The 144,179-nt window shown below is 41.7% G+C and overlaps 4 protein-coding genes and 1 long non-coding RNA gene across 10 annotated transcripts; 3 read left to right on the forward strand and 2 right to left on the reverse strand.

Annotated features, from left to right (window-relative positions):
* Positions 1 to 3,893: 3,893 nt before the first annotated feature.
* On the forward strand, positions 3,894 to 66,548 carry samd11 (sterile alpha motif domain containing 11). 2 transcript variants are annotated; one of them, XM_077545732.1, is made up of 13 exons: positions 3,894 to 4,673; positions 5,890 to 5,981; positions 20,119 to 20,294; positions 28,930 to 29,039; positions 39,316 to 39,408; positions 44,149 to 44,313; positions 50,416 to 50,569; positions 57,789 to 57,904; positions 59,261 to 59,339; positions 59,496 to 60,223; positions 62,213 to 62,346; positions 64,125 to 64,235; positions 64,443 to 66,548. In XM_077545732.1, the coding sequence occupies exons 1-13, from the start codon at positions 4,220 to 4,222 to the stop codon at positions 64,689 to 64,691; spliced, it is 2,661 nt and encodes an 886-aa protein (XP_077401858.1). In that variant the 5' UTR covers positions 3,894 to 4,219; the 3' UTR covers positions 64,692 to 66,548. The 2 variants fall into 2 exon arrangements, with proteins under 2 accessions (XP_077401858.1, XP_077401865.1); XM_077545739.1 differs by lacking the exon at positions 64,125 to 64,235 and having other exon boundaries at positions 3,895 to 4,673.
* Positions 66,549 to 67,829: 1,281 nt separating this feature from the next.
* Positions 67,830 to 88,447, reverse strand: noc2l (NOC2-like nucleolar associated transcriptional repressor). Its single transcript, XM_077545781.1, has 18 exons — positions 88,362 to 88,447; positions 87,898 to 88,035; positions 87,633 to 87,816; positions 87,321 to 87,558; positions 85,490 to 85,580; positions 85,305 to 85,383; positions 85,053 to 85,163; positions 84,769 to 84,882; positions 84,505 to 84,693; positions 81,271 to 81,410; positions 81,019 to 81,130; positions 76,921 to 77,034; positions 75,892 to 75,993; positions 75,464 to 75,607; positions 72,856 to 72,969; positions 72,581 to 72,719; positions 69,938 to 70,012; positions 67,830 to 68,101 (listed from the first exon to the last, which is right to left on the reverse strand). The coding sequence occupies exons 1-18, from the start codon at positions 88,445 to 88,447 to the stop codon at positions 67,965 to 67,967; spliced, it is 2,307 nt and encodes a 768-aa protein (XP_077401907.1). The 3' UTR covers positions 67,830 to 67,964.
* klhl17 (kelch-like family member 17) lies at positions 86,751 to 104,261 on the forward strand. 5 transcript variants are annotated; one of them, XM_077545825.1, is made up of 12 exons: positions 86,751 to 86,830; positions 90,667 to 90,931; positions 92,665 to 92,786; positions 92,867 to 93,088; positions 96,532 to 96,651; positions 96,738 to 96,951; positions 97,034 to 97,178; positions 98,359 to 98,526; positions 98,627 to 98,715; positions 98,820 to 98,893; positions 98,995 to 99,176; positions 101,731 to 104,261. In XM_077545825.1, exons 2-12 carry the CDS (start codon positions 90,718 to 90,720, stop codon positions 101,957 to 101,959), a joined length of 1,779 nt encoding a protein of 592 aa, XP_077401951.1. In that variant the 5' UTR covers positions 86,751 to 86,830; positions 90,667 to 90,717; the 3' UTR covers positions 101,960 to 104,261. The 5 variants fall into 5 exon arrangements, with proteins under 5 accessions (XP_077401951.1, XP_077401933.1, XP_077401922.1 ...); XM_077545807.1 differs by lacking the exon at positions 86,751 to 86,830 and adding an exon at positions 88,688 to 88,845; XM_077545796.1 differs by lacking the exon at positions 86,751 to 86,830 and adding an exon at positions 89,338 to 89,521.
* A 5,133-nt stretch (positions 104,262 to 109,394) lies between these two features.
* plekhn1 (pleckstrin homology domain containing, family N member 1) lies at positions 109,395 to 125,810 on the forward strand. Its single transcript, XM_077554767.1, has 16 exons — positions 109,395 to 109,565; positions 111,892 to 111,982; positions 112,060 to 112,221; positions 113,211 to 113,291; positions 113,942 to 114,032; positions 115,752 to 115,885; positions 116,245 to 116,394; positions 118,244 to 118,324; positions 118,436 to 118,511; positions 119,614 to 119,759; positions 120,291 to 120,437; positions 121,346 to 121,570; positions 122,459 to 122,614; positions 122,971 to 123,213; positions 123,410 to 123,467; positions 125,160 to 125,810. The coding sequence occupies exons 1-16, from the start codon at positions 109,492 to 109,494 to the stop codon at positions 125,342 to 125,344; spliced, it is 2,100 nt and encodes a 699-aa protein (XP_077410893.1). The 5' UTR covers positions 109,395 to 109,491; the 3' UTR covers positions 125,345 to 125,810.
* A 1,668-nt stretch (positions 125,811 to 127,478) lies between these two features.
* LOC144052530 (uncharacterized) lies at positions 127,479 to 128,863 on the reverse strand. Its single transcript, XR_013294233.1, has 3 exons — positions 128,751 to 128,863; positions 128,260 to 128,405; positions 127,479 to 127,584 (listed from the first exon to the last, which is right to left on the reverse strand). It is a non-coding gene; the product is annotated as an uncharacterized LOC144052530 (long non-coding RNA).
* Positions 128,864 to 144,179: the final 15,316 nt, after the last annotated feature.

Raw genomic sequence — 144,179 nt, forward strand, 5'->3', positions numbered from 1 at the left:
CAGAACGACTACGACACGGCTATCCGCCATTGTTGTTGACAGGCTGACATTATGTGAGAATTGGCGCATACGTGACAATGCGTCGTCATCGAGCTGCGACAATTACGTATTCACTGGAGCAGTAACTTGCATATGGTCTACGGCTCGTATTGAAATCTTTCCACTCTGGAGCCCGGTTTCAAAAGTGGTCAGTTTCAAGCTCCGAAACCGCGCCATCGTCTGGATAAACGGCCTAAATGGTAAGAAACTTGTGAGGATGCATTGAAACTGGCGTTTCCGCCTACCAACACACCCAATACTAAAGATCAGGATCGTTATCAGGCATGCTGATGAGCTGATTATATGAATCAGGTGTGCTAGTGGGCGGAAACATCTAAAACCTGCAGGACTCTGGACCTCGAGGACTGGAATTGGTAAACTCTGGGTCACTAGAGATTACTTGGGCTGGGCAAAGTCTGCTGAACGCAGCTGGAGTCTTGTCTATTCCTTCCACGCAGATATATTCTTTTTTTCATGTTCTTTCTTCTCGCGGAGGTAAAGGTTAAGCAAAGTTTCCCCCCTCATGTCAAACAGCAGAAAGAGTGATGGAAAATTGTGCAATGAGTTGAAGCGATGTCTGAAGATGTGAAAGTTGAAGCGTTTCAGGGAACCCCTCCGGGATGAGTCACAACTTGGGACGTGAAATGGGTGTTTGCACGTGGGCACGGGGGCTTCCTTTTTCCGACCGCTTTCAGCACGGCTCTCCTGAAGGGGCGCCCGCCTCGACCAAAGTTTCCGTGTCGACACGTTGACATTTTGCGTAAAGGTTGGTTTGATAGCGGGAGAACCTCAAAGCTTCTCATCTGTAAGTCTTCCTCTTCCTAGAAATGGCTGCTTCAAAACACACACACACACACACCATAAATGTCAGCGAGTGGCGATTTATGTCAGTGCTACTGTTCAGTGCACTCATAAACGGGGGAAGTGACATTATTGTTTATTTCCAAATATATCTGCTTTCATTCTTCAAGCCACATGCGCTCTGATTTGTGTCTCTTTCTGATCTCTTCCCACCTTCGGCTCAACGCGTCACGGCCTGCGAGGTCCAAAAGGAGACTTGTGTGTCTTCATCTTTGCTGTGGTAGCAGCCATGTGTTTTTGTTAATGTCTGCAGCGGTTTTGCCTGCCCGGTTCTGGCGGTCGGCCTTCTACCAGATCTGGCCACGGTGCGGTCTCTGGCCCGCCCGAGCAACCCGTCCGCCTGCGGTGCGGCGTGCCTCCTTCCTGTGTGTGCGTCAGAGGCCGTTTGGCCTGATTTATGGGCCCCGGACACACAGCGCTTTGGACCCCACCTCTGCTGCTCCGATGGCTATTCCATGTGTCGGAGGGGAATCCACCTGGGTGGTTCTCCACTGATGGGGGTCAGATGTGGACCTGCTTACGAGCTCCAGGAGCTCAGGGCAACGTGCCTGCACAAAGTGCGGAGAGAAGGCGCTTTGGGCAAATGTGCTTCCCAGGTTCAGGCAACAAGCTTCCAGCAGCACGAGTACACATCTGAGCGTCCTTTTCTTCTGAACTGTTCTCCAGTTCCACCTGCTTGTGGCCCAGGACCAGCGACTGGCTGAGGAACACAGATCAAATGGAATGTTTTTAGGACGGGATGTTTTAGCCTGATCATGAAATTATTGAGTTGATGATTCAAAAAACATGAAGCCCTCATCGTCTGAACTTAATAACACTGTTGCACTCGTTACAATGAGAGCTATACTAGTAGAAGTAACAGTACACCATTAATCATGGTTACGTACCTAATGTTTAATGTCACAACAGTTCTGTACACTTTCAGCACAATAAGGGAATAAAAGGCAATTTAAAAAATAAGGTTTTTCTTTGGTTAATTTAAGAGAATCGGATTTAATGCTTTAAAATTAGCCACAATGTGCAATAGCAAGAGGCTTTGCAGCACTGTTTGTTTGCATACTCTTGTAGCTATGATGCAATGCAAACATATTCTCTATAAGAATCTTAATAATCCATAACCGCTAAGCCTAATAGTATAATTTAAGTAATTTTTGTATGTTTTGGGAAACAAGAAAACATTATTTATGGATTTATTTAAAAGCCATTTCATCATTTTTATAATGGATACTAGTTTTGATGTCAAGGAAAAATTGTGGCAATATGTCATTTCACAGGCCTTGTAAGGATCTTGAATTCGACACGTGATCTAACGTACTTAGCTGTCTACAGAATGCACAGAGGTGATGTTTATAGGCTCCAATCTCAGTAGTACACAAAACCACGTATAATATTCACCATTCAGCATTTACAATTTATTCCAACAACACATATATTTTTGGAAGTCTATCCTTCACTCTCTGTTGAAAAACTCATTCTTCACTGTTGTCTTAGGCCAAAACAATACAAGCCATTTTGTGGCATCTTTGTCTCAAGGAACTATGTCGGCGTAAAGGAGCCTCATTTAGAAAAAAAACGGTGCTTTGCTGCCATCTTGTGGCTGCTCAGTGCCAAGGAACTATGTTGAAGTGAAGAGAGGATTTTCTAATGAACAAAATTATTGTTATAGGCAATTCTGTTTTTTTTTTATGAATGCCGTTAACTCATTTGCTCCCAAAAATGTAAAAATACGTTCTATTTTAAATAATACCGTTCTCCCAAAGACATATTTATACATTTTTGTTTTTCTTTATGCTTGACCATACAGAAGGCTTTGATGCAACCTCTGAACTGAAGAGAACGCTTGAAGAAATAGTAGTTATTCCAAAAATGGCCAAAAGGTGGCAGCAGAGTATAAGAGATCAACAAGGGCCATGTTGCAAAAAGCTCTTTTCCCCACTGTTTTAAACAGATTTGTGAATAATGATGAAATTTAGCTATATTCTAATGCTAATTGCTGCAAAACGGAAACAGATAGAAATATACTTTTTTTTCCTGATGAAAGAAGAGACACTAATCTTTAGTTTGGTATGTTCCATATTTTTTATTATTATATAGAAATAGAACACAATATTCTTTGGGCCTTGCAAAATCAGTCAAAATCCAGTAAAACAGCCTGGAGCAAAGGGGGTTGAAAATGGCTGGGAGTGAATTAGTTAATCACTGTGAGTTTTTGCTATTCCTGGCTGGGCTTGGTCCCTAAAAATTGTAGTTGGATGTTGTCAATGCTATCCTCATTATTTTAATGGGAATTGTTTTTTTGTGTGTGCCTGTATTAAGACATAGTGTCTGACATGAGCAAATCTCACTAATCCTCATTGGTTTAAAGCAAATGCATTTAAACCAAAGGAACTAAAATATTTCATTTTTTGAAGGAAATGCTGAGAGAAAAAAAAAACAGAAAAAAAACAAGTAACAGTGTCTGAAGTTTTCAGTGTCTGAAGGCATCGCACTATGACCATGATTTGCAACTATTTGCAAGTGTAAATCAAACTTGTCCCATGCTCACTCCGAAAACTTGTCCTTTATTTGAGTCTACATGGCGTCGTCTGTCGCGGTCCCCCCTCCACTGTTGGCTGCCGCCGAGCCTCCGCGGTTTAAATGGGCCAAGTTGAGACGCGGCGGTGAGTGCAAAAATTGTTTGGTCTGCGTCTGTGAACTTCAGCCTGACTCCACTCAAACACACGCACACACAGACACACACAAACTGGCGTAAAAAAATGGGGGTACAAACCCGCAAAACTTTAAGCTATGGTTAAAAAATGCAACCCAAATGTACCGAGAACGTTAATGTACCGATATACGCGTGGTGTGTAGAAGCGAAACACGAGTGTCACCGCAAAAACAAAATGCCAGTCCAAGCCAAAGCAATAAATCATTTTAAAAAAAAAGAAAAAAAGACGGGGGTGGGGTGGGGGGCGAGGAGGTGCGCGCGTTAATGATCCCCGTATGCAGCATCATGTCCGCGCCCGGCGCGCGCAGCATGTCAGGTATTAGCAGAGAGTGTGTGTGGGTGCATGTGGGAGGTAGGAAGCTGTAGGAAGCTGTGGGGCTGGCGGAGAGCGCTGCCGCCAGTGCGAGCGTCACACTGCTGAATGGGAATCTACCCGGCAACTCCAGCAGACCGCCGTCTCATCCGCGCGCCCTGCGTAAAACCAAGCGGCGCGTCTCCAAGTGTGGCTCGGGCCGACCCGCAGGCGGCGAGCACGCTCAGCAGCAGCAGCTCGGCTCGGACGTCCACTTTTCCCGCACTTGTTCCCGACTTGCGGCTCACAGCAGCGGCATGCCTGCCATCAAGAAGGAGCGCCTGGACGGCGACGACATGGCTTTGGCCGCCTTCAACCAGTCCGAATACTTGGCCCCTTTAAATGCCGCCGCGATCCCCGTGGTGACCCCGCACCCGCCGCCTTACGAGCACATTTTGGCCCACCACCGCGCGTACTTGGGGCTCCACGACTCGACGCTGCATCACCAGCACCTCCAGCACGCCACGGACGACTTGATGCTGGAGCGGTTTTCCTCCATCCCGGACTTCCAGCCCTTCTTTGACAACGGCGAGCCGTGCATCGAGGTGGAGTGCGGGGAAAACAAAGCTTTGCTTTACATTAACAAACTATGTCAAGGCAGCAAAGGACCCTCCATTAAATACAGGGGCGAGTGGCTCACTCCCAACGAGTTCCAGTTTGTCAGTGGCCGGGAGACAGCCAAAGACTGGAAGCGGAGTATTCGACACAAAGGTAAGCTGCGGCATCACTTGTGAGCAGATATATTTGAGCTCACTTTTGTTTAGCTGAGTGGAGTTATTGGATGAGCCAAGGCAAAGTTCCGACACTTCACAAGAGGAAGAGTCAAGAGGGCTGAAGAGGAAAATGGGACGACTAAATTACTTTTATTCCTCTTGGTTGGTGTCCTAAGCCATGTTGTAAAGTAGGTGATAGTTTCATTAAAACTGTTTTGTTGCGGTCCACTTTCTATTGCTATGTTCAGTTAGAGCTGCTTCATTAATGCATGCTTATGGCAGGGATTCCCAAACTGTGGTACGCTCACCCACTGGGGTGCTGGTGTGCTACATACATTGCTACCCCTCAACCCCCAAATCTTTCCACCACAAAATAAGACTGCCAATGTAATGTAATGGTCACATTTGCATATTTGTATGTGAAGCAAACTTTAATGGCTATAAAAAAGGCTTTGTTTTGATTTTTTTTTTCAGAGGGGGCACACCAACTTTGCCTTTTAAAGTTTGGAACTAGAACACTATCAAACAAGCATTTGAAAAGTTACTATTTCTACCAGCGCAATTTATCTAAAAAATGCTTATTTTAGCCACCAAATTGTAAGTTTTTATTTTCAAATCATACAAATATGCGTTTTTTAAATGGTTGGATGCTGTCAATGTCATCCAAGATGGATTTGTTGTTCCTCTGGCCACCATTGGTAGCCCTGGGCAGTCTACAAGTTTACCTTTTGAATCTCTATCTTATGGCAGTGATACCCAAACTGGGGTGTGCTCACCCGTAGGGGTGACGGTGTGACATCAAAAGTGTTCATATGAACATTGCCGCCATGAAATGGACATAATAAAACGTCAACTTGAATGGCTATGGCTTGTTTGGATTTTTGGGACTGGGTACGTAAACTTTGCTAGGAAGTTGAAGTGAAAAAGTTTAGGATAGACAGTTTTTGACCACGTGAGATGTCACAATGTACTATTTCTGCCACCGGACACATTTAAACCAGGGTGAGGTGACATGCTTAGATGTGTTGGGGGGTTAGGGGTCACCTCCAGGCAAGAAGTGATCAACCAAATGGTAATGACAAAATTGGGATCTAAAAGCAGAAAATAAAAAGCAATGTTGATATTCTATCATGTGTTGTAGCTGTGATGCGTTCAGGTAGCATGTTCAGGTTCTTTTAAAATCACTCGAATCGTCTTGTTTGTTTGTTTTGCAGGGAAAAGTCTCAAGACGCTCATGTCCAAAGGAATCTTACAGGTGCATCCTCCAATCTGTGATTGTCCAGGTTGCCGAATATCATCGCCCGTGGTAAGGATATTTCATCTCCTCTCCATTTTTTTAAAATGTATTTTCGTGCGTTTCTGACCTATATGAGCTACATTGGGTTTATTCATATTTGGCTTGAACAGGTTTACGCTCAATATGGATAATTTTGCCCATTTTTGTTATGGCTCAGTTAAGATATAAGGACAAATGTAAGAACTTTGTCAAGTTTTAAAGTCATGTTTCGACAAAGCTATACTGTATACTGATGTTTCCACCGTGTGTGCGGAGGTGAGAGAGAGTTTTGTCGGAAACCTAACAGTGTAAATATCTGTAAAGCAGAAATGTGTTTCAGAAGTATACCTTGTGTTCCTCTCATTGTATTCCTGTTACTACCCATGAGTCAACCTATCACTGGGCAGCCATGTGTCTTGCCCCGCCCACTGTTGTTAGTAAACGAAGGGGTGGCAAAAAGTATGATGGCACAACTTGGGAAGGCCAAATAAATGGTAGCAAATTGCAGTGTTGCTGATGAATAGGTTTGAAGAGCACCCGATGGAGTTTGTGTGAGAAAGCAGCAACAGATATTTCATTGCCGTGTTTGTGTTGTCGCCCAGTTGCATGATGGGTAAGCGTGTTCGCCTTTGTTTATAACCTTTCCGCTGAAGACCCTACAGGCACACTGTGACAGATTTGACAGTAATTTTCTCTCAGCGTGAATACCGAATGCACTTCCAGCCTTTCAAAGACGCCGAGCATCAAACGGCCATTTATCCCGAGACAACGAGCTGTCTGGCTTTTTTGCGTGCGGGCGTGTTTTGCGTTGACTGTCGGTCACTGTTCAGGCAGCGTCCTCACCTGGCTGACAAGCTCCTGTTTGCCCGCTCCGTCCCCCAGGGCCTGACTGGGGGCCCACGCCAAACCTGGAGGCCCCCGCAGATGTGTCACGATTACGGCATCGGCTTTCTGTGCGTGTGTCAGCTTTACGCAAGATCTCACACACACACACACACACGGCAGATCTGTTCACACAGGTGCGCCGAGTTGTGGGTCTGCATGTGTGTGTTTTCATCAGCGTGGCGCGCATCTGTTGTCGCTCCCGAGCCCTAATCTTGAGGGAAGGGTGTAAGAGGCTTAGCGAGCTACTGAGTGTGGCTACCGCTGATTATTGTGTGTGAGACACGCAAGGCGAAGGCGCGTTAGATAAGATGGAGGTGTTTGAGTGATACAGGTAAACTGGCGACATTTTTACAAGAGCTTTTCCCAAAAACAGAGCTCGGCCTAAGATGAGGTAAGGGCTTGGAAAAGGGAAAAGGACTGTCACTATTGAATATAATAGTAGGAATGGGCGAGGACCAATACCAGGTATCGATATTGTGCTAGTACCCAGCCTTATTTCAAGGTATCAGTACTCGTGATGGCGGACGATACCAAGAGCTAGAACTTTATGATCCGGAACTAGAAATTAGAACTTAGAAGAGTAGAAAATTGCCATAAATTTAATGCTATTTTAAATAAAATGCTATATTGCAATTTAGAGTAGTATAGTATAGGGAATTTTAGTTATCAAAAGTACTGGTTGTATCAATGCGATATCCTACTCAAGGTTTGAGTACTCGTACTGGTATCAGCCTGGAAAAAAAAAGTGGCATCAAACATGGCAAATTTTTAGAATTGTTTGTCCCATAGATTATTCACTCTAAAAACAGTTGGGTCAAAAGTAACCCAATTATGGATCAAAAATGGACCGATACACTTTATGGGTCAATTTGACCCAACTTTCTGGGTCGCTTTATACAAAATGACCCAATATTTTTACATAAGTGAAGGATTTGACCAATATTTATGAGTTGTTTTACGCTAAAATACCAATTTCTTGACTCAAATATGGGTCAAATAGACCCAAGTAGAGGATCGGTCCATTTTTTACCCATAGTTGAGTGTTCCATCATCAATAATCCAATAATTGGATACAATTTTATTTATATATGTATAATTATACATAACATAACTTTTTTCTTCTTTTTTTAAACCAAGTATTGTTTACTGTTACTGTTTATTTTTGTTGATTTAGTATAGTTTATTGTTTAAACCCCCCCACAACAACTAAACAACAAGCAACATCTCACCATTGATTTCGTAGTTACTAACTAACCTTTTTGAAAAGTGATTCACTTGCTGTTTTGGTCTTTGTTTCCCAAAGTAAAACCCGATGCAAATGTCAGATAAACCTAACCGCTAATGTCTTACTTTGATGAAACACAAAATATAGTCTGCTTTCATAAAGGACGAAATAAATCAGAGAGTAATTGATGTTGGGTTGCTGTAACCAGAGGATTTGACTTCTTGATTTCTAAGTTAAAAAAACAACAAAAACAAAACAAAAAACACTATTACCGGGCCACCTATAAAAAAAAAATCTAGAAGTGTAATGTTCAAATAAAAAAATCTCACAAATTTACGAGACATTAACTTGCAGATTTGTGACATTATAAAGTGGCAAATTTGTGAGAATTTTTTTTTAAATTTACGAGAAACAAATTCGCAGAAAAAAACCCAACTAATTAATTTACAACAAATGTATTCACAGATTTGCGAAACCTGCGAGTTTAGTTCTTGTAGATTTGTGATTTTCTCTCTCGCTTATTTGCCACTTTGTAATGTCGCAAATATACGAGTTTTTTGGGCGTAAATTTGTTAATTTTTTTAGCTGAATATTGCCCCCCCCTAAAAAAGTATATATATTTGTATGGAGCCCTAATACGCCATAGTAGGTCATCGATTAGTTGTTGATTAATGGATTAATTTTGACACCTCTAAAACAGATGCAGTCTGATTTATTTTTTCCACCGAGGATTTGATCATCTCAGCATGTTTGCACGCAAATGCGGGTTTATCGTTGATTGACTTTTGGCTTGTCCCGGCACGTCCTCTTCAACCTCAATTTGCAGACGTGATGGAGTGAAACGTCGCTATTGACGTAAGCGGGGATACGAAGGCCCGAAGATTGTTGTTGTTATGGTCCTCGTTTCCTCGTCTGGCGGTGAAGCCTGAAGTTTAACCCGGCGAGTGAATACCACCATGACGCCTCAGGACACCCACGTGCACAGTGTGCATGCACGCACACAGACACACACGCGCTCCCACTCGCACGCACACGCCGGCTAAGAATGTCAGCAGTTTCACGCGAGGGCGGCGAGGGTGAGACGGCGGAGGGAAGGCAGCGGGGCTTGAATGGCCTCTATGGCGTCGCCCCCCCCTCCCCTCTGACTCCCCTCAGGGCATGGCAGCCAGCACTCCACGCCCCCCCCCCTTCTCCCTCCATCCCTACATCCCTCCCTCGCGCACACTATACGCCTGCCTACTGACACAAATTACCTCATGCAGACATTTATTTTGAAAGTTTGACAGCTGAACTTTAAGTGATCTCGCGTCGCTATAGGCAGGAGGCGAGCTTTCGTAAAGAAAAGAAAAAAGTGCAGCTGGTGGGAAGACGTTCCACCTGCCTGCTCAGGCCTCGTGCAAGATAATTGCAGCGTCAGCGCCGACTGGAGCTCTTTGTCATGTTGGCACACAAACGCTTGACAGTTAGTGATTAAATTATGTGTAACGTCATGTGCTCACACTTGAGTGATTGATAGGATGTTGATGTTGATAGCCTCGTGTGATCATCAGGTGGTGAAGTTGCTTAATGGACGTATTAAACCGGGATAACTGGGTCCTTAAAAGACAGAAAGTTTACCGCGGAAGGTTAATCCTATGGCCGTCGCTCTAAATGTGCTGTTTGTTCACTTTTATGTGTGCGCGTCTGTGCGTGTGCGTGTGCGGTGAGCCCAGGGTGGCCGGCTGATTAGCAAGCTGTGTGTGCATGCGTGTGTTTGCGTCTCCTCCCGGGAGAGCTCGGCTTCCTCTACTCTGTTATTTCAGCGGAACTGGCGGAGGATGGGAGGAAATTACAGTCGCCTCCTCTGGCTCATAAAGGCCCCCCCTCCAATCATGCACCCCCCACCCCCTCCCTCCTGCCGTTGCACAACGGAATTAAACCCACACGTTCGCAAACATCTGTGGAAATAGCCACAAACATGTGCTTCAAAATAAAAGCTCTTTCGTGAGGTGCAGTCTTCATCGGGTCGCAGGGCTTGTGTTTGCGTGCATGTTGCTGAAGCTATGTTGCTATGGTAACGCCGGAATTGGCCATTGGTTGAGAAGTGTGTAGAATTGTGGTCACGTGGAATGTGTTTGTGCACTTTCAGACCAAGTGAGACTCCAAGGATGCGCTCCTTTAAGCACGCAAATGGAAACCAGACATGTTGCAAACATCCTCTTGTTGTTGTTTTTCCTCATAAATTCATTCGAGTTGACTTGGGTCATGATTTGGCTTTAATTGGTGTCCAATTTCTTAAACACGCTTCATGGACTCAAAGGCAATTCCATGTTTATGTTTACTTGGATAAACTGTGAACTTCCCATTGTGTTGTTCAGTATTTGAGTGCGAGACAAGTTGTCCAACTCAAGGCCTGGGGGCCAAATCTGGCCTACTCCATCACTTAATGTGGCCTGTGAAAGAAAATCAAGTGTGTCAACTTTCCTAAAATCTGTACCAAAATTCCTTATTTTGATTTGTAATAAATAACAGTAAGATATTGCAAACATTTCCCTGTTACCACACCGCTTTTTACAGTAACTTGAATGATAGTTATACAACCTATTATCCTTGACTTCTGATTTCAAAAGTAGTTATCCAACATTTTTTCATGGTTTCACAAACTACGTTTACATGTAGTCAATATTTGGGTTAAGGTCAAAATCTTGGTTTCTGAAATATTTGGGATAATCAAAGTTACGCTTTATACATATCTCGATCTAAACCGTCACGCACGGACGTCATTATGCAAATAGAGATCATTTCCACTTTTAACTTTCTACAGTCAATTAAAGACATTATATTCATGCCAATCACCACACTAATAAAGTAGTCGGTTTCCTCCTCGCTCCAAAAGTGAGCTTCTGTCGCCATATTTCGCCATTTTTTTCCTTTGCTTGTGTATTTCCAGTGGGTTGCGCACCAGATGCACAAACTTATACCGTACACGCATGTGTGTATATACAAACTGGCATTTACGCCTTAGAGACAGCAAATAAAGTGAAAACGTAACATTGAAATCAATGTATTCGAGTTAGGCTCATTTAATGAGTGGCAACGTAAGATGGCCGACGTGCATACGTGTAGTTCAGACCAAGATTTCTTGCGAACAGAGCATGTGCAAAACACAAACCAAAGTTCTGTTCAAAGGAGGTGTACGGATATTATTACGGATTTTTTTTTCAAAGCTTTATTTATTGCATGTAAACGTAGTCAACGTGGCCTGCGACAAAAATGAGTTTGACACCCCTGAGCTCGATGCTTTTTTCCCCTTCGCAATAAAAGCCACCAGCGATTGTTGTGAAAACTCTTCTTCCCAGCATCTGTGGGCAACATGTGACATGCACTAGTTGTCGTCACATTGCGACCTCGCACACACTCCTGTACCATCTCTTGCCATTCGTTATCCAACAAGAAGACTTGAAGGACTGAAGGAAGTGAAATTGGCTGTTAGTCAGCAAAATCACACATGATCATGATCATGCCAAAAACGTATTGGATGAACAACTTTTGGATTATTATTGATGAGAAAAGATGACAGAAAGTCAGATAAAGAAAGTATGAATTAAATTGTCGGAAGATAAATGAGGGCAATCTGAGTTTATCTTGGCCGCCTTTGCATGATGTAACTGATGATTCCAAATGATTGCATTCCATCGAGGTGTTGTGAGCGTGTGCGTGACTAAACCTCATCAAAGTGCTTGTTTAAAGCTCGAGGAGGTGTCGTTTTAGTGGTGTTTTTAATTAATTGTGCCATTGCATGTCATGAAAGTCAACTTAGGTGTGTTTGTGAGACAACCTTGTCTTCGCCTACACTTCCGCCGTCACAAAGATCCAGTAGCAACCTGTCTGGAAAGCTCCCCCGCGGTGGTCTCGGCGGTCCAATCCAAACACGCAGGCGGCGGGAGAATGAGGGAGGAGGAGGGAAGCGAAGGGCGGGGGTGTGGGGAGGTGTGTGTGTGTGTGGGAGGGGAGGGGAGGGGGGTGAGACAAGAGGGACAGGGGAGCGTGAGAGGCGCGTTGGCACGCTTGACTGCACCACCACTGACCTCCCAGCGCCGCTCCAGCATTGCCCCCCTCCCCTTCCCCCCGCCTCGCCGCCCTCTCGCCCTCTGTGCACCGCCGCCCCCTCCCGTCACAGCGAACCCCCCCTGCAGCAACCCACCCCACTCTCCCCTCCCCTCCCCCTTCCCCCTTTTGCCCTGTGCCGCTCCATTGGGCTGAAACTGCCGCTCGGCTCAGCGCGTGGGGGCCAAGGGTGCAGATGAATGCGTGTGTGCGTGTTTGTGTGTCTTTGTTTTGTGTGTGCGTGTGGGAAGGTGGGGGACTTGGTCGCATGCCTGCCCGCCTCACAAAGCGTTCTCACTTTTCTTCACTCCTTTCTCAAAAAGCCTAAAACCAACAACAAAGTTTTGTCCATTACAGTAGAGAATCAAACTTACAGGGCCCAATGCATTCTATTTAACGATGGGTGGTTCCTAATATTTTGGTATACCTCGACTCCCGTGTTCAGTTTGTTCCGTGACCAAGGTCATAACACGGTTTACTCATTTATATTTGCCATACGGAAATGTTTCAGACTCCCATGTCGCACGGTGTTGTACAAAAGCAAAATAAAACATAATAACAGCAATTATAGAGAGTTTTATCATGTGTTCATGTACGCTCTGTAGTATTTATGCATTGTTTGTAGTGTTGGTGTTCCTTTAAGAGGCGTGGCCTTGTGAGTAATGTCAGTAGTTGGAGTCCTTGTGAGTGTTCTCATTTTGTGTTTGTGTGTTTTACTGTCTGTCCCATTCAATAAATAGCTGAAAGTGCTTCAGTGACTGGAGCTGTCCTTGCCCTCGTGCAAAGGCATTACATACCTTAATTGCTCCATTTTCTCATCACATCATTTCACTTCGCATACCTCAAACTTTGCCTGGCAATACAAAGCACGGAATCAACCAAGCGATGGCTTGATTCCAGAAATACTTGTAAATTGGGAGACTTGAAAGTCAAAAATACTTGGGAAAGGTTCATCTTCATCTACATAGTTATGAAACCCAGGCAGCTATGACCATTTGTATGTGTTTGTGCCACAACCTACAACAACACGCAAACACACAAAAACACAAACCACCACAGCGTTGTGTTCCGCCATGACTGTTTTGGCTGTGACGTGCTTGAGCGTGCTCAGACTGAACACCTAACAAGTGTTTTAGAGCATCCTAGGCTAGTTTGTCCCAGTAACTGGCTTAAAGAGGAGAAGAAATTCAGTCGGTCTGACAGTGATCTCATACAGTTGAAGAAATCGGTGGGGCGATTTTTCCATCACTGCACTTGTGAAAAGTGGGTGAACAGCTGGCTAACCTCATGTTTCGAAGGGACTTTAGATATGCCTGTGGTTATTTTGTTTCGTTTAAAAAAAAAAGGTTTTGGCACAGATGACGATACATAGCATTCAGAGAAACATTTCTTTCTTGTTAACATTGTGTTTAGCATTGGCAAGTCCACAGATGGTGGAAATGTCTTCTTCTTGATTTCTTTTGACAGTTGACAATATAGCTTGAAAGTGTGCTACTGACACCTACAGGATTGACGTGGAACAGCAGTTACTGCTGTGTAAAATGTTCATGTTTGTAAGCAAGTCGTCAACCAAAATGCATTTGAATTGAAGACCAGATTTTTTTTTACACTACACCCTTCCCATCCCATTTGTTGTGTCTAAACTATACTGTAAGTTGTGTTGCTTGTATTGTATTTAATACAGTTGTTCTGACATTTTAGTTTTTGGTCACGGGTCTCAATGTATTTGTCTCTCCAGCGTCTCAAAAGCCGCGTTTGGCACCGCAGGAACTTCGGGGTAAATTTATGGGGCCAGCCCCGTATGTGCGCGTCTCCACTGCAGGAGCCTTCCCAACCGGGCCACATTTACAGGAACTTAGGGGACGAGCGGAGGTCCTACTCGAGGGTAGGTACTCCGCCGGCCCGATAAACTCCAGATCGGGCTTTCGTGCTGATTGGCTAAAAATGATTTAGTATAAAAAATGATCTTACCTTCATGCGCGACGATGATGCATTCTCAGCTTAAGTCTCTTCCACCAAAACAATTCTCTTAATAATCATTTGCCTATTTTCGTTCCACCCTACTGTTAGCATTTTCAAATTCTTCATCAAATTCTGTCTCCTCTCACACAAACCATCCATCCACGTCAAGTATATAAAAAAAAAGCAGAAAAAAACGGCAACGGCCACAAGTTTTTCTCTTTCCTCGTGATTTTCATCGCGCGGTGCTTGGGTGACGTCACGGCAGAAACCGTCGCACGGTGTTTACGTGTCGATCAGAACTCATGACGCAAAATGGGTCGTACTCCGCAGTGAGAGGACGGTTCCTGTGAAAGTCCCCCCCCCTTCCCCCTACCCATACCCGAACGTCCTGTGGTGGAAACGCGGCTAAAGATCACAAGTTGCATGTGACGCTAATGTGTGTTTTTGTAAACAGGCAGCTGCTTTGGCTTTACAGCAACAGCATTGTCAATAGCGTTTGTCCTCACTGCGATGGGACGACATGCTGTCTCGCCATCTTTCCATATTCTTGTCACGTCCAGTACTTGTGTCACTAATAACCTATTTCATACAGACATTATCTAGAGTATCAAGCAAATCATACCCAGCCTATTAGAGGGTTAGCTGGGGGTAAATGTGGTTACCGCCAACCTTGTAAACACCTTAATCAAACTACTACTTTAATCCGGTTATTGGCAGTAATCAGTTTACGTTGGTCATGTTTGCATACTGAGTGATCTCAATTTAACCGGCAAGCGGCTAATCACCATCCAGGCACGAATCTGTGAAAATGTCACCTCGGTTTCCGCGCGCCAGGGCCAGACACGAGGTGGCGAGACTAAACAAAATAAGAATTTGTACGAGGTGATGAAGTGGACCTCGAGCTCGTACACAGAGGACATGCTGTTTGTTTTGGCCTTTTTTCAGAGCTTTTATTTGAGCGTGGTAATGACCGCTTCACCCCACCCTCATGCCTTCTGCACACTGCCCCCCACCCCACCCCTCCCTTCTCCTTCCCTGTCATCTCTTCACCCGGCCCCCCTTCCCCAAAGCGCTCACGCCAAGTCGGCCCGCCATCCCGCCCACACACACACACACACACACACACACGCACACACACGGCGAGGTAACGGCAGACAGGCGCGTGACTCATTAGGCATTCGTCCCCTAGGGAGTTTGCTGGGGGGGCGCGTGCGAGGGGGAGCTAGCGCCGCAGCTGCAGGAATGTCACGGGCGGCTACCATAGTGTGCGTGTGTGTGTGTGTGTGTGTGTGTGTGTGTGTGTGTGTGTTTGTGTGTGTGTGGGAGGGTGTGAGCTTGCTAATGCTGCTTGGAGCCAGCGGCAGGCCACCTTTCAGGAAATAACGCAAGGGAAGTGAGGGGAAGAAAAAAAACGAAGAAAAAAAAACAACCTTATTATTCATTCTTTCCACCAAGAAGAGTGCAGTTAAAAGTCAGAAATAAATTTAGAGAGATTGATTGTTTTATAATCACTATTTGAATTTCAGCGCTTTTGCTTGCCAAAGTTGTGTATCTTTTTGTCGATTACAAACAAGACGCTTTTGTTGCTTTGTTTGCAGTCAAGCCTTGGCTAAGAATTCATCAATTTATCATGACAGCAAAAATATAAAAATCTATGTTCTTTTATGTAGCTTAATCACCAGTTCAAACAGTTCAAGGTTGTAAAATATTGCAAAGACGTTGGTCAAAGGTTCACAAAAAGTTGTTCTTGTTGCAAAGAAATTTCGAACATGCTCAAAATTTGATGGTGATAAGAAAAACTGTGAGCATTTGTTTAAAAAAGACATCATGTGCTAATTTCAATTTTTTGGACACCTTTAATTGAACTTTACATTTAAACAACACAATACAAAGACAGTTACATGTAAAATATTTAAACAAACACATATCTTCAGCTTGCAACAGTCCGCTAGTTTAATGCTAACAAATACTGTGAAGCACTATAGAGAGGTCTTGTGGTATAAACAATTACATTATAAATATTTGAACACAAACAGTGCAGCGACATACAGAAAGTTGAGCAATACTCACAGGTGAAGGTCTATACCGCCATATTCTTCAGTGTTATCTGTATACGTGCACCACACTGCCACCTTGGTGGTCAAGGCGAGCCCAACAGAAGCAGCAAACATAAAATAAATCCCAGGCAAGTGGAATAGGGTTACTTTGTGTGTATAATAAGTAACTAGTGATATATTTAAGTGAAACCTATGCCATTTTGAATGGAAGTTTATGTTTTGAATAATAGTTACAAATTACAAGATGCAATAGCATTATCAAGTTTTGGCAGTTTATGTTGAGTATTTAAAGTAATTATGTATATGCTCGGTCTGAAAAAAGTAGTATTAGTACATCCCAATTGACAACAAATGATAACACAAGGATTTTATTCCCTATTCTACTTGAAATTAACATGTCTGCCCTCAGCAAAAATGAGCTCATGTGATGTTATGTTTTTTTAGTTTAGTGCTGTGTATTGATTTGCTTGGCTTCCTTGGTCCATGTTGATATTGTTCATCTCGAACATTGTGTTTTAAAAGTTAGTTAAACTTTAAAATGATAGGGGCAGCACAATTATTCCGTACTGTCACTTTAATAAAATTCATTGGCCTACCGGACACTTTCAAGGTAGCTGGCAAAAAATATCTACGAAACATGACACTGTTACTTGTTCAATAATCATGTACGCTGTTTATTTGTTGCTATTTTTACACATGCTTCCTTGAATGTATTAAGCACATGCATTGTTTATGAATTAACTTAAGTAAAATTTAACATTTGACAGCTGCTGACATGTGTGAGCATGCGCTGTCCGGCGTGACCTGTGTGTTAAAATGATCAAACTCAAACAATTTAAGTTGTTATTAGGTTGTGTTCTGTCAGCGTTGTTCTGTGATTGCAGCGTATTTTATGGATGGCTAACAGCATACGCATGCATGTGAGTTTTTTAATGTCTGAATGCGAAGCCCAGATATTTTCGTTGGCTGCTCGACTGTCAGCGAGAACGCGTGGGAGGCGATATTCATAGTGGTGCTTTTAGTGGGACTTTTATGAGAGACTTTTTTCCGCGTCTGAAAGGAGGCTGACCACACACAGCAAGGTTGCTTCAGCGCGCGCAAACACACACACACACACACACACACACACGCACACACACACACACACACACACGCACACACACACACGCACACAATTATGTGCGTGTGTGTGCATCCTTCCTTTTACGGCTCCTACGTGGGCTGCCAGGGGTGTGTTTTGCTCGGTGTTTTTGCTTTGGCGAGCCCTCCCCTGTGTTGCGGAAGTGTTGCCGGAAGCCGTGGGAGCTCAACCCAAGTTCTGCGTCAGTGCCACTAAAGAAAGGATTGGGGCTTTCCGGGAGAGGCAAGGGTGTGTGTGTGTGTGTGTGTGTGTGTGTGTGTGTGCGTTGGTGTGGGGAGGTGGGGTACGGTGGACTGTCAGCCTGGCTATGTCACAGTCAATGTGGGTGGTTGTCTACACACTCGCATTCGCAGTCTTAGTCACAAGTGTGCTCAGACAAGCTATTCTTGTGTACGCTATATTGCTGGCATGCTCCGAGTAAAATCCCCCACTTTGGAGGGGAAACGCAATGTGTGAAGACCAGGAACAGGTGTGGGTTTGTGTGTGTAGGAGAGGAGCACAGGGTACACGTGTGTTTCCTTTTTAACAAGTGCAATAAAGGGACTTTGACTGTGAGAATTTGCATTGAACAGATGCGAGTGTTTTGGTCTGCTGTGCTTGACGTGATGTGGATTGGTTCATATTTACAAAGCCTCCCACCCTTCCCGGCACAAACCACCAACTCAAATTACAAAGTGCTCCGCACGCTGTCCTCCAGCATCAGAGCAATGCTTGCGCAAAGCAGCGACAGGAAAGAAAAAGGAGGGCAAAGTGCTTTTTCTGTTGTGGCCAATGACGGAATTGTAAAGGCAGAAATATGGCAGAAGTTTGTGGCCTGCTCATCCTGGGGGATGTTTTCAGCCGCCGCTCGCTCCCTCCCCTTCCCGACTCTGTTTAATGTCTGCCATTTGAGAGACTCCGGAGGGGCTGCACCTGTTTGCCTCTTGGCTAGGAGCCCCCAACTACCTCCTCCTCCTCCCGCCGCCTGCCTGGCTGCCACTCACGCTGCAGTGCCTCCTGGGAGGGAAGAAGCGAGGCGAGGAGGGGGAGAGGAGAGGAAGGGAAGGGGGTGAGGGAGACGAGCGGGATTGCGTGTGGTGGAAGGGATAGCTGCAGGGCTGGAAGGCGTACAGAGAAAGCCAGAGACGAGGGAGGAATTTAACTTCCATGTCCACTCTCTCACACCCACCTTCTTTTGTGGAGACCTCGCTCACAAGTTTTACTCACCATGATTTCTTTTCTGCTTCTTCTTCTTTTCTTTTTTCTCTTTGACCTGTAGCCTCTTGCACAAACACCAATACATGCTCCATTCCTTCCCCAAATGTCTATGTTCTCTTGCTGTCGTCCAATTTTCTCCTTTTCATTCCTCTACTCTCGCTCTCCTCCCTTCCATCTGCCTGATTGAACCAAGATGATTATTGAAGGTCCCCCAGCTTCACTTCCAGATGTCCTAAATCGGTACTGAACCCCAACAGTTTCCTATGTGCATTTCAATGAACCCTGATTTTTTTTTCAAATTCAAGACGGGTATAGGGTTTACTGGTGGACAAAACGAGCAGTGAGAGTAGCCTGTTAATCAAATCTGGCCTGTGGGCAGATGCAATAAAAACAACAGAGGGCCCAGAATTGTACCCTGTGGAACACCAACATGCAAATTAATATTGCACATATTCGTTTGACCACTTTCTTTTTGTTCCCGACATAGTATGGAGCAATTACAATAATAAAGACATCACACGACGTACCATCACAACAGCCGCAAGTCGACTACTGAGCACAATAAATTCCTTGCAGCAAGCATAGGCCAAGCAATGTAGCATGATCACCTGCAGCAAAGCGTATCATCATGAATCATTTGAGTCGGGTGTGTGTCTTGACCTTCGATGAACCTCTGAGACTGATACACCAAACCACATTGGGTCCGATCGAAACCAGGTGTTTTTTTCATTCGAGGGCCACATACAGAAAAGGGGCCACTTTGAAATACTTTGACTTTCATGTACTAAAAACACTGAAATCGATAATTCAAGCAATTATTTATTATTATTTATATTTACTAGTTGAACCCTGGACTGTAGTTTGGACATCCCTGGTCTAGTGAGAATATTTCAGATGTCCACAACATGTGGCGCACCTTCACAAAATCAAGTGATGATGCTTTATTGATAGTTGATTAGGCCAAGTTGCACCATCTGACATAGTTAAGGAGGTCTTATGTCAACAAATTTATTATTTATTTAGTTTATTTTAGATTGCAGTGGTGTAAAAGTGATTTCTACAGAGCTGCATATAATGTGAACATAAAATGGTTATTCCAAATCAAATACTTATTGGTGACCCTGAATCAGTTGTGGCTTGCTTCTGGACAGGAGGGCAAGGAAACCAAGAGCACCATCTCTAAAATATTACATGTAGTTGCTGGAGGTAAAGCTACACAGTGGACTAAGGGAGGGGGGGACTATCCATGAATTTTATTTTATGCTGCGGATAGGCTACAAGGACTTCATCATTTCAAACCATTGTGGACTGCTGACAAGAACAGAATAAGACACAAGGATGTTGTGTTTTGCAGTTATTAGCCAAGGTGCACTTGTTTGTTTAGCCAGACCTACAAGTTGTTTATGGGAATGATATCAAACCCAGAAATGAGCATGTTATGCATTTTTGGATCTAATTACAATGACTAGGTGCATCTAATGTTGTTGTTGTTGTTGATCCACTGCATTGACGTCCGCAAATGAAATGATCCCACAGTCAGCTGAAGTTGTGCACTTTTGTTTCATGCTAAATGCGTGAAGTACTCACTTCCCTCTTGTGTGCCTCGTTGTACAGAATCGCGGCCGCCTGGCTGAGAAGCGCACCATACCGCTGCCCCCCAACCGTGTGCCCAAAAAGGAGCTGGCCTCCATCTTCAGCAGTGACGACAGTGAAGGGAGCGAGCGGGCCAGTGGCGATCACGGCCACATCAAGCAGGAGGACGAGCTTCATTACAGTATCGTGCGCAAGAGGTACGTCATGTTTGATATTTGACTCATTCACCAATGTGTCTTTCAATGGCTTATTTGTGGATTTTGCTCTAAAGGCTTTTTGTTCCTTTTTCAATATAGGCATTGTGACATGATGTTGAGTCATTGATTCGTTTTCCCCACACATAATACATTAGTCGCTATGACCTCAAATCATGTTATTGCACTTTTGCAACTCGAGTGCCAAATAGTGAAATGACCACCGAAGCTTATGCTCATCCTGATGGACAAACTTTCTTGCAGGCCATTTAACAAGATTGGGGGATCTGAGCACATGACGTGATTAATTAATACAAACAGAATAAATGAGACTAGGATTAATGGTATGAAGAAGTTGTGCTGCCTCAAAGCAACCCTGCTCAAATTAAAAACTGCACTGTTTGGGATCAGCAAACATAATTGGCCCACAGTCACGCAATTCTATTCATCACATTGGGAGGAAGTCAGAATGCTTTAAACTTATAAGCAACTCTCTAGGAGTGCACATCACTATGAAACCTGGAAGAGGTATGCCGTATCTTGGTGAAAAAGGGGTTCGCTGTACTGCCTCACAGCAAAAAGATTCCTGAGTTTGAGTCCAGCATGGGCCTCTCTGTACATTTACGACTTTAGGGCCTTATTGTGTGAGTTTGTACTTGGGCCTGTGGGCCTTCCCTATAGTTGACTCTAGTTTCACCCGGCTAAAAATATGTAAGGTTGATTTTTAGTTGCTGACACAAGATCTGGATTCTTGGCACCATGGCATCCAACTGCTCCACATGGATGTGTTCACTGCAGAGAGAATATTTTGCTGTGCGTTATGTACATGTGAAAAACATACAAAATAGACCTGTTATTGCTATATTTTCCAATCATGACAACCCAATAGCACGATTCAGCAAACTTTCATTTACACATCTGATAATAATCACCAGGGTTTCCCCCAGTGCTTTATAGGCATGGCGGGCTGCCCTGCTTTTCTTGCCCCGCCAGCTAAATGCCAACTACACTTCACACCCATGTCACTCAGTAATACATCATACACAGGCCCGGCGAGGGTCAGGTTGAGGTCGTCTCACTGCGATGAGCCAAACGTGTTGTTGCGCTTTGATGGATGAGAATTAGATGCAATTGTGCACACTTTGCAACGAGTCCTTCATGTGACTTTTAAAAGCGGCGCCACATGAATTTGTGATCATTTGATGCTTGACCAAACAGATTTGTGCAATTCTAAAATTTGACAGTGTGGATAAATTTAATGCAGCAGTCGTTCATTGATTAGCCTCCGAAAGTCCCCGGCTGCATTATTAGCAGCGTGTGCAAGCTCATTAGCGGCGGGGATGTTTTTCATGTCTTGAGACTTGCGTGTGACACAGTGGACAGCACACCAAGTGTGACGCTTTAAATGGATCCACTAACCTCATTTAAGAGGGCTTCCCCTCCCCCTGACACTTGCGCCGCTGGCGCGTTAAGATGATAATGAATTTAAAGAACACTTATGACTAATATGTCAGGCTTTTACCCTTTCAAAAGGCGACGGACTCGCTGGAGCCGCAGCTCCGGTCTGTCCTGGGCATCCGTCTCGGCCCCGCTTTATCCGCCCATGCAGGTCTGGACGAAAGGGATAATGGGATGTCCAATCACAGAAATGTGATTTCCATTGACCGCAGCTTCGTAAGTGAGTCGCAGAAGGGTCTTAACAAATTGGATTTGGCCAATGGATGTGAAAAATACAGGGCGCCTGAATGTGTGTGTGTGTATGTGTGAGAGAAAGTGGCATCTCATAATGCGACAACCTTCATCTAAATTTAGGCCGCATGTGTCTGTCCAAAATATGTCATCTTAACATAACCTTGTACAACTTAATAGACTGAATAAGAAGCACACTTTTGACTTTATCTCTCAGTTCTTCACTTTATATTCACTTTGAGCCACAGGTGACTCAAACTAAAAATTGCAGTTCTGTAGAAAGACTAGCTTTCATTTACTCAATTGAAGAAAAAAAAACCCTGACTTACTGTTTTATTTTTCAGTTCATTTAAACATTGATTAAAAAGTGCTGACAACGGGTTTGTGTAATTACCCATCAACCATCTCTGGAGCATGCTGATGTCTTCTGTTTAACCTCCTTAGGGGGGAAAAAAAGTATATATACATACCCAGAACACATCATTTACCACTTAATCACCGTCATTTAGGAGAAATGTCGATAATATTACTGAATAAGGAAATCAAAAACTGTGAGAAAGGGCACTCTAAGACCTACAGTACTTCATACCACACGAACTAATAGTCATACTAAATGTGCCAAACCAGATATTAAAGACGCCAGGGACCTCACTTTAAATGAGCCAATTGACTTCATGGTGCAAGTTCCAGCCCATTTACTTTACATTATGTATCATTTCCAATGCATCCGTAGGTAGGCACGAACATTTATGCAAATGATTTAATTGTGTGTGTGCGTGTGTGCTTTATTTTCAAACAAACAAACTAAACATATGTATATTCGGAGCCTGTGTTTAAATGGTGGGTTTAACTTTCTAATTCAAGGGGGACAACTGGTTTAATCAGCCACAGTTATTCAGTGTTGTACAACCGTTTGAAGGCTTCAACTTCAATTAATATAATTGTGTTTTCTGAAAAAGCTGGCCTTTTCCCATAGGGTTGGTTCATATTTGTATGTGGTTACGTTGTTGTCAATCTGAGTAATAACCAATACCGCGGAAACAGTTTGTTTGTACCGCACTCAACATTTTGTCTTGTGGCCGTATTGAACAACTGTGCCATTACCTTGTTCCAAGAAGGGGTCACGGACCGCGTGAATTTACTGGAAATGTCTCTCTTCTAAGTGTTAATTATTGAGCTTCAGGGGATGGCTTTATGGCTTTTTTTGTTTGAAGCCATTCTGGTATTGTCGAAGCTTGTTTTCCAAGGCAAAAAAGTTGCAAAAGTACTATAAGTAACTCTCTCAAGTAAGTAAGTAAGTAAGTAAGTCTCTCAGGAATCTCAAATTTTAAATCAGCTTGTGATGTGATGTTTTTGATCTCTGATTACTCATTACAGAATTTTTCTCTGAGTTTTCTAACAACAAAATATAAACACAGTACAATGTAAAAAAAAAAGTGGTCAAAGTTAGCGACAATGTTCCAGTTGTAGTGACCTGTTGTGTGTTGTGCGGAGGAACAGCAATAAGGTGAAGAAGAGTGACTGTTGCATATTCTTTTTTTCTATTTTTATTTTTTCCTCCACCTCTGCTAGCTTGCCTCTCGCTTGTGTGCTGTCTTGCATAGCTGCAAGCAGCACAACAGTTACTGTCCAAAAGGGAAAAAAAACTTTCATGAGCAGAATGTAAATGTATGTAGTGCACAGTTGGTCAGTAGTCTTTTTTTTTTGTGCTGCAGAAGACTTTTTCTGCCATGTCCATGGCTATATCTTTATAGGAGCGGTATTCAATACTGTTCTAAAGATGTGTTTGTGTTGAAGTTTAAACACCCCAAAGGTTGTATTTAGAATTTTTGGTGAAGCCCCTCCGGTGGCTGAGCCAGACTTTTATAAATGGGGGGACGATACTTAGTATGCGAAATACTTTTTTTTTTTTATTATAAACAATTAATTTCAAACGGAGTCTCTAAATGTTGAAATTCATTTAAGTACATATAATAGCACATGTAAGCGGTTCAAGAAATGCTTGGCTGGATTCTAGCACACAGGAGATTTTTGCTCATAATGTGCTGGACAAAATATTCGAACAATTAACATTTAATTAAATTAGAAATTTGTTTCAACAAGTCATATTTTCTTGTTTCATTTTACACACACCCTATGAAAAAAAATAAGAAATTTGTTACTCCTAGCACTTTACTTACAACCACATAATGTTACTAATGTTATTATTTAATAATAATGTTTTAAAATCCTGCCATTAAAGCCCCCACTTCTAGACTAAAAACGTTAGGGCATATATATTAAGTGAGTAAGTGTTTTGTGTGTGTTGTTTAAATCTCTTATTTTGAATCTATGCTTTTAATTTGGTGCTGTACTACTACTTCTGTTTCCTGTTTCACGTCTTTGTTCGAAGACTTCTGATCTGAAGTGTCTTGAAGGGAGAATCTTCTTCTGCAGACTCCTATTGAGGCGGATTCCAACATATTGTGGTACATAGCGCCACCTACTGTGCAGGAGGGGCATACCAATTAGTAGGCGTCTAATTGAAAAAACTGTGAGGCTGCATTGGCAAGATGTGCGCCGCAGTGGCGCCGGTGCCGTGATATGTCAATCATTTGGCGCCTTCGGGGTCCAATCTCATTTGAGCAGGGGCACGTGCTACCCCGGCCTCCCCTTTGCCAGTGAGCTTCTCATATGTGATGTCACATCATGCTAGCCGCCGGCGCACATCACGCGTAAACCATGTTAGCGCTGCTAACCGTTTTGATTTGGTAGATTCCCCCTTCCTGTTTTTGTCTTGATGGCTGGAGGCATCCAGCAACTTTATATGAATGAAGGACTTTGATTTGGATCTACTGTGACTGCCGGTGTGTGTAGATGGTTTTATGTGTGTGTTATTGTTTTACATTTTATTAGTGCTTGATTTCATTGTAGATTGCTGTTGCACTAATGGAAAATAAAATGCGCGAGCTGCATCAGTACTTCTCCTTTGATTTTTTTTTTTGTCTATCAGATCAAATCAAAGTTGGAGCAGCATTACAGAACTGATTGTGGTTGAACTTTGTATTAGAATTTGAATGCTGTAGTGGGTTATGTCTTCCGGCTGCTTTGTTGGGTACATCTCGAGGAGATCTCAACGCTCCATTCTGCTTTTGACCTCTTTCTCTCTTGTCTCAGTGGCTTTTTCTCCTCCACCTTCACATCCCCGCAGTCCGTCTGTCAGCACTTTGCCAGTGGCGGTGCGAGACGTGGCGTCAGGGTGCCTCCGCCGCCAGCTCTTGCCAGCTCATACTGTGACCTCCAGCATCGCCACCTCAAACTTGGCATGCCAAGGCCTCAGCGGGGTTCTGCTTGGTGTGCATGCTGAGTGCTTTCCTGTTTGTCTGGACTGCTCTCAGTTGTAGTTTCCTGATGTATGGGTGAAGGCACACACATAATTGTGCTGGGAAGGATTGAGTCCAACCAGACTATTTTGTTCACTGTCTGGGTCAGTGAGTCTCTCCTGCGTTTCAGGATGAGAGGGTGGAGTTGACCATTTCGGTGATCAGCTTAGGATAAAATGGCGGATCATGTCCTTATTAGCGGCCAGACCCAACATTAATATAATACCTCGCACTCTATCCTCTCCAGGCTCCCATCCTTAGAGCTCCTGCGGGAGTGCTGACTCAGGTGACTGGGTCTTAAACTCCATCCCCTTCGCCATCCTCCCGGCAGGGGTGTGTGACCTTGCCGCCAACCACTGAAAGGAAAGGGGGCGGGGCTGAGGGCAGCCAGACGTGCGGGAGATCGGCTTCAGTCCCTCATTAGGCCAGGCGGGACAGCTCAGGAAAAGTGAGCTAATTACTCCACTAACAATGCCCTTGCCGTTCATGGCTTAGAGCGGCCGACCCGCCACAGGATGATAAACCTCTAACCTCCCTGAGAAGTTCATGATAGTATTATCATGATTACTTTGAGTGATGGGACGAGGGAGGTTTGCAAAGTTTGGCTGCAGTGTTCCGCGTTGTTTGTTAGCATTTGTGGGTGCTAGTATGACAAACATCACTTCTGCATCGCCTTGTCATTGTAATAAAAATTGTTGGTCTCCCAGACACGGACGGCGTCTAAGTTTAAACTTAACATCCTAAAAGACGTCTGTCATTATTGCAAAACGTTTGCAGTTGACAGGCCAATCAAGGCTCTCCTTGCTTAGGTGACTGTCTGACTGTTTTCTGAGTCATTGCTTCTGTGTGTGACTGAAAAATGACCAGCGAGGCCAGCATTAGGCCCTGGACGCTCCCCTTCATCTTTTCTGTTAGCGTGTGGAAAACAGCCTGGCGGCCCGCAGCCTGACATTACGGCGGCAGCCTGTAATCATGAGGCTGTAAAAAACCCAAATCCAGCAGCCGCAAACAGTGTGGCATCGTCATAGTGGTGGCAGCTAAGAACCATTCACCACTTCTGTCCCATAAACGCCGCTTTGCCGAGTCATAGCGGACCCCCTTCGGAGACTGTCCTGCTTTTAATCAACTTGCGAGCTGACATGACATACTTTGTGACATGTGGAGAAGCGTACAAAATCGAACAGAAGTGGGGGGGAAATGCCTTTTTTAGGTTTATTTGGGTGACAAAATGAGAGAATAATGAATATACAGACTTTGCTTTTGGGAATGGAGCTAAAAGAAATCAAGCCTGTGCTTCCACAAGCTGTTTGCCATTAAGTGTGACGACACTTCCACTACACGGCTGCTACACTCCCCCTGAATGCTAAGCGGCTATTTCCCATCATTATGGCATTTAATGCGATCAGGATGGTAATCAGATTGCAAATGAAATACCCCCCTGACACACTTGTGTGGGTCTGCTGGCGAGGAAAGAGGTAATTGACGGGGAATTGGGCAGCACCAGCCAACTTAGGGAGGTAAACTCAATTTTTGCTCTTTTTAAGGCGAAGGAAAAATTGACTTTTTGCGCATTAGGGCTCCCCCTTACACTGAAGGGGATTGAACCATGCTAATGAACATACAAATTAAACACTAACAGCATCTTGCAGTTACATCATCAAGTAATAAGCATGATCTGTTTATTGTAGTGTGTTGCAAAGTAATAGAAAGCAATGACCACAACTGGTGGCGGCCGCGGCTCAGGGTGTAGAGACGGTTGTTCAGTAACCAGAAGGTCGGCTGTTCGATCCCCGCTCTCCCCAAGTCATGTGTCGTTGTGTCCTTGGGCAAGGCACGTCATACACATTGCCTCCAGTGCTACTCACTGTATAGAAGATGTGAATGTTTGGTGGTGATCGGAGGGGCTGTACGTGCACACTGGCAGCCACGCTTCCATTTGCCTCCCCGAGGGCAACTGTGGCTACTAAAGTAGCTTACCGCCACCACAGTGTGAATGTGTGAGCGCACAAATAATGCAACCACTGTGAAGCATTTTTGAGTATCTGATTAGATAGAAAAGCGCTATATAAATCCAATGCATTTTTATTATTATTACAACTTTAGACAGTAATGTTGGCACTGATGCTTATGCTAACACACTTTTTCTTGGCCAGGGGTCCTCAACTGTGGTTACCCCTTACTCAGAATGGAAATAAAAGAGAACATTAAATTTACATTTGCTCAAGTTAGCATTGTTAACATTGAGGCTAATTTCTATTAGCAAATCTGTTGTGTTCGCATCATACAGTATGTTAGCATTAAGCTAGCAGACTTTCGGTGGATGAAATACAGTAAATGATTTGGTTGAACATTTTGGTTTTCTTCTCTTTTGTTTACTGTCAGTCGTCCAACTATAAATACTTAAACTGTGATAAAATAAACAGTTTGAATCTTTACTTTGCTTGCGTTGCCTCGTTGAAGAACTCTGTGAGCAAGAGTGTGATAAGATAAGCACTAAGGAATACTTGAATTTAGGTGTGTTTTAATATGTAAGTTTGAATGTGTTTAATGAGTGTGGGAGGTGAATAATGATCAACAAAATTACATTCTGTTCAATTATTTTCTCTGCATTACTTTGGAAATCATAACACCAACATTTTATTTTCAATTGCTAAAGCTATTTTAATGTTTCTGGGCTGCCGAGTCAAAAAATTACTTCCCTTTCTTTGAATTGGCGCAAGCTTTTAAGATAACAATATTTTTGACAATTAAGTGTCAAAAATAATTAATAGTAATGGTAATAATTAATGTGCTTTTAAGAGTATGCAAAACGTACTTCAATCATTCCTAAAAGTAGTGTTTGTGTTCAGACGTCACCTAATTTTGCATTTGTTTACTGCTAATACTGCCTAATTTTCAGAATTTTTGCTTGATTTTCACATGAAACATGACGTGCATATAGAAGGCGATAACGATTGCCGTCTTTCAAAATTTTACATAAAAAATCAAAGAATACCGTATGGACATGCTTGAAAAGACCGATACAGGCTTATCAAATTTGTAGCATAATATGAAAACGATTTCATAAATAGTTTACAATTCACAATTACATTATTGAATTCAGCGATATCAGAACACCCTAAAACCGTTGAAACATTGTTGGCACCAAAATGTGTTCTGAGTTGTACTTGAAGTCATTAGAATATTTGTGCAATCTTCAATATTCTGCTCAAACAGCTGGTATAGCTGAAACTGTCTCAGAAGCAGCATAATCATGTTTTAAGCTGTTAAACTACTTAGAGGTTGTGAATATGTTGGATAATAGATCTTAGTATGGAAGATGAGCGGGGATGAGAGCCAAAAGTGCTGGATGCAGTAGTCTGCCAGTGTGTGTGACACACATCAGAGCTACAGTAAGAGCCAATCCACAACATAGCCACCTGTAGCTGCTGAGTTTGGACGTAGTGCGGTCCATTTGGAGCCTTCCCGTTGTAAGTAGAGTGTGAAAAAGTTGATGTCACACTGGTTTGGACTTGGGGATTTCTGTTTGGAAGTGCGTAACGGTTTGTTTGTTTCTCTTCTCTTCCTCTCATGTGTACGTGCGCCAGTCGTGACAGTGACCTCTCTACAATCATCTCCAACCTGCACCACAGCAGACAGCATGGCATGCCCGAGGGCCAGTCAGCCTCCGACCACAATGCCAGTACAGGACACACAGGTAGGACCTCCGGTGATGTTGCTGTGTGTGTGTGTGTGTATATGTTTGGCAACACTGGCAGACTCCCACTGCAGATTCCCTGTAACATATGTAAGTATTCTTTTATTTGACTCTAATTTGTACGATTGGGGGATTTTGCCATAAGCTTATTACTCCTTCCTGAAGGTCGCTCTCCTGTCTGTTACTTAATGTTCTTCCTACATTCTGTGTAGCACGCTAGGATTTATTTTGGGGCTAAAACCCCTGTTTCAAATTACCTCCGAATAAATAGCTTTGTTTGCTATTAATCCAAACAATCATGTGAGTAGAAGAGCCGTGGTGTGCTAAGCTAAGAGCTTACAGACAGAGCATAGACAGCGTTTAATCGCAGCTATTTGTCAAGTTGCCTGTGTGAGGATATTATGCCGCCATTAAAGACATATGGTTGGAAAACGACCTCACTAATCAGCTATTATCACGATTTGTTTGGGTATTTTGCGCCACTCTTAACAATTAACAATGACATATTTGTGTTTAGTGTGTAAGATAAATACACAAAAAGCACAAGTTTTCATTCATTATTATATGCACAGCACTTAGCGAAAGCATTATCAATTCCACAAATGATAGCCTGGTGCACTTATGTTAGAGACATGTGATCCACGGTTAATTGATAAAAAAAGTAATAACATTTTTAAAAAATCAATAAAAATAGTGACTTGAAATTCAATTTCAAGTTAAACAAGAAAAAACAATTTTGAAAAATGATTTAATTAGAATAATATTGTAATTAATTACATTAATTGATATAATAATTTTTTTATCTTATTTTGTATTTATTTGTTCGTTAAGAAATGCATATTGAGTACATGTATTACTTTATTAATACATATAGTTTTCAAGCTGTGGATTGCTTGACTAGGCTTAAAAGATGGAGAAAGTGTGTAATATAGTACAAATATCTTGAAAACAGCAGATATGACCCGCCTATTTTCATTCTGCATGTAAAATGTGGATTTGTGGGTAACACCCTAAAATTGCCCCCGGAGTGACCCTGCCTCTTCTCATCCTATTAGCCATTAGCACAGCAAGTGGCAAATCAGCTCAGACCCAACACCTCCATTCCCTCGCTCTCTGTTTGCTCATCTCTTTTGTCTGCAGGATTAATTGCCCATACGGTACCTGTGAGAACAAGGCATTGTGGGTACAAGGGTGCTTCTAATGGATGGGTGACTTCTTACACCTAAAATTTGGAATGGGTTTTCAACCCAAAGGCTGTCTTTACTCTCAATTTACTTGACAAACAAATCAAAGTGTTGAGTAGTTGCGCTAATGAATGAAGTCACAAAGGGTGGGCTTGGAGGTGCGTTGGGGGGCTGCGGACGAAAGAGGGGCTGACCACAGTTTGGCCTCGCCAGAGGGGGTCCAGGACCTGAAAATCTGTCCGTTTGAGCATTAAAGCGCGATTTAACAGGCTGCCCGCACGCCTCGCTCCGTGTCTGTAAACAAGTCCAATCCGATCAGTGCCTCTAATTCTGTCTGCCAGTGAAATTAGACGCACACACATTCACAAGCACACACAAATAGCGGATAGCTGCACGGATGCGTGCCCACGTAAAATCAACACAGGTTAAGATTGACGTCCAAATACACACGTGGGTGTGTGTGAGTGGAAGTTTTAGAGCTGGGGATTATTTGAGTTGTCTGTCTTCCAGTGTTTTCTCCTTCTCTGTCAACTTTGCAACTTTACACTGAAATGTGGAATTAAAGTGTGCGCAAACAAAAACAGGAAGTAGATGAGGCAAAAGAAGAGAAAGCTCACAGCAGAGAGCCGCTGTGATGGAAGAAACATTTGGAATTAGTGAGACGGAGGAAAGAGAGATGAATGAGTGTGCTGGCGGCATCGGGGGAGAGCTGGCGGCAGCGATGGTGGCGGACAGCGCCGCCTGTGTGTGTGTGTGTGTGTGTGTATGTGTGTACGCGTGTGTGTGTGTGTGCGCAGGGAGGAAAGGAGGTCGTCTCTGTGCCGGAGCAGGCCGTTAATTAAATCTGAGGGACAGACAGGAAGGCTGCCTCCCGCCTTCTCTTCTCCTTTCTATCCCTCCCTCCTTCCCTCCCTCGTTCGCGCTCTCGCTCCCCAGCCGGCGGCTATTCAGAGGGTCTGTGAGCGGCGGCGATGGGGGGATGAGGGGATGGAGGAAGGGAAGGGAAGGGGAGGGGGGGGTAGGAGGATCATGGGCGCCGATGCTGAGAGTCTGGCGGCCTGTGGAGACTGTAAACTGTGGCGCTGTGGTCAGACCGGAGACTCAAACAGGCAAGATAAGGTGTTTTTGGACCTCTTCCTCTTCCTCCTCCTCTTCCTCTCCCTCCATACAGACTCCCACAGGCAGTTACAACTTGTTGGTGTGTGTCTTTATATGTGAGCATCTTCCCCAGTGTGGTTTTAAGTGTATCTTTTGTTTTTCATTTGCATGAAAATCTGGAACACAGAATGTTTAGGAAAGGGATTTTATTTTTCTCACTCTGATAGTGAGTGCAAGTCTTCATCTACTTATTATGAGATACATTATAAAGGTTTGTATGAAACAAAAGAAATGCTCCAGGATTTCTCATGCTATGGAGTATAGACAAGGAAGTGTGTGTGGCAAATGTGCTTCAGAGAGATTGATCTTTGGGTTGAAACATTGCCCTTGTGGGGTTTGCCTAAAATAACTGAAACAATATCATTGTGTTTATTTCAGCAGTGAAGTGGAATTTTTCGACCGAGGCTAGTTGTATCACTTTTGATGCTTTTATCTATTTCTTGGAATCAATACATCATAAATAAACAAAATGTATATGAGATGAAAGACCAAAGTCTTAGGTATATTTTTTGTATTCATGTCATTTTCATACTTTGTGTCAGTGCAGAGTTATAAGCCATCAAATAGAGGGAGTGAACATGTGACATGTTGCCCCATGGGTAATGGGTAGGTTGTCACACTATATGGGGTAAGTTGTCACATTGCATTTTTTAACTGATAAAACAAGGACAAAATTATCCTTATTCTCCTGTTTTGTTTTGTTTTGTTTTGTTTTTGTTGTTACAGCTAGAGAAATTGTTTATCATTGAGCTTGAAAATTTACCATTCTAATTGAGCAAATTTTAACATAAAATATTATGCAATAGATTTAAGTCCTGAAAAACTGTTGGGAATGTAGGTCATAGCTCTCAGCCTCAAATGCCTGTTTTGCTTCCCCTAAACTGGAAATTTGATATTAAATTTAAAAAAAAAAGAAGCATTTCAGTTAATCGATGGATGGTTCATCATGAAACTTAAACCAGTCCTGACATGTGGGCATACTGTAGTTCCAACAATTGGAAAATTGATTTTTAAACAATGAAACAAAACCTGGCAAACTAATTTCCTCACTCTTCAGACTCATCATCTGAAGGGCAATTTTGGCATATGGAAACCAAGTTGCCAGAAGTGCATTTTTCATTGGCCCATTCTTTGCAAATGTGACAACAAACCCCAAAATGACTGAGACAAGTTGCCCCAAACTACCATGTTGGCTAATACTTGCTCTAGTTTAAAGTTAGCTTAAAACAGAGCAGTGACTGAGGCAAGATGCCTGAATCTCTCCTCTCACGAGTCTACATGATTTGCTGCTAGAATTTGTCTATGTACAACGCCTGTTTCAAAATATATGAAGTTTAATTTTTTTTACTTTGGGTTGTGTAAAACAGATAACTGGCACTCATCTCAGCTCACAATGTGCTATTCTCTTCTCTGACAGTACACAACCCCTGACCATTTAGACGAAGAAAACTAGTATTCCACATTTTCGTTGCGTTCTCTGGTGGACAAGAAAATTGCAATGTGACAACTTACCCGTGATACAACTAGCCCTGGTCTCCCCTAATTTTCTATCTTATCTAGGGTTACGGGTTAGGCTGGAGGCTCGCAGCTAACAGTGGGCGAGAGTCAGCATAAGCCCTGGACTGGTCACCAGACAATTGCAGGTCACATATAGACAAACAACCATTCACAGTTAAGTTGCCTAATCTTTCTGAGTGTATTTCTGGAATGTGCGAGGAAGCTGAAGTAAGCACACACAAGCACAGGGAGGTGCACGCAAACGCTACAAAGGAAGGCTGGAACAGAGATTCCAACCCGGACCATCAGAGCTGTGAGGCACACGTGCTAACCACTTGATCACCGTGCTGTCTGAGGGGATGATCAGAATCGGAATCTTTTTTTCTTTCTTCTTTATTGGCCAAGTATGAAAGAAGGACAAAAGGAATTTGTCTTCTCAGTCACAAAAATAATGATGACCAACAGAGGGAGACAGAATGGGAAGTCCGGCGGTTCGCTAATTAGCGCCCCAAGTTTCTTAGATTGGCTAATGAAATACATGAGGAAGTGGTCACAATTGGTCACATTTTATTTGGATGCAAATCAAAGTAATGTATGATTTGAAACATGTTTTTTTATTTTTATGTGAGCCAAAGTAATAATAATAGTGCATCAGATTTATATAGCACTTTTCTGTACACTCGAAGACGCTTCACAATAGATACATTATTCATGCGCTCACATATTCACATTCTGGTGGAGACAAGCTACTTAAGTAGCCACAGCTGCCCTGAGGCAAGCGTAGCTGTTTGTGTGCGCCTACGGCTTCTCCGACCACCACCAAACATTCGCACCTTTCAGGTACCAGTGTGAGTGGCCCTGGAAGCAATGTGGGTGAAGTGTCTTGCCCAAGGACACGACAACGCATGACTTGGGGAGAGCGGGGATCGAACAGCTGACCTCCCGGGTACCGGACGACCGGCTCTATCTCCTGAGCCACGGCCGCCACTTGTCTCAAAACTGTTATATATACTAACTTATTTTTAAAAAACTCCCTACCCATTTTTATTTTTTATTTTCAGTTTGGTTGAAATTCTGATCAAAATCATGTGAGAATGCTTTTAAAAATTCCATAACCTTTATTAACCATTTTGTTCTGATTCTGAATATGCACTAATGTTGCCGAGCAACAGGTGATGTAAGATGCATATTAGGCAAAGTGAGAATAATCAACCCCAGATTTGGCAAAGAACACAAATTCATGTTTATTGTTTAAGTTACCTTCAGGCCTGATGAATCACTCTTTCAAATATACATCCGATCCTTACAATTTGCATTTTGAAAGCACGCCTTTATGCAAATTGTGTGGAACCACTTGAAATCCGAAAAATAATTGAATGTAGCTACCAACGGAGATCAAATAATTACTTATTATTAACGGCTTCTTCCGTGTTTATCAAAGTGTTTCGCTAATCTATATGAGCTAAGTTACGGCTTGTGGATACTTCTTAAACACATGCAGCCACCTGCGCACCAGATGACTTAACAGTTAGCGACACATTTTGTCCTCATGCGGCCCATAATTCTTCTTAAGCTCCACTTCTCTTAATTTCCTCCGTTCCACGCCGAAGAACGGCGGAGGAAAAACAGACGAGCAGCGCGCCCAAATGTATCACTCTGTGTACTTTGTGCGTGTTGGCAGTGGCGTAACCTCCCTCGGCACGAGCCCAAGTGCCCCCATGTCGCCCCCGTCTCCATCACCCACCGCGACCCCCCCGCCCCCTCCCTCGCCCAGCTGCATCGGCCCGTAAGCCAATCAATGGCGGGGCTTTCAGGGCCGGCGGAGGCCCCAGTGCGCGGAAGGGGGGATCAATAAGTTATTAGCACCATTCTGTCAGCTGTAATGTGGAGATTGATTGGGGGGCTGCGGCTGGCGGCCCACCCCACGTCCCCGCCTGTCACCCCGCCTTTCCTCACGCAGCCCCCGCCACCCACCTCCCCCTTGCTGGCCTGATAAAGATGACAGATTAACGGAGTAAGAGAGGAATTAAGGAGTCTGGCTGTCTGAGCTGTCAGCACGCTCGCTGCCATGGCGAGAGGAGGGAGGAAAGGAAATCGGACTGGCGAGAGAGAAGGAGAGAGCAAGGAATGCTGCCTTGCTTGATGGTTCGCCCCGATGGTGTCACATGAAAGAACAGTTTAGAGCCCGCTGTTTCCTCTCTGTCTTTATCTGCTCTTTCCTTCTCATCTGTTTTTCCTCTCAGTAGGATGAATTGCACTTATAAAGGAGGTTAACTTGCAAGGTTGACATCTAATGACATTTCTGATGGCTGTTGCATGGCTGAGGGTTCAGTTCTGTGTGTTTGTATAGAGGCAAATCACAAGTTATTTATTGGTGGTACGAAGCAAGTCTTGGACCATTTCTTCTTTACATTAAAATTCAACGTGCTGTTGTGCGGTTTTGCAACGGTAAACTCAGATCTGATGGCTTGCGTTTCCAGCTCAGGGCGTCTTGGCAGAACGGCGGTGTCAGCATAAATAGTGGCCCATCCGAGCAGAGTGACACTGCGTAACCTGCCAATAATTTCAAGACAGTAAACAAAGGCCAATGATGGAGGACATCCAGTAGTGTATTCTGTTCCTTCTTCTTTGCATGCGGCTGTTTATTACAAACAGAACACAAACTTTGTTTTACAAAAGATGTCTTTTGGAATCTTCCTATTTTATTGCTAATGTCACAAAAAAAGTGCACATTATTTCTCAACTGCTAAATTTTCTGTGAATTTCCAGCACCACGGTTCGGTTGCTCTGCCATTCAGATTAATATGACAACAATGGTGACAAAAGGTTTGCTAAATTGGTACCCTCCAAACTTTTGACAACATAAACATTACAATACTGGAAGATTTCAAACTGTACTAAACAAATCCAACACTTGAGTGTTCACTTTGGTGAAAGTGGTGAGGCAAAACTAGAAAGTTCGTCTGCCTCGAACGGTTGGATTAAGCTAGAGAGAAACAAAGTACTGTATAGGCGGACATGGAGTGGGTTAACAAGAGGACAATGCTCACACTGACTATGTTTACATGCAGTCAATATTCCAGTTAAGTTCAAAATTCTGGTTTCTGAAACATTGAAGATAACTCGTTTACATGCGTGAGCGGACAGAATTACTCCCGTATACATATCCTGATCTAAACCGTGACGCCGGACATCATTATGCAAATGGACGTCATTTCCCCTTTTAACTAAAAGACATTACTGTATATTCATGTCACTCACCATACTGCCGATAAGTATTTTCCTCCTCGCTTCAAAAGTGTGGTTCTGTGCTGCGTAACCATGTTTGTTTACCTCTGCTTGTGTACGTCTACACGCACATATGTGTGTATATAGACACAATGTAGCATTTTCACTATAGAGATAGAAAATAACGTGGAAAAATCAATGTATTCAAATTGGGCTCGCTTAGTGGTGGCAACGTAAGATGGCCGCCGTGAATACAAGTAGTTCTTGTACTCAAAAGACTAAGATTGGGGTCACAAAAGGGGTAACCTGGGGTCTTATTTGGGTTATTAAAAATCCAAATTTGGATTTTTATTTGTTTGGGTGGATTTTTTTCATGGCTTGTCAAAACCCAAATATTGCCAATTATCGGGTTTTGAATGGGTTATTGACTGCAGGTAAATGTAGTCAATCATAGCAGTAACAACAAAGTTTACTGTTGTATATTGATATTACTCATAATGGTGATGAATTTAGTAGTGCTGTTTGCTACATCCCAGATCGGCACTTTAAAAATTTTAAATCACAGCTCCAATGATCAAATAATAATCACCACCCCCTACTGCAGTGCACAACATAAGATAACAAGCACGTGATCGGGAAGCGCCCCCGGGTAGCAAACTTGACTGTAAGCACCCTTAGTTAGTAAACGGCTTGCACAGACGCTAGCACAGCTCAAGGCTGGGCATTAAAAAGGGAGCATCAGTCCTCTAAGAAGCCCCATTTAATTGGCTTTAAAAGCTTGCCGCCCTCAAATCTCTGGCCCTCGGGCACCCGTTCTGGAGACGGCACGTCTTTAGTGAGGTCAGCTCGAAGAAACGACTCAAGTACAGTTTGTGTTTGATCATGAGCGAGCGTCTCCGGGCGTGGGTGGAAGCATGCTCTTTGCGTTTTTGGAAGGTAGAATAGAGGCTAATGGGGATTGTCGCTACTCCTGGATGAGGAGATCTAGGTTTTTCGAAGGGACAAGAAGGGGGGAAAAAGAACACTATGATTGTAAATGTTGATAAAAAAAGAGCTCATTGAGAAGTGTGTGTGTACGTGTATATACTTGCTAATTAGCATGTTCCTCCCTCCAATGGTTTTTAGTGTGGTAATGCTTTTGGATCTCCTCAACATCAAATAGGGGATTAAAAATGGGAGTTGTTTTGTTATGTATTTTTTATTTTAAGTTCCACGCACAGATGTTGTGAAAATGAGCTGCAAAGTGCCTGAAGGCACTTTAATTTAGAATACCATGCCAGTATCACATGCTTGCGCACCAACTGCTTGTCCACCCGCTATCCAATCGGCTATTTTTAATACTCTACTCAGCATCTATTTGGGTTGTAAATTGAAGTTATGGAAGTAATGCATCTCTGTTGGTCACACAAAGTACTGCATTCCAAAAGTAGTGAAATTACCGAAACTATTGTTTTTTTGCAGTGTAATAGTTTACCTCTTACAATGCATTTTAACCTTGTGATGACCAAATGGCAACTTTTCTCTTGACACATCCACTTACTGCACATGTAAAATACTTCCCGCTGGCGTTTTAAAATCATCCGCGATTCCAGTCACCTAATATGGATCTGGATCTTGCCAAGCCAAAGTTGAACATCATTGAGACTATGACCCCTAACTGACCATTTGACCAGTCTGGAGCCTGAAGGAGATCATTTCTGTAAATAATTATAATGCTTGTGGGCTGATAGTGACATATTGAAAATAAAGCTAACACAAGTGGTGAGTCCCACCAGAATGTACAAACTTTTCCATCTCCAGGCATAGACAACATTTTGACTGTGCAGGCAGTTATCCAAAAGCACACTTTGATATCAAGCCAAAACTCAAGTGTTTGTTTGGACAAGGCCCGCGCTAGTGACAGAAGTCTACAAACTCTTACAAACTACCGCTATTGTTTTTGTTGTTCATTGTTGTGCATTTGCTTTGTTAAAATGGAGACGGAGCCGCCACTCTCTTTGTAGGAAAAAACAAAATGCTCCTCCCCATCCCTAAAAATATCCTCTGAGCAGAGAAGAGAAGGCAGGAAAAGGGCGAAACAGAGGAAACAGTTGGTGCTGTGGTTTGTCTGTGTTTGCAAGAAAGGCGAGGTGCGCCAGAAAAAAAACAGACAGCAAGAGAGATGACAAATGTCTTTTCCGTTCTTGCGACGCGGTCTGCATCTCCTCCCTCCGTGATTAGGCCCGTATTGATTTGAGGTGTGTTTGAGGGGGTGGAGGTGAGACGACGGGGCTGGAAGGAAGGGAGGGATTAGAGGGGAGGAGGCGGTGAGGAGGTGGAGGCAGCAGTAGGGGGTGCTGTGATTGTACACAAGTAAAGGAAAGGCGAGGAAATGTGTTTGTTCATGGAAGAAACTCAGGTATGGAGGAGAGAACAAATGAGAGGTATTTTTTTAATGAGGGATTGCTAGTCGTGTTGGTCAAAAACAAATATATGGGCAAAAGGTGGGCTTCAAGGAATTGAAATAGCAGTCGAGCAGTCATGTCCAAACTTTTTCTTCCAAAGGCTGCACACAGAAAAATGAAAAAGATCCAATGGCAACTTTGACTGTTTGAGAGAATGAGAATGCTTATTTCTTATTCTATTGATGTCTTAAAGTGTAGTTACAACAATGCAGGTAAACGATACGCACTGTGTCAATCAACAAGTCGCTAAAAAAACGGATGGTGGTGCGCTAAAAAGTGGACGGCAGGCTGCAAATGGCCCCCAGGCTGTAGTTTGAACACCGCTAGCTTTGCGGCTATTCAATCATAGGTTTTTAGGACAACATCTGGAAAAAGCAAAGAGAGTGGAAGACGTGTGATAAGACAGACTGTTGGAAAAGACGTTAGCGAGATACCAAGACAGAACCCTTGTCCTGTTGTCACACACACACACACACACACACACACTGAGTGAGGCAGATCTGTCATCCAAAGCGGTTCAGGCCCTCTCTCATCTCCAACAGAAAAGGCACATCTCCAGATGCCTGTGGTTTGCTTCAATAACTCTTTTTTTGCACCTAAAACTTTTTGGGGAGATATTGTTGAACTCTTTTAACTTGCACCCAAGCTAATTTCCCAGCAATCATCCATTCAGGTAGACAAAGAGTAGTACAGCAGAATCAAGATTTGATATTCATTGTTTCCATCCATTGACCCCCTGCTCTTTTTGTGTCTGTACATTTCCAGATGACCTTTTAGGCAAGAGGGGAAGCTTCTCTCCCAACAGCAGCAGCAACTCTCCCTCGGACAGTAAGAAGTCACGCAGCGTATCCCCCAAAGGTAAGAATTGCATTTCTCAGAGGTGGGGGACTCGAATCACATGATTTGAGTCAAGTCAGACTGTAGTCGTTGATTTTAGGGCTCTTGGCTTGCTTGGTAAAAACTTGAACTGCAATATAATACTTGACAGTCATTCTATTTATAGTTTCAAAATCAAAATTTATAGTGTGCTGTTTTTTATTTATTCATTTTTTTAGAAAATTATTTTTTGTGTTATTTGTATTAATTTGGCAACCCAACACTGCATGCTATAATGTGAAGTGCAGGGTACAGTACTGTGCTATGGAAGTAGTTTCCAAGATTTTGGGATTCAACTGTATCCGTCGCACACAGACAGGTAAGACCACTTCACAGATTAGCTAATAAATAGCTGGTCAAACATTAATTAAGCTTCATGTCAGTTATACATTTAACTGAGAAGACAATAAAGTAGAAGACAATATGGAGACTGGTTTGGGAACAATAAAAACATTGTAATTGTCAGTGTGTTATGTAAATGTATAATATTGTTGTCGGCACATGCTAATATTGACCACAAAGTATAAAGTACATTAATACTGTATTACACCCATGGTGATCATAGCATAGAAATTATTATTTTTAATTTTTTCCTGTAATTGGCATTCATCTACTGATGTCACATGCTTATATGAAGATCATCTTAAGCTTAGCAGCAGAAGCATCAGTAAAGAGGCAGTGTTGATTCAGCTGTGAGAAGTCCGCATGTTAAAAATATGCAGAAAAAAATGTTTTGTTTGAACATTTGAGTAGCACCTTTTCCACACTTTTTTAATTCACACGTCCCCTAAACCTCCCACCACAGATGGTGCATCCCCTCCCTCAAGACACAATTTATTTAAAAAAAAAAAAAAACATTCATAGTCATTAAAGGCATCACAGTTTTGTAAGATTTTATTTATCAAGTTAAAAATCAGATTGTATAATATCATTAACATGATCAGTGTCTTCACAAATATAATAAAAAATAATTGGAGCCTTTTTTTTCAGAATTATCTAACTGGTAGCCCTTTGCATTAATTAGTACACAAAAAGTAGCTCTTAGCTTCAAAAAGATTGTTAAAGTTAAAGTACCACTTAATGTCACACCCACCTAAGTGGGGCGAAATATTTTGTCCGCATTTGACCCATCCCCTAAGGGAGCGGTGAGCAGCAGCAGGGGCCTCGCTAGGGAATCATTTGGTAATCTAACCCCCCAAATCCAACCCATAATGCTGACTGTCAAGCAGAGCGGCAATGGGTCCCATTTTCTTTGTCTTTGGTATGACCCAGCTGCGGGATTGAACCCGCAACCTCCCAGTCTCAGGGCGGACACTGCTGAGCTGTTAGTGGCCAACCTTTAGCTTCATCTTGTTACACGAATAATCAGGCCAGAATTGTATTGCAGTATTTCACGTAGTTGTGAGTAGACTTTTTATTTTTGCCCATAACATGATATGAGTGCATGATAAATCATGGATTGAGAGGAATACCTTTGGCAATAGTGCAGCAATCCGGTCGCCATCGTCTATTATTCATATTTCTCTTATGTGGCGTGAAACTGGGCGCCCGACGCAGCCAACAGGCTTTTCCCTCTAGGCTCCTGAAGAAGACTTCCTGACTGATGCATTATAGAGCAGGCAAAACCAAGGGCGCCTTACCGTACATCCAAGACATCCCTGGAAATACTGTACATCAGCAACATGCATACAGTACATGCATACACACATAGACAAAAGCTCTTTTATATAAACTTTTGATTAAAATATCAATAACATGACGAGTAACCTTAACAGGAGTCTTGTTTGGTGACCCTTTCTATTTGACTGATCAGGACCACTACCTAGCACTTTTAGGAAACCATCTCAGGCTCTTAGCCTCTGAAAGATGCATGTATTTGTGTGTGTGGCGTGTGTGAGTGAGAGAGAGAGAGAGACAGAGAGACACAGGGTGTATGCTGGTTTCCACCTTCTGTATTAATGTAATTTATACCACATAAGTGAAAATTGCAAAAAGACAAAATGTCTCAGACTGTCAAAGTTTTGTACGCTATAACCACTCAAGTAAATTATTCTGTTTTAGATTTAGCACGCGTGCATGCACACGGAATGATGTCTTTTTTTTTAGTTGGGTGACCAGAAGTTAATATTTGCCCAGACAGATCCTCTTTTGCAGATCTAAAAATAATATCTAACCGGTATTTGAAAATAATCTTGGATTTCATTATCTCAGTAAGCATATGTTTATTAACGGAACCTTATTGAAATATGAAAGTGAAAGTAATGGGTGAATATAGGCACTTTCAGGCAATTTCAGCCACTGATGGCGCAATCATTGAACTGTTTCCCATGTCAATCATTATAGCAGCTAACCCTAAATACCAATTAAAATATACTGTATACTCCAACCCAACACAAGAACACTTGAGCCCCAATCCAACCCCAAACATACACAAACAACAAAATGCACGCACATCCAACACCCTCCCGCACCCAACGTGCGTCTGTTTATGAATATTAAACTTTGTACAGCCGGCGTTGAAATAAGTTATGTGTTGACAAAAAACAAAAACGAAAAACAAACAAACTGGCTGTCAGTCATTAAAAGTAAAGAAGCCAACAAAGAGATCTAGGAGGCTAAAACACTGCTAACAAATAAGGTAAACAGATGGCTAACTGGGGCTAATACACTGCTAATAGATGCTAACATATGGCTAATAGAGCCAGAAGTGAGCACAAAACCGTTAACAAGGCTAATAGAGGGTAGATTCATGCCATTGTTTTAGTGGTTAGTCTTTCTCACTTACACTCAACAGAAGTTATTACTTTCTAAATGGTTAGCAACCTTTGTGTTACTCTAAGTAGTTCCTCCATGCTTAAGGGAAACTGTATTGAGCTTTTGCTCCATCCTTGAGGCTCAACCCTGAGTTACGTCCACACACAAAGCCCGACACTACACTTACTTTTGTGTACGTGTGGCGTCTCCTTCAAGTGTGGCGGCGACAGAGAATAACCATTAATGAGTAATGAATGTGGAGAAATGGACTGAGAGCAGAGCAGATGGAGGAAGTCGGTGAGATTGGATGCCGCTGTGTAAATGATGTCTGTTGTTCTTTCTGCACCAAAGTTGTCACCCCCTGCTGTTTACAGAGTGAGGAGACTTTTGACAAGCACAGACTAGTTGCACGCACATACATTAGAGCCTTGAGTACCTTGGCTGGATTAGCGGAAGCTTGGCGGTGGAGACAGAGATGCTCTCATGCTCGTTTTAGTCCCTCCAGCCGCTACCGCTGCTCCTTAGCGCCTCTCCTGCTCTCCTGCTCAGGGCCAGGCTCAGGTTTCACTAGCAAGGAGGAAGGTAAAACCAAGCCCTTTTTCATCCTCTGTCTCCCCAACCACCTCCCCATACCGCTCCACTCTTCTTACCTTAGATCATGTTGCTATTGACACAAACAGGGAGGAGGGAGGTCAAATGGAGCAATGAAATGAGGGGACTTGCAGCTAGAGAGACATCATGCACCATCTTCACCATAAAGGCGTTACATGCATATTCTTAGCTTTTGGACATCGTTATGTTCCAGTTTTGAGAGCTCAATGTCGGGATGGTCCTTTTCTGTTCACGGCGCATAGATAGATACCTTGTTGGATGAGTTAAGTGTGGAAGAACTTAAGCCCATCAATCCCCTTCAGGATGAAGAAAAACAGACTTAATACATACTCTTGAAGTCAATTGGACCCTCTAAATGTCCTATAATATACCAATATCATGTCCCTTAGCTGTTGCCATATTTTTTGGCAGCGCTTCTGCAAGTGTCAGACAAACTGTAATAAAACTAAAACAAAACACGAACAAATTAACCATGAATTTATAGAAACAGCTTCATCCACCATGACCTCCAATTGATCAGCGCTTGCATATTGTTGAATGAACTATGTGGAAGCGAGTCTTCTGAGAATCACCAACAAATGTCGCTGACAAACGAAAACCTTTCAAACACTATGAAAAAAATGAGTAATATTTACTTGAAGAAAAAAAAAACTAGTAAAGTTTTTTTTCCACTCAGAAATTCTCAGTAAAATACACAAGAAGAGTTTTGAGAACATTTTACCAGTTTATTAAAAAAAAAAAAAAAAGTTACTCAAGCGTGGAGGAACAAACTCCTGACCTTCAGCTTGGGAGAGAGCCACTCTACCACCTCATCCATGCCACTTGCTGTTTGCCACTATTCTGCATTGCTGGTGTGTGCAAAATGAGACCAAAAACTGGTCTCTAGGAGGTACAAGGATTCCGCCTGACACCATCAATATACTAACATCCAGCAGGAGCAGCATGGCTCAGGTTGTAGAGTGTCTCCAAACCTAAAGGTTGTGGGTTTTGTTCCTCAACCCTTGAGTAGCTTTTTTTTTAAATAAACGGGTAAAATGTACTCAATACTCTCCTTGTAAAATTAACTTGAAATTTAGAAGAGTGAAAAAACGTATATCGGTACTTAAAAACAAATATTACTCTTTTTTTTCTAACTTATTTTTTATTAACACATACAACTTTCCAAAGATTTGGTTTGTGTCAACCTTGAATGCGACAAAATACTTTTACTGCTTTTACTGAATTATATACTGTACAGGTTCATTCTTTTTTCTTCGCCACTTACTGACCTTTATGTTTTTTGAGACAGCACTTAGCAATAAATGCAGTTCAATGTTGGTCCTAATTGATCACATTGGTCCTCTGTCCCATCCCCAGAGACCGCACAGAGCCCAGAGAGGGAGGCAGGTGGCAGCCACAGCCACATCAGCCCTGAGGAGCACTACAGGCGCATGATGTCAGCGCTGAGCGAGCACGGATCCTACGAGGAGCAGCAGCAGCGCCTCTACCAGCTGGCCAGTAGCATGGGACTGCACGGGCATGGTCAGTCCACTGTCTTCATATCTATATTCCATGGTGGAGCCGGTAAAATAGACCAAGTGCACAAACAAAAATATCCATCATAGCTGCCATCGAAAGGCCCGCCTGACATTTCTAATTGTGGCATTGGCCACCCGGTGTCAAGGTGGGACTCACATTGATTTCTGACCATCCTGGCGCTTCGTCATTAACAACACCCGCAAGCGGCATGCATCAACGCCGCCATTGATCCAGGACCTCTTATTGGCTGGTTGCCAAGCCCCTAAATATCTCAATACCTTTGTAAACCTCCAGTTTGTCCTATGTTTTTTCTAGAGAGATAACGTTTACCAAATTAAGCTTAATGGAGCTACAATTGGGGATTAAAAGACAAATTAAAGTGGTTTACATTGCTGTTCAACCTGGCATCAGTTTTTGTAAAGATGTACCATTAAGTCCTTCCTGTGCTGTACAAGCTCCAGCGTATGGACATAAATCCATTCAATGCCCTCCTCAAATTGAAGTTTGAGCTACTTTTATTTTTATTTGATTAGCAATGATGTTGAATTGCTGGCTGCAAATCTAAGGGGTGAATCCTATAAAGGTTTAATTACCTCTTCCTTGGTGTCTTATGGGAGGCAGAATTCAGAGCACTGTGCAGTCTGATCACTGTTGTACTGAGGCAGATGATACAACACTCCCTTTGTTGTTATCCACATCAGCTTGTGTTTTCATTTACATTCCATTTTTACATGTTATGTTGCATCTTGTATGGGTCCCCCCAACAAGTGGTAGTTGTATAGTCACTAGGGGTGTCCAAATATGTGTATTAATTCTGAGTTAAAAGTTCCTTTAACACCACTAATTTCTTTAGTGCGTGATTAATGATTGCCTGCTTACTTGGGAATTCCAGTCGCAACACAGCAGACACGTCCACGTCAAAAATTTGCAGTAGTAAATGTAATAAATTTGTGGAGACTGAGGTCAAGTTGTATTTCACAATTTTAAAAATGTGCAAAATTTCACAAGTTGCTTCATGTTAAAGATTAGATAGCTCTTAATTTGGAAAGAAAAATGCACTGAGCTGTCATCAGTGTCTTGCAAATGCAGTTATGCCATCTAGTGGCAGAAAAATGACCTCATCACAAATCAATATCACAGTACATCTTTGAATTATGAAATTACTGTATCAATGACTAAAAGATGCAGCCATATTTCTTTTAGTTTAACATTTTTCCCACTTTTATGTTAAATAAGAGTATGAAAACTTAGGGGGGAAATATTGTACAATTTATTGTACATTTAAACAGATTTAAAATTTGTGATTAATCATGAGTTAACTATTGAAGTTATGCAATTCATTACAATTTAAAAAATGTAATCGCCTGACACCCCAAAAAGTCACAAACATTTTTAAAACCCAAGTTTTATCCACTGTAAGACTTCTTGCTTTACAGTACACATATTCAGTGACGCAAGCTACCTACCTGGCATCTCAGTTCTCCCATCGAAAGTCAGATTTTTTGGGGGGCAGATACCTCTCATACGTGGGACAGAGCGGTGACTGTTTTGTCTCACAAGAGGCGATCTTGAATCTGTTCAGTGAGAGCCCCTTGACACTGCCCTGGTCTCTAGCGGGTGCCCCAGTGAAGAACCATCCTTCCCAGCCATCGTCTCTTCTATACATCCCTCTCAAATCCTGCATCCCCCTTTCTCCTCACCCCCTTTAGCCTTGGTCCCCACAGAGTATCCTTTTATGTGTTTGAAGTGTCGGCCGCAGAAAATGAAAGTGTGCGTGAAACAGAGGGGGAGATGGAAGTCTGTTCATGTGTGTGGATTTGCAGGTGCAAGGTGTTGTTGTTGTTGTGAGATTCAGGTTCTCTCTGGGCAGTTTTTTTGGAAGGGTGGAGGCGGGGGATCGGCTTGTTGAAATAGCCAACAGGGCTTTCTCCGCTCCGTCAGTTGATGAAAGCAGCTCGTGAGGAGAGAAAAGGGAAAACAAGTGTTGGGGGTAGAGATCCAGTGTAAAGTGAAGGGATGGATTGTCTAGTCATTGTTGTGTCTGAGTTTACCGCGATTTAAAAGAATATGCCTCGTCTTTTTATCATCACGCCAGACAAATTGACCACTCCAGCTTGCGATTGCTCCAAGTGCAATCAGTCCAAATTATGAAGCGTGACAAACTCTGCATATTTACTTCTGCCTAAGCTTGCCGCATTGTGAAAGGATTCGCTATTTGCTGCTGTCTTGTGTGCTGAGCGGATGGATGTCGGCTTTTCAGTACCTGCCAGTCCACCAAGCCCATCACAAGGCCGGCCAAGCTGCATCAGCGCGTCACTCGTCTGCATTCTCACGAGCTGAACTGAAAGGATTTCGGCTCAACTCCAGGAATGATGGCGACGAGAAAAATAGGGTGGCACAAAAGAAGGATAAGCGATATGGACCCAGTGGAGCGAAGTGGGACCTCCCAAAATAACTCTTGCAGAGGAAGAAATGTTGATCATTTCCAGCATTTGTGTTGTTTCCTTTTTATCGGAGGGAAAAATGGAGTCAACTTCGATTTGGTCAACCTTAGCGAGGCAAACGTGCTAACTTCTCATTCACAGTGCTGCCTTACACCATAACATATCACCCATAAAACATTCCACATTATGTTCAGAAGTGACAAGCAAATGGCAGCAAGCCAGAATATGCAAATCACTTTTATAACATTGCTCTGTCATTTTGGATGCCCATTTTGTTTGGCTATGGCGGATGTCTATGCTCTACTTTGTGCTATTGAATGTGACAGCGAACCAATTACCAGCTGCTAGCATGAGAAGCTAACATATCACATAACAATCTACATCGTCACATCTTTTGTTCACAATAAGGGCGGTGGAACAAAACAGGAAGTCAAAACCTTTCGAAGTAAAACCAGTAACAGCACTAATCACGATTTAACGGAATGCCGTGTCATTATCCAAATGGCTACCGGCAATCATATCTGACTATCAAGATTGTGAAATATTGGACAAACGTACTTGAACATGTCCAGGCTTATGTCATGGTAGCTTCCTGGGGGGATATTTTTGAGGTTCCCCTCCCCAACACCCCAAGTCCAACATCAATAGTGATGCAATATTAAATCACGATAATATCCCATTAGCTGAAAATAGCCACTGTGGTTACCACGGGAAACTCACAGAGGTCACCGTGTCACCCCTGCATCGTGCACAACAGACTGTGTGCCCGCACTTTGGGGCTCCGGTTCCCTCTGATCCCTCTCTTATCTCCCCACCACCACCTCCACACACATGCACAAACACACACACGCACACACACACACACACACACACACACACACGCGCGCACACACACAACCTTGTCTGCCGCCAGCCGAGTCCCCTGTGGCCTGGCGCAGCAAACAGATCGATACACCGGAGCTAGGCCGCATTAATATCTGTCGCTTCACCCCCACCCCACCCCCAACCCCGGCGCCCGCTCAGCACACACACACTCATACACACACATACGCACACACACGCACAAGGCGGCACCTAAATCACCCAGAAACACACAAACACACATAACGCCCATACAGGCGGCGGAAATGGCCCGCTGGCACCTGAGGGATCTGTCTAATTAAAAATGAGGGGGGGTAGATAGATTGAGGAGCAGAGAGAGAGCGAGTGAGAGAGAGAGAGAGAGAGAGAGAGAGAGAGAGAGAGAAAGAGAGAGAGAGCAGGATGGATTTTTCTCTCATTAGAAGCCTTGTCTCCTGGTGCGGCCTGGCCTAGCCAATAATGATGAGGTCTCGTCTGGGAGAGAAGCGGGGAAGCTGGGGCGGGAAAGGCGAGGAAGGAGATGGAACGGAGCGAGCGGCAGAGGTCAGGGTTCGGCGCGAGGCAGGCGGCACGGGAGAGAAGACTGTTGTGGTTGTGGAGGTGAGATGGAGAGCCACAAGCGGGCTATCATCTCCGGTGAATAAGATCACCTCTATCCATCCATCCGCAACTCATCAGCAGTCACTTACACTGCGATTGTGAATCGGGAATTGAGTGGGAATCTGTACAACAACAGCCACTCAGATGTTAGCGATGTGAATCCTTACACCACCATGGTCTAAAAAAATAAAATAAAATCACATTTGTTTATAAAATGCAATAATTGCAGATCCTAATTGTGTTAGCATTGTTTGCTAGCTTGCTGGTGAAGCGCATTACACAGAAACAAAAACTCATCTCCAGACAACTTTCTTGTGGAGTGCGGAACATGCAAAAGGATAACTCATTAAGGTTTTTGGCATGGACCCAGATGTAGGTACAAATATAGAAAATAATTCAGACTTAACATTGAAACATCGTTTTTGGATTCGAATTTCTCAGTGAATAATGTATGACTTTTAATGGTGTGTCTCAGAATGTTTATGCAAATCTGGAGTGTTTGGCTTTGGTAGATATCTGCACTGCTATGTGCAATTGTACTTCTACCTCTATCACCGCTATCCGACACTCAGCTCGTAAAAAGTAAAATCATGCTAACATGCTAATCAAAACAAATAATATACTCTAACCAGAAATTAAATTAGACAACGTATAGCTATTATGATTTTGGATTTTCTGACAAAGACAGACTGGCACAAGTGATTTTTGCTTATTGTTGTTCTTGTTTGATTTATATGTATGTATAGTGTATATATATTTATATCATTCATATTAGTGTTGTTCTGATACAGTTTTTTGGCCTCCGATACCAATTCCGATGTAGTATGGCAGTATCGGCCAATGCTGATACCGTACCGATACCTAAGTTTTTTTTTTTTCAACATGAAAAAGCTGCCCTGTCGTTAGTTCAGAGCATTCAAGGTCCAATAGGATATCTTGACTCGTCATGCAGTGAACACGTCACACATTAGTGAATGTCGTGCACAAGCAAGACGCAAGATGCTGCATCCAAAGTCCTATATTAGCGTTGGAAATAATGGTATCGGCGTGTTACTTGTTAGTACTTGCCAATGCCGATACCACTGTTTTAATGCAGTATTGGGGCCTCTCCCCATACCAGTATCGGAACAACACTAATTTATATTGAATACATATTATAACATATTTATCAGGCATTTGTGAATTTGTGAAATAGTTCAGACAATACAAAGTTAATTAGATAATAGCGGTATTATAACCAACCTCTATTACCAGGGCCGCACATAAGTGCTGCGTCTGCACGAGAAATTTAATATTGCGCTTCAGTTCAAGTCGGTCTCTGTGCTTTTGTGCACTAAATAATAGAGCAGGCCAGCGTCAATTCAAAGTCAAGTCAGCCGCTACAATGATTGCTTCTGCGGGATGATTTCAAAATAAAAGCTTGTCATTGCTATCCATGTCGAGTATTACTCATTTCCCTTTTATTTTGAAGTTGCATAGAAGCCTATTGCCCATTTGCACTGATGTCACGTGATCACGTGACTGCCCTATGACATGACCCGGAGCGACATAGTGACTTAGCGACTGTTATTTTACAAATTAAAAGTTATTATTGCCCATAGAGCCATGCAAATCTACTACTCTAACCAAAGTTCGCCTGTCAGTCGAAGTTGCACATTTACTCATAGAGCGCTATATTTACTTAAATTGGAGATCGCTAGTTTCATTGATCCATGAGGTTGGTGGGTCGAAAAAAAAAAATGGGCGCCAAACAACACCAGGTGTGTGTGCACCAGAGTTTGGGAATTCCTGTCCTAAAATATGTTTCAAAAGGTTCAACGTAGCATCAAAATAGAATTTAAGTGTCATTTACTCTCTTAAAATGTCTCAGAGTATAATTCCATGCACATCTGTATGCTGCAGGTAAAAAGTTAGAAAAGATTAGTGTCACATGAGCAAATTTGAATGCGTGGCCTTCATGTGTGTCATCTCACACATGCCTCACAAACACAGCAATGCGCAGCCGTCTCAACATGCGTGTTAAATAGATGTTTATGAGGATTTTCTGCCTGTCTGCATGGAAATTAGCCACTGGATGCTAAATTTATATCTTTCCTTCTCTCTTCCCTTCATTTCTTGCCTTTGCTTCAACTATCAATCTCCTCATCATCCTTCTTTCTCCCTGTTCTGCTCGTGTTTTCCATCTTTGTTCTTTACTCAGACGTGCTGCGCGCCCAGCAGGAAGCGTTGGCTGCGGCGGTGAGGAATCCGGCGGCCTTAGAAGCTCACCTGCCCACGGGAGGCAGCTCCTCGTCATCCAGCCAGAGACGCAAGCAGGGCCTACCGCAGCACCGGGATGCGCATTACACAGACAGGTGAGGAATCTCTTGCATGCCTCACTAATTAACATCTTCCACACAAGTGGCCATTTTAGATTTTTTTTTATTTTTTTTGAAATGTGTCTAAGTGTACATTACCAACTTGCCACCTTCCTCAGAAAGATTTGATCAACTTTATGATGTGTGTGTGTGCATATCAAGGTTATTTTAGTTAACTAAAACTAACGAAAAAACTACAACTAAAATTTAAAAAACTATTTTGTTGACGAAATCAAATAAAAATGCTTTTTAAAATACGAAACTACATTTTATGTTTACAAAATTAACTAAAACTAACTATAATTATAGCAAAAATGTCCTTTGTTTTAGTCTTTGGTAATCCATTTATTACATGAGCCTTTGGGGATGATTTATTTTTATATTAACCGGAATAAGGACATTTGAAAGTGTGTCACACAAAAGTGACATCCTCTAGCAGCAGACAATAGAAAAGCACCTTCAGATGACGTTGCTCCCATGGTGGTTTTCAAATATTTCGCACAAGTAATACACACTTTAAAAAACAACAAACTAAAACTAATACTGAAACTAACTAAAACTAAACTAAAACTAAGCATTTATAAAATAACTAAAACTAATAAAACCACCCTGAAAACTAAATTTAAAAAACAAAACGAAATAAAAAATAACTAAAATGACAAATTCCAAAACTATAATAACCCTGGTGCGTATATGTGTGCATGTCCAAAAAAACGTCTCGCCTACCACTATGGAGACGCACGGCTGCGTACCCGACTCGTCCTCCCTTCCTCTCTACCCCCAGCGCTGGCCCCTGTGCCTCCCAAACAAAGCCGGGGGCAGCGGGAGTGGGCGGATAATTGCTTGTCGATTATTTATGTGGCGCGGGGAGAGGCGGGGGATCGATAATGGGCCGGCGGTGCAGCAGCGGGAGGGAGGGAGAGAAGGGGGGATGTTTGTGTGAGAGGGGGGTAGTGAGGGGAAGAGGTGGGGATATAAGCAGGAAGCGGAGCGGCCTCCTGGTGCGGTGTTGGGGGGTGTGCATCATGTGTGTGTGTGTGCGCGCTCCATTTTCAAGCAGCATGTACGCCATATATTCTGATTAAATTTGGCTATGTTCGTGTGAACATAATTTGTGCGTGCATGCGTGCGCATGTGTGCTTGCAGTGCAAATGTGGCCAGCGAGCTGCGGCGGTGCGCCGCCAGTGTAAACAGAGCAGCGTAATTAGCCACAAAGGGACAGGAATGGTTAAATAGGCCTCACCCCACACCCCACACCTGCCTCCTCTTTAACCTCTTCACGAGCTAGAAGTACACCTGTCCTCAAATACTGGATCCAGTTTGAACATTAGGCCACTTAACAAAATGACTATAGAACCCACAATTATGATTATTTAATAATTGAACAAAACAGTTACAAGATGAGAAAACTTACGTCCACTGGCCTGGAAATGAAGCGACACGTTTTCCACAAAAATACTAAAATGCAGTCAGTGACCCTTGACTGAAAAACTACAACTTTTTGGTTGAGGGTTCAACATACAATTTACAGGACTGTATTTATTTTTTCCTGAACCACGAAAACATGGCGCGATTGTCAAAGAAGAATGCCATAAAGACAAGGAACAGGCGACAACAAAGGAAAGTGTGGATATTTTGAAAGGCTTTTGGCAATGGTGATCACTGCCAAAAGCCTCTCAAAAACATCCAGATTAGATAGATTACACAATAATTACTTTGAAAATAGCCTTTGTCCTTGACAATGGCCTTGAAAAAGAAAAATGTGCTCGTAAATGTATTCCTCGCACCAAAGACCAGGGAAACAGTGGTGCACAAGGATCTAGTGCCAACAAGTGTTGAGGATTTGACATTCAAATCTTCATTGGCGGCCATTTTAAATGTTGTGCATATTGGCGTCTAGAGGGCAACCCCAACTTGTATGCGGGTTTTTTTCTCCTTACCAAATTACAAAAACTTGTCACAAAGTGCACATTTTTGATGAATTCCCTCTCTGCCATTTGTCATATAAATAAATATGTTGTTATGCAGTACGAATCTCAGCAAAACTAGTGGCTGATGCTTAGCCATTAATGAATACTACACAAAGAGTCGGTTTTGGCTTTGTTTGTTTATTGAGCGTGGCCTTGCATCCATGCAGCAAGTACAAATCTACTCACATTTCAACAATCATGATGCTTTTACCTCAAAACTTCGAGCGTTAGCATTTGTATGAATCAAAGTTAGACTTCAGATAAAGGCTTTTTTGTGTGTCTTTAGTTAATGGAATAAAAATCTCTGGCTTTGACTTCCAATCATTAGGATGAACCAAACTTTACTCTTATAATGTCTAGTAGCAGAATTAAAGCAAATCCTTGAAGCCAAGCCTAATGGAACATGGGTGTTACATTCACATACTTTTCTCCATAGCGTACACTAGAGTCATATGGACTGTGTTCAACCAGCACAAAGAAAGAACAGGAACCAAATTCTAGAGCGACCCCAAAGTGGAATGAGTGCAAAGTGAAGAGAGAATTCAAATAGAGATAATTGGTGGAATGAAAAGCCGCGGCTAAGGAAGCGAGTCGAGGCGGCAAACTCCCTCCCTAACTCTCTCTATGGCTCACCTTTCCTTCGACCCCTCATCATTGATTATCTTGGGCCCATTAGGGCCCATTGTTAAAAACAAATCATTAGGGCCGCTCAATGGGCTTAGAGCCTGGCGCTCCATTTGTCTGGCCTTAAATGGCGCTAAGCTCACCGAGCATCTGCCAGGCAAATAGGGAGGGATGGAGAAAAATAAAGAGAGGAAGGAAGTAGAAAACACGGGGGCTTAAAATGGGGATGAAGAGAGGGAAGCAAGAGCAAAAAAGCGCAGAAGGCGAGAGGACGATGTGACGGGGAGAGAGAGAGAGATGAAGCAAGATAGGGAGTGAGGCGATGGAGAGAATGTGAGATAAGGGAAGGGAGGGAGGCTTGGGCGAGCGAGGAGGGAGCCTCATCCATTTTAATGAGCTTCCTGTGTAAATGTGTTCCTGCGGAGAAGGAGCCGAAGGCGGCCGCGCGGCGCTCCTAATCCCCCCACGCTCCCGTCATTAAGGGCAGTCCTGTCACACACGCACGCACGCACACACACACACACGCACACGCTCACAAAACGCACGTACGCACACACCTCGCCTGGGCTGCTTCAGGACAGGAACGCTGTCGCCACTCTGACAGGTCGTCACACACGAGTGAATTTCCCAGAAGCCCTTGGCCTCACTGGCGGCACAGCGAGACGCACACACACTTACACACACACAAACACGCACACACAGGCCGACCATGGCGCTTTGCGTTCTTATGAGTCCACCTTGCAACTGTGCAATAAGAATGCATAGAAAGGCCAAAGCGCAAGCACACCAAGGCACGCCACTCGCCCGTCCAAATTTGCGTTCTAAAAAAAGAGGGGGAGAAAGAATGGAGGAAGGGAGTGGAGGGGAGTGTCAGACGCACTCCTTTCCCGCCTTCTCTCCCTCGCTCTCCGTGATTAGGCCTAATTATGGTGGCGCAGACGCCTGGCAGCCCCAGTCATGCAGCTTTAATTGACCGTTATTCATCTGTGGCCTAACGCTAGGCAACGGTGGGCGGCGCAAAGAGACGGAAGAAAGAAAAGGGAACATCTGAGAAGCGGCGGTTGAGGCAGTTTGGCGTGCGGGGGGAGCCGAGCGCGGGTGGGGGGTTGATGGCGGTTTTTGCGTGAGCCGCGGCGTGGCCTCGTGGAGCTGCGCGTCGCGAGGCTAATTGCTTGCCCTGAGGGATTAAACCAGGTGATTACACACTGGGCGGTGTAATTACATAAGAAGCGGCTAGTGGGGCCCCCAGCTCGCGGCCCCGGGGTCACGCGCCACAGCCCTCACCCAAGATTAATTGGAGCTGCCACAGGAGTGCAAGGCGCCGCCGGAGAGAGCGGTTATACGATTAGCATTAACATTTCAGCGGCAAAGGCGATCGATGAATGCTTTTCAACCCCTCCCCTCCCCTACACACACACACACACACACACATGCATGCATGCACGCACATGTTGGGTCTACATTTCTCATGGGGACATCTCATTGACATAATGCATTTCCTAGCCCCGTACCCTAACCTTAACCATCACACCTGATTGCCTAATCCTAACCTTAACCAAAACCAATTCAAACCTAAACTCTAAAATCAAGTCTTGACTCTCAAAAAGAGGTCTGGACTAATGGGGACCACCAAAATGTCCCCACAAGGACACGTGGTCCCCACAATGATAGTAAAAAACTGAAAATAGTCCCCATGATGTGATATAAACCCGCTCCACACACACACATGCAAGCCAATAGCTCACAATTATCACATCCCCTTGTCCCTGCATGCGAGTGTTCCCTCCAAGCTGTTCCGCTCCCTCGCCGCTAAGCCAAGCGAGAGACAAGCAGGCGCTAGCTAATTTGAACACGGTTACAAAACAATATTTGCGGTTGCACGCGTCCCGTCGCTGGTTTCCACTTTGTTTTCCGCAGCTCCATTCCCATGTGTGCCTGTGTGTGGCGACGGGCTCACATGCGGCTGAGTGGCGTGCAGACAAAAAGGCAGCAGAAACCAAGGTTGCTAGCTATAGACAGTTTAAACGTAGCTGCCAAATTAGCCGAATAGTCGACGGCTAATTTAATGTTCATGTTGTTCAGTTTTGTTTTTTCTCTCAAAACTGCCTCGCCTCCTGCAATTACTGCTACTCTCATGCCTGCCTGTGACGCATAGGCGCAGTCGTAATAATCTGGGTCATCCGTGATGTAAACGGACACGCTGAGTCATGTGTGTGCGTCATGGCTAGGGTGACCAGATGTTCAAAATTCAAAACCGGACACTACAATTTCGCTGAAAATCAACTATACGATAAATTCTCACCAGGAACTATTTAGACCAAATTGTGTTATTACTTAAGCTAATGCTAAACGCTGTCTTGGTTAACAGCTCAACAGCGCTAAACAAGACAATGCACTCGCCATTATACAACCTTTTTTTTCTTGCTCCCAGCAGTCGTTGGAAGCTGGACGCTATGTCGTTTACCTCATGCCGGCCCCGCATTGTAACATTGGAAATATGGTGACAAAAAAGCTCCGCTTGCGTTGGGTCTGACCCGCGACTGCAGCATTAGGCTGGTATTTCCAATGATTCTTAATGACAGAAGCAGGAAGAAAACACGCTAGCGATTGGATGAGAATGAGAACGTGAATGTGAAAGTTACTAGAAGGATGTCTGGAGGCTAGCCTACTAGCCTACTAGCCTACTAGCCTAGCACTCAGAGGTTACGCTGTGTGTTTTCTGTAACATTGACAATGTCATGTTTGGTTCCGCTAACATATAGCGTCTACTATGAATTCTAGAGCAATTAGTCAGTGAACTCCCGTTTATCAACAACAGAAACGCAGCTACTGTATGGCAGGTCGCTCTGTTTGGCGCTCTCTTGCACTCACAAACAGACGGATGCATTCAAGAACACGGAAACAGGAATGAATACTTCAGAGTAACAGAACTTGATATGTTTGTCACAACCCCCTCAACAGCAACACATAATAAAGCAAACAGTGCTAAAAAAAAATCTATGCCCATCATAGTCTTTAAGTCTTACTTTATTGTCTTTATATTTAATTTTCACATAATTAAAACCAGGGGTGTCAATCATATGGCCCGCGGGCCAGAACCGGACCATCAGGGGCTTCAATCTGGCCCGTGAGGGCAGAAGACAAACGGCAGTTTTCACTAAAATTAACTGTTGTTGCTAATTTTGTCAACCACTTAAATTACATTGTGAATTTGACTGTTTTGATTTGATACAAAAAAAGAAAAATACATTTAGATTACTGCAATGAAATGATAATAAATGGGAATATTTTCAGAATGTAAAGGGAAATGTAAATATTCTGTTTTCTTTATAGCTTGTTGGATCACAGACATCCTGGTAAGGCCCTCTTTAGATCAAATTTGGGTTTAAGTGTCTCCTAAATTAATATGAGTTTGACACACCTGCTTTAAGCAATCCAAGATGTTAGCTAATGATGATTGTATAAGCATAGCTGCTTAAAATATGCGCCTAAGTCATTTTTTTAGGAAGCAAATAAGTGAACCATATGCATCATGAGGAGATGATTTAGGCAACAAAAAATAATGCAAAAAAATGACTTAGGCAATAATTTGAAGAGGATGACGATATGATCTGATTATTGGACTAATTGTGACTACTATTGGTGACTAGTCGACTAGCAAAATAGTGGTTTGTGGCAGCCCAAGATGAAAGCCCCCAATGGAAACGGGCGTAAATTAATTTTTGCCACCGGTTAGGTGGCGAACGTCCTCCTCCTCCTCATCATCTTCCTCAAGCTCCAAGACACATTTTGACACAGTCAAGAGGTCAAGGTGCAGACGCATCATTATTCTGTCAGCTTAAAAAAAAATCTCCTAACAATGAGGATGAACAAATAACTGGGAAAATAAATGAGGGAGAGCGTAACTTGACGAAATGGAGTGATGAAGAGGGGAAGGGAAGAGCGGGTGAAAAGAAGGGCACAAACAACACCCATTTTTCATAGAGGACATAGAGAACAAAAAGAGATGGTTTGGTTTAAAAAAAAAAAAAAAAGAGAGACACTGAGTGGGAAAAAGGTGAGAGGCGCCTTTCCCCCCTTGACGAGGACAAAGGAGGAGGGAGATAATGGAGAGGTCTTTTCAAAAGTTGAGGTTGCAGGACGCGCCATCTTTTTAGCAGCATCAATGCTGGCTTGGAAAGCGGGAGGGAGGGAATGGGGGCATCAAAAAGGGAGGGGAAGGGGGGCGACGGGGCGAATAGAGGCGGGATGAGTGTTAATTAGAAGGTCCTTCAGCCGTGGCCCCGGTCAAGATGCAGGGGCCGCCCCAGCTGTCAGAGCATGACACGCTGGCATTGTGCATTCAGCCCTCATTATGTGTGTGCGCCAGTGTGCGTGCGTGCGTGCGTGTGTGTGAGGCGGCAGTGGAGGGTACAGCAATGGCCAGCGGTGCTTGCTGCAGCCTGACAAGACTGATGAGGCGCTGGGGCGACGTCGGGGCCTCTGGAACACGGCTGATAAAAATACACCGTACACATCGACGTGGCGGCACGAGAAAGATGCAAAAACAATAACATGGTTGTCAGAATCAACGCAGGGCGCTTTAAATTCAAATATATTTTCTTTCATATTTGTGTCCACAGGGAACTATCCCAACCTCCGCCCCTCCTATCACCCCCAACGGCCCCTCACATCGCGCTCGGACCTCACTTGCGGGCTCCTTTCCTAGGATTGCCCTCAGCTCTGTGCCAGGCCCCTGGTGAGTCATCATTTGACACCTTCGCACCTTTTTCAGCATGCTAATACGCACAGCCGGTCAACTTAAGCACAGTAAGCAATGTTTTTAAAATTCTTAACAATCATACACGTGTAAAAGTAGGTTAATCACAAATAAATAAATAAATAAAGCTCCCTTGAGGTTTGTCAAGAGAGGATGAAAGTCACCTTGTATAAAGACATGCGGGCTACTTTATGTACATGACCTTCTTCGTCTTGTCCACTCATTGTCGGCCATTTTGTAGGTTTGTGAAAACAAATGAATGAAAAAGCTAAACATTGCTGTCAATCTTTTAGATGCTTACTAAATTGAAGTCTTATAAAATATTGCCGGTGTCGGTCGGAATCCTCGTATCTCCAAAACCACTTCCCAGGAATCCAAAACAACAACAACACATTTGTCGAACCAATAACACTGCATTGTAAAATAGAGCAATCAGTTTTCAACACTTTAGATTGGTCAATAATTAGGTTTAAAAAAAAAAAATAAAAAAAACATGGGGATGGAAATCTGGGCTTCCCTCCTAGAGCTGCTGCCCCCGCGACCCGACCTCGGATAATCGGCAGGATGGGGATGGAAATTTACAAAATTTGGACACATTGCCAGCAATACGAGGAGATTTTTTTTAAGTTTAGGAAGTGCTTGAATCAAAAGCTTGTGATTGTAAATATGAAGAGCCAATTAATAGCTTTGTTGTTAGAAAACAAGAGAAATGACCACCGGAATAAAATTGAATTTGCATATTATTGACAGCTTTCATTAAAGTTTTGAGTAGTGATTTTCGATACCTCTTTTTTTTAGTCTCTTACCACAAGTACAACTCTTGAATAGTCACCGATACCAACACCAAATAAAGATACCTCTAGTACTTCTGATTCATAAAATTTCCTCAAAAATCAATGACAGAACATTTCAAAGTAAGACCTTTATGTCCCAATAGAATGTTTCCTTATAACTGCATAAAATTAATGGCAATTTTCTATTATCTTTTTTCCATTTGTTCATAAAAAAATACATATTTTGTATAGAAAACACGATCAAATGAATTGTAAAATTGAAATTAATCAAATGACCAGAAATCGTTCCCACTCAAAATATGTGATTGCAAAGTTTAAAGGGCATCTGTTAGACATGTTTTCTTTTAGTTCCTGATCATAAAACGGTCACAAGAGGGCGTCCGATACTGGTATCAGTTTGTGTCGAGAGTATCGATACCTTGAAATAAGCTGGGGTTTCGGCAATAAGTATATATCATGAACGTTTGTAATTCACCACAGCTACTTGATGTTGGAAAATGTGAACCCTGTAATTTTTATTTTTATTTTTTTATTTCACCAGGCTATGGTTTCCTGCAACCGGCTCAAGCTGAAATCTTTGTGCGACAGCAGGAAATGCTGAGGAAGCAGAATCTAGCCAGGTGTGTGCGTGTGTTTGTGTGTCAATGACATAACTGTTGAATTTGAGAGTCAATAATTTTTCCCGAGTTTCCATTCGTATGGACATGTCTCCCGCGAACGTGCATTGTACAATGTTGACGTCTGATTTGACGAGACTGTTTGTTTGTCGGCATCAGACTTGAGATGTCAGCTGAGCTACTGAGACAGAAGGAGTTGGAGAGTCTCCACCAGCGACAGCAACTGCTGAGCTCCGACCCGCTGATCGGCCTCCCCGCCGGCCTGCCCCCGGACCACCCGGCCCTGCGGAGCCTCCAAGACATCCCCGAGGGTCACCCGCTCCGAGAGGAACTGGCCCGTTGCTCCAACGCCATGCTGGTGCTTCGACACGGGGCGACGGCGCCCCTCCTCGGCGCCAACCAGCAGCAGCAGCCCAAGACCTCGTCCACCCACCAGGCGCAGAGCTCCACGATCGGCTCGGACGCCGAATCCAGGAAGGCCCTCCGCCGGGGCCCTCCGTCCGAGCTCCGCGCCGGCCATCGCAAAAGAAGAAGAGAGGACAGAGGAAGCGAAGGGGACGACGAGGACATGAAGGACTCGGACAGCGAAACGGAAACGTGCGACGAGAGGCGGGAGGACGCCGGTGCCAAGTCGAGGAGTAAACACAAGGACAGGAGTAGCCGAGAACGAGACGGCGCCAGGGAGGGTCGAGATGGCTCGGGCCGGCTCACCGCGCCTTGTAGCTCGGCTGGCAGCGACTCGCCCGGTCGCCACCTGTTCACCTCAGCGCTGGGGAAGTCGGATGTCAAGCTCCAGCTTCCACCTGGATTTGTGCCACCTCTGCCCGCTCTTCAAGGACAGTCGTTGCCCTTCGGATTCCCCTACATCAACCCTTACTTTCACATGGGTGAGCGGCTCACACGCACACACACACTAGAGGCTAAAAGGCAACATGTGAAAGCCATTAGCATCACTTTGTGCGCGTATCTGGCTCCTCGTTTGGGGGCCTGCCTTTGACCCTGACACATAGCAACTTCGTTCACATATGGACAAAAGTGTTGAGACACTTTCTGACTGATTGACTCATTGGGACTTCCTGGCAACAGTTTAGGAACTTGGTGCAGGTCTCGTGCTTTCTATTGTATTATGAGATATTCCGCATTTGACGGTCACATTACGGCATACAGAATTACGGAATTAGTTTGGTTTGGAAAAAAATGCCCATCAAACACTCACTGTACATGCAGACAAATCATTTGAATAGCATAGTGTTAAATTGAAAGACAATTTTGCAATAGAATCAATACAATGGTACCTCAATTTACCACTAACGAGTATTTTGTGGCACCAGCTGTTAACTGATTTTTTTTGTTTTTTAGCAACATTTTCAGATTGGAATTAGATGTTAGCAGCAGACTTTCAAAAAATATTTGAAGTTTTCTGTCAAACTGAACATGAAACTTTGTATGCAAAACAACCACATAACATTTTCTTCAGAAAGTCTGTTAGCTTAATGCTAACACAGAATGCAAAGCGCCATAAACGGGCTAATGAATAGCATTGATATTGCGGTGTGACAGCAGTAAATAGAATTTCAAATCGCTACTGCCATCTGTGGCCGAAAAATGAAACTACTACCCTTCTTCACGTACACAATGTGCACATGACGTCTCATCCGCAGACACAGGGTGGGAAATTCGAACCCAAATCCAGCCTGAAAACTATTGGCCAGAGGCTTGCAGAAGTGCCCATTGTGAACAGCTAAGGTGTTAATCTACTAATTAGAATATGTTTCTGTCATAAATGGTCAAATCAAAAGATATTTTTGGGCAAATTGTTACATAGAGCAACTTTAAGCGATGGATGTCTGCAATGGCACAACAAAAAACGACTAATGCTACCAGGGTACAACCAAGACTAATGCTGTTTCCAATATTTGGCAGGATAGCATTTTTATAAGCAATTAACTGGACGATGAATTTAAAAACTATATAATGAATAAAATAACATATTTTTTGGTCCCCCAAACCTTGCAACAATATGATTTGAATTACAGTACAGGAAAAACATTTGACTACTTCACTACTTCACTTCACAACTTTATGCAAATGTAAATGTTAGTGATGGGAAAATGAAGCCTTATGAACCACTTGCAATATTTTCTTACTCCTCTAGATGGGGCTATTGGTTAAGTGTAAATGTAATCCATTTCCATTGCATTATTCTTTATCTTTAAACCAAGAGCCCCATCTAGAGGATGAACAAATATTGTGTTTCATGAAGCTTCATTTTCCCATCACTAGTAAATGTAACTGGTCTGAACATATATAGCAGTATTTGTTTAACTTTGCAACAGAGAGGAGAATCTGCCATTAAAAAAGAAAAAAATCATTGTCTTGTGTTTTCATCTTTAATATTATTAAATTGACCGACTGATTAATCAATTGGGCGGCCCCTAAATGTAGCGTACACAGTCACTTTGTTTCAAAAATGCTTTGTGTATGTATGTCTTTGATTTAAATCTGGTTTGATTTAAATCGTATGCAATTTTTTTATTAAATTATGCTTTCATTAAGTCCAATACTGTAGAGCGCTGTTTTTCCTAATAATAATTTAAAAAAATCTTAGAAAAAGATTGTTAGTGTTATGCAGGCCGGAATGAATGAATGGCTTTTCCATTCATTTCAATGGGGACAGATGATTTGACGTAAGAATGTTTTGAGTTACGAGTGTGGTCACGGAACTAAATTGAACTCATAAGTCAAGATGTGTCATCTTGCGGCTATTTTGTTGTATGAATCTGTAACTATTGTCAAGAAATTCAAAAAGGTCTCTTGTGTTTTAATTGATTTGTCCTTTTTTTTGTTTGTTTCCGCCCCACTACTGCTGCTCTCAGGCTCTGTGGGAGGTCTTTTCATGGATGGGGAGGACTCGGCTCCAGCCAACCCCATGGAGGACTTAAGCAAGTGGAGTGTGGAGGACGTGTGTGGCTTCATAAGCAGCCTGGCCGGATGTGCTGAATACGCTCAGGTGAGCCGGTCGGGACAGCAAGACGAGAGGAGAGAGAGAAAGGAGGACAAATGGAGGCCAGGGGCAGGCTGACCAATAAGTGCACAAGTGTGCAGTCATCACTAGAGCGGCTCCTTATGTTCCGTAGGAGTGACAATGAGTCAGGTTGTTTGAGAGGCGTGCACTTGAGGTGTGTGTGCTGGCGTGTCTGCGTGCGTATGTGTGTCTGTGTGTGTGCCTTTGTGTGTCTATGGCATGTGTGTGTTTAAAAAAATAATATAATATATATATATATATATAAGTGTAGACCTCTTAATGATGCGTTGTGTGTTTTTGCTCCCCAATTCATGATCACAGAAAATAATAAATTAAAAAAATACATGATTTATTCTATATTGCATTATTTGTTCGCCACTCAACTTCACAACAAGCATAGTGACATAGTCTTTAAAAATCGAAATATCAAATTAATAGAAATACACGTTACAACCACATCGCTTTGAACAGGTGACACCAAAGTGGTGCCCGTTGTTAAAAAAAGAGAGAAGAAAAAGCTCCACTTAAGCATAAGCTGTATCAAATATTTTTTGTTACTATTCTTTCTAAATCACACTTGCACTGGTGTAAATTGGGTCATAACAACAAACATTATAGGTCAAAGGTCAGCATTATAGCGCATGAGCAAATCATAGTGGTCGAAGAGAAAAGCTAGCGGGAGAAACGACGACAAGATGATTTACCCAAAGGTAATTTCATCAAATTTGTTACTTTTGTTACATTTGCTCCCAAAAACGTTCTATTTTAAATATCACCACGCTCCCAAAGACATATTTATACGTTTTTATGTTGTTGTTTTTTATGCTGGAGCAAACAAGACTTTGATGCAGCCTCTGAACTGAAGCGAATGCTTGAAGCAATGGTAGTTATTACAAAAACGGCCGACGGGTGGCAGCAGAGTATAAGAGATCAACCAACAAAAAGCTCTTTTTCTCACTGTTTTAAACAAATTTGTGAATAATGATAAAACTTAGCTATATTTTAATGCTAATTTCTGCAAAACGGAAACAGATAGAAATATACTTTTTTTTCCTGATGAAAGAAGAGACTCTAATCTTTCTTTTGGTAGGTTCTATGTTTTTATAGCAATACAACACAATATTCTGTGGGCCTTGCAAAACCAGTCAAAATCCAGTAAAACAGCCAGGAGCGAAGGGGGTTGCTTCAGTGAAACTGGCTGGGTGGCAGCCATTTGTATTGATCAGTCCCCAATTAGTAGATCTCGGTTTCAAAAAGTTTGGTGACCCCTGACTTTGAATGTCCACTAGCTTAATGCTAATACACAATGCAAAATGCGCAAAGCAACAACGCTAAAGAATAGCATCGATGTAGGGGTGTTGTTATAATGTTTGAAGGAACAGATACTTGAATACAAACAGTGCAACAACAATTGTAGATGAAAATATGACAATACTTACAGATATTGAATGAAAATTATTAATATTACTAAAGTTGCGTTACTTCTTTGTTTGTGTGTATGATTGTATTATACTGCCCCCGGTGGTGAAGGCACACACACACTAGAACAGATGAATGTAATTTCCATTCAATTCAATGGGGAACAATAATTTGAGATATGACTTTAAGATACGTGTAAAATATCTCCTGGAGTGACAGTGATAATGAATAGCAAGCATCATAAACAAACAAAAAAGTATTAGGACTGGACGTGTGATGTTAGCCATATGCAGCGCGTGTGTGTCGTGCGCATGCGTGCGTGTAAGCGGCTGTGTCTCCGGCAGGTTTTCCGGGAGCAGGTCATTGATGGGGAGACTTTAGCTCTGCTCACTGAGGAGCACCTGCTCGGCATCATGGCACTAAAGTTGGGTCCTGCCCTCAGGATCCGCTTGCAGGTACACACACTGCAGCCGCGCTCGCATCCGTGTGTGCCAGACCGTAGACCCGACAAAGTCAGCCAGCGTAGCGTAGATTCCCTGCCCTGAGAAACAACAAGCTTCTCTCTCTCTCTCTCTTTGTCTCTGTGTTGGAATCAAAGTGTAACCATCATGTCTGCGCCATCCACTCTTTGCTGAGTCTTGTTTCTGCTCTGGCGGGCTCAGGTGGCGCGACGCATCGGCAGGCTTTTCTACATGACCGGATTCCCGCTGGCGTTCCCGTTCCCGCCGTCGGCCGCCCTGCGCCCCTCGGAGCGGGACGGGGAGCACCCGGGTGCGCCCGCCGACGCCCTCGCCCTGCTCCAGAGGCCCGCCTCCACCGGCGGAAGCTCTTCACCTTACAGCGGGCCCACCCCGGGCTGCTCCTCACCCAAGCCGGAGAAGGCCAACGGCTCCACGGCGGTGGGAAGATAAGGACTCCCTCCAACTTCCGGGCCTTAAAGCAGAAATTGACGGGACAGGAAATAAAGTGAAGGACGACGCGGACTATATCCGGCAGACCAATAAGCCGGCGAGTTCCTGGCCGGCGGCCGTGTCTGAGCGGAATCCAAAGAAAGTGGCTGGGGAGACGCACGTGGCGCAAAAAAAGAGACAGCTGGTCACAGACAGCATGCCAAAAAGAGGCCACAAACGCCACATTCTTGCGAGGCAGACAGGCCAACGCCAGCGCAAAGCCGGCCGTCCTTCCTTCTTTCCTTCCTTCCTTCCTCGACTGGAGTTTTTTTCACCTTTGTTTCTGTACTTCTCCACTGCAAGCCCTGCACAATCCAGGAATAAGACTCATCTCCTTCCGCCTGGTCCCCGTCTCCGAAGCTTGGAGCGGCGGCGCCACCCTATAACGATCTCCGTCTTATCACAGCAACTATGCATTCCACTGTCCCGATACCAAAGATGACCGGATGAGTGGAATTGAAACCATGTTTCTGCTTCTGTTTGCATGAAGGCTGTCGGACCGAGAGAAAGAGAAGATGGGGAATCATGCCAGTGCCTCAACATGAAGCACTCGATGGTATTAGGACCACACTGACAAGAAAAACTCCTTTTTGTTTTACAAAAAATAGCTCCCAATTTTACAGAAGTTAACCTTTCATATTGCGGGGTCGCAATGTCCGGGTTTACAGGGGACATGTAAAAAGTAGGAAAAAGTAGTCTGCCCCACAGTCAGATCCCTGTGACCTTGAGTATGCTAAAAATATTTAATATTTTGAGGAATAAATAATCATATTATTACAAAGGTCAAAAGTTGCAGGCATCATTTTACGACCAACAAAGTTTGATTTTATAAGAAGACAAGTCAAAATTTTGTGAGGGAAAGGTCCAACTATAACAAGAAAAACTATGGAAAAAAATACATGGTTTTGAAATATTATGACACTAAAGCGGGTTATTTTTACGTCAAAGAAGTCAACTGTAATGAGAATGAAGTCAAAATTCCTAAATTGAAATAAATAAGAACAAATAAAGTCAAACATTACATGACTGAAATTCTGAGAACCCCCCCCTAAAAAAATTACACGGGAGAAAATGCCCAAAATGAAAATACATATACAGCACCTCATTTTCAACAATTATTTAATATGTCCTTCTGCAAAGGTCTATGTCTCTTCATTTGTTCATTATTATTATTATTATTTTTTTTTTCAGTGTGGCCCTAATGGTGACGTGTGTTGCTGGAAACAATAGCTCACATCTTTGTACACTTGTGTTGACTACTGTGGGAGGGTTTGAAATAATAATGATGATGATAAGAAGAAGAATGACGAATCATGCAAAATTGTACAGTGTCATGCTTGAGATGAAAATATCCCGAAGGATGCGTACGTGGTACTTGCAATTTTTTGCTAAATGTAGATGCACGGAAAAAAAAAAGTTTCTTTACTAAAAAAAACAATAATGATAATAATGTGACTCGCTGGACTTTTGTGGTACTTTTGTTTATATATTTTTCTCTCCTTTTTTGTTGGACTTTTTTTTTTTAAAAACTAATATTAAAAGGCGCTCCAATCCTGAATGCTACTTCAGCATATAAACAAGGACAAAGTATTTATAGGACTTAGTAAATAAAGCAAATTATATGTATTATAATTAACCCCTGAGACGGATTCCAAAGATACTTTGACTTTTTCTTTTGGTTGCAGGGAAAAGAAAGGCACAGAGCTCTTAATGCATTTTTTTTTAATCTACGCAAGCAATTGAGTCAAATGGTCCCTTTAAAGGTTTTGTCTTCATCCTATTTTTCTATTCACCGCACGGGTGAAATAAATCATAAAGAAATTACACCTTTTGTCTCTTGTGGTGTTTGCCTTTGTCGCTGTTGATGTCATCTGCTTCTCTGTGGCTTTTTTGGTGTCTCAACAGTGAGTCTCAAGGCAGAGGGGTTCAAGTTTGGGGTTCAAACGAGTCTTGAGCCCTTCAAGTTAGGGTTACAATAACAAAGTAGGGCTTGTGTTTCCCAACTTTTATTTACATTAGAAAAATGTCACAGCACGAACACCAAATAACAAAAATGTAAAAAAAAAAAAAAAAGAAAAAGAAAAGAATATACAGTATGTTTCCTGTAATAATATAATGATGGCCTGTTATTTTGTTTGAAGAACATCAGGTTCATTGTGCATTCTGCCATCTAGTGGAAGAGCATGACATTATTCTACCTGTCAATATAGGACGCTGGCATAGACAGCACAAACAATCAAAAAAATATTAAGAAATGCCAACTAATTCAGTGAAAATGGGTAATAAGTGTGGTTGGGAATCACTGCTCAACTTTTGTTAGGCATTAAAATTATGGTTTTAAAAAAGGGGTTTTGGGCAAGGGTTTCAATCACGATTCAGGTTTCTAGAACTTCAAAATAGGGTAAGGTTGAAAAATGAGGGTTTCCAACATAGGTTAGGATTTCAAGTTTAGGGTTTCATGTGTGGACTGTTTTCAAACAAGGGATTGGGTTTCAAGATGACATTTTCAAGTTTGGGTTTAGGTTTCATAGTTTAACCCTAACCCTAACCCTAACCCTAACCCTAACCCTAAATTCTAATTGGGGGTTTAAGACCAATTTTAAAGGTGGGTTGTAAATGAAGACAAACTATTGGCAGGATTTCCCAATATAAGTCAGTGCTAAACATGGGTGTTGTGTTCACGCCACGACGAGGACAACCCCATTTTGCAGGCTTGGTGTTTGGACTAGGAAAGGCGTGCAGGCAGGAAGACAGCGGTCCGAGCGAGAACTTGGCAGAGAAACACAGCAGACTGTGTTGCCGCTCTCCCACCTGGGCCCGGCTTCCTGGCACGGCATCAGACGCCAGGCCGGCACGCCTCCGCTGCCTCGGGCCTCCACACCCGCCTCCTGCACAGCATGACCCCCTCCCCTCCCCCAAACCCCCCCTACACACTGGCCTGACGGAGCCTGGAGGTTTGCAACATGGACCTGCAAGTGCACAACCGATATGGATTTGCATACTTAATAAAGCCAAGCGGACATCAATTGGTAGGCAGGGTTGGGGGTTATACTACCATTATATATAAATTCAAAAAAAGGCAACAATGGGCACATAGGATTGTTTATACGTGTTTATGCTCTATAAAATGACATTTCAATGTTTGTACTATACAGACAAGTCAATCTAACTTTCAAAAGAAAAAAAGACATCTTCTGCATGTTAAACGCTTAAACGGCTTTCCTAACGAGACGCTCAGTCGTCGTCGTCGGACAGCTGCAGGTCCTCCAACACATCCTCGTCTCCTTCGGCCAGCTTGAAGAGAGCGGATGACGACAGCGGCTGAGGGACCTTTGACGCCTCTTCGTCCTCCTCGTCGTCCTCTTCCTCATCTGCACCAGACAACAGAGTTTGATTTTAAGGTTTGGAAAGTTGCCTGAAACCTGAAAATTGACAGTTTGGATGTTTTTTCCCCCTCCCTTTCTGCACTACCACAATGATGTTTGATGAACTTTTCAACTTTCATTTGAGAGGTTTTACAAAAATAAAGTTGTCATATCAGCACAACTTTAAGAAGTTTGTGTGTGTGTGTGTATGTTGTGTGTGTGTGTGGTGTGTGTGGGGGGGAGTTAATTGACTGCCACTGAGCTGTAAAATTACAATATAATATAATAATAATAATAATAGTATATTTACCATAAAAAGTCCCATTACAAAACTACTGTAATTATTATAAAAACAAGATTATTTTAGCAGAAAAAAGTAATATTATAAGAAAACAATGTATTATGAGAATTTAAAAACAATTAAAAACACAATTTAAAAAAATCTTAAGAGTACGACAATGGGATAAAAACTACTAATAATTTATTAGAATAAAACCCAAACTTAATTTTCTGAATTCATTACAAAAGAAACCTCACGTTAAAAACACCACAACACTACCAGTATATGGTAAAAAAAAAAAAAAGAAAAAAGAAAAAAAGGATGTCTCAGCGGTGCCTCCAATTGAGAAGCGAATTGGCCGTAAATAAAAGAATTTCCAAATTCGAATCGGAACGAATCGTAGCATGTTGAATGTAATGTCACAGAGGAATGTTAGAATAGCAACACACACTATGTGGAGAGTGCACATGCGTCAATGTCCGACTTCCATGGAGCAATACTAAAATGTAAAAGATGACTTGCTTTATACTAAAAAATGTATGTAATGACTGCAAAGTGGCTTATTTTCCATTTAATGGAGACCGCAACACTGCCTCCTCATGGACGGACGAAGGAGGAGAAACGGGCCAGGTGAACATTTGAGACCTGTGTGTGAGTGCGTGTGTTTGTGTGCGTGGTCTTGTTTGTGTTACATAGTGGTGCCAACATTTCGGGATTTCAGAGTTGTGGTCCCCACAAGTTTAGACCTCTTTTTGAGGGTCAAGAATTGGTTTTAGTTTAGGTTTGAATTGGGTTAAGGTTGAGATTAGGGTAAGGAATAGGGGTAGGCAATCATTTTTGATTGTTGGGGTTAGGAGAAGGGGCTAGGAAATGCATGCGTGCGTGTGTATATCTTGAATGTTCGTCTAAAAATGTGCGAATGTGCAATGTGAAAATCACAAATTTGTGTGAATTTTTATTATTTGCCCCGAACCCAAAAATGGGGCAGAACCCAATTCAAATTGATGGAATAATGGATAGGGTGACAGATTCTAAAAACATTCGTTAGTGACAGTCCTATTATTGTTAAACAAAACATGTCACTTTGGTGCCCTGGGATGAACCTGCAAATAATTGCTCCTCTTTGGGCGAATATTATGAAATCGTCTGTCTCGTGCTGTCACTCCACCGCTGTGTTTGAATATTATTTGCATAAAGGGTTATAGCAACATAACTATCCATGCTAAGTGTTAGCCCTTCAATGGTGTTTTCCATTATGTGTTAACATTGCGTTAGTGGGGGTATTCTAAGGGCAATTCTCCCTGTTTTATGTTTAGTTTTGACAGTAAACTTCAACAGGGAGTGGCAACAAATAACTTGATGCCTTGTTTTTGGAAGAATTGTTGACTTTTTTGCCAAACTGCTGTTAGTTGTGAAGTAAGTTGAGTTCACTGCCAACATACAGTGCTCATATCTCAAGTTTGCACTCGCAAGTCAAAGCAAAAAAAAAAAAAACATGAAGACAATTTTGTTTTGTTTTTTAAAGTTAAGAATACAAACTGTGCTTATCATTTGACACCTACCTGAGTCTCCGTCGCTCATGTCAGACGGCCCATCAAGATCTTCCTCATCGTCATCCTCATCAAGTGACTTTTTATCTAGACACAGATAGACAGACAGAGAACATTACAAGCAGGGAAAAAAAGCACATTTTTCCCCTCTGTTGACTTTCCACAAGTTTGCGTTGCTACACGGCTGACGTTCTTTGGAGACACCTCGATGTGGGCCAAGCATCAGAGGCAGCTGCAAAGCGTGTGTGCGCTTCCCCCTCCTCCCACAGATGGAACCCAAAGTCGATTACAGCCGCCGCCGCCTGCGCCGCACAAACACCCGTGACAGTTTACTACTGGCAATTTCAGACGTCTTCGGCTCACGGCCTAAATATAGCAAATGGAGATTGCAGGCAGGTTTCATAGCAACACTTATGATGGAGGTTTTGTGTGTGCGTGCGTGTGCGCACATGGAATAGCCAAAGGGACAACGGGGGTTCACAAGCTTTGAAGTTGAGGTGTGATGAGAGGCTGAGGGAGTAGACGAGACACGCACACACACTACAGAGCGGTTTCCTCACGTCGGCTACATTGCGCGCACACACATACACACACCTTAAATGCAGACACAAACATGGATAAAAATATCGGGCACTTCCTCGCAGTCTAAATTCAATGCAACTCACTGACTTGCTCACGGTTTCACTATTACTACTATTAAGGTTTCCCCTAAATGACCTGGAGGACTTCGAACCCCCACCCATCCTTTCCACCCCACACACAACATCATTAGCCACTCGTGCATGTTCCAGGGCTGTGCGTGTCAACAAAGAAGCTTGTGAAGACGAAAAGCCTGGACGACGACATTTGTATTCGTGTGCCGTCGTGTGTGTGTGTGCACGCCAATGAAAGCAAGAGAGGAAGCCGCCACCTCTAGCTGTTCCACTGGTCTGGTTTGAATTAGGAACTCCCGCAGGGAGCCGGGCCCGTACTTCCTGTCGACGGAGGTCAGTTTGTGTTTGTACTGGGCGGAGGAAAGAGCAACCAAAGGGAGGGAGGGAGGCACGGAGGGGGACGGCCGCACGTGCGTTTGTGGGGACTCTCCCGACAATCAAGTCCAGATGCATTAAAGAGGGAAAAAAAATCCCTGCCGCCTACTCCTCTTTTCCTCTGTGACCTTGGAGAGGGATCGCTGCCGCCACCCCCAAACTTCCGTGGATGTGTCCCAATGGACAAGCAAGCTTTATGGACAAACACTCCAAAAGAATAAAGCAACGAAGAGCAAAGGGAGCTAATTACACAATGCGATATTGCCCAACGCCCCCCTGAATCTAAGGTGAACATTTCCAGGTTAATTTACTTCACATAACAGTGAAGTAAAACAAAGGACTAAAAAAAATTGAGTCCAGGACAAAAACCAGACTTGAGCTGACATCACCTTCTGAAACTCTGCCTTCTCCCTATGAATCAAAACCTAGCAAAACACCGCCTCCAAGAGGCCAACATTGGTAATACATCATCTCTTATTGCTTCCTTCACCACAACTCAACTTTATTTATAAAGCACTAAAAACAACCATCGCTGCATTCTTAGTATTGTACATGGAGTGAAAAACATGGATATGCAAAAACAAAGACAGTTAAAACATTAATATCATAACAAAAACAGTAAACACCATAAAACACTAAAATAATGAAGGTGCTCATGCTGAGTCGAAAGCCATAGAATAAAAATGTGTTTTAAGACCAGTTTTAAAAATGGACAGATGTTTAGCAGGAGGTCATTCCGAAGAGAGAGGCTGGCAACGGAAAAGGCTCGATCCCCTCTGAGCCCCCGCTTAGTCCTTGAAATCTCCAGTAGCGTCGGTCTGCTGACCTGAGGCACCAGGAAGATGTGTAGGGGTGGACAAGCTCGTAGAGGTCAGATGGGACCAGACCATTCCAATTTTTGAAAACAAATAAAATAATCTTAAAATTAACTCTAAAATTGCGGGGGAGTCTTTGAAAGGAAGCCAGAATTGGAGTTGTGTGCTTCTTTCCTATGAGCTGCAGGTAGTACACTAGACAAGCAGCAGCATTTTGGACCAACTGGAGATGCTTGAGGGAGAGTCCTGGTTGACTCCAAAATAAAGTGCAGTAAGTCCAGGCTAGATGTAATGAAGGCATGGATTAATGATTCTAAATGCTGTTCGGAGAGGCTTTACTGCCCTGGTTGAAAAAGACAACAGCTGCACCAAATTGCCATTGGAATTGAAAATCACCATCCAAATTAAAACCCTAGTTCGAGACTTTTGGCTTTAGATAAAGTATCAGGTGGCTCAAGGCAGTAGGGTGAAATGCAAGGACCACTGGGACCCAATATCATAAATTCTGCTTTCTTTTCATTGAAATTCAAGAAAACCAGCTCCATCCAGGCCTTGATTCCCCCAGATAGAACAAATGTGGCCTGAATGAGAAAGTGAATCTCAAGGTGGAACCCAGGGGCTGAAAATACAATGAAAATAGCAGGGCCCCAAAATTGAACCCTGTGGAACACCAAATCGCAGTGTGTTTGTTTTGATGGGCAAAATACAAATGGAAATCTAACTGCAATGCAAAACCACTTTTGTCAATCCTTGATTAAATATGAGACACTTTTTAGGGTCCCGCTGTATTTCTAAAGGAGCGATCCCCTTACCTTTGATTTTGAGTCCTGTGTCGTCATCGTCGTCATCCTCAGAGTCACTTTCAAACAAACCCTTAAACTCCTTCTTGTCCTCTACTTTCTTCTCATGAATCTTCTTACGCTTAATCTCTGGCAAATTCAGATCTTCCATCTTTACAAAGCAGAAAACAGTGTTAAGTGTATTGTTTGTTTTTTTGCAACGCTGCCAGTCATAAAGTTAACGCCTTAATTGATTTGCAAGATGGGTGAAGAAAGTTTTTGCCGTCTTGGGTTGGATATATATTTACCCTTTCTTTGCCAGAGATCTCCAACAGAATTTCCTTCTCTCTCAACTTCTTCCATTGGCTGTAGTATTTGCTTAGAGGAGTTCCCTCTTTCTCAATCGCCTTCTCCCATGCCACCTGAGGAGAGCGCAAGGATTAAAACACCTGATCTACATTTACTTTGGTGAATCTTTCCAAACCAAATTTCCCACTGATATCATTTATATATACTTTTTCATAAATACAAACTGCCACTGTCACAAATCATGTATTTATCTAACAGTATTAAATTGGTAATCCTGTATTAATCTGTTAAAAACTAGATAAGAACCCATAATTTCAATGTCATATGAGAGTTGATTATCCAACACTATCACTCAAGTATCAAGCGAAAAACAACTTCTAACGTAATGCAAAACATTAAAACACATAGTGTGTTAGTTGGCTAGCATAGAAGCTAGCATAGCAATCTTCAACTTCCTATGTAACACATCCACTAAAGAACAGCATGTTTATTGAGACAAAAAAAAGATATCGCCTGAGATCCCGAACAAGGTAAGGGCAATTAGCAGAGAGAGGAAGTAGAAATCCCCCCCACACCCACCCTCTTCCCCCCAAATAAAAAAAAATATTTCTGCTTAGACATCCGTCCACGGGCACTGGTGATCATCTCCAACTATCGTCAGGCAAAAGTGCTTAGGCACCACTCGAGTCCATTCTGAGTCTGCTTGTACACGCTAACTTCCGGTGAATATATATGGTTTTTTTCTCACATACTTCTTCTATTGTCTCATCTTTGTTTTCATGAAACGGAAAAGGCAACACACACAATGAGATCCTTTGCTTTTGGCTGAAGTAGTGCAGTGAAAATCAGTAATAAAGTATTACAGTAGTTACGTATCTTAAATGAACTTTAAATAGGGTTTGTCAACAAAACATCAAATTCTGTATTTACCCTTGTTGCTAAAACATAAAACAAGAGAAAAGAGACATCAGCCTTGAATCATTAATTCTGTTGGCTCGCAGCCTAAATGGCAGCAGAGGGGGCAGGTGGCCAGAAGGGGGCCGTGGCCTTTTGCACAACAGCAGCGGGGTGACGTCCCCTTTCCTCTGCCTGCAGGGACACCTCCACCGCTGCTCCGTTGCCAGGAAGTGGATGCCATGGTGACAGCATCCAATGAGACAGCAGTGGCGGCGTTAAGACCGCTGCGGGAGCCAAGCTGTCTGTTCATTTAGCACAATGATGTGTTTGCGCATCTTATTGCCTCGTCGACTTATAAACACTAAGACCATATTTTCATGACTACTTTGACCACGCTGATGATGACTTCTGACACGCAAAAATGATGTTGTAATGGTGGAATATGAGTAACCGCGTCATGAATCTGGTACTGTGATCGATGATTGAGAAGCATTCATCCATTTGTTTGTTTGAAAAGCCCAAGTGTTTGTAATTTGTTGACTTCAACCAAAATTCTGGTGGAGAAAAAAAAACTAAAGTATTTTTGGAATTCAAACCTTCATGTGTTTGTGCACCTTACATTACCTTATTTAAGTCAGTATGAAAGGATTAAAAGGAAAATTGTGTTTCATTGTCATAACGGTCAGGAAATGATCCACAATAGCCATGTGGATGTCTGCAAAGAAGTGATGCTTCTGCTCAGTCATGTTTATATTTACTGGTCCACTGGCTTGAATGGACTCTCAGCTTTCTTTGATCTAAATACTTTGATTTGGATCATCTAAGACAGTTTGTGATTTTAACAAGCATCTTGCGCTAGTCGGCTTGCACCTAACTTGTGAGCAAAAGGCCCAGTGTTATGGGTAAGGATGGGTGAGTACCAATATCAGGAATCAGGCCGATACCCAGCCTTATTTCAAGGTATCGGTACTCGCTACTTATGGCCACTTCAAAATTGCTATTAGTTAGTTTCATGCAATTTTAAGAGCAATGTTGTATTGGGGTATATAAGTATTTCTTTAAAATTGGCATTTTTTGGGGGGGGGGGGGGGGGGGACATCTTAATGTATCAAAAGTACCAGTGGTATCGGTTCTTGGTATCGGTGACTACTCAAGAGTTGAGTACTCGTACTGGTATCAGTCTGAAAACAAATTACTACCTTAATTAATGGTGGATTTCCTTGGACATGTATAGTTAATTAAAAAAAAATCAGATGGAGGGTACATCTCATGTGAATAATACTGCTAGTTTATTTTAAATTAATGTTAGCATGATACTCAATTTATTGCCTGTACAAACCTGTAATGATGGCGACATTTTCAGCTCTAAAACAAATTACTATATAATATTATTGATCTCAATGAGAAAGTTTGTTTTAAAAGTTGATAATATTGCAGTCATGATGGATTCTGATCAAGCTGGTCAAAACCCCCCGGTATTTGGGATTTTTTTTTTTTTATAATTTTGGGTGGATAAATCAACTAATCATTCTTAATAAGACATGCATTGAGTGTATTAATTACCTGTAATGTTTTCTTGTTGGCTAAAGTTCACCTGTGCCTATTTAGCACTTTAAAAACTACAATGCTAAAAAGCTGTATTTCAACATTTATAAGAATAAATAATAACAATAATAAACATTTTTTTAGAGCCCTTTGGTCCCCACTCACCACAGCACTAGCATTGGCCACTCCGAAGGTGGCGCTTTGTCGTCTTGCTGTGATGTGGTCGCTGTTCTCTTGCACCTTCGTAAGCAGCTGGCGTACCGGCTTGCAGTAATTGGCCACTTTGCATTCTTTCAGGAACGCTTTCAGCTGGAGGAGGAAGAGCGTTAGGGTTGAAGGAAACAGCACTTGAACGTTAAATAATTTGTATTAATACAAATAAAATGGACGTATCCACTGTTAATAGAAACGGTAAAAAAAAAAACCCTTAATATTCAATGACCTTTCAGCTTTTTTATAGTGTATCACAACAGACAAATGGGTTAAAAAACAAGTAAAAGTTTTATTGCTGTATATACAGTTTGTGTGTATGCGTGTATTAAACTTAAAATGACTTAACAATGAGGACCACAGCAACAAATAGTGTATGTTACCTGAAGAACAGTGGGCAGAGCGAGCTCTGGGAAACCTATGGAGCTAGCCTGAGTGTGGAAATATTCCAGTATCAGGTCATACAGCTGGTCGATCAATCCGTCCTGCAACAGAGTTTGCATATTGTACAAAATTAGGCATGACTCTGTGTTATTCGTGTGGATTCCATACAACTAATTGTTTAAATAGTAGCCATGCAAATCATTGGTGTACAAGCTGTTGTTTAAGGAAAACTCCAGATGGAATTAGGGTAAAATACAACAATTTTGAAAAAAAAAAGTATTTTAAACGACATATTTTACCAATTTGCGACCTACATTTATTTGTAAATGGTTTTGTCTGGGTTTATGTGTAAACATTTAGGAAGCGCTGATAGACTTTCATGAGTGTATGTCTGTCAGGTGACAGCCAGGTAAGAAAAAAACCCATTACAAACCATGCGGGAATAATCCCAGAGGGCCGTGCTACAATCCTCTTGGCCACGGCACTGAGCGTGGTGACTTAGGGACAGTTTTAGAGGCCTGGGAGGAGGACTTTGAGTGCTCAATCCCCTTATGTGTGCAAACACACACACACTTGGCACACAATGTCAGATGTGTAACAACATAGCCAAGGCCTGAACCGCACGTCAAATCAGCTGCTCTTCCTCAGCGCAACAAAGATCCGATGCACATTTCTAACTGTGGTTATTTGGGCCTATCAATTTACACCAATGTGACTTTTATACTATTGTCAAGCTGTGCAGTGCAATGATTTTGTTGATTTGAAATCAAACAGTTTAAAAGTTACACATCCCATTCATAAAATAGATTTTTTTTCCCTCTAAAAATCAATTGAAATTGGAACTCTCCTAAAAATCACAATATTGTACTAGAAATTCATAGACAAATGAAAGTGTAACATCAACTTTTCACAATTTTCAAACAATAATCCCATAAACCTTTCTGCCTTCATTCAGGAGTTTCCTGTATTAAATAAAAAAAGGCTATTGTTGCATGTGACCTTCAAAGGCCCCGTTTTCCAAGTGATACCTTGTACGCTTTCTCCATCAAGTTGACATTGTTCAGCTTCAGGATGACTGCAAAGTTGATGGGCTTCTTACTCATTCGAGCTGGTTTCTTGTTGAAGTCCACTTGCTGAAAGAGCTGTGAAGAGAAAGATTAACGTGAATTGTGAGCCAGCAGCTTCAAAGCGATCAGATACAAGAACACCACTGTGGACGTTCGGATGGTTCTAATTGTCTCCCAGTTTACTAAGCTCTTCAAATGCTACTTGTCTTTTAACATGGAAATTTAGACTAAATGTGACTACTTACCTTCCAATTTCTAGAAACAAAACTTTGTTCAATTTTTTTCATAAGGTATGGAAAAAAGCAACATCAAGCCTCATCTTCCTCTACCGTTTGTTCTGCTCCTTGCTTATAAAACAGCACATCTACCAAGGCCATCCTCTAAAACGTGTTGTGAAGCAACACGGGGAGATCATGTCTTCCAAAATTGTTTCACGATACATAGTTTACTCCTGCTGCCAGAGAACCTCCTCATAGACATTCTAAGGAAACTATGCCAATGACCATGAAGGTCATTAGCATGGAGGGAAGGACCAGGAAAGACCATGCCAATGCATTTAGGGAGCAATTGCACTAGATCTTGGTGATACAAAAAATGCCCTAGGTCTTAGTGATACAAAAATTTAATGTTTGCTCTTAGGTTAATGGGTGTTCTTACCGTGGGTTATTTTTGCTGTGGTTTTGTCCCTCCCTGCCAGAGGGTGGTATTGCCACCTTTAGTATGCCCTTTTGTTTCTAAGTTGCTGGAAGCTCATTGGTGAGTGACTATAGAGTTGCAGCTTCCAATTGTACCATTTATCCTGATTCTGTTTTTCGTGACTGCATCTTAAACCCATGTTGTACATAAGTGCACCCTGAGCCTTTTGCTGTTTATATTAAAGTGTAAAGTAAAGAAATAAGAAAAAATAAAAAAAACGGATTTTGTGGCCCTGGTCATCCTTGGGAGTGGGGAAAGGGGGGCGCACCTCTCATGTTACAGTATGTTCCACCTAGTCTAGTCATAGCATGCTGTTGGAACGTCAGTGCCGAGTTTACTGTGGCAGTTTGCTACTCAACAATTTTAAGTTTGAGCAACATGCTTAAAAGAAAGCAGCTGCAATGACCGAAGATAACCAGTAAAGTCACATTTTCCACAGGTGAATAAGGTTGTTTTGTTATGCAAGGTAATTGACATCACTACAAACGCGTCTGGGTCGCTGGAGCAAAGACTTGTAGTAGGCCGCATGATTGGGGAGTTTAGATCACCGGTGTGACCATGTTTCCACAAATCCAGTTAAGTTAAGGATGTCACATTCCTTTTTTGTAATTCTATCAAAAGTTCACCTGTACCAAAGCACAACAGTTGGGTTACCTAATACACTGGCCTCTTTTACACAAGAGAGAGACAGCACAACAGCGTGGGAGAAGCGAGTGTTGGGTGATGAACTTTACACCCTGGAATTTAACACCCTGACCCTGGTATATTGGAATTCCTTTACAGGCAGGTGTCGTCCTGTTACATCCATGATACTACGTTTGAAAGTGAAAAATGTCAAGGTCAACTTTGCTCCTCCATTCAATGTTGGTGCCGTTTAAACAGAACAGCGAAAAAAATAAGGGGGAAATGCCGGCTTTTACAGGCCATGTAAAAGGCGCTAGTAATACAGCACTTAAAAAGGTGGAACCAGATCAGAGATCATCCGTGGTATATGGGAATTAACAGCCACGTTCCAAGAAGAAACAACCCAAAACACTGGATGTTTACCATTATTGCTGCTACGATGCAACAATAATTGCACTATTTATGTAGCTTATAGAGTGATCTCCATCCCACCAACAGACCCCGTGGTAGCAAATGCACACCACATAAAAAGATACAAACTCATCATGAAAAAATAAACTTAAGTGTATTGTTTCGTGGAAACATGACATTTTGTTACAAGGCTAAGAAATTGTGAAGCTTTCAAAATATGAAATGTAGATAGACTTAACTATGGTTTCATACAGTACCCTTCTGCATGTAAAAGTGTATTCTTCTTCTATTCCACTGGTTAAAATTCTATGTATTTTTTGGTCTGCAACATTAACAATGTTCAAGCGTAGCTTGAAGCGGTGGATTTATGCTATAATTAAGACAATACAATTTTAATATTACAATAATAAAGTAATAATTTTACCAGATTAAAGTTATATATAAGTAATAATTTAACAACAGTAGGGATGGGATATCATAGTTTTAGTATGAACCTGCAATAAATTGAGTGTCTTGTCATACATTTAATTTCCCCTTGAGGTATTAAAATTTAGGTGGCACGGTGGCCGAGCAGTTAGCAGATCCCCGTCACAATTCTGGGGTACGGGGTTCGAATCTGGGCACTCTCCTTCCTGTGTGGCGTTTGCACGGGTTTTCTGCGGGTGCTTGGGTTTCCTCCCACATTCTAAAACACATCCTTCTTAGGTTAACAGAAGACTAAACTGTCCATAGGTGCGAATGTGAGTGTCGTTTGTCAATATGTGTCCTGCCATTGACTGGTGACGAGTCCAAGGTGTTTCTTGCCCCCCCGCCAGAAATCAGCTGGTATAGGTTTCAAAATTCAGCACAACTGCGACCCTAACGAGGATAAGTGGTTTAGAAGGTTGATGGATGGATAACATTTAAAAAAGCCTAGCAAAAAAATAAAATAGTCAACACCATCATGGGGATGATCAGTGTTATGGCTGAATTGATTAAGAACACAGACTTGAAATATTCCATTGGTAAAGTACAGCCTAACATTTATTTCTCCACTTTATGCTACGGTCATGCGGCACATTCTTAGGCTGTGAGGGAACATTCCAGCCGGCGCGTCGACTATTCATCCACATGGCGCACGAGTGAAAATGTGCTGTGTACGTGTTTGAAGCTATTTCTGACACCCGCTTATCATTGTGTGGTTCTGTGTGCCTGTGTGGTCGTTAATGCGCTCAGTGTGTGCGAAGCAAAGCGGCGGCGCTGGCCGCTGCTGTCTCTATAAACAGAGGATGTGGTGGCGGTCTGAGGGGGAACCAAGGGGAAGTGGGACAGCACAGACCAACCCTGATGCATGCATGCATGCACACACACACTGCTGATGCGAAAGCTCCAACTTAACACCCCCCATGGAGAGGCAAGAACACACACAGCCACACCAGAGGAGGGAGCATCTGCCGCTCTTCCCCTAATTAAATCAGTAGCAGCGCACCTCTTCTTACCTTAAACAAGAGGAGCAGTAAATGGAAAAAGCAGAGGAAAAAATGTGCATCACAAATGGTTTTGATGTTGGGGAAGGGGAAGGGGGTGGGGGGTGACTTAGCTAAATGGGGCATGGTCTCTGCGTGAAAGTACGGGTAAGAAGGGGTGTTGTGTAAGGCATAGGGAGACAGGATGTGGTCTGCAGAGCGTGTTGAGACCAGAGTGTGAACCACAACCATGACTTTATCGCTTCTATCAAACTGCTACACGCACAAACCTACACAAAGACCACTCCTATTGGGGGAAGCTAGTCGTTGCTGGCGGCAAAGAGCACTCTCTTCTCTCGAACAAAGCACACGCACAACACCCTGTGAAGAAGTTGTCAGTTGGTGACGTACCATTTTAAGGCAACAAAGCTCTCTGTTGCTCAGACTCAGCAGGGAACGGGAACTAAATTTGCCCACCACTGGTGGTCGTCCATATTAATTTAAATGGTCGGCAAGACATTCTGGAAAATCAATCTCAATATTGTCTCAATTTAGATAAAAAGACAAATTACTATGTAGTGTATGTAAAAAAAAAAAAAAAAAGTATATGTGAGTGTTGGGGAACACTTGGTGGTGTGTTTTACTGTAGCCCGTACTGTAAAAAAATTTAAATAAATTTTAAATCACCGGAACAGAAGGCCCTCACCCTTCTTGTATACGTTTATCTTGAACAGTCCAAAACATCATGTACTGGCACTTTATTATGAGGTGTCAAAATAAAGTACATATTTTTAGGATCACTGGAGAAAAACTAGAAAGCCATCAGCCACATTAGCATGCTTGAAGTGGACAAATGAGGCACTAGAGTGGCATGGAGACTCACCTCTACGAGGAAAGGGAGAACCGGGACAAACGTGTTGGTGCTGCCTGATAGCAGCGTGAGGGCTCTGCAACAATGCATCCTCAGAGGATAATACCTTGATGTGGGTACCAACCTGTAGTGGGACAGAACACATTGATCACTGTTGCCACCTGCTGTTGGTAAAACATACAGCAGCTAAAGAAAAATTTTTTTTTGCTGCACTCCTTAAAAAGGAACATTGGATACAATCGCTGTGGTAAACAAAGTACTTACTTGATAGTACCAATGATGACTTGGCACAGTGGATAGATGAGAGGTTGGAGGACATCACTGGGATGCAGGGTGCTCAGGACGCGACACCACAGGTATAGACAGTGGATGTACTGCCAGTTGTACACTGACTGGTATGTTTCCTAAAGAACACACACAGGCACAGTTTCATAGGGTTCATCTGCAGTCTCTTAATGGCAACGTTCCTAAGGTCCCCACTCCTCAAAACAATGAACGCGACACAGAAGTTGTTCTCACACTACCATATTATGGAGCATTTGATTGAGAAATAAGAACTGAGCATAGAGGAGGTTCCACAAGCTAAAATTGAGGGACATGAACATACATACGCTACTGAGTGTCTGATATCAATAATAACTATTTGATATCATACTGAATTACATTGGCTGATGGTTTACTACGTAAAAGCAACCAATTCTTCCTAATGTTTGGGTTGTCATTTTTTTTCCAAATGCATTTGGCCACATATTGAAAATAAAATATTTGATGATTCTTTTTTTGTATTCAGTGTAATACATAATAAAACATTGTACTTCCCAAAGCGTAATTTTGCAGGAGACCCCAAAAACGGCATGTTTGTTTAACCATTAACATTGGATCAAAGAGCCATTTTCAACAGTTTATATTGGTCAATAATTGGTCAAAATGATGCACACTCGTGTAGACCGACCAGAAGTGTAGATTTTTATTTAACAAATGTAAAATTCTGCAAATTGTGACTTAAGTTTTCGGCCCCATGCCAGCGATAAGCAACATATCAAAACTGCACACATAATTAATTACAAGTCACTCCAAATATGTGCTGTTTGTAACAGATGGGGGCTGTGAGACAACCTAGAGCAGGGGTGAACAAACATGATCCTCGAGGGCCGGAGTACTGCAGGTTTTTGGATGTTTCCCTTCTCGAACACAGCTGATAAATCATCAGCTCATCAGCAAGCTCTGCATAAGCATGATAACGATCGTTGATTAAAATCAGCTTGTGCTGGAAGACGGAAACCTCCAAAACCTGCAGGACTCCTGCCCTCGAGGACCGAGTTTGTCTGCCATTGTCCTAGAGCACTGGTTCTCAGCCCCTGTCCTCGAGTACCCCTATCCAGCCTGGTTTCCATGTCTCATCAGCCAACACAGCTGAGGATCATTATCAGCCTTCATGCAGAGCTTGCTGATTAGCTGATCGTTTGAAACACCTGTGTTGTTTGTGGGAGACATGGAAAATAGGTTGGATAGGGGTACTCGAGGACCGCGGTTGAGAACCACTGCTCTAGGGACTAGGGGTGTCCAGATCCGATATTGACATTGGATATTGGTCCAATCTCAGCCCCCAAAAAAACAGAACCGGATTATATCGGTTTACATCCTAAATTATTAAATAACATAATATTAATTAGCACTCGTACACAAGTGGTCCATTCCAGACTTCGCTCCTGCTCTATTATCCAACAGCGTCTGGAGCTAGCATGGGGTGGTATTTCTTTTTATTTACTTTATTAGGGTTATTTCTCAGGGTTCTTTAACTTATTTTGTACTTGTTTTATTCATGTGCAGTACATTCTCATGTTTGAGATTAAAATAATGTAACCCAATTTTTTTGGAATAAATGGGTCATATGTTCTCATACCTACTGTTGCTGAGTGCTGACTATTTGAATAGTATCACTTGATCAAATCTCTTCTAACATTTCATACTAATTTTTTTTATAAAAGTATATATAATTCCTACTGATATTGTATGAAATCGCTATTGGTATTGGAGAGTACTCAGATGTGCTGTCACTACCCACTTCCTGAGGCCCCCTGAGATTTCTCTTCCTCTCAGCATGACTGACCTGTATGGGTTTGCCTGGGTGAGACTAAAGTGACGTGGATTTGTCTCTGTTGCAGTCAGTGATGCACAATTTCTTTGCTAAACCTCTCATTTCATTCCATTTCAGTAATTACTTTAGCTACCAATTTGTCCTACCTGATCCTACTTGACTGCTTGTTTTAAGCAATGCAGCTCAGGGTTTTCTTACTTTTGCACCTACATAAATTGACCAAAAACCCTTTTTAATTAAGTTTTGACTAGACAATTGATATAAAAAAAAAAAAAAAAGAACAATGCATTGAATTGATAAACCTACACCTGTTTTTTTATATAAAATGTAATATATATATTAGGGATGCACCGAAATATAAATGCTTGATCAAAAACCAAAACGCCGGAAAAAAAATATTTGCTAATTTTTACTATCATTGCATTTATTATAATTTATTAAAATTATAATATAATTATAAAATATTTATTTAGCACTGTCATTTTAACCAAGCACAATATCAATTGAAATGTGCCCACACCGCAGACATGTTGGCTAATGGTACATTAAACGAGAGTTGAGCATTTTCTGGCGGTGCGATTGCACCTTAGTCAATGTAGTTTGCACAGGCGGGGACGGATGCCTGCGGCGGGACAAATTGCGGCGCATTTAAAATCAGCACATTCACATATTAACCAACATTTAAAAATAAATAAATAAATTTGTTCGCACCAGCTAATCGGCTTCGGGAACGGACTGCAAAGTCACACTTGGTGTCCTGTACAGGTCTGTAGCCACCCTGAGATAACGGTAAGTGTTTCCGTGTTTAAAACTGTTGATAGCAATAGTGCTAGTATTAGCTAAAGTATTTAGCATGGCCACCGGGATGCCGGTGAAAAAGTGGAAGCGTTCGAGGGGCTGTTATTTATAAAAAAATAAAAATAAAATAAAAAAGGGAAGGAAGGCGCTGCGGGAGAAAGAATGGCTCACCTGTACTGCAGTACACGGTAGTTCTGTCTTTTTTCGACCCACTTAAATGTTGTACACCAAGCGACGCGCCTCTCCTGCGGTGTGCGCAATGACCCCGGGAGCTGCTGCGACTGACCCACACAATGAAAAGCCAGCAAGAAGACCACGCAGACACTCACCCCCGCGTTTGCTGTTTAATTCAAACAGACTTTTTTTGCTTGCGTCACCACAACCTATTTTAGCCATATTCTTTCGGCTTTAATTTTATTTCGGCCCAAAAATTTGGTGCATCACTAATATATATTAATGTTAATGTAGCTTATGCAACCTCAGAGTGGCTCAAAACAAAAGGTCCTTCTTAATTCTGTTCCCCATTCTTTATAGGATTAGATTTCAAATGCTCCTTTGGTTTAGTAGTCTGCGTTCATTCATTCATATTATGAGAAACCAACCTTGTTCTTCATGGTCATGGCATTCCTAAGATGGATGGCGAGCTGTCGGATATAGATAAAGGCATGCTGGTAGGTGGCCTGCGTGTCCAGGGAGTACATCTCTGTTAGCGTGCGCTGCATGAAGTTGATCATGGGCAGCGCATTGGGAGATGTGAACTTGCAGTTTTGCACATAAGAAATGTACATTTGCTGTGGAGAGTTACATTTATATCCTTATAATAGTCCATGATGAAATGTCTTACTGTATCTTTTTTTGCTACTCACCTTCAGAAGGGGCTCAAGATAAGTTTCTTGCTTGTGTCTGCAGATTTTGTTGAGGGCCAGAAAAGCAAGGACCCGACTTGTCTCCTCTCCGGTGCTCCATTGCTTTATCAATTGCTGAACACAACACAACCGACATGACGTGGATAAACAAAAATTTAAGTTGACACAACAATGGAATCAAAAATTCTAAATTCATGCATTGATCATGGTGTTGACTCATTATTTATTTTCTTCACCAGATTAAAAAATATTACTATTCTACATCTATCCAGCATCAATCCTACCTTAACAAGGTGCCGACACTGTTTGGGAAGACAAAGAAAATAAGGTACGAGCTGATTGACGTGTCGCAGGACAGCGCTGATGACTGTGGCCTCTGTTAGACAGGATAACAACTGTGGATGGAGATCATCAAAACAGAATGCATAAGTGTTTAAGTAACGCTATCAAGAATGTGTCACAGAAGAGGCACAACTTCAGAATTGATCAGCTCTTTCCCTACAATTGACATTACAGAATGATAGCAGCAAACAAACCTGAATGACGCCGCTGACATACATCTTAATGTCCAATTGATTCTTCTGCCATTTATGACTAGATTGTGGTAACACCAGCCTAAAAACAAAAGCAACGAAAGAAAGTCAAGGATTTATTTTCATCGACAGTTAAGTAAACAGACGGCCAGTGGTAAAATTTGGCAGATAAGAGATTCTCAGCATACCGTTTTTGGTCTGTATTTGCCTTTAAGTCGAGTATCCGCTGAAAGGCGTTGTAAATGTCTCGGATGCAGAAGAGGACCAGGGAATTAAACACTACAGACAGAGTTAGAGAACATGGCGACAGTTAATTACATCACTTACTGTTACATCAATAAAAACAGATCAACAGCAGTTAAAGATAGTACAGTGAACTCTCTCATAGTCACTGTTTGGCATTCACAAATCATAAATTTAGATTTTTGGGAAAATATCCTTCTAAATGTGTTGAATAGCTTGGCTAGGTTGTAAGTATCAAAGTGTAATTTGGCACCATCTGGTGGAAATTTGGTGTTATTGCTAGGTTTAATTAATCAATAGTGTTTTTCTTCATGTGATTTGAGATGTCCAGTTTTGTTGGCAGTTCCCAAAAGCACCTTGTAGTCCCAAAAAAAAAAAGTCCTAAAAGTGCCTATTGTTTGTCAATAGTATCCACTGTACAACTATTAAATACTGACATCTTGAATTGCCATATTTAACAAGAGGTGGGGTAATTTTAACATCCAGAATTGCAGTGGTTTGTAAAAAAAATGTTTTATACTGTAGTTGTTATGGATGCTTTGATTGATAGTGCTGTCACAAGGGTTACATAACTTACATTAGCAATTTTCATTGCCATTAAAAAGGCTTCACAGGAGAGCTGAGCGATATGGCCCAAAATTCATTTCACTGTATAAACGGCATTCAATGTTTGTTTTTGTTTTTAAATAAATAATTTACTTACTGGTTTACATAGTCCTTACATAGAAGCTAAATGGATTTAAAAAAAAAACAATGAAATAATAAATTTACTTTGGATAACAACATTTACTGTGTAAATCTCAGATCAAAATTAAAAGTCAGCACTCTCTGGTGCAAAATAGTGCAAACAAAAAACATTACTTATATTTTAAATGAAAACAGAATTGGCTTAGAGCAAGTATTCACTTGAAGATCACAAGGGCATGCACAAGTGGCCATTGTAAACTGCACATGTCTAGGTTTTATGTAACACAAAGAGAAAGAGACTGAAATAGTTGCAAATAGTGACGGAAAATGAAGCTTCATGAACCACTTGTGATTATTTATATTTTTTTTACTCTTATTTGTTACGCTAAGTGCCAGACGTGCGCAAGGCGGGGACGCAAACATGATGACGTCATCAACATGTGCTATGCGATGACATCATTGACATGCGCCCAGCTTTACTTCACAGATTGTATGGGCCTGTACAATAGATTTGAGTTTGAAAATACTGTCTGATTTCTGGTTGAACGGAAGATAGGACGACTGGCATTATACATCCATCCAATTGCTATGTGCTCGGGGTGAGTTAAATAAAACAAATTATCGTAGTGATTGATTTATTTTCTGTACCTCAGTAATATGTTGTATACCTCTTCCACTAACAAAGCACAAAAGCCTCTTTTAAAGACGAGTTATGAGCAGTCAGAATATTTTGTGTACAAAACAATGAAGAAGAGAATATATGCTGATATTGTTTACTTTGCTTTGCCGATGTTAGTAAATTGTCATTCTGTTGTCTTGTAGTTTTGACAAAGCATGGATGGAGTTTTGTAACGTAAAAGTGATATAGGTTTCCAGCTATGACTGAAAACTACCAGTCCATATTGAACTCATTTATTGACGCAGATGAATTTGTCTTGCATTTGACAAAACTTTCGCAATGTCTTGAGTGATATAATAATGCAGTCATTTTGCATGGAGACAAAGAACTTAAGCCTAGATTAGTCAATGGTTCAATGTTAATAATATTACAATATAACCAATGGTCCATGTAAAATTATCTGTTCTTACCTAAACTGTCATCCACCTTGTATTTGCACTGGGTAGCTCCATCACCCTTTGTTGTAGCAACTGCAGCCTTGAAGGCTTGGGTGATCTCTTTGATGAGGCGGTGGGTAGGTTCCTTTTTTATAGAAGCTTTCCAAGCTTGAATCATTTTTTCAGTGACTTGAATAGCATCATCTTTCTTCTTAGATTTCTTAGGAGCTTTTGGAGCCTCATCCTTCTCTTCCTCCTCATCGCTGGCCTCCTACATGAAAGGATGATTTTATTGTTGAGAAATAGCTTATGAATGTATAATTTACACAGTGATGTCAGACCCACCTCTAGCATGGATGGCAGTGTGTGGTACTTGTCATCATCCTCATCCTCAGAGGTATCAGTGTCTTCAAAATTCAGGAGGTTCTTGTCATTTTTCTCCAGAAACTTGTAAAACTCTGGATCTTTATTTTTTAATCTAGACAGTTGCTCCTTGTGCTGGGACGCTTTACCCTGCTTCACTTCATCCCTAAAGAAGAAAAAAATGCATTGATTAACTAGTAAAGTTTGGATTTTGATTTACATTTGAATCAACAAGTGTGATAATTACTTGTTATCCCTTTTCTTGTCCTTTTTCTTCTGTACATTTTTCTTCTGTCCACTTCGCGTGGAAGATTCAGCTTGAGTCTCATCATCTGAATCCAAGCCCGACCGCAAGAACTCATCTAAAGTGAGGTCCTCTAGTTTTCTACGACAAAGATAACATTTCTATAAATCATCTACGTAGACGGAGAAACAATAGTGTCAAGCATCGTCAACAAACATTTCATATGCAGTACAGGAAACAAGTTATGTGGTTTGTTGTTAGCAACAACTAGCAAGGACTTCCTCAAGCTAGCACATTTCAAATCAGCTCGAGTCGCACACTAGTCAGTCACGTTAAACTAATTCACTTTCACTGTTCAACATTGCCAAACCATAACGAGTGCGTTGGTAAGACTTGCGAAGATATGTATGACAACACACTAGGGAGGGTAAAGTATGATATATAGTAAGTATGATGATAGCACGAACCGTTTCCCTGCCATGCTGTATTCAACATGTGACGCCGAAGCCCAATTACCCACAATGCACCGGGTACTGTTGGTTTTGTGTTTCATGGACAACTGGTGATGCTGGCTCATTGATTTTTTTATTTTATTTTATTTTGTTTTGACCTTAATAATGAACGTGTAATTCCCTTAAATATGTGCAGTTATTGAATCCCTCAAAACAAAATTTAACAGTAGAAATTTAACAGTTAATATGTTTACATTTTGTATCATTAAAAACAAAAACAAAAAAAAACATTTCGGCGTGCACGAGAATCTAAAATTTATCGAATTGTATTGTGACGATGCATGAGCTTTAAATTGAATGATCGCTACATCCACGGGACAGACATCGGAACAGTTGTATTCTTTGTTTATTAGTAATTTTCTATACACCGGCTTGTGCAAAGCTGGGAAAGTTCACGAACATAAACAACTCTCAACTGTCACGCCGACAGCGGCGGCTGGTGAGTACGAGCGTCGCGTGGCGTTACAGACTGCCTTTATTTACCCTCCGCTGACAAAATATATATTTTATTTATTCAGCCACGTGTGACTGTAATCTCTTTAAATGTGTATGGAATTATGTGATTTAATGTAATTTCAACGCTAACCAAAACAACTGACCAATGTTGTTTTAAAAGCAGCCCGGCCTTTCGCGCAAGCGCAGTCATATCATTCAAAAATTACTTCCGGACTCAGAGTCGGTCGAGTACTTCTTAAGGTTGCTTTTTATAAGCCGCGTGATCGTGAACTCAAGTTTAACATACGCTGTAGGTTTTTTAAATATAAATATTTTTGATACGAAAATGTCTTACTTGGATAGTAATCTTAATACAAATGTTAGTTCTTAAATTTGAGCTATATTATGAATTTAAAGAAACTGTATCCGTTCTACCTTAACAATCCCATGTCAGCGTCCATACATTTTTTTTTTTGCAATGACGTCAATCGTATACAAGACACGAAACAGTCTTTTTTTTAAATTATTATTTAATATTTCCTATGCTAGAGACAAATATGGGCAGATAGCTCTTTGCTGGAGCCTATTTTCAATCCATCCTGACTGCGACAGCTGCAGGCTCATCTTACACCGTTTCTGGAGAGACACGAATTGCAAATATAACCGCAACAAAGCTACCGGTAAAGACAGAATATCCTATTATATTTCTGATGTTGTTAATGTTCTTTATGGATAATAAGAGACCATGTTGATAAAAATGCATTATTAGAGTTATAAATGTGTTGTTGTACAGTATTATTTTTACGTTGCCAACATTGGATATGCTGTCAGAGCTTTGCGGATGCCAGCTAAAGCTTCGGAGACAAATTGTGGGCATTAAGATTGTCCCTAACTCCATATTAGCAGAGCAAACTGCGTTGTGCATGTGATGCGCGGCTTATTATGCTTAAAAAAATAACAAGGTAGCGCTAGATGCCAGACAACTGTGGTGTGACAGAAGAAAACAAATCTAGTTTTTAACAAAAATGATCATGTTTGTTTTAGTTTCAGGCTTTAGCCTTGAGTTCTTTGCTTTTAGTGGACTTAAAAAAATCAGTGCCCCCCACACCAATTATTTTCCGTAGGTAACTGTATTTGTTTGTCTCCAATAGTTAATAGCAAACACCCAATGGGTACATGTACCACACGATGCAAGCAGTGTACTTAATGCGGAGAACAAATTTCGCCCCACTTGGTAGGTGTGACAATCAAGTGGTACTTTATAACCAACTGTGCCACATTTGATTAACCACCAAAGAGCCATTAAAGTGTTAGTTTGCAGTGGTGTGGAATTGCACAATAACACTCAGTGATGTTTATAATTTGGCTACCTTAATGACATCAGAGGGTCAAAATATTAGAATCTGCATCACTATGATGTGCAGTTTGGCACCAACCACCACAATAGTAATATCTGACAGTGTCAATCAAATTATTCACTTTGCAAAGAAAGACAGTGTTGAGCTACATTCTCCTTTTGTCGAATTATAATTCAAGTATTAATGTGCATACTGAAACTGCATTGTAGACCTACAATTTTGGTGCTTTGGGTTTTAATCAGTGCCAGTATGCAATTAATGATCGGACTTCTTGGATCTCTGTTGTGCTGACACGCGTCCTGTCATAGCTGTCACCATGAGAAATACTGCAGTAACAAAAAGAGCAGTGATTGCTCTGGACACCTGTCATAACACCAGCTGATGAACTAAGCTCTTTCAGGTGGAAGACTGTTGACAAATGATATTTTATACTGTAGTCTTATAGGTAATGACAATCAATCTTTCAGTTGCCCAGAGTGCGGCATAGGCACGAGCTGGCGACCGCCACACCCGGCACCATGATGGAGGGAGGCATGCAGCTGCTGAACCGCGACGGCCACAGCATCTCTCACAACTCCAAGCGCCACTACCACGACTCCTTCGTGTCCATGAACAGGATGCGACAACGTGGGTTGCTGTGCGATATTGTGCTTCACGTTTCCAACAAAGAGATCAAGGCGCACAAAGTGGTGCTGGCTTCTTGCAGCCCTTATTTCCACGCCATGTTTACCAGTAAGTTTAGCATACATACAGTAATCCCCTAAAAGCAGCCTGCACGTCTTTTTCCTTTGTACTTTCAATCCCGTACAATTTCGGGATATTTTAAGATATTGAGTTTAATGTCAAAAACAACATATGTGTGCAGCAAACACCACCTTGCTTTTCAGGATCATTGTATCCATGCCTCCTCTAACTTTTATTTTTATTTAAAAAAAAATATATATATTTTCTTGAGAGGTCAGTATTGTTCATTCAGTAATTTTACCGATTTGACATGTCATCATCAGTGGGCTCTTTTTTTCTTTGTTTTTATATTGTATGTGTATGTGCGTGTGCATGTGTGTGAGTGTGTACTCATTAGTTCACTAAAACCTATTAAAAATCCCATACCGTTCACCGAAACCAAATACTTCAGAATCCAGCTAGAGTCGTGAGGTTGTCAGGAGACCCGAGGAAGGATCAAAGAAAGGAAAGGGAAATCCAGCACCGACCAGACATTACCTACTACCCACCGGGTTACCAACCAGTCTTTCACCAACCCCAGAAACATCTAAATTCCAACAAATCAGGGAGACCTCAAGAGACCAAAGGAGAGACTGAGGAAAGGAAGGAAGGAAGGACAGATGAAGCAGAGTGAGATACACAGACATCAGCCTCCGCCGATTCAACGACCAGAGGAAGAAGCAGATTGTGTTTGAATTTTGATAGATGCTGGTGTGGTGGATCTGGCATGCATGAAAACCTCCACCAAAGAGGGGAGCCGTCGATCCTAGCCAGGACAGAGCATTGACTTATGTATTTAAAATTCAGTTAGTTTTGGTTTTAGACTGTGTTTTTTATTTTTTGTTAGTTTTTATTTTTTCGAGAATGCTTCATTTTAGCCTAGTTTTTAAAATGAGCTGTGGCTTCAGTTTTGGTACTTCGAGTACCGTATTTATGGAGTGCAAGATAAAAATACAGTAAAATACTGTAAACTATAATTCCCAAATGACTGTTTAACATTCCTTCTTCTGTTTGGCTGTACAGTATTACATAAATAAATCAATTTAAAATGAACTTCCGAAAGTACATGTACTATGAAATTCATTGACAAAGATGAAAATGAAGGACATTTTGCTATAGTTAGTTTGTTAGTTCTATAAATATCAAATCAGTTAGTTATGTTTTTTTTAACAGCACTTGTTTTTATTTTATTTCGTCAATGAAAATGTTTTTTCAATTTTAGTTCTAGTTATTTTGTTAGTTTTTGTATATAATACTATAATAACCTTGCTGACAGCTTTCTGCAAAAAAGTGACATAATAGTAATAATAAAAATCATACTGTAATCATAATTATGATCATTCTAATAAATGCATGATTGAATTACTAATGTGGGGTAGATTGTTCCGCAAATGAAAAAGTATTGATAGATTCTAGCAGCTGTGCACTGTTATAGTGTCCCTAAGCAAATCTCCAAATTGACCCCAGTCACCTTTTTGAGCTGTTTCTTGGTCCATCTCTACATGTGTGAATTAGTTGTGTGGTGCAATGTATTTAGTGCAAAAATATACTGCAGTGATTACACATTTTCCTATTGGTTTACAATTTCTGTAGTATATTTATTAAGGTATTCTAAAGATTGCAACAAATGAGTATAATTACATGCATCTAGTATCATCTTAGCCGAGTCAACAGATCTGGGCAGTACAGTGGTATACAAATTGGATGGATGGTAACTACTGTTATTGTGTACTCGTACGTAGATGAGATGTCAGAGAGTCGTCAGACCCACGTGACGCTACATGATATCGACGCCCAGGCATTGGAGCAGCTCATTCAGTACACCTACACAGCAGAGATCGTGGTCGGGGAAGGTAACGTTCAGGTAACCTGCAGATTAGATCGTCAATCATCCCTATGCATTGAATACACTCGGAATACTTCCATCTGCAATCCATTCCTTAGACGTTGCTTCCGGCAGCTAGCCTGCTGCAACTCAATGGGGTGCGTGATGCCTGCTGCAAGTTCCTCCTCAGCCAGCTGGACCCCTCCAACTGCTTGGGCATTCGAGGCTTTGCTGACACGCATTCTTGTAGCGACCTCCTCAAGTCGGCGCACAAGTACGTCCTGCAGCACTTTGTGGAGGTGTCCAAGACAGAGGAGTTCATGTTGCTGCCATTGAAACAGGTGGGTGTAGGTACAGTCATGCATCCTAATGAGGATTGTCTGTCCTCCCTTTTTTGGCTGCACACAAAACTTGTGAAAGAAGTAGGGAATGTGACTATGAGTTATAACGTAATGGGATTCTTAACATTCATTTAAAAGAGTTTTGCTCTTCCTCAGCTGAGTGTATCAATCATACAGTAGTCCCTATTAGTTTTATCCTCCGGCCCAGCTGCTACAGAACATTTCATCTGGCATGTCAACTCAGTTGACCTTTAGCTTATTCAGCATCCGCTCGCTGCGGAATGGTTTCCATTTCTTAAAGTCGGCATTTCCAGTCTTTCTATTGAGCCAGAAGAATGATTGCTTCACTAAGGCATCAGTGTTCATTTTTCAGTATGAACACTTAAATGTCATCTAATGTATACAGTATGTGCAAAATGCCAGGAATGGATGCACATTATTTCCAATTCTATAATTCTCTCTCAAACCAACAATTTGGCAATAGTAACAACAGTTTGGTCACTTAAAAATAAGGCATCTATTAAGTAGTGTTGTTCCGATACCGTTTTTTGGCCCCCGATACCCGGCTTTGCAGTATCGGCCGATGCCGATACCATACTGATACCTATGTTTTTTTTTCTCAACATGAAAAAGCTGTCCTGCCATTGGTTCAGTGAATTCAAGGGTCAATATGATATCTTAGCTCGGTATGCAGTGAACATCAGTATCGGGGCCTCTGTCGATACCAGTATCAGTATCGGAACAACACTACTATTAAGTTCACCTCACTATAAGTCAGTAAAACTGCACGTTTTTTCTCAGTGAGTCACTGAGTCATCAAGGAAAGCTATGTCATTTTGTCAGTTCACTTTCCTGCATTGCTCCGAAAATAGATACCGGTATTTGTTTATTTTCTTTTATCACATTCTGTGTGTCCATCACAAATGGCAGAAAACCTACATGGATTAATGGGCTGGTCAGTCAAAGTCAGGGATTCTCCAACTGTAATGCGTGCACTCTTATGGGTGGCCAAGTTTATTAATGACACATTTTCTTTAACAAAATACAAATTAAATAATATGAGCATTTCTTCTTTGTAATTTAAGTTGTTAGCCAAAATTGAACAATAAAAAAAAATGCTATACCCAAAATACATGTGCGTAACTCAACTGATTTAAAAAACATGATGTTAATATTTGCACACCAAGCGTGTGTGTGTGCTGTTTCTTTTTCCTTTTATTTTTTTTATTTTTAGGATTTGTTTGGTGAGAGGGTCGGTAAACCAACTTTGCTGGGATGTTGAAGAGTGTGCATATCTTTAAAAGAATGGGAAAGGTTGGTCTTTTTGTAGGTTGAAAAACACACAGCAGCTACCCAAGCATGACTTATGAAACCAACTTGGTACTGTAAATGATGGTAAAAAGTTGTATTACTGTAAAATATTCCATTAAGTTTGCATCCCCTAGAAATGGCTAATACAGTGGATGCGTGTACACTGTAGGCTGCTGCCCTCATCTGACTAAACAGCAGCTGTCCACTCTGGCCCAACAAACCCAGCCAGCCTCAGCTACAGTATATCTGGGAACAGTGCCAGCCAGACACTCAGACTGCAGTATTTTGTGTACCACATTATGTGCCTTAGATATTTTAGCATGGCTTAGCAAGCCTTAAATTAACAAGCAAGTGTTTATGTGTGTATACTCCATGTTGTGGCCTGGTGGTGGTGGTAAATAATATTTATTATTTAACCATTATTTAACCATGAATACATGACAACAAAATTCCAGTCATATGTTGACTGACCACCACATCAAAGCTTAATTATATAAAAAAATATATATATAAATGAAAAAAAGGTAGTGGAAAGCAGATGTCAGAACAGAATTTCAGAAAGTTTTAAATTCTTCACTCACTCTCTGTTCCTCTTCTCAATAATTTCCGAACATTATTTTATGTGCCTCAACTACGGCACTTCAACTGCCATGCAAGAACGCCAGCGACTTGATGTAACTGAAGTGCATTTCGAGCATCATTCTTTATTTTTATTGTTCATCGTGTTGGAGTTGACAATAGAAGGAATGCTCATATTTAACCTTTTACATTTTGTGAAAAAAAGTAATTATTATAACAGACACCCATTCAACTTGAATTTTTCTGCAACACCTGGAGGGTTTTTGTGAATGCCGCACCACAGTTTGTAAATCACCGTTTTAGATTGCACAAGTGTACCATAATGTGTACAGTGGATATTTAATATCTACACACCCCTGTTCAAATGCCAGGTTTTGTTGATTAAACAAATAAAACAAAAATAAATCATTTCAAAACGTATTCCACTATTAATGTGACCTGCAATCTGTACAGCTCAATTAAAAAAAAAGTATATTTTTGAGTGAGAAAGTAAAAATAAAACAACTGAGATAATTTGGGTGAACAAGTGTGCAACTCACTCTTTTTACTGGTGGTGTGGTTGTTCAGGTTGAACCAATTACATTCAGAATCATGTTCAATGGCAGTCAATGCACGCCTGCCACCATATAAAGTGCCTCTGATTAACCCAAAAGAGCGACTTCATACAGGTCAGTGAGGCTGCTAAGACACCCGGCAGCAATACTGAAATAATTGCAGGAATTTCTGGCAAGAACTTTGCGTTCAATGCATGTAACAGCATTCTCACATCTCCTTCATATGCCTGATATATGGGGAAAGACCTTTTATTACAAAGAAAGAAAAAAAAATGCATGTGAGAAACGTGTGTGTGTGTGTGTGTGTGTGTGTGGCAGGAGGATTATATGTAGAGTGAAGCGTAGTTCTTTATTTTTCAACTATAACTGCGGCCGTAATCAAGGTGGTGGGAATTATGGCAAACTATTGGTAGTAAGTCAGTAAACGTAAGCACAAAACGTTCAGGCTTCTGTTTAAAAGTAAAATGTCAGGAAAAGCCCACTAGAACAGTTGTCTTTAAATGGGGTTTAATCTGAGGAAGTTTAAATGTTGGCAGGTGGTGTGCTGACTTCCATTTACATTGCCTGTGAATGTGATTGATTAATTCTAAAGACAACCACTTCCCCATTTATAGAGGGTGTGCACACTTGTGCAACCACATTATATTAGGTATTTATTTTTTACTGTCCCTCTGGCTCTGTTAGTCACATTAGAAAGTTTTGAAGTGATTTATCACTGTCTCCATTTTTTTAACCATGAAAACTGTGTACACTGTAAATATTTGCAACTCATCAAAATGGCTGTTTTTGCTTTTCAAGCGCTCATCTGTCAGCAGCATTGCAGGAAAAACACTTCTCACACACTTTTTTAAACATGGACTAAACTAGAAACAATCTTTAATATTGTGGAGAGAAACCTCACAGTGCAGCATTCTTTACTTGTCTTGGATAAGTTGTGTTGCTAACCGACTCTTATGTTGTTCCTTTAATCATTACATTTGGCACTTTACCCTGTGCCAGCAGGTCCTGGATCTAATTTCCAGTGACAACCTGAATGTACCATCTGAAGAGGAAGTATATCGGGCCGTGCTGAGCTGGGTGAAACATGACATAGATGGGCGTCGGCCACATGTTCCATGGGTAGGACTCATTTTTGTCTCACCTGAGGCGATTTCTGACTGCACACTTCAAATTCAATTCACCGAACATTGCTGCTGTCCTGTCAGCTGATGAAGTGCGTGCGGCTGCCACTGCTGAAGCGAGACTTCCTGATGAGCAATGTGGACACAGAGCTGCTGGTGCGTCACCACTCTGAGTGCAAGGACCTGCTGATCGAGGCTCTCAAGTATCACCTGATGCCCGAGCAGAGAGGCGTGCTCAGCAACAGCAGGACGCGACCTCGCCGCTGTGAGGGCGCCAGTCCCGTGCTCTTCGCTGTCGGTCAGAAGCAAATTCAAAGAGTCAAATTAATAAAAAATGGTCTCGTTTAAACATTGTGTGTATGTGTGCGCCTCTGTCCCAGGTGGGGGCAGCCTGTTCGCCATTCACGGAGACTGCGAAGCATACGATACCAGGACAGACCGCTGGCACATGGTGGCGTCCATGTCCACTCGGCGGGCCCGGGTGGGCGTGGCAGCCATTGGGAACAGACTGTATGCTGTTGGCGGGTGAGTGACGACAGTGTTAAGTAAACTTGTGCTGCTACATCCAAACCAATAGGTCATTTCGAGTCTTTATCTAACCTATAATGCATGTTTTTGCTACCGTTACGTTGCATTTTAAATGTCGTTCATTGTGTGAGTGACAATAAAGATGTATTATTTTCTATTCTATTCTATTCTATTCTAATGCCGCATTTTAGTGTTGATCTGTCATGATAATGAAAGCAATTCAATCCATGCAAACCATTTTTTCCGTTTGTGTTGCATTTCAGTCATGTACGCAATATCTAAACTCTACAACATGGCTGTCCTAAGTTATTTAGTGGATTGGGGTATACAGTAAAAAAATAAAAATTTGATGAGCCAGTGCTACACTCTTTATAAAAAGGGGGGCAGTGTGAATAGTGGGCATGTTGCAACACTTTTGGAATTTGGATTTTGGAAAAAAAAAAACTATAGCTAATTACAGATTCAGTCAAAGATAGAACAATATATACATTTAAAAAACTTATATTTACAATTAACCATCGTCATTCGCAGGGATGGGACTGGCCCAGCCCATCTCGAATAGCAAAACCCCACATATAATTGATGTGAATTCAACTGAAATGTATGGGGGAGGGGATTCTTTAAAGATACTGATCAACATTAAATGTAAAATGTAATGTCTTATTTTGAGATCGATGAGGCAAATTAAGAAATTATATATATATTATATATATAATAAATGAGTTTTGTCGATCTTTTCTAGTTATTCAAAGACACAAAGAACATATTCACAATTAAAATGGTAACACAATTTCTCTTCATAATGCCCTGTAAATAAAGATAATTCAATTTCAGAAGCAAAATTGGTTTATTGGTTTGTTACAGATTGCTCTTGTTATGGTTCTGAATGTGGAAATGTGGGGGGATCTATTCTAGTACAGAAAATACAAAATCCCGAAAAGTCAGAAACTATTTGCCTTATCACCTTCAACAGGAAGCTATGACTTAGGAGTTTTTCAAAAATAACTATAATACACACAAAACAATTGCTTGATGGAATGATGTTAGTGTGTTTAATACATTCAAGGTGAATAATGTCAAAGTGGCCGCTGCATCCTTTGATTTTTCACGTTTGGACCTCCTTGCTCTTTAGTATGAAAAAGCACCCCTTGTGTTCATTTGTCCACATGCCATTCAGGTATGATGGAACCTCCGATCTGGCAACCGTGGAGTCATATGACCCCATCACGAACTCCTGGCAGCCTGAGGTTTCCATGGGAACGCGACGGAGCTGTTTGGGTGTGGCAGTCTTGCATGGATTGTTGTATGCGGCTGGAGGTTATGATGGAGCTTCATGTCTTAATAGGTACACACACACAAACACATACGTAGTGTAACAGTACTAGAACATTTGTTTTTGATCATCTTTTCAAGACGTATTTAAAGATGTCTTTGCTCTTTTACAGTGCAGAGCGTTTTGACCCACTGACCAGCACATGGACCTCAATTGCTGCCATGAGCACTCGCAGGCGATATGTTCGAGTCGCAACTCTAGGTAGCAACTTGTGTTGCTCAGAATGCTTTAGATTATAATATAACGTGGGATTGATGCGCAAGTATGCATTTTGATCGTTTTTTCCGTTTCTTTCCCCCCTCCAGATGGCAATTTGTATGCAGTGGGTGGTTACGACAGTTCCTCACATCTTGCAACAGTGGAAAAGTATGATCCTCAGGTACAGTTTTTTTTGTTGTTGCTATGATATGGTAAGAATTTGTTTTTGTGGGAAGAATATTAATCAATAACTCTTGCTTAATTGTTGGAATGGATGAACAGAGCAACACGTGGACACCCATTGCCAATATGCTAAGTCGACGCAGCAGTGCCGGCGTAGCCGTCCTGGACGGCATGCTGTATGTAGCAGGAGGTAATGACGGCACCAGCTGCCTCAACTCCGTGGAAAGGTTCAACCCCAAGACCAACACGTGGGAGGGAGTGTCTGCCATGAACATCCGCAGGTTTGTCTGCAGGCACAATTCACAGTAGAACAACGAAAATCAGGAAGGAATATCGATGATAAAAAGTTATTATATAACAAAGGACTCTTTGGCCTACTGTAAAAAAGAAAACATCACGTTGGTGTCAGGCCGAAACCTTGCTATGGCCTCATGCCGGCGGGATGTGCCCGGAACAATTCACCAGAGAGGCATCCAGGAGGAGTAGATGCTGATCTAGCTCTGGCTCGATTTCGAGTCCCTGCCGGGTGGCCACGCTTCTCACCCTACTGTATCTTTAAGGGAGAGCCCACATACCCTGTGGAGGGAGCTCATTTTGGCCGCTTGTATGTATCCATGTTTTTATTCTTTCAGCGTAGGTGAGGTTAGCAACGTAGATCGACCAGTAAATCGAGAGCTTCTCCTGCCAGCTCAGTACCTTCGCTTTGTCTTGTCCCTCACCTATTGGGTGACCCCTCCAACACAATAAGGAGACAGCTCAGGGAGGGGATTATGAATTCATGGCCTTATTTTATAACAGCGGCTACATAATTGACTTTTTTGCTCACCACATTACGAGTCATGAGTTTATGAAAAATAAAAAAACACTTCTCTTACAAAATTGCAACTTTTTCATAATTACTATTTATGATAAACAATACTAATACTGTACTTGACATCATTTGGGGATTTTTTTCTCTTGAAGCTTATAAACCTTAAAATAATCCCCAATTGTTTCATGTGTGATGATCCCCACAGTTGCACGTGCACATACTCTCAGACAAAAATAGCTGCAGCAGATCAGCATGGAGCAGTGGGTTTTCGAGGGGTAGCCATATTGGATTTGTGATTGTGTCAGCTAATTCGCTCAACCCCCTAGACACACAACACATACACACGTACGCTCAGACACCCGCTTGCCTTTGTGTGAGTCAGAATGTGGTGGGCGCAAGTGCAACGCCATGAATAAACCATGGTGTGGAGTGCTTTTATTATCCAGTTGCTGGGAGGCTCAATTTACAGTGTAAGTAATGTCATCCAGTACTGATCTTTAATCTGTCTCTTGACCCAGCATGCACCCGTGTAGAGAAGAAAAAAAATCTCCATCCCTAAAACATATGTCACACAACTATCCATCCATCCATCCATTGTCTATACTGTTTATCCAGATAATCCTGTTCAGAATGGCTGAGAGCTTTGGCCAAAAGGTATACCACAACTGGGCACATATAAATCTGGGATAGGAAATAACAATGGTCTCTCAAGGGTGTTTTCCTGTGTCTGTCCAACAACAGTGCTGCCACAGTTGTTTTGTAAAAGTAACTTAAATACTTTTCTGATTACTTGATATTAAATGTAACTAAGTTCAGTTACAAGTTACTTTATTAGTTACATCAGATGCCAACAACCCTGCTCAACATAAAAATGACAACAGGTTTTGCCAATGTTTTATTAGAAAATCATTTTTAGCAGTAATGCTTGGGAATAAAGTTTTTTTTTTTTTATTATTAAAAATGAAGTTTGCAAAGTGGGGAGCCGGGCATCCACCTGAGGGGGTATGCACAGCACCCTACCCCTCTGCCTGTGTCATCTATAAAATCTTCCATCAAACTATTTAAAGGGACATCCGTCCAACAAAATCTTCTGTCCGCATCCCCCCTCCCCGACGACTTTATTTTTTGAAAAACTTGAAAAAAATAATGGATGGAGGCAAAGCAAAGCCCTGGCTAAATAAGAAAGTAGTAATTGGTGTAAAGGAAGTATGCTGAAGTGATACAGTTCGACTGAGAGACAAGCTTTGTTTGGCGGGGAGGAGCATGTTTAGCCTTAGTTGTTAGTGAAAGAAACTACTAGAGAGTCTGCGCCACTTCTGGTGCTGTTATTCAAAATTAAACCATCTTTAGTCATGTGTTTTTAAGGGCAATTTAAGTTCAAGTGTCTTGGTATCATAGTTTGTGGTATATTTGCAGTTGAAACTATTAACTCATTCACTTCCAACCATTTTCACTGACGCAACCCCCTTCGCTCCCAGCTGTTTTGCTGGATTTTGACAGATTTTGCAAGGCCCACAGAATATTGTGTTCTATTTCTATAAAAAAACAAACAAAAAAAAAACATGGAACCTACCAAAAGAAAGATTAGAGTCTATATCTGTTTCAGTTTTGCAGCAATTAGCATTAGAATGTAGCTAAGTTTCATTAATATTCACATTCCTGGTGAAAACAAAAAGAGCTTGTTGAAACATGGCCCTGGCTGATCTCTTATACTCTGCTGCCACCTGCTGGTCGTTTTTTCTAATAACTACCATTGCTTTAAGCCACCTCTTCATGTCAAAGCCTTCTGTATGCTCTTGCATAAAAAAAAACGTGTAAACATGTTTTGGAAAGTGAAGGACAAAGTATTAAAAAACTTGTTTACGTGTTTTTTTTTTCTGTTTGATTGAGTTAATATAGGACATTATAAACATTTTGGGGCAATAATTGATCTTGGTTTTTCACTATCTGTGGCAGGACTCTGTCCCTATCCACCGCAAGTAGTTGGAATTTACCATTTGGTGTATTTTGTTTGCCCATCACAGGAGCACTCACGACTTGGTGGCGATGGATGGCTGGCTGTACGCCGTGGGAGGCAACGACGGAAGCTCCAGTCTCAACTCTATCGAGAAGTATAACCCGCGCAGCAACAAATGGGTGGCGGCCTCCTGCATGTTCACGCGCCGCAGCAGCGTGGGCGTGGCTGTGCTGGAGCTGCTCAACTTCCCGCCGCCGTCCTCACCCACCCTGTCCGTGTCCTCCACTAGCCTTTGACACGGGGTCATCGCTTGGCTGAGCTCAGCCTCCGCTGCTACAACCCAGACGGGCTCTGGGAAGAGACGTAACTGCTCGGTTTGAGGAGGAGGAGGAGGATGAAGATGAGGAGTAGGGGTGTGAATGAGGCTCCAGGCTGTTATTAATGGCACCTGGTACCCATTGGCCATCAAAAATGTAATCAAAATATGAATTAGCAGAGGTGGGCGCGTCAATGAATTTTGAGCGTCCGTCATTCAGTAATCGTCAACAGTCGGGACACCCTTCCGTCATCGTTAATCCGTCAATATTTCAAGCCAAACCGTCAATCCGTCATTTGTGGATTGCTCAGCAAAAAGCGTCCATCAATCGTCATTCGGCAATCCGTCAACAAAATGGGACGTCCGTCATTGATGGATTGTTGAATTTATTGACAGATTGACGATTACTTTGACAAATGAAAACCCCCTTCCATCAATGCTTAGTTCATCAATTTTTTGAAGTTTGCCGTCAATCGTCAACAAAATGGGCTTCCATCATTGACAGACCTTTTGTCAATATTGACGGAATGCTCACCTCTGTGAATTAGAACAGATTAAACGGAGCTACTGCCTTGCGGAAAAATATTTTGCCCTTTTGTGCGGCTATTCTCATCCAAGTTCTCTCTCCTCAAGAATACAAAGCTAATTCCTTTTGAAGATTGACCAGCCTTTGCTCAAGCTCACTTTATTTGCTACCACCCCAAAATGTGGTGTTTGCAGTCTCACAAGAGATGCTGAATAAAATTAGAATGTAGCTCATTGGCTGATTATAACAAACTCTGCATGTTTAGTCCACAACAGCTGGCATTGACTCCCACACAAGGAGATTAAAATGAGGTAGTGCTGCTAATGTCACGCTAGGTGGCAGTAACATGCAATGTTCACACCCCAAGCACACACTGTGAGACAGCATGGACACGAAACAGGACCAGCCAATCCCTACAGTCCAAATGAGTTTGAAACTTAAAAGTTTAAAAAATAAGAATTATGACAAATTTTCAATTATTTATAAACATATGTAAATGTAAATATGTTTAAATGTCAGATGTTAAGAGAAGGAAATATATGAGATGCCTATTTAAAAGTGTTTTAATATATATTTATTTATATGTGACATGTACATTGTCAGTGGATTTAATGAAGTGTAAGAGGAGTAGTGTGGTTGTGTTTGGAGTGTATCCTACACTAGCTGTGCGGAATTTCATTTGTTTCCCCTAGGGATGGGCATTTGACTACTTTTCTTTAATGGAAGTCAGAAGATGAGTAAAATTAGCAATAAGATGATGATATTTTTTTGAATATTTGAAAGGGATCACCCTGTTAACATTCTAGTGTCACATTGAGCAGAATTTTCTGAGGAGTTGTCATGGTGTGGATGTAGCTCAATTTCTCGTAGTTGAAATCAAACTTCTGAAGACTGCAAACTAGTTTAGGCCCACGCAATAGTGCCTCTGCTGGTTGACGAAGTATTGCACAGAATTTAGACTCAATTGACACAAATGTTATGTAATTTACTAGGCCCATGTCTAGTTTGCATGAGTTTCTCCACCCCCACTTGTACGATGATCATGTGGCTCAAAAATCACAAGGGCATATGAAGGACTTCTTCATCAAATAAAATGACAGCAGCATACAAATATGAATTGCAACACTAAAGTATAATGCGACTGAGATATGAAAATCATTCTGCTCTCCCCTTATTTTTTGTCATGTATTTACATTCCGTGTTGGTAGAATTGACTCAACTGATTTTACAGACTGCTACTATAAGTATGGCTGTGTATGATATATACACATATACAATATAACCGTAACATTTCTGTGCAGTTTTTTTTTACTGTTTGTATTGAATTTGAATTGTCTAAATGGAACTTAAATCAAGGCTAACAAACTGTAAAATCCCATATTATTATTGCAAACTATGGTGACACATTTTCCTATTTTGTTCAAGGTTTTCCGTTTCTACCTCATTTTTCCATTGTTTGAGAGGACACAGTTCAATCAACCTGCTCACGTCTAATGGAGATGTTGTTAGTGTTCAAATCCATCAGGGAAGGAACAATGATTGCATCTGGTATGTACATCAAAATGTACTGTAAATAGGAAGATGGCTCAGTGAATCCATGTTGTTCAATGTGAACGTGACTGTAGCAACTTTTAAGTTTGTGCTCTGCTTGTATGTGGTAAATGTTTATTTATTTGAATTTTAAAATATTGAATTTTGCACAATTGCAAATGGAGCAATACAAAAAAAAAGAAGAAATAAAGATGTTCCAATTGTGGTATCGGTTTGAGATTATCTAAGTCTTTAAATCGGCAGATTGTACACCCACTTTTTCCAATATTTTGTGTCTCACTGTGCCTTGTACTGTGAAAACACACTGAACCGTGTGTTGCTAGGCTCACTTGCTCCAGCATTGCTTGGTAGTGTACCAGCATGCTCTCCTTTCTCTGTGAGCTATGTAGACAGCTGAGCACGCTCACGTTACATCTCTGAATTCAAATCAGGCTACCACACCTGTAGGGGTCCCCTGCACACGCCATTTTAACCCTATTAAATTGAATCAGCCATAAACCAAAACAAGCAAATGGCAAATCCATGCAATGGGTTTGATAATGGTGACAACACACACCGGCCCACCACAAATACTTATGACCACATGCACAATTTAATAATATCCCATGCAAGAGCTGAACATAAAATTATGCTCTCACAAAGATAATACTGATGTCACTGTGTACTAGTTTAACACTATTTATTATTGTATTTGTAGCTAAATAAGAGTCGAGATACAGTATTGGAAAATGGAAACCAATATGTACATAACAGTGTGTTAACAGATGATTCTGCTCATCCACCCATCCATCCTTCTTTAGGATTGTGTCAACAGTAATTTTTCCACTAATGCTCATTGCTTCTGGTGTGGTTAGACTTCAAATAGTCAAGCCAATAGACTATGTATGTATAATAAGCCTGCAGACAAGTAGCACTATACGTGTATGTGTGAGTTTGTGTGTGCATGCACATGAACTTTAGCAGAGGTTTACACACTGTGACAATCATAAGACCGCCCCAAAAAAAACAATTTCATCTTGGCAAATAATAGGCATCTTTGTGTTATAGAGGGTGCTATAACTGTCATGTTAAAGAAATTAAGTTTTTAGTTTCAAAACAGGTTGTTTTGTGACTTTTAGTGAAAAGTACCATTTTTGTTTACATTTGGCGAGTAGCCTTATGTCTTACAGCATGTAAGTAACTACATATTAGGGAGAAATGTGACTATTGTTTTTTTGCTGATTCTGGCTTTATATCCCACTCTCTCTAATACTTGGAAGTTCAAAATTCCAACCCAGTTATTGGAGCATGTCAGTTTCCCCCCAATATTGATGTTTGGCTTTGAGAAATTAGAGTGCATTTCTAGTTGGGTTCCATCCAGTTTGGTGCTTATCACACACAAAACACAATTTAAGGAATGACCTGCTTAAACTGACAGTGAGTGATCTTGCCTTCAAAGGAGGGCCAGTGTCCAATTAAGATTCCTTTATGCTGGTCCCACGTGAGAACTTTGGCACATCAGAGTTTCCACTGGACACCTGATGTTTGTGCTCTCATACCAAGGCTCCGTTTAAGTGGGCCAAGGTGTGACTTTAGCACCGTCGCTCTCACCCGCTGAGTCTGGATAAACAACAGGGAGCGAACAGACTTCTCAGCCACACATGGAGGGACAGAGATCAGGATTGTAACAGTTCACCTCTCACAGTTTGACACATAATGAAACTAAGTCAAGCAAGCTATTACTAAAACTCCTTGTTCTTTACAGACCCCATTGAGCAATATGAAATAAAGCATGTTCAGGCTTGCCAGTTTCACCGTCTTTTTTTCTTTTCTTTTCTTTCCTTTTTACCAATTCACAATGACACAGTTGCTGCGAAGTCCGTTGAAATAAATGAAGGTTCATTAGTAAAATGCACTTTTGCCGCTTTTCCCGACAACAGCATATGTTCATGGGGCCAGGCACGTTATGTCACCTTTGAAGAAAAACAAATACCACAAAATCATTTTAATGACATTATGGATTCTGTATGTTTTTAAACATTGTATTTGAAAAAGGGCTGTTACTTTTCAGTGGGAGAGCTCAAATGTAGGTAGCGTAAATTAATTTAGAAATTTTGAAAAAAATGGAAAGCAGAGAGCGTGTTGAAAATGAAAGAGTATTAAAACACTTCATGACGCTGGGAGGTCACAAATAGTCTAATAAATGTTTTAAGCGCTATACTATATTTATTATTATACAACTAGGCTATGTATGTCCAAAATAATAACACAAATGATGAAACAATCTTATTGTGTTCTGCCATTACGAACAGCTTGCTAACCAAAGCATTCCACGTCAAAGAAGGTGGAGGCAGTGGTATGCTGGGTATCCACCTTTTTGTGTGTGTAGTACTTCTTATCCTCCTAGTGTCTCGGGTGAGTTACTGGCACCCATCCCAGACTTTTAGTCAATAGGCAGCGTACACCCTGAATTGTTTGCCAGGCAATCCCAGGGCACACAAACAACCATTCAAATTCACACTGGGGTACCCGGGAGAGGATATCGCTGGCATCGGGTCGAAACCTCATAAGCCACAATTTGGAAAATGTAATATTTTTTCAAAAATCTGAACTATTGGTCAGTCTGCACGTGTGGGTTTTTACAAGTTATAGACCAATCTAAAGTGTTGCAAAATTGATGATGCAATGTTAGTGGTTGAACAAGCATGTCATTTTGGAGTTACAAGGTTTCGGCCCGACGCCAGTAATATGCAAACTCCACACAGGAAGGCTGGAACCCAGATTCGAACCCTCAACCTCCGAACCGTGAAGCTAGTAACCATAAGTGCACTGTGCCACATTTAGTCTAGTTTCAGACCAATTAAGCAACTTTGAATTATTTCCCATGGGACACCTGATCTCAAGTTTACACTAAACTCACTTATCTACTTTAATGAAGTTACATGAGTAAGTCTCTTTCTGTGTAGTCTTTTTTGGCTGGATGATGAAGCCTACTTGAAACTTGGATAGAAAACTGAGATGACGTAATGCAGGAAACCCCGGGAATATGCTGCAGAACGTTGACGTCCTTAAGCTTGTGTTGAGGAATACTGCTGGAAATGTGTGAGTCACTGTGCGGGCTCGGGCTGCATGCATTATCAAGCCCACTTTCACGTTTTTCCATGATGGGCCTCATATTGCAGACATCTCAGTACACCAAAATGAATTTAGTTAGACGAGGCCATACAAGTGATAAGAAAGAATTACATGAAATAAGGGACTAGCTTGCAATCTATCTATCTATCTATCTATCTATCTATCTATCTATCTATCTATCTATCTATCTATCTAATGTTTGTTTTTGTATAATCAATATTTTGTCCTCATAAATCCATCACATGATATTTGTTATCGCCGCTATTGTTGCTAACTATTCTTTGAGAAAAAACAATCCAAATATAAAATGTCTCCATTATTTTAAAAGCCTCTGGAATAGCTGCTTAACCACTTCAGACCAGCATTTTTTCTGCTGGGCAATTTTATTTTTATTTATTAACTTATTTTGATTCTCCTTCCACAAAAGAATAACATGGGAAAATTATCTCATGTTCTTATTTATTATAGTGGACGCCAGGATAGCATGTATGGCTGTAACGTGTTGTAAATTTTCCAAGCTTATTTGTAACATTTTTAACATGAACATCACGCAAATCAACTTGCGAATTGCGATTGTTGTGATTGAAGTGTTGACATCATCCAAATTATGCGTTTTATTGGTTTAGACCCACAAATATGTCATGTCCACTGCAATCATCTATGGGTCAGAAGGGGTATTAAAGATGTTATAGGCCTATTGTTTATAAAACACTTATTCATTCATTCTACAATACCAACATCTATAACAAAACCCTCTGTGTGTAAAATCTAATGATGAGATTAAAAGTCTCCCTGGTTTATCTTGATCTTATCTCACACTTAACGCACGCTGTGTTTAAAACACTTACCTGCCCCTAGATGTCATATTAGCACAAAAGCAGTTCAATGAGTCACATACAAAGTGTATGTGTTGATTAAATCAAATTTCTTTGACCATGTAAAACGCTTGCAGGGCCCATCAAAAAATCCAGAGAACAATAAAGTTACTGTATTCCAAAGTGACAACGACTGCGAAGTAGACTGTTGGTGCCTCAGGTGCATCCCTTTTACAACCAGTCCAACAGGTTAGCTGCCAACGAGCTGCATGTGTTCAATTTTATGACTAGATAGCCACAGACACACATACATGGAAATGTGTATCACATACCCTTTATTAAAGTCTTGTATGGAAAGGAACATTTCTTGTTAGCGTCGCCATGGGTGTAAAACTCATTGGCAACATTTATAACTTTATTTGGCAGTTCCAGAACGAAAATTTAATTGAAAGGAACACGTACTCTTCATATTAAAATATATTCTATTTTATTGTACTTTTCAAATTCCAAAATTTTTCAGAACCTGGCCAACTGGGACAAAAAAATTAACATATCTGTCTGTCTGTCTGTCCGTCCGTCCGTCCGTCCGTCCACACACACATCTATCTATCTATCTATCTATCTATCTATCTATCTATCTATCTATCTATCTATCTATCTATCTATCTATCTATCTATCTATATATATAGATATAGATATATATCTATATATATAGATATATATAGGAGAGCAAACTCCTGTGGAAACTGGATAGCCACTCTTTGCATACCTAACTTCCATCATATGCAAATGGCCCTTTCGAATCCTGTTTATTTAACCATCCTTGCCTCACAACGCACGCTGACAGACGACTGACTGCCCTTAAGGTTAGAACACGATAGAAGGGTGTCACATTCCCTGTGTTTAAAACACTTACCTGCCTATTTCTATCCATTCCTATTGCGAACATGAAATGAGTCACATAGAGGTACCTGGATAACACAAATTTTCAAAAATGTTTGTTAAAACAAGAGCGGCAATTCTTACAGTGGCAGGCTCTTTTCATGCCTGGGCATGCCGCTGAAGGCTTACTCATCCCATCCCATCTTCTCTTGATTGACACACACCATCCTGGCCATTTGCAGTGCCAGTGACCACTGTTTTTTTCCCAGTGGAGACCCACAATGAGCCCCATTTGGCTCCTGGAAGGTGTGAAAAGGCACACTTCTCTCCTACCCCCCGAGACTTGTCTTTTGCCGCCAGAATTGATTTAACAGACAGAGGCAAGTCACAGAAGGTGTGAGCCCAGCTGATTATTCACACTCATACACGTACACACAGTGACACAGCCTCGGGCCCCGCCCCATTTACGCAGACACACTATACAGCCCTCAGCTCACATGCTTCTCACTCAGTCTGACTAGCGCACGGCGTGCACTCCGCTGCCCCGCCGGAATACTTTTATCCTCCACACACTTTTTTTCTACTGAAGACACTCACACGAACACGCGAAGAAGCGTGGCATCATGGGGAGCGGCATTTCATGTGTGCCCCAGCACAACTTCACTTTCTCCAGCAAAAGTTTCATCCGCAGAAACAGGTAATTACTAACATCCAGGTATTCTTTGCTCGTTTTTTTTGTATCTGAGCTACACACTTCCGTTATTTAGTGTTTCATTTGCCCATGGCCTTAGGAGGAAAGAATTATTGGCATTTGTCAGGCTTTGAGAAGTAGGGGTTGTGAATTTTCAGGATCCCATAGTAACACGGGGATCGTTGATGTGGCTGTCTGACTGGTGACGGTCTGGCCGCGTGTGTCAAGTTCGTCAACGATCCGGTTACCGTTTGCTTCCTCCGCACATCTCTGTGAGCGTCAATGTGATCTGCCAGCTGTCAGTGATTCGAGTGGCCCAACAACAAAATCAGGCCTTGACCCCTTTTTGGTCCTGTTGTCATGGGGCCAATTACAGTATACTTATTAAGCGAAAATATGGAATCCCGATTTAATAGAATCATCTTGACCTTAATCCTGTAATGGATGGTTTATCTATCTGCTACTGTTCTATCCTACTGGATTATATGTCTAGGCATGCTCTTACTCAGTGTCGGATCATCACATCTGATTCTCATTAGCACCCATTCTTCTAGTTTACACTGTGTGATGATTCAGGTTCTGGTTTTCACCAACTTGCCCGGAAGCTCTTAATGTGGTTTGTATTTGTAAACAACCACACACGTACACGTACGTACACAAGTACACACATTGAGCAACACTTTACAAATTGGATCAATGGTTCAAGTATGCATATTAAATTGAATTCATAATTCCTGTTCCATCGTGGTTAAATGCCACAGCAGTGACTAAAGGATATTTGGTGTGTAAATGCACCGCCTGCTCAGTAAAGTATCCACCTTCTTTTTTTAATGCTGCGCCCACAGATTGCATCTGGGAGTATCATTATCATACTTTTCTCTTTGTTGAAGCAAACCAAAGTGTAGCGGAAAAGCTTCAGTGACCTTAAATGATTGACGCTGGTCACTGGCTTCCTGATTAGACATACTTGATTCCCACCATACGGACAAAGGCCCACTTTGTTGCATATATACACGCAAATACGCACAGATAAGCAGATCAGCTCCAAAGCGAGACTGCACCAGTTGTACTAGAGTGCTTTATCAGGGCAGTGAGGGTGCTTCCTCATGAAGATGTGACACTAATGGTAACAGAAGAGGGTCATGCAAAACAAAGAGGATCATTGAAGGCTGATTTTCTTATGCGTATCAGCAGCCCAGGAGCCAAATTGTTCTAATTAGGTAAAAGTCTGGCCTTGATGGAATGAAGATGAAGGGAGGATGTTAATTATTGGCTATCGTCCACAGAGGTGGGTAAAGTAGCCAAAAATTGTACTCAAGAGAGTTACTTTAGAATAATTAGTAAAATAGTTCTCCCAAATAATTACTTGAGTAAGAGTTTTCAGTGGGGGGGAACTACTCAAGTAGTGAACAACTCCTGATTCATTTATCTTTTCAATCATGTACTCATGAAAGTCCAATACACAAAAAATATAATATGAATGTGCATGTTCAACATGATCACTTTTACTAATATAATTTGAAATCTTGAATTAACATAAATTTGGCAAATTTCGCCACAAGAAATGGTTTTAAATTCATGTTCTTTGTTTATACTCATGAAATATCAAATTAAGCTCAGGAGACAGAAATTACATAGGGGAAAAAAAGGAACATGCATGGCATTTTAGCGAATTACAAGGCTTTTATTTTTTTGTAGTCTGCCTGATAATCATATACATTTGATATATAAGTCCTGTGTTCTGCCTCTTTTGAATGTGAGTCGCATACCATTGTTTATGCCATAGTTAATGCAAATTAGCCACTTTGACAATATTGCTTCAGTATGGCGCTAGGGAGACTTTGTGTGCGTTCATGTGACTGCCTGGCTTTGATTGATTGGTGAAATAGTCAAATTTCACTTGTGGTTATGTTGGATTGGTGAAAGAGTCGGCGGAAGTTCGTCTGGCAAAGCAAAACAAATAGATTGCGCAATAGCAGTAATAGTTTAAAAATAATCAGTGGAATGTACTGTAGCTCAGTTTAACATTCTTAAGACAAATACTCAAGTCAAAGTAAAATGTATGTTGTATTCAAATTCTAAAAGTTTCTTATGTAAATGTAGCACGTTACTACCCACCTCTTATTGCCTGCACTTGACTTTGAATTTGAAACAATAAAATAAAGCGTGAATATGGTCACTAACCCTTAGAATCTTGGTTGTATCTCTCGGGGACTGCAGTGGATGACAGGGAACGCCTATAAACAGGAAATGTCCTTTGAAAATGCACTTGGGAAGCAACTAATAAACACTGGAGAAAAAATGCTGACGAATTTTTCTCTCTCTTGAGCAGCAGTCGCCTATTTCGCAAGAAGAACCCCCAAGAGGGCCAGGAGAAATCCAACAGCATCATCAACATCCTCTGCACTGTCACCCCGAGGAAGGTAAAAACTCAGATCATCTGCAGCTGCCTTGCTGTGTGTGCATACAACGTCGATGTTAATCACGGGTCTGGTTGCAGGAAATGTCCCCAAAAGACCTGCAGACCATCGAGAACATCAAATGGGATCCTCCATTCCCGTATGACCCGGCCAACGGCTGGAAGAAGAGCAGCATCAATGTGAAGAATTACGGCCGGCTGATTCACAGCTCCAAAGTTCGTTTCCGCTTCCTGCACTGCCAGGTGAGCAGATCTGATGACTCATTTTTTTAATGGTGGTGTTATAAAATAATAGGCAAACATGATATTACATTATCCTGTTTAATAGATGTTTCATAAGAATTTCCATATGGCTCAAGCCTGCAATGACACATCCATACCAAACCGGAAAGTATCAAATCCAACAAAAGCAGGCGCAGCCTTGCAGGAAGTTACTGTGTGAACATTAAAATACAGAAACTCAGTGATGCAACTGATATGGTGGTTAGCTGTGAATAATTGAATTGGTTCTCCAGCCTGTGTTTGGACAAGCTTTCCAGCGAGGTAATTGTGAAACATTTCTGGGAGAAAAACCTCAGGGTAGAGAGAGCGCTTTTGATGCCAAATCCTGATAGAGGACAGCTTGCGCAAAGTCAAATTTGTCGGCGATGTGACACAACAACTCTGTCCAGAACAACAACAACAACAAAAAAAGAGTTAAAGACGATGGAAAAATAGACTCAATTAATTCTCAAAAAAAGAGCACGGGAAGGAAAATGTGTTTCTAAGCATTGGCCATCCAAAAATATTACTTTCATCACGTTGTGAGACTCAAATGATTCCCTCTCCAGTACTGTATTTCTGCGAAGCCAAAACTTGCACAATACTAAAATTTCCTTGAAGCCATCGATGAATCAGCAGCTGATAATACAGGCGGGTTATTTAAAAAGCAACTGATCTAAGTTTAGTGCATGATCTTGCAATATGAAACTTTTCAAACTAAAAAAGTCACAAGATTTGTAAAAAAAAACAAAACAAACAAACTCTACAATGATAACAATACATCATTTTGATTAATTTAACAATGTATTTATTTTGCATTGCAAATACCCAGTAAATGTAATCTTTATGTATGCAAATTCTCATAAAATTGCTCTGCAGGTGTTGGATTGTCATCTGTAATTTAATCTGAAAAGGCCAATTACAGCAGCAAGTCCTACTTGACTGTTGAGCTTCTCTTGTTGTCTCTGCAGGATATACACAATTGCTACCTGGATCTCTTCCAGACACACCTTCACTTTGTGTCCAACAACACCCCTGGACTGACATACCAGGTGAGTTTTTTCCCCTGCCTTCAACCTCAGAAACACTTTCATTGCTTCCTTCAAATTCATACTTAAATCACTACGTCAGCATTTTTATGAGGTTTCATGTTCGCTGGCATCAGAGGTTGGAGTTATGCCGTCATTGCTTTTGACATGCGTATCCTGTCAACCGGCAGTGTGTTGGTAAACAGAGAGTATGATTATGTTTCCTCACCTGTCTACTGGAGTATGAGCAGTCATTAATCATCAGAGCACCTCGTCTGCTGAAGGCAACGCGCGCATGTCTAGCCGTAAAATACATGACAGCATTTACAAGGCGAACTTGGCTAAACTTGGTTTCAGTTGAAAAAAAGACAACCTTCTTTTTGTCAGAACATTGTAAGACTTGACTGATTGATCTTAGTTAAAACACAAGACTAACATGGCAGACAAGTATTAATATTTAGGCTTATTCACAAAAGTTGTGTGATGTAGTGCGTGAGTAGATGTTGTAGTGGTTCACATAGATGAGTCAAAAAAAAAAATGCAGTTGACTGGTGAACAGTCCAGCGTTTAGTCATCACCAAATCATCTGGGATAAACTCCAGTCAATCTGAAAAGGATAATCTGGATGGAAAATGACAGATAATACAATAATCCTTTTGCTGTTTTGTGCGCAGGGAACTCTTCCACTGAAAGAACTCACTATCTGCAACCTGCAACAGAACTGCAATCATAGCCAACCAATGGAATACGCCTTTCAAATAAATGGTGAGCATGGTATAATTTTTTTGTCACATGTCTTTTACAGCACTGCTTATGTTGTTTCTTCTAAATAATCCACAAATTGCAAAGTGGAATATGAATAATACTGTGACTGGGGGATTTTGCACTCGTAAAATTCACACTGGAATCAGCTACAGTAATATCTGGACTATTATGGCACACATGACTATAAGCCGTGCTCGCTAAATTTGGGAAATACTCGAGTTTGTTACACATATAAGCCGCACACGACAGTAAGCCACAGGTGTTTTAATGTTACTGTACCGGGTTCCCGCTACTTTCTTTTCCATAATGAGGACGCAAATTGTCTCGCTCTCGTTCTGATGCTCTGCGCTTCCTTTATAGTGCGTCCCCTTGTGATCTGATGAATAAGCCGCACCTTTGTATTAGCCGCAGGGTCAAATGCAAGTGAAAAAAAGTAGTGGTTTATAGTCCAGAAATTACTGTAGTTCATCATCATGTTACCAAGCCAGATGGTGGGTTAAAAATATAAAAATATTCATCTTAGTTTTGCTGGAGGTCCCTCTTATCTCAGTAAGATCACAGTAGCAAATAATAAAATAAAAAATTGTTGCTGTTTTCAAGCTGCATCATTTCCTATGTTGTCACATTCCCGTAATTCAAAGGTGCTGTGACCCTTGTCACCTCCACTCAACCCCAAGACTAACTAGAGTTGAGCGTCCTTTAACCTTGGTCAGAGGCCAGAGCTGCCTCAGAGGGCCTCACTTGTTAGATGACAGGTGCAGTTCACGGAGGCCAGCTGTTGCACAGAAAAGCGCAGCTACCACTCTCAGCCTTGTCACTGGAGCAAATCTGACACACATTCCTCAAAGTAATGCTACTTCACTTTTGAAGTTTCTAGCCATGAGAGAGTGATGTGGAAATACACAAACATTTTACACTGATACTGAAAACTGCTGTCACAATATTGACACCTTTTCATTCAGCTTGATATTTCCCTTGAATTACCGGAACAAGCCTGTTATTTTATGGTTTTATATTTCAGTGAGTGTTCTCACTCGCTCGGAAACTTTATTTACTTTATGGGAGGCATCGACAACGGCACGCATATGGAGGAAGTGTGACGGAAGTCTGAGTCAAGTGAGAGATGTAGCGATGTGTGTGAGACATTTCCTTTGAGCATGACCAAGCAAACGTGTGAGGGAAAACTTCCAGGAAATGTTAACAGCGGCGTTAAAGTTGCATAACAATAGTTCATTACCTTTAACAACAGTTAAGACTCATGTGAGGTTTCAGTCCCAAAGCCTTCACTTTCTTTGACGGAGCCATGCCTATTATACACACATTAGGCAAACATACACAATCTAATGAGCTCATGGCAAGAGCTTTTTCAAGAATTATGCCTTTTACAAAGATAAAAAGTCAGGTTTGACACAGTTATGTATTTATTTGCAAAAGAAAAATCTCCAGCACAATTAAATACAACTTCTTTGCTGTTTCTCTGGTATGTGCACGTCTGATAAAGGGAAAGTCTTTCTCATTGCTTCTGGGCTCTCAGTGTGTGGGAGGACAATACCACTATGATTTGAAATTCTTGTGGGGATCAGGAAAATTGTGTGACGTGTGGTCTTCCACATGTGTTAACAGTTATTGCATTGTAGACACAACACAGGGAGCAGAATGGAAACTCCTCGAGTGAGTTGGAAAGCTATCTCGATAATGAATCCCCTTTGTTCCTCACAGGTGTCAGCCTTAACCCCATCATCGTCTACTGTGCCAACCAAGAAGAAATGGACCGATGGTTTGGTCTTCTTAAAGAAAATATTGAAGCTAACGGCGGCAACGCAATTGCACCGGAAAACTACACCAGAGTCAAAGTAAGTTTTCACAAACAGCCTGTCACATTTTGTTGGAACAGGATCAGAAGTTATATTTTTTTAGTTTGCCATGTGGGAAAATATCTCTTTCTCCAAGAACTAAAGAAACAGGATGTGTGTGAGTGTGTAGTGAGTCAAGTAGGTCACTCCTGGCTCTCCCTCAGGGCTGGATAGCAGGGAGCGGCCTTCACCGAATCACAATCATTGTCTAACCCCGAAACACTCACAACTTCAAGTACATCATGTATTCAGGTGTGCAATTGGATGATGAAAAACTAGGTGAAAAATAACCACACTTTGATTGGCAGCTGCTTCTTGAGTCATCTGCTGTGTTTAACTTCCCCATGTGTCTTTGGTAGCAAAACCAGGAGAAGACTCCTGCAGGCAGAGAGGAGCTAAGGAACTCCATCAACAAAGAGCCCATCTATGAGTGGGAGGGCTCGCAGCGGGACAGCCTGGGCCCCATTACCTACGTCACCAAAGTTCGACTACAGCACCTGCCCTGTCAGGTACAACTAACTCATGTACTACCTGTCTTTTTACTACCTTCTGTATGGGGAAACACAAAGGAGCAACATCGTTTGTGTTTAGGTTCATAGAATTTTTGACAGGACTTGAAGAATGTAGGAAATGAGTCACAGAGTCTTCAAATTGTGTAACGTGTATTGCTTCCACCACACAATGTAAAGGGTGGAGTGTGGCCTCACCTGTGCATATGTTTCTTATCTTTATTTATTTATTTATTTATTTTAACAAATGATTACCAAAGTCAGATCAGGCACACGAGTGAGCTACAGTATACATTTGCACAGTCGTGATTTTGCAGTATAAGCAAGTTGAGCCAACTGATACCGGAGCTAGTGCTATGATTTAAAAAGAAAAAAAGAAGCTTGTTACCATTTTTATTTTTAATGAATACAGATTAGTGACTTTTTTGCAACCAAATCTCAATCCCTAAGTCTATTCAAAATTGTTCATAAACGCATTTATCAAAGAATAAATACTAAAAGTGTTGCGCAGGTTAAAACAAAGTCAAATAAAAACTAACACAAAGAAAGACAACCACTAATAGCTAACACCTTGTAGAGATTTTTAAAAAGTTTTGGAGTGCATAATATGTTCCTGCCATATCTCACTGTCCTTTCTCTGTAGTGTGGGTCAGCTAAGACCCTCTGCAACTTGCAAGTTGCAAGTTGCCTCTCCAAGAGCATAGCAAGCTAATAAGCTAGCAAATGACAGTTTCTTTTGTATTGGATCTCTGGGGCACAAAACAGTCACACCGCACAAATTCTGATTGGCAATAAGTGGGCACACAAATGTTATGTTGTTGGGGTGGGGGATAACAAAACACAAACAAACAAACAAACAAAAATAATAGAAGCTATTGTGTAGCAAAAAAAACAACAACAATCAAAAATACACACACACCAAGGTAATGTTAATACACTACAGTCATTGTTACTATTGTTGCCTTTTAGCAACTATTTTTAAAAAAAGCAGCTTGTGGACCCCTAGGCGACCAAATTTTAGAACCACTGCCCTATAAATTGTCGTTTTCTGTAGCTTTTCTAGTAGGTGGCATACCCAAGTTCAGTACAGTATCATTTAGAAGTGAAAAGGAAAAAACAAACAAAAAAACAATAACACTAATCATGTCTCAACGTGCCAAGATGGTTGAGATTTATTCGTTGTGGGAACTATAGCGGCTGCCCCACTGAACTGTGTGAGAAACGACTACACTCACCTCGCAGCTGGAATGTCAGCTGTCTCTGCGGACACACCCTATGTGAGGGTGAGGAAATATAACCTCCGCTTTCCAGACCTTTAAATGCCCCAAATTTACCAGGACTTATACTGGGCCTCACTGCAGAGTATTAAAGGATCCAACTGGTGTTTTTTAAAAGGGTTGAATCAGTTCTCAAGGTGACCTCTGAGCTTTTCCTCATTCAGTCTTATCTGTCCGCAAGGCGTTATCGGGTTTTATTAGCTTTAGAGCAAAAGAATTTGATGCAGTTATGCCCGGTGCTACTTCAAAGCTGCTGAAAAATAAAGAGTTGTTTATATACTGTAGGTCAAGAACATTCAGTCCATGTAACATTTAGACTCCTTCTTGCATTCAATGTTTAGTCTGCTGTTATAAATATAGAGATAAAGAGATGAACCAGGCACAAAACAAATTCTGCAACTTGATAATGTGGATGGAAACGTCTGCTCACCCTCAAGGTTTTACAAACTTGCAGAAATGTAACATTTTTAATTGTCACTACTGATTCAGGGTAGTAAAATAAGAGCAAATAACACTCAACTCAGTGTTCACATGAACCTGACAAAGGCAACTTTTTTTTGTTTTGTTGACAGCAACAAAGTGACAGACTACTGGTGATGTACACGTCGACAATGATCATCTTATCAGAAGAGGAGCATGGCCTCTTCTACAAGGTGTTTACGAAAATATAATCAATCAACATCAATAATAACAGATTCTTATAGTACCAAAGGACGCCATTTAAACTCATCTCCTGTTTGTTTTATGGTTATTATCTTTGTCAGGGGAAGCTTCCACTCAACATGATCACAGTGACCACACCTTGCCAAGATGTCAAGCCCAACACCTTTATGATTGAAGGTAGATACAGTCAGTACGATATAATAAGGATGGTGTATTGTCAGCGTGGAATGACGACAATATCACAATACAGTGATAATATAATGGGGAAAGAACATGTTCAGTATATTGTGCAACCCACATTATGTAGCTGAAGAAGCGAAAACATACCCTACACTTGAAATACATGAACACATTCAATTTGCTGTACAATTGAATTTGTCCTGTTTAGGAACAACAACAAAAACATCAATTCACGGCTATTAGTGTTTTATGTATTTATTTTATTTATAAAATAAAATAAATGAAATATCCATCTCACTGGGTGGCCATTTTGATATTTGCTCTCAACTGAAAATGACATCACAGTGCCTAAGGGCTCAGCTTGCAAGTGTGACATGACCAAACTCAAAAAGCAGGTGAGCCATGACTGTCGTTACTTGAGCCTTCAGGCACTGTGATGTCATTTTCAGTTGACCGCAAGTTATAAAATAGCCGTCCTCTGAAAACGGCTGGATTTTTCTTTTTTCTTTATTTTCATTCTTCTTTATTTTCATTTTTCTTTTTTTCCAAAAAGGCAACATTAATCTGAATGCTCTGTTTAGGCTAGCGGGGGCGATTGTAAAGATTTTTTTTTATTTGACTCCTCTTTAAAATAAAGTAGCAACACCTGCTTAATTTTTTCCTCTATTCTTTTAGAGTATAGTTACAAGCAGGAAATCAGTTTAATATTAAAAACACAACATCATAAAACATGCTTTCATTGGTTGTTTGTGTGCCATGAGCGGATATGGAGAAGACCGAGATTCACATCAAACTAGCAAAGTTCAACTCCTCATTAACTGTACATACTGTGCATAATACTGCAGCTGTCTCATGATGCAATATATTGTAGAAGTGTATTGCTATTTTGTGTCACCCTAGTGTACAGTGTTATGCATATTTTACGCTAAGTGGACTTTTGCAGGAATGTGCTAACGTCACAAAGTGCAACCCTCCATGAATAAATTGGTTTATCCCCAGTGAATGACAATCTGACCGCGGCGCATTCCACTGAACGACTGAATCGAATGACACGCTTTGTCCCCCCTCCCCCCACCTTTCCTCCCTTTTCTGTTGCTAGGGAAGCTCATCAACCCCATAGTGGTGTCCTGTCTAGATAGGCGCGAGTTCTGCAACTGGATCCAACATTTTAAAGCTGCTGACGTGCCCGTTCTCAGCCCACCGCCCCCGGTCTATGACATCATCTACACACCAACGCACAGAGAGGTAAGACCTGCCCTGTTTTTCTTTTTCTTTTTTAAACAGGCCCAACCAATCATGTTGTTCACAACTGCTGATGAGCAAAGCTACACCTGTTTTGTTAGTCTCCAGGTTGAGTAAATTAATGCTACCAGATTTAAGGAGGATGTAAATCTTCTTTTGTAGTCACGCTAAATTACATTTGACATGCCTTGAGTATACAGTGCTGATTGTATGACACATATGACTCCTTTTTCGGTATGTTTATTGATCATACCCATACATTTTTATGACCACTTGTTTCTCGGGCTCAGTTGAAACCATCACATCAGCCAATATAAAACAACAAACCACTTTGCACCATCATATGGATTATAAGACAAGTAACCATTAATACTTATTTACTTACTTATTTTTTCTTATGTGTTTTGGATTTGAATATACACTGCAGATGCTAGGAAGGCTGAATGTTCATTGAATAGTCACTTAATGGATCCTTCAGAATTATGTCGGTTGTGTGTAATGATGTTAATGTGTGGAAACTTGTGTGTCATGTAGGCACCACAGTTTGACAGGTGGAGTGGAAACAGTCAAGGCTACCCCGAGTCCCTCAAGTTCAGTCAGAGTGGACGTGGGTCCCACAACCGTCAGTTCCCTACTCATGAAGACAACCCACTCTCACCAGGATATTCGGAACCTCTCTGTGTAAGTTGCCATCAATATATGTGAGGACATAAATTGGCATCGATAAGAAAAAAGTCTGTTGTTTGTTTTACTGGAGCACAGCAGCAAATTTTTCTCTCACCAAGTTAATGATTAAGCAAGGTCAAGAGTCCTGTTTCTGCCACAAAGGCTCAGGTGGTACATCTCAAGGCTGACAAAAAAAGAAACCCACACTATTAAGTAGGAATGTAACAAGATTCCATTTGTGTAGGAGATGATTATTCAGCAGCAGTAGAAAGTTTTCTTGTTAATCTCACACGTGCGCACGCCCACACACGCGCGCAGTAGAAATAATGAAGCATATCCGAATATTTTATGATTCTCCTCAAGATAAAGGCAATACAGAGCAAACTTCCAATTAGCCTTTACTGGAGAGGGCTCACTGCCATAAGACTTAATAATAATAACAACAATGCATCAGATTTATATAGCGCTTTTCTTTCTTGAAACTCAAAGACGCTTCACAATGAATGCATTATTCATGCACTCACACATTCACACTCTGGTGGCGGAAAACTACTTTTAGTAGGAAGCGAGGCTGCCCGTGTGCGCCTACGGCCCATCCGACTACGACCAAACATTCGCACCTTCCATACACCAGTGTGAGTAGCACTGGAGGTAATGTGTGTGAAGTGCCTTGCCCAAAAACACAACGACACATGACTTGGGGAGAGCAGGGATCACACAGCCGACCTTCTGGTTACTGAACGACCGCCTCTACACCCTGAGCCACGGCCGCCGCACTTGTTGTTCCTCTGACCCAGTCTCACACCTAATTCAAAATGACAGAGACCTCCCTGTCCCTTCCAGTGTCACAATGTTTTGAAATGAGGCAGACACCATTGGAGTATGATTGCATTGCTGACAACTGCCCGTCTTATTGCCTACAGTACAGCCGTCCGTCCTCAACCGAGACCGGCCGTCTGGGAAGCAGGACCAGCAGCTTCTCTTCCCACACCAAGCCCGAACGTGACTCACGACCTTTACCACTGCGCTACTCGAACCCCCAGCGTGGCTCCTACCTCCAGCCTGGAGAGAGCTCTGCAGGCATGCCCCAGCTGTACAGCACGCCATACGCTGGCCCGCACCGCCTCGAGAAAGGCCTGCTTGTCAAGGTAATAAGTCTACCCAGCGACCAAGCTTGATAAGAGCGTGCAGTATTCCCCTTGTGCTTGTCAACTTATCTGGCATGTCACTATAAATACAGCCGAACTACTTGTAGGTCATGATGGCGTATTAGTGAGAGTAGTGGCAAAGCTTAGACGTGACAACAGAAGAATGAGCAGAAAACATTTAGCCTTTGGTCCTGTAAACCTCAATGAGCAAAAAAAACATTTACCTCATACTTTGGATCTCGAAGTGAATGTTGTTTTCTTTTCCAAAATGTATTTTATATTTAATACAGGGACAAATTTATATGTATAAACAAACTAGTCTTATAGATGATCGATAAAGGTGTTTTTATATTCCTTTGTGTATCTTTGACTTCCTGTTCCTGTCAAACATTCAAACAACCTAGTGGGTGTGACTGGCATGTGCCAAAAATATTTATTGGCACATTGTGATTTGAGACCTATAAACTCTGCCTAGCAACAAGCGGTGATAAAATAATCTTGTTGCTGCCTTTTAAAAATTGTTAACATGCATGTTGTCTGTGCTATTCATTTATGTATAGCAGTCAAAAGTGAGTTTAGAACATCACAAAGTAAGAAAGAGTACTTACCTCAGCAAACACTATTTATTTGTACCGTGTATATATACTGTACAGTATAAGAACCTAAAATCTGATTGAGCCTTTATTACTGTGCTGTAAAAGGCAAATAAGAGGTGGTAGGTTTATGAGATAAAAGATTTGTGGAAAAACCAGTGCTGCTGGGCATTAGCTAAAACTCAAACTTGGTAATTGGAACCTAAACCCTCAAACTTATGTGAGCCCCAGAGTGCGTGATAGAAAAATAAACAAATGTCTGCTTTAAACTAACGCCTGGATCTCTTATGATCAGTCAAACAGCTGGAACACATCTCAGACGTCTCTTGGCTACTCCCTGAACGCCCCGCAGCGACACTCAGACATGTGCGCTCCTCGCCAGCCCTTGTCTCCCCTCTATGATGTGCCCTGTAGCCCTGAAATCTTCACCTTGGATGAAGCGGGGCCACTGGTAAGTGGGTCGTTGATACGGGATACATTGGTTCCAATTACACCAACGCAGGTTGATGGATGTAAACAAGTGAACAGTGCATGTCTGGCAACAATCAGCAATGGACAGGTGAATTGGTCTTTATAACCAAATTCAGTGTTAATTCAATTAAATTAATTATACATTTTTAAACATTTTTATATTAGACGTGTCTTTGGCCTGTGTATAACAACTGCATAGGTGAATTAATCAGTAAATAATGGAGGATTGGTTCTCCCTAAAAAATCAAAGTGTGTGAAATGTTCAATAAGCTTATATACGACCAATCTTGCTCATACAACCAACCATCCCCAAGTCATCTCCATTTCCCTCAACAGGAGAGCTGGCAGGAGCCCATTCATCCGTACCACCACCAGCAAAGCTCTTGTGTTCCACCCTCTTCCTTCAAGCTCTGCACACCGCCAATGGGCAGACACAGCCGGAGAAGTCTGGTCCTGACCAACTTGCAGGGACGTGCTCTGGGCCTGGAGAAGGAGAGCCCTCAGAATCAAGTGGAGGAGAGATCCGAAGCCCTGTCTAGGCTCAAGCTTTTGACTGCACCCTCAAAAAGACAAGAGCAGGTCAGAAAGACTCCCAGGGCACTCCAGTTTCTGGAATGCTGTGGTACAACATGCAAGAATGGCTCACTGAATGATAGATGCATGTATAATATTTCTTGTGCAGGCGTTATATGATCTGGTGCAGCAGATGAAAGAGAATATTTGTTATTGTTGACAGTGGGAAGTGACATTCTTGTGCTTTCACATCTGTTGACAGGCACACCTCCGGTCTAACTGTGGGATCAACACGTCTCAGATGTATCATTACTCAGCAGGTAAGAACCGATGGAAGGCGATCAAGCATGACGGAATACTCCTTTGTTTAAAACCCCACTACGCGATAGACAACAGTAATTAAATCTTAATCTTGCTTGGACTTAGTGAGAACAGTTTGGGGAGGGAGAAAGATCCATAAAGATGTGCTTAGATGAGTTTTGTGGTGAAGAACATAACAGCCCTGACCTTAACCCAGTGGCACAGATTGGGTTTGCCAGCACTTGGGGGGAGTAAGAAAAAAAAAAAGAAAGAATTTGTGCCCCTGCACCTCACTCGCCATAACCCATTTTAAGACCATTATTTAAGCATTTTCAGCCCAACCAATCACCACCTTGGACTATGAGAGGATGGTTGTAATTTTATGTTTTAAAAATGTCCATCCATTTTCTTTAGAGACTGGGAAAGTTGAGGAATGCTCTAAAAACACTTGCTTGGAACATTCCACAGGCGAACAGGTTAATTGTAAACATGCGAGTGTCAAGGTTAGGTGTTAAAGGCCCATCCCTGAAAGACTCACTTCACAAACAACGATGGTGCGACCGCGCGAGGTTCACCATTTTGTAAACAACTGCATGAATTGAATAGTCTAATAGATTTAAAAACAACATTTCTCAATGTACAAATTCAAGGTATTCAGGGATTTCATCATTACGGTCCAGAATATTATCAAGTTTCAGAAAATCTGGAGAAATATCTGAATCGCTTTAAAACCAAGTGCCTTGGGTGCCTTAATTACCTTACCTTTCCTTACCTTAACATTAAAAACCAGTAGTGTTGTATAAAGTATATTGCCATGAGGGCTTAGGAACACTTTGGAAAACCATTGTCCCGCAGTTAGTGGTGATTTCTACAATTGCAAGTTAAGTCTACTATGCAAAGTGAAAGCCACATATCAACAACACCCAGAAATGAGCTCCTCTGAAATGGACTGAGGTAAAGTGGAAAGGTGTAATGTGGTCTGATGAGTCCGCATTTCAAATTGTTTTTGGAATAATGGGCGTTGTGTCCCCCGGGACAATCCTGACCGTTATCAGTGCAAAGTTCAAAAGTCAGAAGATGTGATGGTGTGGGGGTATGTTAGTGCCAGTGGTGCAGGTAACATACACATCTGTAAAGGCACCATTAATGCTGAAAGGTACATATAGGTTTTGGAGCAACATCCATGGATTGAGTGTAGCATTAAGTGAACTTATTTTGTATTGTTAAAAAGAAAGGTGATGTAACACAGTGGTAAACATGCATGTCCCAGCTTTTTTGGGGAATTTGTTGCTGGCATCAAATTTAAAATGTGTAATTATTTGCAAAGTAACACAGTTTATCAATTTGTCTTTGTAGTGTATTCAGTTGAATATAGGTTTACAACGAAAATGATTTGCAGATCATTTCATTCTGTTTTTATTTACATTTTACACAATGTTCCCACTTCACTGGAATTTGGGTTTGTAGTAAGACAAGAGAGAAACTAATGTTTGACTGGATTTGTCTTTGGTTGACACATTGCAATGAGCACATACTTCAAGCAAGTGGCTGCTTGTTTCTATGATGCACTGGTTTTGGTGAAGAAGAAAAAAAAACATGACGTGTGTTACGTATGAAAACACTTGCCAACACATTATATGGTTGATTTGTGTCTCATATTCCAATGTTTGAATAACTTTTAAAATGCTGTCTATCCTTTCTCCTTGTGACAGATCTTCATTCATACCTCAAACCCACAGAACCGGATGACCAGGAAATAGACTATGACAACATTTGGGAGTATGATCGCCAAACTGGAATGATTCAGCTAACGTCTGGAATCCCGACACACTGGACAGGATTAAACAGCGGGGCCAGGGGCCTTGGTGCCATGGCAACGGAGCAGAGATGGTCATAATGCAAAACAATAGGCCGGCACTCGTCTGGGCGTGTGCAAACAATGGATCTCTATCAGAGGGACCATAAAAGCCAACTCGTGCAGGCTATGTTGTTCAGTAAGCGTACAGTACAGTAAGAAGCATTGGGATGTAGTGGTGGTGGTCATCTGAGAAAAAAAAAAAACTAAGAAAAAGACTAAAGAATAAGAAAGTCAAACAATATTTCACTTGTTTGACATATAGTCTGGTTGTACTTTGTTTATAATGTGTTTTGTTCAGTAGTGCAATACTTTTTTTTTTTCATTAAAAAAAACATTCCACTGGGGCTTCTCAACCTACTATGTACATTTTTGTAAACACTGTACATTGTAGCTGTAAAGGGGTGATATTACTGCATCAATCTGATACACGTGTGGTGCATTTATTTTTGTTTGTTTGATGTGTTTATTTATATTTTCAAAAAATAAATGGTAAAATGAATCAAAACATTTGCACTATCAAGTATGTATTCTGTCTTCCACTTCTGTTAAACCTGCATGGACATTTAGCCTTTGCTCTGGACACATACCTTTAAACTTGTGTTTTACTACACTGGCCTTTGCATATAAACAAACGACCATTTACAATCACATTCACACCTGCTCTTTAATGGCGAGCACATATAGAGTATAGAGAAGGCTACCGGCAAAAACGAAGTATGGGAAGTACATGCAAATTCCATATAGGAAGAGCAGCAACGATTCGACTCTGTACAGTTGTCAAGACATAAGTAAACAATTACCTTTTATTTTTAGCTTTGCGTTGTCATTTACAGTGTTAGATTATGAAGGAACAGCATAAGGTGCTTTTTCAAGCTATAGACTCACTCAACTATTTTTCTGCCTGTATCGTGATCATATGCTGCCCTCTAGTGCTTGAATAGCACAAGCTTACAAGAATCTACTGGATAGTAAGAAACAATATTCAAAAAACAGTACAGTAAATACAATTTGTGTATAATAAACACAGGGAATAAATTAGTCATGATGTCATCATGGTCGTAAAACAGGATATGCCCTGGCAGTCATTTTGTAGATCTAGGCATTGTAAATGCCATATACGTAAACGGAAACAAACAAGACACTTTACAACAGTTAAGTGCCTCATGTACACTCATGATACCCTTCACCCAGCCTGTCCTGTCCTTTAACTTAAAAAAATGTTTCTTAAAAATGTCCACAAGTTAAAAAAAGAAAGAAAAAATGTTCATCAAAGACAAGAAACAAAACAAAAACATTAGTTTAGTCTTTTTTGGTAGCCCATTAACACATTTTTTAATCTGCAGTGCAAAATGGCATCTGAGAAGTACACTTTTGTAAATGATTTTTTTGTGTGCCTTGATTCCAAATCTGCCATCTTTTTTCTAGCAGAACAGGTTTTCATAACAAGAATAATACATACAACAAGTAATATTCATGCGTTTTATTCAACAGTATCTAGTAAACAGATACAATCAAAAGTATATATATATATATATATATATATATATATATATATATATATAGCCAATCGCAGGGCACACAGAGACGAACAACCATCCACAGTCACACCTATGGACAATTTGGAGTGTTCAATTAACCTGCCACGCATGTCTTTGGAATGTAGGAGGAAACCGGAGTACCCGGAGAAAACCCACACAAGCACGGGGAGAACTTGCAAACTCCACCCAGGAAGGCCGAAGCCCGTTCTCAATCTCACACGTCCTCAACACTGGGAGGAAGACGTGCTAACCAGTCACAGTGCTGCCCCATTTGCTGTTATTTACTGCAAAAAGAAAAAAGGAACAAAGTGTTCCCTTAATTATTTTGAGCAGTGTATAGGCTATGTATATATGTAGGCCTACTGCAAAAAAAAAAAAAAAAAAAACTAATATTGAGGGAACACTTTTTTCCTTTACTTTTTTTGAGCGGTGTACAATGTAAACTGACCTTTGGCTACGCCACAAAATGTGTGGTGGAGCCTGGCATCCCACATCTTTTTTCCCCCCTCCATTCACTCACAGAAACACATGCACGTACTATCAGGGGCTCCCAGGTGGGGAAGCGAACCCACGCCAACCTGCATTGTAAGGTTTGTGACGGTACCACTCCGCCATCTGGAGCCCTGCCTGACTTCCCACAGTTGAATTGAATGGATAGTTTCCCCATGACGTCACCAAGCCAGGTGAATGCAGAAATTTGATTGACAGCCTATGACACTGGTGAATTCCTGTTCGGAGTGCCTGCAAGAGTACAGGTAGGAGAGATAAAGTGTCATTTCACCATTTAACTGCATCTTGAACCATGGTCAGAATACAGGACATTTGTTAAGGAAAAGGTTTTCTGGCCCCAGTGGAGACTATGTGGTCATCAGTTGAATCCCCCCCCCCAAAAACCTATTTTATTAGCTGTAAAATAGTAGTATGCTATTGTTAGCTCCTTCACCAAAATACACACAATGTCTTCTCTCTAAAATGAGGCCAAATTGCTATCATTGGTGCTAGCGAGCTTAGTCAGCTAAACTAATGATGCTAGCTAGTTGCTTCTGGTGACAACAGTTGTATAAGAATTTATTTTTGCTTTTGAATAATTGAAATACTAACCAGATTTACAGGAACAGTGTTGATATACTTGTCCTCTAAATTTTCAGGGAAAGTTGTTGTTCCCTTCTACTCTCTATAAATTGGCTTCCATCAACTTTTGCATTATTTTCTTGTCTCAGTGTGATATAGTGAAAGAAAGCTTTAAAGTGTTTGTCTGCTATTTCTACTTGCTTACATTTCCCAAAAATTGGCTAATATTTCTCCTGGCTGTACAGACAGTTAATGTGGATGTGCCATGGCGAAATCTTGACATACAGCAACAATAACAAAGGAGAGTGGGTTTTAGTAAAAGGTCAGTAGGGAAGCAGGAATTACCTGATATAAGTGCTGACTTATTTAGAAACATCAAGTACCACCGAGCAGGGCAAAATGCTCTTTCTTCTGATCGGCTGCCACCTCCACCTTGACGTGCCTCCGTAGGTATCGAATGGCTGACAGAGCACTTACATTTGCCAACAGAACTGTTTGAAAAGACAAATGATAAGCAAGTCAGCACATGACTGAAATCATTTTACCTGGACTTCAATAATTACACGGGTAGTTCTTGGGTAGTGTTCTTTCTTTTTGTCGCTCTTAAATTTCAGGTTGATTATCTTGTACTGGTAGGCTATATAGAAATGTTTCATATAAGTAAGTAACACATCAAGGTAATTGTGGTTCTTAAAAATGTATAAATTGGTTAACTAAAAACTAAATAGACAAATCCAAACTCCGGTTGTAAATTCTTCTTCTTTTTAAATTTTTAATTTACATTTTTTAAATCTGCTGTTATGTTTGACACTTATCTTACATGCTGACATACATACCAGCCTTCCACATGTCTCCAACTTGGGGATTTGCTGTCTTCAGCACCCAGGAAGAGAATGCAATACAGACCAAACACATATCTGATTGTCTGAGAGGCAGCAGGGAAATATCAGTCCCTGTAAACAAAGTGAGAAGGTTTTCCACAGTGGAGGCCAGTGACGACATGAACACCATTATTGGCAAATGTACAACAACAGCTGAGCATTAGAGCCCTCTAATATGTTGGCACTTCCTGTCAAGTCACACGATGACCTGATTAAATACATGCATCTCCAAAATGTTCACTACTTCTTACTTGGATTTGGAACAGCTCTTTGAAAGTCTTCATATCCGAGTGGTTGTTTCAGTATCTGTCTGGTGATCCTGTTTTCCCTTTGTTGGCTGAGCAGATCAGGAAGGTCCATATGTCGTAAATCACGGAGAGGAGGTGCATTTTGCACATTTTGCCCCACATGTACAAATGATGACGGAATTGACCTCTTGTTTCGGACTGCACCTCCAGTGAGATGACAATTCCTGAAGGAGAATGTTGCTGTCCAAAAGAAATTCTCTCGCATGTCACTGTCACATAAGAAATTCTCATAATTGTCCGTAAAGGTTTGAGTGGCATTTGATTTTTGGCTAAGCCTGCTTACCACCCTCATCGGACTGCAACTTTCATCCTCCTCTTCCTCTGCAGAATCGTCGGAAGAAGAGGATGCAAAGAAATAGTCATAGGCTTCTGGCAAGTGCAGATTCGTCCGTGCAGAGGTGGCTGGAAATGACTTTTTGTTGTCCTCTTCTTTAACGAAAGGGTAGAAGAAATTTTCTATACCAAACTCTGCAAAGAAATGGTCGTACGTTTCGGGGACTGAATTTCCATCCATAGTGAAGTTGATGATGTCATCTTTCATTGATCGGCTGTGGATTTGTTGTTTTCCACTAAGGAGGAACTGAAACATATCAGAAAGAGAGAAACTATAGCAGTGTGTTGAAGCTAAACTGTGTTTATCTATTTCTTCTAAAGTTTGCAAAATTTGTCCTTTCTTTGCTTTGCTGTGCGGTTCAAGAGAGTCCAGAGCTCGAAGATTGTGTACGCTGGCATTTTTCGATATCTTTCGGAATCCCTTAGGTGGGCTTCCATGTCTCGGAGAGCCATTGAAAGATGTCACCTCTGCTTTGTCGGGATACATATCAACAGGCTCACTATCCCACAACAGGACACACTTTGAAGAAGTGGAACCAGGATTTGACTGAATGGCTTCAAAACGGCCATAAGTGGCCTCACCAGCTGGCAGTGGCTTTGAGTCAACAGACTGAGAGGAAAAACTGCGATTGCTCTCATCTGTCTCCTTTTTTGTCTTCCTTAGACCCATTATGTCATTAATTGTCAGCTTCTCCATCTCACTCCAAAAAGAAGACAAGACAAAAACTGGATGTTTTGGATCTGGCACGAATTCAGGCTCACATGATGTTGAGATGGCGCCGTCATCTCCAGCCTTGAAATATCTAATCATTTGCCCCGTGTCATGAGCTCCTTCCTCATGCGAGGCCATGATTGCGGCACATCTGTTAGCTGGGTCTGCAAGACTGGGACATGAATATGGGCCAGTGATATCTTTATTAGACAGTGTCAATGCTGACCTTGTGCCTTCAAACTTGGACAACTCTGGATTTGTTTCCCTCTTACCATTATCTGAAAACGGACTAACAAAATTGTTAATCTTACAGTCTTCATCATCACAATTTTTACATTCCACGTGATGTTTTGTTTCCATAAGCGCTAAAGAGTTTTCTAAATGGCACATTTTATGATCTGATATTTCCATAAAGTTGGCTGTTAATTCAGAACAGGTCACTTTGGTTACCATGTCATCTACTGGAGAGACAGTGGTTTCGCACTTCTGGAGGTCTGTGATGGGAAAGGTTGACTTCTGTGCGTAAGATATGAACAAAAAGTCATGGCTATTTTGGTACAGATTGTCAGCTTCCATCTCAAGCTGTTGCTGGGGTTCAGCCTGTCTTTGGCAGCCCGTGTGCTTGTCTCTGCCAGAATGTAAGACCTCTGTAGCCAGGACAGACTTAGTAGCAGATAGGGTGTCACCTTGGCCACCATCCACATCATCATCCCCATCATCATCATCATCATCATCATTCCAGTCTGCTCTCTCAGTAGCTGCCTTGACTAGATTGAATTGATCTCCACAGCTTGAATGATTAAAGCACTGGGGACACATTAATTCATCATTTTGTTCACCATCTCTACGTCTGCACTTGCTGTCAGGTTGACATGGACCTCCAGATGGGACCATGGTTGTGACTAATACATTAGTCTTTTGTGACTCGTTTGAATATGTTATCTTTACATCACCATAAAATGGAGACAAATTCTGCTCTTCATCATTCCACATCTCATGTCTACTCTGGGTTGACTCCATGCTGTGCCATCTCTTCTTCCTTCTACTCCTTTTCATGGAGGTCAGTGGTGATGCTGGGCTAAGAACTTCTTTTGTGCTGACTGTGCCCCATTGTGACTTATGAAGGTTGAACAAGTCATCAGGTTCACGAAGAGTTGTCTCATTTGATCTGGTCCCAGTGCAGACTCTAATGGATGACTCAGTACGAGTTGACTTGTCAGTCTTAAACTGTGAGCTGCAGGTTGGAGGGTCATAAAAAGTATAAGAAACAGGCTCGACTTTTTCTCTGTTGTCCATTTTGTCAAGGTTGTTCTCTTTGACAACTATTGTTTCATCTCTGGCTGGCAGCTTCGGGCTGGCTTCAATTCCATTGCTGCACAGTTCATTTTTCTGCTTCAACCCTTTGCTTTTTCCAACATTTTTCTGGTTTGTCATCCCTTCAAAGAACATATTAACCGATTGTAGGTGAATATCTTCCTCGCTGCCTGACAGGATGCTCTCCATTCCACCGGTGGCTAGTTCACCAAAATGGGCCTCCACATCCAAGCCCTTGCAGTCGGCCTCTGAGTAGGGTCCGGTCAGATGGACTTTCTGGGCACTTTCTACTAATGTGGACTTTGTGTGATTACAATCACTCAGTCCAGAGTCGTCTGCTGTTGCCAGCGAGGGAGGACGCAAGTCACACTCCTCACACATCTCAAAAAAACATTGCCCGTCGCGGTCGCAGATCTCCACGCTGAACTCCAAGTCCTCCATTTAAACTTGGGGGACTCGATGCAACCTGAAAAGAGAATAACACCGCAATAATTTTAAGGCCCTTATAAGCACTTCAAGACAAGATGGTTTTTTTTTATGATCTATCTATCTAACTTGATGGATGTGAAAACACAACTTAAAAAGAATGTCCATCCATCCATTCTCTATACCGCTTGTGGTACACAGGAAATGGTCTATTTTAATCATGCAGCAAGACTATAATGCAATGTGTCATTGAGAGCAATGCATCCAAGAAAATAAAGAGAACCAATGAAAATGATTGCTGCCATTGCTTGTCAGGTCTCTCGGTGGAACTAGTCTTGTCAAATAAAGGTTAAATAGTCCAATCCAGCATCAAGTGTGCCCGTTTCCTACCTGACTCACTAGGATCTTTAAGAGGTTCTGCAGGTCCACGGGTCTGCAGTTTGTCGGGTACCATGTTGTATTTCTTGAGGGGGGGAGGCGTCCTTTTTGCACGCGTCACAACAAGCCTCATGATTTGACAAATATAGAACGATGCTTCTGATCACGTAATGCACGTCATGCCTGCATCTTCAACAGAGCAGTACCGTCTATTTAAAGTAACGTTTCACAACTTTAAAAATACACCAAACTGGTAAGTTGCTTAACTTGTTGTACAGGATTTGCGCCATGTTCCTTCTGACTACGTGGGCATCAATTGCAGGGTGTTCATTAAATTGAATGGAACCCCACCGGGGACAGTGCCTTTGGAATTGGCAGACCGGGGTGGAGGGTGTTGTTCCAACTATAGAGGGATCACACTCCTCAGCCTCCCTGGTGAGGTCTATTCAGGGGTGCTGGAGAGGAGGGTCCGTTGGGAAGTCGAATCTCAGATTCAGGAGGAGCAGTGTGGTTCTCGTCCCGGCAGTGGAACAGTGGACCAGCTCTACACCCTTGGCAGGGTCCTGGAGGGTGCATGGGAGTTCGCCCAACCAGTCCACATGTGCTTTGTGGACTTGGAGAAGGCGTTTGACCGTGTCTCTCGGGGAGTTCTGTGGGGGTTGCTTCGGGAGTACGGGGTACCGAGCCCCCTGATACGAGCTGTTCGGTCCCTGTACGACTGATGTCAGAGTAGTAAGTCGAATTTGTTTCCAGTGAGGGTTGGACTCCGCTAAAGTTGCCCTTTGTCACCGATTCTGTTCATAACTTTTATGGACAGAATTTCTAGGTGCAGCCGAGGCGTTGAGGGGGTCCGGTTTGGTGGCCTCAACATTGCATCTCTGCTTTTTGCAGATGATGTGTTGCTGTTGGCTTCTTCAAGCCGTGATCTCCAACTCTCGTTGGAGCGGTTCGCAGCCGAGTGTGAAGCGGTTGGGATGAAAATCAGCACCTCCAAATCCGAGACCATGGTCCTCAGTCGGAAAAGGGTGGACTGCCCTCTCCGGGTCGGGGATGAGATCCTGCCCCAAGTGGAGGAGGTCAAGTATCTTGGGGTCTTGTTCACGAGTGAGGGTAGGTTGGAGCGGGAGATCGGCAGGCGGATCGGTGCAGCGTCTGCAGTGACGCGGACTCTGTATCGGTCCGTTGTGGTAAAGAAGCAGCCGAGCCCAAAGGCAAAGCTCTCGCTGGTTTGACAGAAACAAAACAAACTATCATTAAATGTACATAAAACTAAATTCATGTTGTTTGGGAATTGCAGAACAAATGTACAAATACAAATTAAAATTGATGGGGTGCAGATTGACAAGGTTCAAGAAAATACATTTTTGTGTGTCATAATAGATGAGAAAATTAGTTGGAAGCCACACATTAAACACATACATACCAAATAATCAAAAAGCATTGCAGTATTGAATAAAGTCAAATGGATACTTTATTACAATTCGCTCTGCATTTTGTACTGTTCCACAATTCTGCCATATTTTAGTTACTGCGTTGAAAATTGGGGTAATAATTACATAAGTTCAATCAGTTCATTAATAACTATTTACTATTTACTATTACTTCTATTTATTTACCATTGATGTAAACTAAAAAAAAATATGGAGAAGGGAGGGGATTTAAAAAAATCTTGCGACTTCTTCCCACTTCCTTTTGAGTATGGAAAACCGTTGTTAGGTGCGCTTTGTTGAATTTTGCTTGTTTTGTAGCTATTTTAATTTATTTTGTTGTTTTATGTTTATTTCTGTTATTGTTTTTGCTTTGTTTTTATTATTTTTCATGTTCAAATAAACTTTGAGTTTATCCTACAAACTTGATAGTCTTATCATTACAGAGCTCACAAACAACGTGCAAGAACATTACTACCTCGCAGTCTTGCGTTTTACCATAGTCAAGTCGCTCATCAGCTATGAGTCATGGGAGTTGTGTGTCAGTCACCTGATACATCACGGGTGTGATATAACGGAGTGACGCCGGGTCCGAATCCACTCACACGTCGAGCGTGGAAGTGGGAGTCAAGTGGGAAAGTAGGGGACGAGGAGTTGAGTATTATTTGCGTCGTTAGCACCCAGGTAAACAAACACATAAATGTTTAATGTAAAAAAGAAAAATTATACTGCTACTTACTATTTCAACTACTATGGCTTTTGTCGCTAGCCTATGAATGAAACAAAATAGCCTGCCGTATTCTCTTGAGACACATTTTATGGGGCTAGGGGGCATCAAAAATCGAGGGGGTTAAAAAACAACAACAACACATTCGCCACACTAACCTTGTGGCTGAGCCAGAGCTCACGAGAGTGTGTCGCTGGGCAAGATGCTGCTGATTCTCAGTCACCTCACCAAAGCTTGACTGCAGTATCAACATTCCACCAGTAGAAGGTGGTAATAGACTGTGAAACACTTATTGGGAGTTTGACTATGTTGTGTCAAGATCTTCAAGGTAGATTCTGTGTCGACCTGTTTTTGTAGCTGACTTATCCGAGTTATATTATTTTTTCTCATCCCTACAGAGTAGATAACAACCAGCAAATTAGAGGGAGCGTCACAAACATGAGCCATACTAGTCTGCTTACTGTCGATGGGGCCCTAGAGCAAGGCACAAACTACCGCAAACAGCAACAGAAACAGTTACCTTAGATCATACAGCTATACAGTAAATTACTAGATCATGAATGCACATACATTTTTTCAAATTTAATTGCCATTCTGTAAATGCGAGTGATATTAGTATATTGATAATGCAAAATCGTCACTGACTGTACCCAATATGAGCATTTTCAATTGTTACAATTTATTTTCAGCTCAAGGTGCACAAATACACACTTGCTAATTAAATCCAATCTGTCAGACTAAAGGCAAGATTGTGGTTTTTGGTCCCTCTTGCGAAGTGTACCATGAGGCAGGTCTGCTTCTCATTGGGGTGGCTTAGCCTTTGTTTACAGCTATCAGTGAGGACAATGTGATTACGGGGCCCATCCTTGCTGTCATAATGTCATTGACACTAAAAGATACAGAGATAACTTATCTGTCTTGGGCTTATTATTATCTGCTAAACTGCACTTAGTTGATGCCTAATGCACCTTAATTGCGGCAGCATGTGTTGATTCATCACAATCGGTTCCCTTGGGTCAATGAAACCTTTTAAATATCTGCACTGAATTTGGTGGACAACTTGCTGTTATAATTAAATCCCAAGCTTTGCCTTTAACTGTTCTTATTAATGATTTTAAATTATTATAAGTAATGGGTGCTATATAAATAGGGCAAATTATTAAATGGATGAATAAACATTGTTCTCAGCATTATGATGCTGCTGTTGTTGTTGTTGTTGCACTTGTCAGATGGCAGAAATTACATGGATGGCCAACTTCGGAAAATAAATGACTTAAATATGAAGACAGTGTTTTGCCATATCCTGTGTCACAGTGCCTAACACTTTCACAGGCTGCAACAACAACCTTTATTTGCCTAGTTGCCATCACCATAGATATTTATGAGAAAGCAGACCTTCTAATTAGGCAAGCCACACTGGGCTGCGTGCCCAAGAGGGTCCACTCCTTTCACCAGTTGCATTAAGGGGTACGAGCAGAGGCTTGTGTGGCCACAGCACCTGGGGCAGTGGGTCGTTTTAACACGGGTGGGCTTCTGTTTCCATCAACAGGATTAGAATCTTATTAGTCAGTTCTTGGATTTAAGATTGCAATCTGCTCAAGATCTAATGCCACAGAATATTTAACCCTAATTGTCTACCATGTAAGGCACAGCAATTCAGCGTTTATTCAACAGTATCTAGTAAACAGATACAATCAAAAGTTTATATATATATATATATATATATATATATATATATATATATATATATCTATATATATATATATATATATATGTATGTGTGTTCCCTCGCGCGGTTCACTTATCGCGCCTCGCTGTATCATGGATTTTTTAAAATGCATGAGAAAGTAGACTATTTGTACTTGTGCATTTCGATGGTGGTGTTTGACTCGTCACTGTTTATAATTGGTTCCTGTCAACAGTTTAAACAGGTCTGCTGCCAAATGTGCCTGCAGGCCTCTTGACAATGGTAAAATTGGATCAGGTGTATGCAGACAAAAGCATCTTTGTCTTCAGCTCAACCGACACTGGCAACACATCTGGCGCACATCTTTGAGTTTAACTCCTCTAACAATTAACCTGCCCGAACACATCATGAACAATGTGGAAGTTTATATCCCCACACCTTGTTTACTCATCAAACTCTATTACATATGCCTAGTGCATAGCTCACAATAAACCACTTGATGGCGCCTAATAACCATTGTTTTGAAAGGGCAACATAGCAGACAAGTCAGGCGCGTCTTCTTCACGGTTCTGTAGTTTGGGGTTCGGCTCTTGTTCACATGCGCCAGCTTCCTCCCACGTCCAAAAATATTCATGGTAGGTTAAATAAAGACTGTAAATTGTCCATATGTGTGATTGATAGATTCCAGGACTGTTTGTAATGTAACTCCTTGGTGGGCCAGAGGATAGACTGGTGTAGCTTACCCCACATCCACTGTATAATGGTATTAAGTCATCTACACCATGTAGGTGACATCATGATATTATACAATGTATGTGGGCTTTGAGACAGACTTTACCCGCCCCTATTCTATACTGTATAGTGGACAGTAATTCTGTATAAGTCACAAACGCTTTCTCTTTTACTCTGGTATTTTATATGCTGGGTCCAGATGAACAACGCCGTAGATATTTGTGAGACTATGAAGCGTGGGAATGTTATTAATGGATAAAGTTAGTCGATCTCACTTAATCTCACAGTGACCCTATTTATCTTTGACTTGGGCACAGGACTAATCTACAAAAATACCCTGAACACCTGTGGCTGCAGCTGAGGAGAGAGGTCAAAGCTGCACAAAGTTGTATTGTTCTCCAAAAGTCTAAATGAATTGAATTAACTCTTTCACTGCCAGACGTTTTCAGAAACGGGATGTCGCCAGTGCCAGCCGATTTAAGCATTTTGACTGATCTTTCAAGGTCCACAGAAAATGTTGTGTTTGGACTATGGAAACACACATACTACCAAATGAAAGATCTCATCTTTCATCAGAAAAAAAAAGTTTGTTTCTACCTTATTCCGTTCTTCAGTAATCAACAATAGAAAATGGTTACTTTCACCGAAATGCTCTGTTTTGAAACAAAAAGCGGAGAAAAAGAGCTTTTTGTGAAACGATGTTATTTCATGCACTCTAGTGAATTGTACACTTCTTTTTGTCCATGAATGATGCCACAAACACCTAAATAGTGCTTTACTTCTGTAATACACCACCACCAACAATGAAAAAGTGTTTTTAGTTTGCAAAATACGTTTATTTCCATTGTGTAACAATTTGACAAAACAATTTCGCAAACTATTTACAAATGTGTGCAACTGTGGTACTATTTACAATTATGTGGATGTTTCAAATACAGTTTTTCTTTTTGTAACGCTCTCCTGCGTGCAAGGAGAGGGAGCAGGGTTTGCACAACAGATTACTTTCACTTTCCATTGTCCGTTTCGCGTGCAGACGGCCTTTTTTTCCGGGGAATAGCAAGTAGCAGACTGTACACACTCCTCCGACGAATATGCATTGGACTCGGGCACTCTTCGTCGTCCGATTGAACGTCGCGCTGAGCGTGCTCGGTTGTGCTCAGCGTTCTTCGGTGTTGGCATCGCTCGCCCGTGAACCTTTATGACGTCGTCATAGCCGCCGCGTCAACGCTTCCAACTTCGCCGTCAACCTCGGAGTCACCATCATCATCATCGATGATGATCATCGTCGTCATCAATGTGCTCTTTATAGCGTTGGTCGATGCTTTTCGTCTTTGAAAAAAACGGCTCGACCGTGAGCTGCTTGCAAACCGGTCGCCATTATGGCTTCTTCAGCCAATGTCCCCTCAACACTCTAGCCCCGCCTCACGTCTTCTGGTGACGCCTACCCAATCTTGTCAAAAGAGAGTCATTGCTGCCATCTAGGGGCCAAAAATAGTCATTAGGCTCACTAGACCTGCTTGAAACTTTCAACACAGCTGGGGAAGGCTTTCCTCCACCCGTTTCAAAAAAATTAAAAATAAATTGGATGACGTCTTTTAACGTCATTGGCGGCCCTCCGTAGGTTTTTACTTGACGTCTTTTAACGTCAGTGGCAGTGAAAGAGTTAAAATGTTGACATATAGAAAACACAATATGAGATATTTGTTAATTAAAATCTGATTGAATTGAAAAACATATGGCATTGTTGTCACGGTTGGCTGTGGTTTTGGACCAAAGTGTGTGTTTGGGGGCAGAGCAAGAAGGCCGAGGTAAAGTCCAAAACAAAAGTGTTTTATTAATTAAACAAAAACAAGATGGTGCATAACTTGCCGACCAAAAACAACAAAGTCCTAAAACAAAGCAAACTCAAGTGGCATGACGAGAAACTAGCAAGACGAAACGACAATGAACCAACCCAGACTAGACAAACACAACAGACTAAATACACCGACACTAATGAGACACACCTGGGGAACACAATAGGCTGAGGGCACCGATTGGTCAGACAGACTGCGAAGGGAAGAAACACAGGTGGACGTGATCAGACATAACGAGACAAGGGGAGAAATCAGGAACACATGACAAACACCAACCACAGACAAAAACAACAAACATACCCATAATAAACTAAATCCAACCCCTACAAAACCGAAACATAACAATTGTGTCAAATATTATATAGCCTATATAAATATTGAAATTTACACTCACATTCACATCCGAGGACCGTTTAGTATCTTCAGTGAACCTAAGAAGCATTTTCTGTGAATGTGGGATGAATACACAAAGAAAACCCACGCAACCTTAGGGGGAACATTCAAACTCCACAGAAATATGCAATTAATTTAGGTCAAGTGATAAATTCAGTCCCACCCCTAACATAGATAAATGACTACACATTGGAGTTTTGCATAACTGTTTCTGGTTGTGATTGCGTTGGAAGGAAGAGATTGCTTCATTGTGTTGAGGCTTGTGCACCACACGCACACCACGTGCTGAAGCCGGCGATCTGTCCGCCTCCGCTGCTTCCTTCCACGTCATCATTAGGCACACAACCACATCGTTTCACATTAGCTGCATGCTGCCAGAGTATTTTTAGCCCTTGAGGCGGCCTGACTCCTGACACCAGTAAAAACAATTCAGCCCATTTTTCCCCGTTTCCTCCCTTGAAGTGCAACAGTCGCAGTGATTGTAAGGCACACCGAAGATGCGTGACACCGTGTCACACGCCTCAGCCTGAGGTGCACGCTGACCATTTGTGATTGATATTTTCTGTATTTAGTATTTTTGTTAATTTGATCATTTTATATTCATGGCCTAGAAGTGTTTTTCTTGTGCAAACCTTTTCTGTAACCAAGTAACTGTTATTGACTCTAGAATTCAGTAAGTTGAAGTTGTATTGTTTTACCCAAGGTATGTTTACATGAAACTTTCTTCCTTGAGAATGAACGCCATTCTTCTGTGCAGACGTACTCCTGTTTACTCTTGGTTAAACATACGTTGAGCCATGAGACAAATCATTCTTCTCTTAGTGGACTTGACAGGTTAATAAGTTATCTCAAAACAAAGGAGTGACAATTTCTCTGCCGCAAACGAGCTTCCTTCCTTGGGCCTGGGTCACCCGGGTTATCAGGGACATGGAGATCAATAGGAAGTGTAACGGCCAGTCATGTTGCGGTTACTTTTTGTGAGAAACACACGCACACTTCCAACACACTTTATGATGCCATCTTCATCACGGGTCCGTTTCACAAAGCAGGTTCAACAAACTGTGAGACTAACACTGAACTGTGAGTTGACTTACCCTGAGATAGGAAACTCTGAGTTTTTGGTTCCAAGACAGCTGTTTGCTCAACGCAGAGCACCGTCACCTGGAGTTAAGCGCATAAACGACCACCATAAAAAAACGAGTCACCATGGTAACAAGGAAACAGAGGGTGGCACCGCCCTCTTTTTCCCCGTTTATTTATTTTTTTTACCTCTCTCAAACTGGAAATCTTAATACGTGTACCTTTATCAACGGGATCATTTGTCAAAACATGCCATGCTCATGAAAAAAGCGGACTTTTATTATAGGCCTATTGTGAACTATAATACGTCAAAACTCGCCAGCTGATTGAATGAATGAGGAAACAGATGTCATGTGTGGCAGAAAGGAGGCGGAGACAGAGATAAACTTGAGGTTAGGTTCATAGAGTCTGTCACTACGGTAACTGACCGAGAGCTTAAGTTACCTCCTTTCATGAAACAGGCAAGAGTTACATCTTTTTCTCTGGTTTCAGTCACCTCCCTTTCTGAAACGGAAAACACAGACTTTCCAACATTTCAGGGTTAACAGACTCAGGGTTCCCACTAAACCTGCTTTGTCATGTCGGCAAAGAAACTCACCATTAATAGCGCTCAATTTTAATTGACACTGCCAGAGAGGTAATAACATAACATGAGGACTGCCATATATCATACTGAGAGGTGTTTGTTTCTTCTCAAATGAATTACAGTGCACAATTATTCATACAACTTCACCATTGGTGTGATTTGATCGTGCAGATGCTCTTAATTTCTTGATCTCAAGTGGTTTTATTAGGTCCAATTGAGACCAGAAAAGTATACTAGTCTGATTGTGTCTGCACTGGGATCATTTCCCAGATACGACCTCCTCTTTCAGTACATAACGTTGAAACTTTGTCACAAACCGTTCAGTTCAATGACTGCCTTCCTGTTTTGTACCCTGGTTGCCCTCTTGGTGTGACTCATCCGTTTGGTGGGTGTAGGCGTCGTCTGCATCTGCTGGTCAGAATGACTGTACAGGGGCACAAACATTCACTACGAAAACACTTGCAGTGGTTTATCAAGACTATAGTGGCTCAATGGTGAGGTAAACTGCAAGTTAGCTGATTGTGGCGCCACATTTGTTAATGACACGTCGCTATCCGGCTGAATGCGACATTCTCGTGCTGACAGATGGTTTTAACTCCTTTTCCTTGGACGTCCAGACGCGTTGAAAGGCAACTAAATTAACACGACCACGCAGTCGGTGCTGGCCTCTGTGAGTGTGGAAGAATTTGCACGGGGGCCAAAGCAGTCACGCAACAATACGCTCGCACCGTGACGAGTGCTCGTCGAGCTCTCGGGGAGTGCAGCACTCCAGGAAAGAGACTCTTCACTTGTGTGATGCTATAGGCCAAATGGGGAGCCAAAGAAAAGAGGCAAGTTGGAACTTATTTGCTTGTTGGTTGCCATAACAGAAAGGCTGTTAAGTAGCATTGGTTGATGTGTTCATTCTTGTTTAATGAGGCCCAACGAAAAGCAAACGGTCAGAGGTCGTCATTACCGATGTCGTCAGCGCCTAAAACCTCTCAGGCCTCCGACCTTTTCACTCTGCACAATAATCAGCCCTTGTAGCGGGGCTGTTGGAATATGCAAAGTGAGTGTAGTCAAGCCAGACAGTGCATGCCAGATCTGAACTTAACATTTTGCAACGTATTGATTGAGACATTTTTATTTGATTAGCTTCCATCAAATAAACATTTATTACAGAATTGTACATGAAAACAAAGCCAACCGAAAATGCAATGGGTGAAGCCCCAACTTATCAAGCCTACGTCCTTATTTCACAAAAACAAAGAGTCAACACAATTTTCATCAACTCACAGAGCAAAATTAAGTCATGAATCCAAAACAAAAGACAAGACATGTTACACAAAAATTGTCGACCCAATCGAGCCCCCCCCCAAAAAAATAAAATTTTTATACACTTTCGTTGACTTTTTTACTTTTACAGATTATAAATCACTCCGGAGTACAAGTACAGTAGAAGTCACAACAGTCAATGTATTATGTAGGAAAACCCCCCACACGTTTCAGATTGTAAGTCACATTTTTGGGGGAAATCTATTTCACAAAAACCGAGACCAAAAAACAGTGGAGCTTGGATTGGCATAAAAAATCACTAGAGCTGGGTTTTAAAAAATCGAATAATCGATATCGAATAGATTTTCCTTTTCGAGCGTGATGTTGAATCACAAAACCATGAATCCATTATTTTAATATCTCTTTTCCCCCCATAAATTAACAAGAAAATAGAATTTTAAAAGCCCCATTTTTTGTATCTTGTTTTCTTGAAATGTACTGTTCACGTGAATTTAAAAGTATTTTCTTACAATTATGAAAGACCTAACTAATTGTACTTTATGACAAATCAGATTTTTTAAATTTATCTTTACAATTATTGAATTAGAATTATGAAAACATTTTCATTTTATATATGTTAATGTAAATGTTTGTGTAACATTTAAGTGATTATAGCACGTGTTATTTTCATTAATGAATAAATCATTAAATCAGTTACTGCCTCTGCAAAATTAAATTAGGAATTTAATGTTTGCATAAATATCTTTGATATTTAAGAAGATTGATGTTCCGTAATGAATCAATATCGGATTGAACTGATGTGAGTCGAATCGAATCGAAAAAAAATCTAAATCAAATCAAACTGAACTCTTGTGAATTTAAACCGAATCAATTGAGGAAATTTAATTCGATACCCAGCCCTAAAAATCACCATTCCCTTATTGTGTTGATGGCGGTGAATGAGTTCCCGTTGGAATTGAAACTTCTGCTTCTAACTATGAATTTTCATTTTACTTTAAAATGGCTTACCATAACTAGAATCCCGGGTCGCATCGTAGCCAACGATATCTTCTTCTGTTTTTTCTTTCCATTTTTGTAAAACATGTTATGCAGAAGACTCAAATTGGCCATATGTTTGAATGTGAGTGTAAATGGTTATCTGTGGATCTATGTTTTGTTGTATCCCGTGATTGACAGGTTATCAGTCCGGTGTGTACAACGCCTTTCACCTCAAGACAACTGGGATTAATAGTTAATAAAAGAACATTTGAATCACCATGGCTACGTCAAATGTTATGACGGATGAAACTGGGACAAGAGGGTCAACCCAGACCATATATTTGAGTAAATAACAATTTGAATGAAGCGGCACAGAGCATGGAATGCATGCAAAGTCCACCCCCCACTCAAGGCATGAGAAAATGCCAGATTGTATTGAGAACCACCATCCTCCATCCTTCTCCATAGCTCAACCAGACCTCCAGCTGTGCTCTAATATAACTTGAGAAGAGGGCACAGAGGCCAGCGCCGTCAGTGGGTACATTATAGTAGAAGCTGTCGCAAAATACTCGCTGCCACTTTGGGGTTGCTGAGGAGAAACGCTTGCTTTTGGTAGGTGGGGAGTCGGGATTTCACAGTGGGTTCTGTTTGATTAAAAGGGTTCCAGCACAGTGGTGAGCGCTGGTACCCAACTGCTCGCATAACAGCAACATATATTACAACCATCAGCTGGGGCTGGAGCGCGTTCCCACAACTATCGCAAAATGAAGTAGTGAGCATGTGGCGAGAGAGATTTAAACGCTGGAAGTCTTTTTAATATGACCTCTCCTTCAAAGTGCAGCTCTCACATTGACTGGCCACATTGTTATGGGGCACAAAATCGATTTAAATAAAAACAAGAACAATTAACAATGTTTTTGTTTTTTTTAATGAGGTGAACAGAAGTTTGAGTTATCTGTAATGTCAATTTAGCGGCCGTGGCTCAAGGTTGGCTGTTGGATCCCCGCTCTCTCCCAAGTCGTGTCGTTGTGTCCTTGGGCAAGACACTTCACACACATTGCCTCCAGTGCCATTCACACTGGTGTCTGAAAGGTGCGAATGTTTGGTGGTGGTCGGAGGGGCCGTAGGCGCACACTGGCAGCCATGCTTCCGTCAGCCTGCCCCAGGGCATC

The sequence above is a fragment of the Vanacampus margaritifer genome, chromosome 1, assembly GCF_051991255.1.
Source record: "Vanacampus margaritifer isolate UIUO_Vmar chromosome 1, RoL_Vmar_1.0, whole genome shotgun sequence".
NCBI lineage: Eukaryota > Metazoa > Chordata > Actinopteri > Syngnathiformes > Syngnathidae > Vanacampus > Vanacampus margaritifer.

Bases quoted from the DNA above. Each gene is read 5' to 3' on its own strand.
- plekhn1 (XM_077554767.1), top strand. From the start codon at position 109,492: ATGGGGAGCGGCATTTCATGTGTGCCCCAGCACAACTTCACTTTCTCC. The intron at 113,292-113,941 runs GTGAGTTTTTTC...TTTTGTGCGCAG, and splicing joins CCCCTGGACTGACATACCAG to GGAACTCTTCCACTGAAAGA. The intron at 123,214-123,409 runs GTCAGAAAGACT...ATCTGTTGACAG, and splicing joins CCTCAAAAAGACAAGAGCAG to GCACACCTCCGGTCTAACTG.
- samd11 (XM_077545732.1), top strand. From the start codon at position 4,220: ATGCCTGCCATCAAGAAGGAGCGCCTGGACGGCGACGACATGGCTTTG. The intron at 20,295-28,929 runs GTACGTCATGTT...TACGTGCGCCAG, and splicing joins TACAGTATCGTGCGCAAGAG to TCGTGACAGTGACCTCTCTA. The intron at 57,905-59,260 runs GTGAGTCATCAT...TTATTTCACCAG, and splicing joins AGCTCTGTGCCAGGCCCCTG to GCTATGGTTTCCTGCAACCG.
- klhl17 (XM_077545825.1), top strand. From the start codon at position 90,718: ATGATGGAGGGAGGCATGCAGCTGCTGAACCGCGACGGCCACAGCATC. The intron at 92,787-92,866 runs GTAACCTGCAGA...TCCATTCCTTAG, and splicing joins TCGGGGAAGGTAACGTTCAG to ACGTTGCTTCCGGCAGCTAG. The intron at 98,716-98,819 runs GTAGCAACTTGT...TCCCCCCTCCAG, and splicing joins TGTTCGAGTCGCAACTCTAG to ATGGCAATTTGTATGCAGTG.
- noc2l (XM_077545781.1), bottom strand. From the start codon at position 88,447: ATGAAACACAAAACCAACAGTACCCGGTGCATTGTGGGTAATTGGGCT. The intron at 87,559-87,632 runs GTGGGTCTGACA...CCTTTCATGTAG, and splicing joins CACTGCCATCCATGCTAGAG to GAGGCCAGCGATGAGGAGGA. The intron at 75,608-75,891 runs GTAACATACACT...TTCCTCCTCCAG, and splicing joins CTCTGCCCACTGTTCTTCAG to CTGAAAGCGTTCCTGAAAGA.